The sequence below is a fragment of the Nycticebus coucang genome, chromosome 12 (assembly GCF_027406575.1).
Source record: "Nycticebus coucang isolate mNycCou1 chromosome 12, mNycCou1.pri, whole genome shotgun sequence".
Classification (NCBI taxonomy): Eukaryota; Metazoa; Chordata; class Mammalia; order Primates; family Lorisidae; genus Nycticebus; species Nycticebus coucang.
The window spans coordinates 44422903-44567081 of NC_069791.1; the positions used below are offsets into that span (position 1 = coordinate 44422903).

The 144179-nt window shown below is 39.6% G+C and overlaps 3 protein-coding genes across 4 annotated transcripts; 2 read left to right on the top strand and 1 right to left on the bottom strand.

The window, feature by feature from the left end:
• Nucleotides 1-57802: 57802 nt before the first annotated feature.
• On the bottom strand, nucleotides 57803-62289 carry PDE6H (phosphodiesterase 6H). Its single transcript, XM_053556713.1, has 3 exons — nucleotides 62156-62289; nucleotides 60472-60512; nucleotides 57803-58217 (listed from the first exon to the last, which is right to left on the bottom strand). The coding sequence occupies exons 1-3, from the start codon at nucleotides 62287-62289 to the stop codon at nucleotides 58141-58143; spliced, it is 252 nt and encodes an 83-aa protein (XP_053412688.1). The 3' UTR covers nucleotides 57803-58140.
• Nucleotides 62290-79848: 17559 nt separating this feature from the next.
• ARHGDIB (Rho GDP dissociation inhibitor beta) lies at nucleotides 79849-98546 on the top strand. Of its 2 annotated transcripts, none has more exons than XM_053556800.1 (6): nucleotides 79849-79984; nucleotides 89213-89396; nucleotides 90018-90101; nucleotides 92224-92300; nucleotides 95669-95732; nucleotides 97880-98546. In XM_053556800.1, the coding sequence occupies exons 2-6, from the start codon at nucleotides 89219-89221 to the stop codon at nucleotides 98077-98079; spliced, it is 603 nt and encodes a 200-aa protein (XP_053412775.1). In that variant the 5' UTR covers nucleotides 79849-79984; nucleotides 89213-89218; the 3' UTR covers nucleotides 98080-98546. The 2 variants fall into 2 exon arrangements, with proteins under 2 accessions (XP_053412775.1, XP_053412774.1); XM_053556799.1 differs by having other exon boundaries at nucleotides 79942-80100.
• A 1033-nt stretch (nucleotides 98547-99579) lies between these two features.
• ERP27 (endoplasmic reticulum protein 27) lies at nucleotides 99580-119800 on the top strand. Its single transcript, XM_053556779.1, has 7 exons — nucleotides 99580-99673; nucleotides 100079-100179; nucleotides 102185-102322; nucleotides 112921-113037; nucleotides 116900-117025; nucleotides 118406-118603; nucleotides 119664-119800. Exons 1-7 carry the CDS (start codon nucleotides 99580-99582, stop codon nucleotides 119709-119711), a joined length of 822 nt encoding a protein of 273 aa, XP_053412754.1. The 3' UTR covers nucleotides 119712-119800.
• Nucleotides 119801-144179: the final 24379 nt, after the last annotated feature.

Below are 144179 nucleotides of genomic sequence, written 5' to 3' on the forward strand. Positions count from 1 at the left end.
AATCAGAAGTTTGATGATATCAAGAGCTGAGGCCTTCAGGAGAGGACTAGATCATGAAGATGTGTGGTGGGATTAGCATCCTTGAAAGGAAGCCCCAGAGAGCTGCCTTGCCTCCTTCTAACTTGGGAAGGTACAAGCGGCTGCCTTCTCTGAACCAGGAAACAGCCTCTTACCAGATACTGAATATGAGAGACTTCCCAGACTCCAGAACTATGAGAAATAAATGTCTTGTGTTTTATTAGCTACCCAATTTGTTGTATTTTCTTATAGCAGCCTGAATGGACTGCGATGATAACCATTGCCTGAGACATTTTTTTGTTTGTTAGTTTTGGGGGTTTTTGTTTGTTTAAGCAATGAAGTATTTTTAATTAAAGTATATACATTGTTTTACTAGACAAAATGCTATTGTACATTTAATAGACTACAGTACAAGAAAAAGGTAACTTTTATATGGAAATAAAAAAATGTATGATTCTATTGTTATATTTGCTTTATTTTGGTGGTCTGAAGTTTTTGTTTTTTAATTAAAGAATTACAAAATTGTGTTTTTCCAACTTTATGATTTCTTCTGCACAAGTGGAATTCTTGGAGGGGGAACTTTTCATATTCACTTGGCCTATTTGATCACCCTGAAATGGATCTCAAACAGAAAGGATAAATATGTAATTTTTTCCCTTTAAGTGCTGGTTTCCAATATGAGGAGTTGTCAGCCTATGAACCTCCAATAGTGGGCAATAGAATGAGATGTTTTCCTCGTCTACCTCCATTTTATTGTCATCTTTGTCTTCATGATTTACATCCCTTGCAAATTTATAATATGTCCACATTCAATTTGTCTTAATCAGGTGTGGTATTTTGACCAGGGGGGAAGCTGTACTAAAATGCTTTCCTTTTGGGTAGTGGGAGCCTCTTTAAGACAGTTTCTGTGCTTTTTTGACCCAACCTCATTAGGATTTGATAGCTTTATTGCTTTCTGGCATAAGATATACAGGTTTATTTTGGCTATTTCCTGTCCCAGAGCTAGAATTAGTCATTTCTCTAAAAAACAGTGAGCTCTTTCCGTGGAAAACATTTTTTAGAAACCACAATCTGGGCATTATGCATGCTCCTAACTCCTGGGTTATCACTGATTTGAGGCCTTTTTATCAAACAGTTAAGAAATACATATATTTTAAGGAAAAACTTTGACTTTCACTGATATTTGGAATTCAAATTTAGTACTACTTAACCTCTGATTTTATAATTGTACCTTTTTTCTTTCATTCTAAATATCTCCTAACAACATTAACATAATTCTGTGCTTTATTACACTGTAAACATATAATACTATTAAATTAATAGTAGGGGGGTTTTTTTGCTTTTTTTTTGTTTTGTTTTGTTTTTGCAGTTTTTGGCCAGGGCTGGGTTTCAACCCACCACCTCTGACATATGAGGCTGGCGCCCTACTCCTTTGAGCCACAGGCACCGCCCAAATTAATAGTAGTTTTTTTCTTTTACTAACAATAAGACTACTACAAGAAGAATAAGGAGTTTTTTTGTTCTTAAATTGCATATGACCAAGGATTTACAGTCACACTATGTTCTAAGTTCAGGTAGAATAAATCTCTTACTTGTAAAGTTTTTCCACCAACTTAATAAATATAGTGATATTCATTTGTTTCACCTGGTTTTTAAGCTTAACATTATCAAAAATGATTTTTCTTCATTATTTAATTTTCTGATTATGTAAAATAATTGTATTTCTAAACTCAAGACTTAATGGGGTACATTCAAAGTACTGTTGCATCAACTCTACATTTCCCTCCATAGTTTCGTTTTTCAAACACATAGTGTGCTACCTATATACATATATACATGTGTGCGTGTTCCCTGTATCCTCCTTAAACAAAAGCCCGTGTTCTGTATATGTGCCCTTCTGAACCTGAGTTTCTTCACTCAACAGAGTATTCTGGAGATGACTGTACTTTAATGTACAGAGACCCTTCTAATACCTTTATTTCTTTTTATAACTTCAGGGTATTCCATTACATGATTGTACCATAATTATTCAATGAGTTGCCTGTTGGTAAACATGTGATTTGTTTTGAGTCTTTCGCTATTGCAAATAATGCCATAGTCTTGAATAATAAATAATCTTGGGCACATGTCACCTTTTGTTTTTGCTGATTTGAGTTTGTGACAAGTTTCTGAAAGTGAAATTGCTGAGTTATAGGAGACATTTTAGTGGAAATTTTACCAATTCCCGCCAAATTCTCCTCTATAAGAGTAATATTACTTTGCATCCCCACTGGCGAAGTGTGAGAGTGCCTGTCTCCCAGAGTCCCACTCACAGAATGTGCTGTGAGAATGACAGCTCAGAGCAGGACCTGAATGTGCTTTTAATTTGCATTTCTCTCATTATGTAAGGTTGAGCAGCAACTTTTTCAAATGCATCATTCATCAAAGGTCGCTGTCATTCTTTCTTAAGGACTGTATTGTTGCCCATTTTTTTCAAGTTGTTGTTTCTCTTCCTATATTTAGAAGCTTTTTATATATCAGGACTGTTAGTCATGTTCTATAATAAAAGTCACAGCAATTTTTCCCCAGTGTGCCATTTGTCTTGGGTTCTGACATGCAGAAGCATATTTTTGTTTTAATATGATCAAATTTATCAACATTATTGCTTGTGAAGTTTAAGTCAATGTTAGAAAGTTTCCTCTATATCTTCTAGAACTTGTACAACTCCATTTCATGTTGTTAATGTTTTCTGAATTTTTCTTAGTTTTATAGTGTGTGATATGGATAGAATTTCATCTTTTACAAGTGGCTAACCAGTTTTGCAATAGCTTTGTATTAGTGAGGTTCTCCAGAGAAATATATTATCTATGGAGGGGAAAAATAACAGAAAAATTATTATGGCAATTGGCTCACACAATTACGAAGGCTGAGAAGTCTCATTATACCCTGTCTGCAAGCAGCATAACCAGGAAAACCAGTGGTGTAATTTGGTCTGAGCTGGAAAGCCTCAGAATCAGGACAGCATAATTCAGTTCTGAGGCAAAGGATCCAGAACCTGGAGTTCTGATGTTCAAGGGCAAAAAAAAATGAATGTCCCAGTTCCAGAAGAGGGAGCAAGTTTTCCTTTCCTGTGCCTTTTGTTCTATTTGAGCCCTCAACAGGTTGGATGATGTTTGCTCATATTGGTGAAGGTGAATTTTCTTTCAGTCTATTGATTCAAATACTAATCTCTCCCAAAACCACCCAAGAACAATGTGTTACTAGCCCTCTGGTTATCTTTTAATCCATTCATCTTGATACCTAAAATCACCCATTCTGACTTTTTTTTTTTTAGAGACAGAGTCTTACTTTATCACCCTCGGTAGAGTGCTATGGCATCACAGCTCACAGCAACCTCCAACTCCTGCGTTTAGGCGATTCTTTTGCCTCAGCCTCCCGAGTAGCCGGGACTACAGGCGCCTGCCACAATGCCCGGCTATTTTTTTGTCACAGTTTGGCTGGGGCTGGGTTTGAACCCGCCACCCTCGGTATATGGGGCCGGTGTTCTACTCACTGAGCCACAGGCGCCGCCCCACCATTCTGACTTTTTATTGAAAAGATCATGCTTTCATCTATGAACTTGACAGAATTACCATATTCACTGTCATTACCACATTCCAGTGTCTTTATTGTTTCATTAGTTATCCTAGTCATTCATCAGTTTTATATTCCTTTAATTATAGAGGCTTTATATTAGGTTCTAACATATAAAACTATTTCTTCTCATTCCTTTTTATCATTTGTCTAATAATTCCTATGTATTTCCTTTTCTTTTCTTTTTTTATTTTTTATTTATTTTTTTTTTTATTAAATCATAGCTGTGTACGTTAGTATGATCATGGGGCACCATACACTTGGTTCATAGACCGTTTGACACATTTTCATCACACTAGTTAACATAGCTTTCATGGCATTTTCTTAGTTATTTTGCTAAGACCTTTACATTCCACATTTACTAGGATTCACGTATACCCTTGTAAGATGCACCGCAGGTGTAATCCCATTAATCCCCATCCCTCCACCTACCTCCCCCCTACCTCCCCTCCCTTTCCCCCTTCTCCCTATTCTTAGGTTGTAACTGGGTTATAGCTTTCATGTGAAGGTCCTACATTAGTTTCATAATAAGGGCTGAGTACATTGGGTACTTTTTCTTCCATTCTTGAGACACTTTACTAAGAAGAATATGTTCCAGCTCCATCCATGTAAACATGAAAGAGGTGAAATCTCCATCTTTTTAAGGCTGCATAATATTCCATGGTGTACATATACCACAATTTATTAATCCATTCGTGGATCGATGGGCACTTGGGCTTTTTCCATGACTTAGCAATTATGAATAGGGCTGCAATAAAAATTCTGATACAAATATATTTGTTATGATGTGATTTTTGGTCTTCTAGGTATATGCCCAGTAGAGGGATTACAGGATTGAATGGCAGATCTATTTTTAGATCTCTAAGTGTTCTCCATATCTCTTTCCAAAAGGAATGTATTAATTTGCATTCCCACCAGCAGTGCAAAAGTGTTCCCTTTTATCCACATCTACACCAACATCTCTGGTTTTGGGATTTTGTGATGTAGGCTAGTCTCACTGGAGTTAGATGATATCTCAAAGTAGTTTTGATTTGCATTTCTCTGATGATTAAGGATGATGAGCATTTTTTCATATGTCTGAAGGCTGTGTGCCGGTCTTCTTCAGAGAAGTTTCTCTTCAAGTCCCTTGCCCAGCCTGTAATGGGATCCCTTGTTCTTTTCTTGCTAAGGCATTTGAGTTCTCTGTGGATTCTGGTTGTTAAACCTTTGTCGGAGACATAACCTGCAAATATCTTTTCCAATTCTGAGGGCTGTTTGTTTGCTTTACTTACTGTGTTCTTGGCTGTGCAGAAGCTTTTTAGTTTGATCAAGTCCCAATAGTGTATTTTTGAAGCAGCTTCAATTGCCCGGGGGGTCCTTCTCATAAAAAACTCGCCCAACCCAATTTCTTCAAGGGTTTTCCCTGCACTCTCTTCTAGTATTTTTATAGTTTCATGTCTTAGGTTTAAATCTTTGATCCAGTGAGAGTCTATCTTGGTTAATGGTGAGAGGTGTGGGTCCAGTTTCAGTCTTCTGCAGGTTACCAGCCAGTTCACCCAGCACCATTTGTTAAATAGGGAATCTTTTCCTCATTGAATGTTTTTAATTGGCTTGTCAAAGATTAAATAACGGTAATTAGCTGGATTCATCTCTTGGTTCTCTATTCTGTTCCAGACATCTACTTCTCTGTTTTTGTGCCAGTACCATGCTGTTTTGATCACGGTCAATTTGTAGTATAGTCTGAGGTCTGGTAGCGTGATTCCTCCTGCTTTGTTTTTATTTTTGAGAAATGTCTTGGCTATTCAAGGTTTTTTCTGATTCCATATAAAACGAAGTATTTTTTTTTCAAGATCTTTAAAGTATGACAGTGGAGCTTTAATGGGGATTCCGTTGAAATTATATATTGCTTTGGGTAGTATGGACATTTTAACAATGTTGATTCTTCCCAACCATGAGCATGGTATATTTTTTCATTTGTTAACATTCTCAGCTATCTCTTTTCTTAGAGTTTCATAGTTCTCTTTATATAAATCTTTCACGTCCTTTGTTAGATAAACTCCCAAGTATTTCATCTTCTTTGGCACTACTGTGAATGGGGTAGAGTCCTTAATTGTTTTTTCAACTTGACTATTGTTGGTATATATAAAGGCTACCGATTTATGAATGTTGATTTTGTAACCTGAGAGGCTGCTGTATTCCTTGATCACTTCTAAGAGTTTTGTAGTAGAGTCCCTAGTATTTTCCAGATATACAATCATATCATCTGCAAAGAGCAAAAGTTTGATCTCTTCTGACCCTATCTGGATACCCTTGATTGCCTTTTCTTCCCTAATTGCAGTGGCTAAAACTTCCATTACAATGTTAAAGAGCAATGGAGACAATGGGCAGCCTTGTCTGGTTCCTGATCTGAGTGGAAATGATTCCAATTTAACTCCATTCAATATGATATTGGCTGTGGGTTTGCTGTAGATGGCCTCTATCAGTTTAAGAAATGTCCCTTCTATACCAGTTTTCTTAAGTGTTCTGATCATGACGGGATGTTGGATGTTATCAAAAGCTTTTTCTGCATCGATTGAGAGAATCATATGGTTTTTGTTTTTTAATTTGTTTATGTGCTGGATTACATTTATAGATTTACGTATATTGAACCAGCCTTGAGACCCTGGGATAAAACCGACTTGTTCATGATGTATGATTTGTTTGATATGTTGCTGGATTCTGTTTGTTAGAATCATGTTGAATATTTTTGCATCTATATTCATTAGTGATATTGGTCTATAATTTTCTTTTCTTGTTGGGTCTTTTCCTGGTTTGGGGATCAGGGTGATGTTTGCTTCATAGAACGTATTAGGTAGTCTTCCTTCTTTTTCTACCTTTTGGAATAGGTTGAGTAATATAGGTACTTATTCCTCTTTAAAGGTTTGGCAGAATTCTGACGTAAAACCATCTGGTCCCAGGCTTTTCTTTTTGGGGAGATTTTGTATGGTTGATGCTATTTCCAAACTTGATATGGGCCTGTTCAACATTTCCACTTGATTTTGGTCAAGTCTTGGAAGGTGACATGCTTCCAAGTAACGGTCAATTTCCTTCAGATTTTCATATTTCTGAGAGTAAAGTTTCTTGTAATATTCATTAAGGATTTTTTGGATTTCTGAGGAGTCTGTTGTTATTTTGTCTTTGTTAATTCTGATTGATGAGATTAGAGATTTTACTCTTTTTTTCCTGATTAGGTTGGCCAAAGGTTTATCTATTTTGTTGACCTTTTCAAAAAAACAGCTTTTGATTTATTGATCTGTTGTATTATTCTTTTTTTTTTTTCAATTTCATTTAGTTCTGCTCTGATTTTGGTTATTTCTTTTCTTCTACTGGATTTGGGGTTGGAGTGTTCTTCCATTTCCAGTCTCTTGAGATATCCCATTAAGTTGCTTACTTCCTCTCTTTCCGTTCTCCTAAGGAAGGCTTGCAGTGCTATAAATTTCCCTCTTAGAACTGCCTTTGCGGTGTCCCAGAGGTTCTGGTAGTTCATATCTTCATTGTCGTTTTGTTCCAAAAATTTGGCAATTTCCTTCTTGATCTCATCTCTGACCCAGCTATCATTCAGCATAAGGTTATTTAACTTCCATGTTTTTGTATGAGTATGCAGATTCCTGTTGTTACTCATCTGAAGTTTTATTCCATCATGGTCCGAGAAGATGCATGGAATAACTTCTATTCCTTTAAATTTACTGAGGTTAGACTTGTGACCTAAGATGTGATCGATTTTGGAGTAAGTTCCGTGGGCTGATGAGAAGTATGTGTATTCAGTTTTGTTGGGATGAAATGTTCTGCAGATGTCTGCTAAATCTAAATGCTAGATTTAAATGTAGAATTTCTTTACTCAGCTTTTTGTTGGAGGATCGATCCATCACTGCCAAAGGAGTGTTAAAATCTCCGACTATTATAGAGTTGGAGGAAATCAAGTTGCTCATGTCTGTTAGAGTTTCTCTTATAAATTGAGGTGCATTCTGGTTGGGTGCATAGATATTAATAATTGAGATCTCATCATATTGAGTCTTACCCTTAACAAATATGAAGTGACCATGTTTGTCCTTCCTTACTTTTGTTTGTTTAAAGCCTTTTGTATCTGCAAATAAAATTGCAACACCTGCTTTTTTCTGGTTGCCTGAAATATGGATGATCATCCTTTCACCCTGAGTCTGTATTGGTCTTTTAAGTTAAGATGTGATTCTTGTATGCAACAAATGTCTGGCCTGAGTTTTTGTGTCCAGTCAGCTAACCTATGCCTCTTTAGAGGGCAGTTTAAGCCATTCACATTAATGGAGAGTTTGATAAGTTTGGTGAAATTTGGGGTATTGAGTTTTTCGAAAGTCTAGTGGGCATTTTTAATCCTTTTGCCATTGTGGAAGTTGGAGTTTGATCAGAAGTTTCTGAGTGAGTTTACTTTTGTGGTAGAGGATTGGGTTGGTTATTATGGAGGATAGGTCTGAGAATATCCTGAAGAGCTGGTTTGGTTATGGCAAATTTCTTTAGCATATGAATGTCATTAAAGTATTTAATTTCTCCATCATAAATGAAACTCAGTTTAGCTGGGTACAAGATCCGGGGTTGAAAGTTATTTTGCTTGAGGAGATTAAATTTTGATGACCACCCTCTTCTGGCTTGAAAATTTTCAGCAGAGAGATCTTCGGTCATTCTAATGTTCTTCCCTATGAAGGTAATGGTTTTCTTTCACCTGGCCACTTTGAGAATTTTCTCCTTCATATTAACTTTAGTGAAGTTAATTATGATATGCCTGGGGGATGTCTTATTGGGGTTGAGTTGTGCTGGGGTTCTGAAGCTATCTGCTATCTGAATTTCAGGTTCTCTAGGCATGTCTGGAAAATTCTCTTTCATAATTTCATGCAGAAGGGCCTCTGCGCCCAGTGAGGCCACTTCATCTGTTTCAGGAATTCCTACGAGTCAGATATTTGCCTTCTTTGAGTTATCCCAGAGCTCTCTGAGAGAGTGATCCATTTTTGCTCTCCATTTCTCTTCCTCTTTGAGAGTTTGGGAGCATTCAAAGGCTTTATCTTTAATGTCAGAGATCCTTTCTTCTGCTTGGTTCATTCTGTTGCTAAGGGATTCTACTGTATTTTTCATATCTTTGAGGGCTGCAAATTCTTGCTTCAGTGTGTCTAAGTCTTTGGTGGTTTTGTCTTTAAATTTGTTAAATTCTTGAGACAGCTTTTGAATTTCTCCACAAATTCCTAGTTCCATTTTGTTAATCTTGTTTGCCATCCAAATTCTGAATTCGATTTTCTGACATCTCAGCCATTTGTTTGTGAATGGGATCTTCAATTACATCTGCCGTATCTTTCCTTGGGGGGGTTGATCTATTCTGGTTATTCATGTTACCAGAGTTTTTCCGCTGATTCTGCCCCATGATTGTTTTACTCCCTTTGATTTCTGTCTTTCTTTCTTTGTACTTTCCTGGCTTTAGTATCAAGATATCAGACAAAGTAAATGGATGGATAGATTGGGAAAAGTATTAGCAATTTTTACAACAGAGAAAGATAATATTGAGACTCCCCGAGGAATTCTTAAAGTGATCAAACATAAAAAGAACATAAAAAAGAGTGTAAAGTGCAAGTACTTTTATTTTATTTTTGAGACAGTCTCACTCTGTTGCCCTGGCTAGACTGCCAGGGCCTCAGCCTAGCTCACAGCAACCTCAAACTCCTGGGCTCCAGTGATCCTCTCACCTCTCCTTCTTGGGTAGCTGGGACTACAGGCAACCGCCACAATGCCTGGCTAATTTTTCTATTTTTAGTAGAGACTGGGTCTCACTCTTGCTCAGGCTGGTCTTGAACTCCTGAGCTCAAGTGATCCTCCCAGAGTGCTAGGATTATGGTCGTGAGCCACCGTGCCTGGCCCGCACATACTTTTTAATCTAGCCATTTTACTCTTGGATATAGGCACCAGAAAACTCTATCAAAAATTGAGTGCACCAGGATATTCGTCAGCATTGCCTGTGCAACCACATGCAGAGGTACCAATGACTGACACGATCATCGCTAGTGAAAGGGCTGAGTAGCATAGAGTGGAACTGCCCTTGTAGCAGTCAGAAACCATGCTCGACTTCCAAATATTAACGTTCATCAAGAACATAATGCTGTATGAAAATGGTAAGAAATAGAATGTAGTTATAACTTTTATTTTTAGTATTAAATTTATAGGTATGCTAAACTGACAGCAAATCACAGCCTACACTTTTCAAAGATCAATGCATGTATTGAAGGTTGAATGGAAGGATACACATTATAAATACTACATTGAGTGCCTATTGAGGGGATGGGGAAATAGAATTGGGCATAGGGCTGGTGCAGGAAAAAAATAATAAAATATCACAAAATAAACATGAAGTCCTCCACTGAGCAATGCCATTAATTAGCCATAATTTGAGGAGTGTGATTAATTCTCTTCTAGTCTCCCAATGGGATAAAAAAGTAACATTCAGCATGTATTTGGAAAGAGAAAAACTCAGACGAAAAACACTGACTTCAGCATTCACTGCCCCGAGATGAGAGTGTCTCAACAGACTGACTCAGTGTCCCATCTCCCATGCAGATTGGGCCAAAATTCAGCAGGTGTGCACCATTTGGGTGAGTTATAGACAGAATCTTTCTGATTGATGACAGTGGTTATTCATATGAGTTGGAGCACGTGCATGCCATAATGCAGAGGCCTCTCCATTATGCAGATTGAAGTATCACGTTGTCAGAATTTGATGATATTAAACATTTAGATCATATCATGAATTCCCCTATTCTGAGATCAGGTCTGCCTGGTAATCTCATCCTTAGTTTGCCTGTAAGAAAATATGTATTGATGGGTGACAGAGTGAGACTCTGTCTGAAATAAATAAAGAAAGAAAGTAAAAATAATGGTTAAAATGGTAAATGATATCTGTATTTTACCACAACAAAAAGATGCTCCAAAAAAATACATATTGATTAGAAGAAGGAAATGATCATTTGCCCTGATAGCCTTATATGTTAGCGTAAATTAAGAACATTGATATTATTAACATTTTATAATACGAGGTCTTGAACTTAACAACATTGAGAAGGAGACCCTGAATCCTGATAAATTCATCAAGACTGCTTTTATATGTTTACCAATTTTTAAACAATTAAAGGTTTATTTCTGAGTCTTAAAAAAATGTGTCCCAGCCACATTTCAATAATTACGTGAAGGCTGAATTATGTGAGTTCTCATTATTGAGGAAACCTTCCAATAAAGAATGTTATTACTTGAACCATTGTCTGGAATAATTCTAAATTTTTATAAGATAACAAGTTGCCCTATCCATAGATGTATCAAAAACAAACAAACAAACCATTGCCCCTGCCTTTACCTCCAAAATAGCTCATGTAAACAAGGAATAATAATTTGACTAACTGCATTCTATCTTTTAGTGCCTCCTTGGAGTTGACACTTTAATTACAAATTCAATAATTTCTATTTTAGTCCTGCCAGAAATAATGTATGTGTTTCTTTTCACCAACTGAAATACAAACATGAGGGGTCTTTGAGTTGAAATCATCTTTCCCTTTTCCTAGAAGGAGCACCCTGGCAGGGTCTGTGACCTGATCTCTCAAAGAGGAAGATAGAAGACGCTCCAAAAGCTTGCTACTTAGAAAGTGGGGTTTGGATCACTGCAACTTCATCCCCTGGAGCTCCTTAGAAATATGGAGTCTCGGTCTCCACCGAGGTCTGCTGAACTAGAATATTCATTTTAACAAGACCCTGGGTTGATTCACATGCACTTCAAAGTCCAAAAATCACTGGTCTCCCCAGTCCTGGCCAGTCATCAAATTCATGTTGGAGAGGTTTTAACTGTACCGTCCTGAGTCTGGGATCTTGCCCATGGAAATTCTGATGGGTCTGAGATGGGTCTAAATCTGCATGTGTGTGTGTTTTCTTTTTTAAATCTCCATGTTTTTAAAATTCCTGATGTTTGGTCAGGAATGTTTTCATCAGTAATACCCCAAAATTAATCCCATCAAGTGTAAACAGCTGTTTAGTTGTATACAGGAAATTATTCTCCTCTAAAGTGATAGGCGGAGATGCATTTTTGAAGCACCTGAAAATGTACCTTTTGAAGTAAACAGTTCTGTTCTACAGAAGAGAAAATTATGGCTAGAGATATGAAGTGATTTGTCCAGAATTACATTATTAGTAATTCTGGGGGAACAGATTGACCATAAACATCCTGCCTCAAAATAAGATTCTTTTCACTATGCCAGATTGGGTATTTCATTCTCTCTGGAGGAGGGTAAATCAGGCTAACTGAAATCCCAGTTACATTTTTTCTTTTCTTATCAAAGCTGTAAGGTATCTAATTTATTAAGCTTTAAACACTAAATTTGAATATTGCCAAAATTCATGGGGAAATGAAATCCTATAACCTTTCCATCTTAGCACAACTTCTATTTTTATACAGTTGCTTCTGGGTTTTGGCCCCATGTATTACTTGTATTTATACAGGGACAATACTAAAACATTTCTTCCCACCCCGTTATATCTCCCTTTAGAAAAAAAGAAATAGTGTTGACACAAAGGTCACTGGATTCAACTGGTACAGAAGGACCAGCAAAGGTGAGGAAAGGGACAGTCCAAGGCTCACACAGCAAACTTCTATGTACAACTGAAACTTACATTTGGAGTTCATCTTTGTTTGTTTTGTTTTTATTTTTTTTGTTGTCGTTGTTGCTGCTGTTGTTGACACAGAGTCTCACTTTGTCACCCTAGGTAGAGTGCTGTGGCATCACAGCTCACTACAACCTCAAACTCTTGGGTTCAAGCGATTCTCTGGCCTCAGCCTCCCGAGTAGCTGAGACTAGGAGTTCATGTTTGATCAACATCATTTCTGCAGGAACATTCTCCTTCTCTAGTCCTGCAACATCATTTCATTGTATTTTAGTTCCTAAAGTAACAAGAGAGAGTATAGTTTGCAGGGACTTTGATTAGCTTTTTGTTTCCAGACTTTAAAAACAATGTAATTTGAAGGAAAAAGCAATTGGCTTACTTGAGTATTTTCTCTCCCCTGAAGCAATTTTCCTGTGTATTTTTCAGGGGAACTGAGATTAGGAGAGTGGTAAATTGTTGGCAGAGAAAAATAAGTCGGACTTGAGTCTCTTCACCAGCTTTTCCACTTCTACCAGAATAATTCAGTCGATGTGTTTTATTTATTTATTTATATAAGGTCAGTTTTTTTAACAAAAAACTTAAGGTCAAATTAAGTTTGCAAACATCCTAGAAAAAGCGTTACTTACCTCATTGCTGAATATCACTATGGTCACCTCTGAAGTACTTCTTTTGGCATCTGGTGTCTATAGTGATATTCAACAACGAGGTATGTCCCTCTTTCTCTGGGATGAGTTTGTGAACTTAATTGTCTGATTTCATATGATGAGAGCTCTGATGGCCATTCCAAAAATTTTCAAAATTGCTTTGAAGAGTGAACAAAGTCCTGGCATAAGTGCATAGCTTCCTAAGGGGAGTGCTTTGAAAGTGACCATAGCAATATTCAGCAATGAGGTATGTTGTAGCATGTTTTCTTGGATGAGTTCATAAACTAAATTGTCCAGTCTCATATATTACACATCCATGTTATTTTTTTTTAATTTTCTGTGATTTTAAACATTTTGAAAATTATGGCAATGGGGCTTGAATGTGGTATCTGTTAATAAAGAGAGGAAAGTGGGAAATGCAGGGATACTGGGTTATGAGGAGGAGTGGCAAACGTTTAATGTTTCTACACATTGCTATTCATCGTAGCCAGTTGGAAATGTCTGTATCAAGACTTTTCCCAAGATTAAATCCTGCCAATGTATTGTTTCTCCCATAGGTGTTTTCCATTTCAAGATGTTTATTTCTGATAGTAAAATAATTTGTCTCTTCTTAAAACTTTTTAGTGATCAGAAAGCATAGAGTGTGTGTGGTGAAACTTTTCTAGTACCCCTGAAATCAATTGACCTTCACATAAACAAGGGCAAAACAGCCCTGGCAGAAAAAAAAAAAATTTGGAACTTGTTTGGCATAGATTCTACATATCTGAAACACTCACATCCTAGTAAAAAGCAGAATTCAATAAAATTTTACCAACTGTAATCAAATATCATATAAAAAGATAACATATGACCAAGGAGAATTTATTCCATGTATGCAAGCTGGTTCAATATTTGAAAATCAATAAATTTGCCATAACAACTGGCTAAAGAAGAAAAATTGTATAACCACATCAATTGACCCAGAAAAAGTGTTCAACAAAATTCAAATCCCATTCATGCTAATAACTCTCAGTGTACTAGGAATTGGGAGAGGAGAACTATTCCAATCTTATAAAGAATGTCTACAAATAGCCTACAGCTAGTAAGTATATATCATATTTAATGGTGAAAGGGTGAATGCGTTTCCTCTAAGATTAGAAACAAGGCAAGGATATCCCTTCTCATCACTTTTATTTAATATAGTTCTGGAAGTCTTAACCCTGCCATAATAAAACATGAAAAAGAAACAAAAAGCATGCAGACTGGAAAGAAAGAAACAAGCATATCTCTGTTTGCAAATGATATCATGTTTATATAGAAAATCTCAAACAAACAAACAAAAATCCTAGAGCAATTTAATAGGGTCATAGGATCCTGACTCATGATCAACGCACTAAAATCAATTGCATTTCTCTATACCGACAATAAACAAGTGAAAACTAAAATAAAACATGTAATACCATTAACAACTTCTCAAAAGAAAATGAAATAGTTAAGTACAAATATAACAAATATGTATGGGATCTGTATATAAAAATTCTAAAATACTGAGAAAAAAATCAAAGATTTAAATACTTAGAAAGAACATACCGTGTTCATGGATTGAAAAACTCTACGTAATAAAGATGTCATTGCTCCCTAATTATATGTTTATGATAATTCCCAAGAAAGTTTCATTAGACAATTTAGAATAAGAGAAGCTTGTTCTAAAATATACATGGAAAAGGATAGTGAAAAGGCCTAGAGCTTTATGTTTCAAAATAATTTGAAAAATAAAAATAAACTGGGAGGAAATAATCTTCTTGATACTCAGATTTACTATATGTATATCTGAGGTAATCCAGAGAATAAGGTACTGACAGAGGGATAGACACAAAGATCAAGGACTAGAATAGAGATCCCACACAAATACGTCTAATTAAGTATTGACAAAGGAGAAAAAGCAATTCAAAGGTGGAAAGATTGCCTTTCCAACAAATGGTGCTGGAAAAATTGGGTGTCTATTGATAAAAAATGAAACTTAACCTACATCTCACAGCTTATACAAAACTTACAAAACATTTGACTTCTATAAAAATGAATCATGGATTTGAATATAAAGTTTTTACCTTTTTTTTTTTTTTTGGTTTGCTTGTTTTGTTTTTAGCAGGCCAGGGCCAAGTTAAAACCCACCAGCATTGGAGCATGTGACCAGCCCCCTGACCACTGAGATACAGGTGCCCAGCCTAAAATTTTAACATTTATAAAAAAGAACATGATGGAAAATATGTGGGACTAGTCAAAGACCTCTTCTTAGATTTGACACCAAAAGTACAATTTTTAAGAGGAAAACTTAATAATTTAGACCTCATGAAAAGAAGAACTTTGATATTTAATATATCCTGTTAAAAGGCAGAATAGACAAACTGTAGTCACAGAAACTATTTGCAAATCACGTATCTAGCAAGACCTTATATTTAAAAGAATATGAAAAGATGTTTAATGTCACTAGCAATTAGTAACGTACAAATTTATATCACGATGAGATATCACTATATACATATCAGAATAGTTAAAATAAAAAATAGTGACAACACCAAATGCTGGTAAGGATGTGAAGAAACTGTATCACTTACACATTGTGGTTGTAAATGTGGCACTCTGGAAAAGTAACAAACTAAACATGAACTACCATATGGCCCAACAATTACACTCTTGGGAATTTATCACAGAGGAAACAACTTACGTTCACGTAGAAACATGTACAAACACAGTCATATTAGATTTATTTGTAATTGCATGAAACGAAAAAAATCCCAAATGTCTTTGACAGCTGACCATAAAAGAAATGAAGTACTGATACACACAACTTGAATGAATTTCCAGAGAACTGTGCTGGAACTTTCCATCTTGAAAGGTTTATGCAGTGCAATTACATTTGTATAATATTCTTAAAATGACAAATATAATAATAGAAATAGAGAACAGATAAAGGTGGTCAAGGGTTAAAGAGAGAGAAAGTGCAATGTGTGAAAATATACAATATCAATATCTTAGTCTTGATACTATACTATGATTTTATAAGACATTACCATGGAGGAAACTTGGGTACATAGAATCTTTCTTTATTATTATTATTATAATCCCCAAACAAAAAAAATTCATTAAAGTAAAAGTAAAAAATCAAATGGCATGTATGTTATTGTATAATTTACATAAATACAAAAATGAAGAAATTAGTATAACTATATACATCATGACACTGGAAATTTTACCTAGATACATACACACATATATAGCACATATGACATATATTATTATGTTGTATATACATGTATCATATATTTTTGTGTTTGTATAGAGAGAGTATGTGAATATGTGTAAGTGTGTTTGTGTATACAGAGAGAGATTAAGATTTTACAAGCATATGTATAAATACATACACAGAAGGTGCCACTACATGTCTACACATTTTAAGAAAGGAAAAAACTGTATTGACATTGTAATATGCAAGTCATTTTTGACTTCTGCAATTACAAGAGATATAAGATCCAATATACAAGGCAGCACCCATAGCTCAGTGGGTAGAGCAACAGCCACATACACCAAGGCTGGTGGGTTCAAATCCGACCCAGGCCAGCTAACGCAACAACGACAACTGCAACACAAAACTCGCCAGCTGTTGTGGCAGACACCTGTAGTCCCAGCTACTCGGGAGGCTGAGGCAAGAGAATGGCTTAAGCCCAGGAGTTGGAGGTTGCTGTGAACTGTGATGTCATGGCACTCTACCCAGGGTGACAGCTTGAGACTCTGTCTCAAAAAAAAAGATGCAATATACAAGATAAAAAAATATTATTGGTATATATTGAGTATTATAATTATGTATATGTTGAGTATATATTGATTATTACAATTTTATGTATATATACATATATATATATATATAATGGCTTGGAAACTAAGAGTATTTTTGCATATGGGGTGGAATAAGTATGGAGAAAAAGTGCCATTATGTGAGAATATTTATCAACTCTCTCCAGCAACCTTGACCCTCGCCTCTTGGATGAGCTGACTTTGCAGTGTGTTTTTTACATAGGCTTTCAGAGTTCCCCAGTAGAATTAAGCTCTAGTGGATCATGGACCCTTTATTAACTGACTTTTATGTCTCAATTTCCCACTTCCCAACTAGATTTTCCTGAAATCCTTACCTGCCAATTCAAAGTTCTTGCACTGAAATCCTTCTATTAGGCTCCATTTCTGAGTTACCCCCAAAGTGCACTTATTCCAAGAATCAAAAGCTTAAACATGGTGGATTTGGGATGGTCTCTCCCTCTGCATGTTCCTGAACTTGGTGTATCCTCGTCTAGACCTTGGGAGTATGCAATGTGAGGTCTCATTTCTTTTTTTCTATTTGCTTTGACCTAATGAGTGATAAGTAAAGTACCAGCCCAAGCATTCTGGACTCTAGTATAATTCCCCACCCCATTCCCCTTACCAACACCCTGAATTTAGCCCAGACAAATAGTCTTGCTGGGTCTGTTTCCCCAACCCTCCTCCTTGGCTAAATACAGATAATGGTGTCTGCCTTACTGCCATCACAGATGGTTAGAAGGATGAAATGAGAATGTGTTGGGGAAGAATAAAGCATGACAAAATATTAAGTCAGAACATTTTTACCTTTATTTTCACAGGGAAACTTCACTGAAATCCCTCTGCCCTAGCGAGACAGGCTGCAGAAAGGGGGGAGGCTCTGAGTCATCCCTTCCCCTTCCCTTCAAGGCTTGCTTTGTATTCCACCAGCACCAAGCAGCTTTTGTAAGCTGTGTAAGTCGGGTTGTGTTCTATCTTGTTAGGAACATCAATATCTAATTCCCTTTCCCCAAACCCTGCCCCCACATCGTCTTGTGTTCCGTCTAAGCCAGCGGAGTTATGTAAAAAGCAGTCACATGTTCATTTTCTTCCTTTGTGTGAATCTCTAACAAAGCGATCTGTGGTTTATGAGGTTTATGAATTTTCCTCTTCTTACATTCACTGATGGAGATACATTATTATCCTTCTCTTTTAAATTCAAGGGAGAAAACCTTGCCCATGGCAGAGAATACTTATTAATCAGATACTCGTTTTTCATGTGGCTTTTTTTCTGCTGTGGCTTAATGTAGAAATGATGAAAGTAAAGATCTGGATTTTGAATAACTATAATCGTCTCTCTTATAATTCTTGGCTGAAGCAGCACAGATGTCCTGAAACAAGGGAAAGCGTTAGAAGTAAAGAAATAGGAAATGTTTGACGTGTCAAGTAAGAAGTTGGCACTCCAAAGTCTTTCCCCTACTCTTCCAACTTCTGTGTTTCTATGATCTCAAAGAGGCACAGTAACTGTACTGCCAAAAAGCTTTTACATTATATTCTTATTAATGGCTTTATTGGGGTCTTCAATAAAAGACTTAACCTTTGTGAGCCCCTATCTGGAAAATGGGGATAATAATGCTGATACCCACCTCATGAGTGGGCTTTGAATAAGCGTTCATTGTTGCTATCATCGTCAATCATCATCAGGAAAGTTGACACTATTCTTCAAAAGTAATATCATGGTCACTTAGAAAATGTACAGCTATTAAACTAATATTTTATTTTCTTTAAATGGCAGATTATGTATTTGCTTCCAATGGAAAGGCAAGGCTGGCTCATTTGAGAATTCATCCTACTCCGTAGAAAGACAAAAAGACAAAATTGTCATGAGTATCCTGAGAATTGCCTGTTCTTTCCTTGTAATGCTTCCCCTTAGCAATCAATGCCTAGGCAAAAATGTCTGTATATGTTTCACGAACATCATCTTTACTTTAGTTTCTTAGTATTTTGTGTCCAGTACGATCAGAGAAGTTGTTGAGTAAAGCAGCTATAGAGGGGAAGTACACTGAGGACTTACCTGTTTTCAGGATTTGAGGTGTCCTCTTAAAATACAAAATTGATAAACTTCATTTTTTCTAGTAGTTTTAGGGTTACAGAAAAATTGAGCAGAAAGTACAGAGAGTTCCCATATCTTGTTAGTCCCTTACCCCCAGGTTTCCTGTATTATTAACATCCAGCATTAGTGCAGTACATTTGTTACAGGTGATGAGCAATATTGATACTTTTTTATTAACTAAAGCTCATAGTTTATATCAGAGTCCACGCTTTGTGATGCACAATCTGTGAGTTTCAATAAATGTACGATGACATGTATCCAGTATTAAAGTATTGCACAAAAGTTTCACTATCCTAAAATTGCCCTGTCCTCCACCTATTCATCTTCCCCTTTTCCCTCTCTCCCCTCAAACACCTGCCAACCACTGATCATTTTACTATCTCTAAGGTTTAGCCTTCTCTAGAATATCCTACAGGCAGACTTATAGGGTATGTAGCTTTTTCTAGTTGGCTTTTTTCACACAACAATATGCATTTAAGGTTCTCTGTGTCTTTTCATGATTTGATACCTCATTTGCTTTTTTATCACTGAATAATATTCCATTGTACAAATGTGCCCCCATTGGTTTATCCACTCACCTAGACAAAGACATCTTAGTTGCTTCCAAGTTTTGATAATTATGAATAAAGCTGGTATAAATATTCCTTTAACAGTTTTTTTATGTGGACATGAAGGTTTCAACTTCATTGGGTAAACACTGGTGCATATGATTGATGGATCATATGATACGAGTAAGTTCCGCTTTGTAAGACACTGACTTCCGAAGCAGCTGTACCATGTTACATCTTCACAAGCAATGGATGAGAGTTGCTGTTCCCTCCCACCCCTCGTTAGAATTTGGTGTTTAGGAATGTAGCCATTCCAATAGGTATGTGGTGGATCTCACTGTTTGAATTTATACTTCTCTAATGAACTATGATGTGGAGTATCTTTTCTTATTCTTATTTCCCATCTGTACATCCTCTTTGGTGAGGGGTTCTTCAACAATGTGTAGGGGGGGAGGAAACAAGATGGCTGACTGAAGCCACCTTTCCACAGAGGCTCCCGTCCAGAAGGAGAGTTAAAGGATAAAAATTCAGCAAGTAACCTGGTGGATTTGAGCTGCACTAAGAGAGAAGGTTGTAGAATGCACGTCAACCCCGCTGAGGCGAGCTGCGACCACAAGGATACAAACAAGAGGTACAAAATCCATCACCAAGCGGACGGGAGTCCCCTCCCCCATGGGAACAGCTCAGAGTGCCCCACAAACAACCGGTCAGAGTTCAAAGGTCCTCCCACTACACTCCACAGGAGAGACCCCCTAAAAACTGGACCTACCTCCCCTACTAGGGTGCCACGGCGTCCTCCTGCCAGGCATAAAACTGTATAAACTGTATATAGTCTCTACCTGGAATTCTGAGCTCCCAGCGCTCCCCTTCACTCCCACTGGGGTCTGGAGGCCAGTCCTGGTCGGTCGGTGGAGACGGGACTGCACCGGAGTGGCAGTTCCCTGAGGCACAGTGCGACAGCCGTCTTTTGGTGAAAATACGGCCAGGCATAAAACTGTGTGAAGCTCTGTGTGTTCTCTGCCCGCAACCCCAGGCTCTCAGTGCTCCCCACACTCCCCTCTGCTCGCTCCAAGGTCTGGAGGCCTGTCCCCCAGGGGTCCGGACTCTTGGGTGATTGTTCGAGGGGTGTAGACAGTGCTGGGCTGCAGCCTGTCGGTGCAGACTCTGGGGTACAGGAGCGGAGAGAGGACGGTTGGCCGGAGGGGAGCTACACCGGAGCGGCTGTTGCCTGAGCCATAAAGCAGCGGCCCTCTTTTGCTACCAATATGGCTCACTACAGAATATTCTGAAGCCACACCCCCTGTCTCCCTGGGCAACCAGAGACTCTGAGTTTGCCTGAGGCAACTCCAGCTTGCAAACCAGGGAAACTCCCAGGGTGGGGTTGACCCAGAGGTCCGCTTTACTAAACCTAAGACGCACCTGGCCCTCAGGGGATCGTCAGCCTATAGACAATACAGGAGCAAAGACAAGCTGATTTGGAGCTCAATTCAGCTTCTCTTCTGCAGGGGAACTGCAGAGTTGTTCTGTTCTGTTCTGTCAGTAACATTAATCAGGGGTGAGACTGGACCTGAGTGAAAACCCCTCAGCCTTCATCAAGTGCCCGAGGTTGTCAGGCCTCACCTCCTCCTGCTGGAGAGAGGCAGAGCGCAGCGGCCTGGCAGACTTCCTTGTGATTCAGGCAGGTACAAACTTTTGGAGTACCGATTCACTACAGGCAACTGGGTCAGCCAACTGCAGGGCTATCAGTGACTGGATATGAAGTGGTGCAAGGTGGGGAAGGAGGCAGCAACCTTCCCAGACTGATTTATAGGCTGGGTGGCTTCTCCTGACTCCACGCAGCACTGGAGCAAGCCACACCAGAGTAGTCTCCAGACCCCTGTGATCCCAGTTCCCAGAGACCTCTTAAACTCTCTCACCCGAGACAGGTGCAAACTGAGACAATTGATTTGGACCTTTTTGAACTGAACCAATCGCCTGAGGACAAATCAGGTGGTGCCCTGGGTGCATGGTGAAGGTTTGATTTTTCTTCTCCAATTGTTTGCCGGTGGGGGGTGGGGTGACTTAATTGCTGATATTTCTCCACAGCTGAAACTTCAATCCAAAGTATCTGTTTCACTAGGGTGGAACAGAAACCAGCTGAAAACAAGACAGAAACACTTAGCTCCACCACACCAGACAGGGCCCCAGTTTCTCAGGCCACAACACTGTATGGGCCCTCGACAAAGCTCCAGAGGAAAAAATCAGAGGGAGTAAAACAACCATGGGGCGGAATCAGCGGAAAAACTCTGGTAACATGAATAACCAGAATAGATCAACCCCCGCCAAGGAAAGATATGGCAGATGCAATTGAAGATCCCATTCATAAACAACTGGCTGAGATGTCAGAAATCAAATTCAGAATTTGGATTGCAGACAAGATTAAAAAAGTGGAATTAGGAATTCGAGGAGAAATTCAAAAGTTGTCTCAAGAATTTAACGAATTTAAAGACAAAACCACCAAAGACTTAGACACACTGAAGCAAGAATTTGCAGCCCTCAAAGATATGAAAAATACAGTAGAATCCCTCAGCAACAGAATGGAGCAAGCAGAAGAAAGGATTTCTGACATTGAAGATAAAACCTTTGAACGCTCCCAAACTCTCAAAGAGGAAGACAAATGGAGAGCAAAAACAGATCACTCTCTCCGAGAGCTCTGGGATAATTCGAAGAAGGCGAATATCCAAATCATAGGGGTTCCAGAAACAGATGAATTGACCTCGCTGGGCACAGAGGCCCTTCTGTATGAAATTATGAAAGAGAATTTTCCAGACATGCCTAGAGATTCTGAAATTCAGATAGCAGACAGCTTCAGAACCCCAGCACGACTCAACCCCAATAAGACATCCCCCAGGCATATCATAATTAACTTCACTAAAGTTAATATGAAGGAAAAAAATCCTCAAAGCTGCCAGGAGAAAGAAAACCATTACCTTCAAAGGGAAGAGTATTAGAATGACTGCAGATCTCTCTGCTGAAACTTTTCAAGCCAGAAGAGGGTGGTCACTGACTTTTAATCTCCTAAAGCAAAATAACTTTCAACCCCAGACCTTGTATCCAGCTAAACTGAGTTTCATTTATGATGGAGAAATTAAATACTTTAATGACATTCATATGTTGAAGAAATTTGCCATAACCAAACCAGCTCTTCAGGATATTCTCAGACCTATCCTCCATAATGACCAACCCAATCCTATACCACAAAAGTAAACTCACTCAGAAACTTTGGATCAAACTCCAATTTCCACACTGGTGAAAGGATTAAAAATGCCCACTGGACTTTTGAAAAACTCAATACCCAAAACTTCACCACACTTATCAATATTCTCCATTAATGTGAATGGCTTAAACTGTCCTCTAAAGAGGCATAGGTTAGCTGATTGGATACAAAAACTCAGGCCAGATATTTGTTGCATACAAGAGTCACATCTTAACTTAAAAGACAAATACAGACTCAGGGTGAAAGGATGGTTATCCATATTTCAGGCAAATGGTAATCAGAAAAAAGCAGGTGTTGCAATGTTATTTGCAGATACAATAGGCTTTAAACCAACAAAAGTAAGGAAGGACAAGAATGGTCACTTCATATTTGTTAAGGGTAATACTCGATATGATGAGATCTCAATTATTAATATCTATGCACCCAACCAGAATGCACTTCAATTTATAAGAGAAACTCTAACAGACATGAGCAACTTGATTTCCTCCAGCTCCATAATCGTCAGAGATTTCAACACTCCTCTGGCAGTGTTGGATCGATCCTCCAACAAGAAGCTGAGCAAAGAAATCTTAGATTTAAACTTAACCATCCAGCATTTCGATTTAGCAGACATCTACAGAACATTTCATCCCAACAAAACTCAATACACATACTTCTCATCAGCCCATGGAACATACTCCAAAATTGATCACATCTTAGGTCACAAGTCTAACCTTAGTAAATTTAAAGGAATAGAAATTATTCCATGCATCTTCTCGGACCACCATGGAATAAAACTTGAGCTGAGTAACAACAGGAATCTGCATACTCATACAAAAACATGGAAGTTAAATAATTTTCTGCTGAATGATAGCTGGGTCAGAGATGAGATTAAGAAAGAAATCACCAATTTTTTGGAACAAAACAACAATGAAGACATGACCTATCAGAACCTCTGGGACACCACAAAGGCAGTTCTAAGAGGGAAATTTATTGCACTACAAGCCTTCCTCAAGAGAACAGAAAGAGAGGAAGTTAACAACTTAATGGGACATCTCAAGCAACTGGAAAAGGAAGAACATTCCAACCCCAAACCCAGTAGAAGAAAAGAAATAACCAAAATTAGAGCAGAACTAAATGAAATTGAAAACAAAAGAATAATACAACAGATCAATCAATCAAAAAGCTGGTTTTTCGAAAAGGTCAACAAAATAGATAAACCTTTGGCCAACCTAATCAGGAAAAAAAGAGTAAAATCTCTAATCTCATCAATCAGAAACAACAAAGACGAAATAACAACAGACTCCTCAGAAATCCAAAAAATCCTTAATGAATATTACAAGAAACTTTATTCTCAGAAATATGAAAATCTGAAGGAAATTGACCAATACTTGGAAGCACGTCACCTTCCAAGACTTAGCCAGAATCAAGTGGAAATGTTGAACAAGCCCATATCAAGTTCGGAAATAGCATCAACCATACAAAACCTCCCTAAAAAAAAAAAAGCCTGGGACCAGATGGTTTCACGTCTGAATTCTACCAAACCTTTAAAGAGGAATTAGTACCTATATTACTCAACCTGTTCCAAAAGGTAGAAAAAGAAGGAAGACTACCCAATATGTTCTATGAAGCAAACATCACCCTGATCCCCAAACCAGGAAAAGACCCAACAAGAAAAGAAAATTATAGAGCCATATCAGTAATGAATATAGATGCAAAAATATTCAACAAGATCCTAACAAACAGAATCCAGCAACACATCAAACAAATTATACATCATGACCAAGTTGGTTTTATCCCAGGATCTCAAGGCTGGTTCAATATACGTAAATCTATAAATGTAATCCAGTAGATAAACAAATTAAAAAACAAAGATCATATGATTCTCTCAATCGATGCAGAAAAAGCTTTTGATAATATCCAGCATCCCTTCATGATCAGAGCACTCAAGAAAATCGGTATAGAAGGGACATTTCTTAAACTGATAGAGGCCATCTACAGCAAACCCACAGCCAATATCATATTGAATGGAGTTAAACTGGAATCATTTCCACTCAGATCAGGAACCAGACAAGGCTGCCCATTGTCTCTATTGCTTTTTAACATTGTAATGGAAGTTTTAGCCACTGCAATTAGGGAAGAAAAGGCGATAAAGGGTATCCATATAAGGTCAGAAGAGATCAAACTTTCGCTCTTCGCAGATGATATGATAGTATATCTGGAAAACACTAGGGACTCTACTACAAAACTTTTAGAAGTGATCAAGGAATACAGCAGCGTCTCAGGTTACAAAATCAACATTCATAAATTGGTAGCCTTTATATATACCAACAACAGTCAAGTTGAAAAAACAGTTAAGGACTCTATCCCATTCACAGTAGTGCCAAAGAAGATGAAATATTTGAGAATTTATCTAACAAAGGACGTGAAAGATCTCTATAAAGAGAACTATGAAACTCTAAGAAAAGAAATAGCTGAAAATATTAACAAATGGAAAAACATACCATGCTCATGGCTGGGAAGAATCAATATTGTTAAAATGTCTATACTACCCAAAGCAATATATAATTTCAATGCAATCCCTATTAAAGCTCCACTATCATACTTTAAAGACCTTGAAAAAACAATACTTCCTTTTATATGGAATCAAAAAAAACCTCGAATAGCCAAGACATTACTCAGAAATAAAAACAAAGCAGGAGGAATCACACTACAGGACCTCAGACTACACTATAAATCGATAGTGATCAATACAGCATGGTACTGGCACAAAAATAGAGAAATAGATGTCTGGAACAGAATAGAGAACCAAGAGATGAATCCAGCTACTTACCATTATTTAATCTTTGAAAAGCCAATTAAAAACATTCAGTGGGGAAAAGATTCCCTGTTTAACAAATGGTGCTGGGTGAACTGGCTGGCAACCTGCAGAAGACTGAAAGTGGACCCACACCTTTCACCATTAACTAAGATAGACTCTCACTGGATCAAAGATTTGAACTTAAGACATGAATCTATAAAAATACTAGAAGAGAGTGCAGGGAAAACCCTTGAAGAAATCGGGCTGGGTGAGTATTTTATGAGGAGGACCCCCCGGGCAATTGAAGCAGCTTCAAAAATACACTACTGGGACTTGATCAAACTAAAAAGCTTCTGCACAGCCAAGAACACAGTAAGTAAAGCAAGCAAACAGCCCTCAGAATGGGAGAAGATATTTGCAGGTTATGTCTCTGACAAAGGTTTAATAACCAGAATCCACAGAGAACACAAACGCATTAGCAAGAATAGAACAAGGGATCCCATCACAGGCTGGGCAAGGGATTTGAAGAGAAACTTCTCTGAAGAAGACAGGCACGCCGCCTTCAGACATATGAAAAAATGCTCATCATCTTTAATCATCAGAGAAATGCAAATCAAAACTACTTTGAGATACCATCTAACTCCAGTGAGACTAGCCTACATCACAAAATCCGACGACCAGAGATGTTGGCGCGGATGTGGAGAAAAGGGAACACTTTTGCACTGCTAGTGGGAATGCAAATTAATACATTCCTTTTGGAAAGAGATATGGAGAACACTTAGAGATCTAAAAATAGATCTGCCATTCAATCCTGTAATCCCGCTACTGGGCATATACCCAGAAGACCAAAAAACACATCATAACAAAGATATTTGTACCAGAATGTTTATTGCAGCTCAATTTATAATTGCTAAGTCATGGAAGAAGCCAAACTGCCCATCGATCCATGAATGGATCAATAAATTGTGGTATATGTACACCATGGAATATTATGCAGCCTTAGAGAAAGATGGAGAGTTTACCTCTTTCATGTTTACAGGAATGGAGCTGGAACATATTCTTCTTAGTAAAGTATCTCAAGAATGGAAGAAAAAGTACCCAATGTACTCAGCCCTACTATGAAACTAATTTAGGGTTTGCACATGAAAGCTATAACCCAGTTACAACCTAAGAATAGGGGGAAGGGGGAAAGGGAGGGGAGGAAGGGGGGAGGTGGGTAGAGGGAAGGGGATTGGTGGGATTACACCAGCGGTGCATCTTACAAGGGTATATGTGAAACTTGGTAAACAGTCTGTAAAGCTAGTGAATGATGCCCCATGATCATATCAATGTACATAGCTATGATTTAATAAAATAAAATAAATAAATAAAAAATAAATAAAATCTTACATCTTAAAAAAAAACAATGTGTACTTTTAAAATCAATAAAATAATAAAACAATAGTCATGACCATCCACAAAGAACACTATGACTACAGAACGTGTAGAAGAACTCATCAGACAAGGTTGCATGAGAGTAACCCAGTCAAAGGAAATAAGGTGCGGTGGCATAGAACGAGAAACAAGCCAGCATTTTCTCAATTGAAGAGTTGAATTTTGCTTGAGAAAAAGATGAAAGGTAACATAAGTAGGAAGTGGCTCTTGAGAAGAGGGCCAAGAGAGATCCCCAAATACACTGAAAACGTATAAAGATTTTACCTTATGGGTGATGGGGAGCCACTAAAGAATTCTTCACAGAGAAAACAACATAATCAGATTCACGTGTTAAGATCATTCTGACAACAGTGTGTCACATGGACTAAGGGAAGTCAAAGGTGGGTGTATAGAAACTAGTTAGAGGTTCTACTGAAATAAATAAAATCATTCAAGTGAGAACTCACACAGTGACAGTGAGGGTGAAGAAGAGGAAAGGTCATATTTAGGAAGTGTTACAGAAATGAAATTGACAAACCATGTTGACTCATTCTAGGACAGAAGAAGAAATAAAGAAGAACTCCTAGTTTCTGACACGGGCAATTCAATTAACACAAAGCCAAATACAAAGATAAGAATAACAGAAAAGAGAATGAATTGAGTCTTAAATATGTTGTGTTTGGGACACTTAGGTAGAGCTGTCTAGTAGTTTATAAGTATTCCGGAGCCCAGGAAGAGATGTTTGAGCTGAGGATAAGACTTGGGGCATTAGCTCATTGATGAGATTTAGTAGGGGGAACACTTGTTGAGAATAAAGGAGGTGAGGCTAGGACGAAGCTCTGAAGAATACCAGGTATTCAGAAGTTTTTTTATCTAGGAAAACTAAAACTCTATACTCATCAAATAACAACTATCCATTTCACCCTTCTTCCAGCCTCTTGCACCATGATTCTACTTTACATTTTTACAAGTCTGACTACTTTACGTACCTCATATAAGTACAATTATACACTATTTGTCTCTGTCTTTTGGTGACTAGCTTATTTCACTTATCATAATGTCCTTGAGAGTCATTCATGTTGTGACATACCAAACAGACCTGTTTTTAAACATGGTTTCAATGTTTTTCTCAACAAGTCTAAGAATCCAAAAATACATATAAATCGTACAATGTCAAGGGAAGTAGGATTCTGAAGGGTTTGCTCATCCATTCTGTGAGTTTCCTTGACATGGCCGAGATCACTTTTCTTATTAGAAATTATTCAGTGATGTTGAGGGTGCATACCCCTTTTTTCAATAAACATTACCATTAGAAGGTAGCAATGCTCTACTCTCTGAACTGTTCTGGGGATGCATTATTGAGATCCTAGCCCTTGACAGAAATAAAGCAAATATCTAATGTCCCCCAAATCATCTGACATTTCTCAAGTCAACTTTGTCTTCCTGGCAACTTGCTATGTTATTCCCTGTATCACTTAACTGTGGTTACTTATTAATTATCCCCCTAGAGACGCCTACCATAACAATGTTTTTCAAATAGATTCAGCTCTCTGATTTGGGGAAGATGAAAAAAAAGAGAAGTATAAAAGGGGAGGGTCAGAATTCATCCCCAAAGGCCGGAAACAAAGTTAAAATAGTCTGACGGCTTTCTGCTGATAGCACTGTCCTACACTACCAGGTTTTACTCTAATTAAGTTCCCAGTTTCCAATTTAGGACGATTGAAATTACCAACAGTATTTCAGGAAAAGAAAGCCTGAAGCACGTGTCTGCAAATTTTTATTTGTAGTTTGAAAATGAGAAAAATTGAAAATGATAACGCATCATGCCTCACTCCCTACAGAAGCTGGAGATGGGAATAATCCAGTCACCATTGTGCTCAGACCTGCACTTGTCAATTCTGCCACATGTCTCCCAGGCAAAACTGGGTTAATCTTAACTGACGTGTTTCTTCCTTTTGACCAGTACCAAAGTCTGAAGTCCACTCCGGAGGGCAAACATGTTTAGTTATTTTCATAAAGTGAAAATAGTGAACAAATAAGCACTAAATCTGTCCTTAAAACTCAAACTGGTCTTCAACACAACCTTTTAGGAAGTTCCAAAGGATCTTCTTGTTTTAGGTTTCCAAACTGATCTTTTTTTCTCTTATTCCCATCTTGTTGACTAGTCAATTTTAAAAAAATTGCTTTGAGGAAGATTTTATCACCTTTCCATACAGGATATGAGGGGGAAAATCCATAATATTTACCCAAAATATTTTTCTGAGTTTTGCTAGGCAAGCATTCTTCTTTCTACAAAAAATATAAGCCATACCAATGTGCCACAGCCTGTTAATAAGATTTACTAAGATTTCCTCTTTGGGAAGATCTGCAAGTATAAATTGACATTAACAAAAGTCCATTGGTATAAAAGTTGTCAACAGTTGAAATCTACTCTCCTGTCAACTCAGATTTAACTTTACACTCCTGGTTATGCCACAGAACTGTTTCAATGGCCAGGAATCCTGAATTAGGAAGCACAACCTGGGATTTCCTAGCACGACCTAGGAAGCTAGGAAGCACAACCCGGGATTTTCACCAAACTGCACGATGCTACTCTGGGCTGGAACTGACTTTTTCTCTCCAGGTCCTCAGCAATTTTGAGTTACATCTGCTCACCTTTCAATTTATATGTGAAGCAGAGCTGTGCAAAAATAGCAAATTTTGACACTTTTATAGAGAACACATTTGCAAAGTATGTTCCCATGCATTGCCTCAACACAGCAATCTAAGATAATCAGGTTTGAAAATACAGCGATAGTTGCAAATAAGTACATGATCTAGAGACCAATAGATGATTGTAGTTGAGATCAGAACTTTGATTTTCCAGCTGTCCATAGTGGTTTCCCCTTCTGGTCATCTGCATAAGTCCTGCAGTAAAGGCCACAATGTTCTCAGTATTTTTTCTTCCTTTCAGTTGTCTTTCTTTGTGTCCCTCATCCCAATCCCCCATCCCCACCCCCCCCCGCTGGCCCCCTGTGCAATCTCTTTTTGGCTCTTTAGAAGTTATCCCTGCACTGTAATAGCAAGTTCAGATCTAGACTTGCAAAGCCACACTCATGACATCCAGTAGGTAGAGGCCAGGGGTGCTGCCTGACACCCCACAATGCACAGGACAGCTCCCCACCCACCACAGACAAGAAATACCTAGTGCCAATATCAATAGTGCCCCAAAGTTCAGAAACTTAGGTGTACAGCAATAATCTATCCCACAATGCTTTTTGTTTTAATTTAAAAGTATTACCGAAGACAGGGTGGCCATAAAGTTCACGTGCAATTGAAAATTGCACACTATTTAAAATCACACACGAACTTTATGGCCATCCTGTATTTTTGGTCACATAGATTGCTTTTATAATGCCTGAGTCATAGTTTTAAGGGTGCCCATCATCCATTAGCTAAGTTTTCCAGCATCCCCTCTTCCCACGCCCCTGGTTGATTCCCCTGGGTTTTACTTCCCTCTGTGCACCTGTGCTCATCAGTGAGTTCTAATGTAACAGTGAGCACATGTGGTGTTTGTTTTTCCCTTCTTTAGATATTTCACTTAAGGTAATGGTCTCCAGTTCCATCCAAATTGTTGCAAAGGGCTTAATTTATCCTTTTTAGGGCTGAGTAGTACTCTATGGTATACATATGCCATATTTTGTATACATTTGCCTTATCTGATGGACACTTAGGTCGACTCCCACATCTTTGCAGTTGTGAATCATGCTACAGTAAACATTCGAGTGCAGGTCTCTTTTTGATAACATGGTGTATATTTCAAGCATTTACCCAAAGGAGTGGCCAGTGTCAACCTGATGGCTGGAGCTGATAACAGATTTCTACAGGGCATGTGTGTGGTGTGGAGGGTCTTCTAGTCGGGCGGCAGAGGCAGTAGTCCAGTCAGAGTGTGTTAACAGATCATCCTTGACATGGTAAAGCCCATAAACTTTGAAGTTACTTTGTGCAACCTAACAGAGATTTGCCATGAGAAGAAATGAGAAAGGAGGATGTGACCATGGAGGTCTTCCTCTCAGAGCCCCTGAAGGTTTGACACGAGAGTGCTTTTTCTCCTCTTCAAGAAATGAGCCCTGGAAAAATGGGTCCTAAACAACCTAAGATAATTACATGACGGGCAACAAACTTAAAAGTTAAAATAGAAAGAAAAATTTTTTTCATATGCTACCCCATGGTGCGGAATACGTTTCAGAGATGAAGGAATGTGATTTTCACAATCTGCTCTTTCTGGTTCTATCAGTGCCACAGACCTTCTAATTCTATTCCATCTATAGAAGAAATAATCTTAGAAATGCATTCTGGGACCTGTGTCATGTACATTTTCAAGCAACAGTGAAAAATTCCATTGTATCTCAGGGTAAAGATCAATTTGCTCTCGGTTACAATGTCCTTCCTGCATTCTCTGCCTTCACTTCTGTTCTTCTTGGTCCCTTGTTTCTATCCTCAGGGTCAAAGAGTCCTTTGGCCCATCATTCCTTCCAGACACTTCCATGCTTATGGCATAGATTTATAATGAGTTACAGTCACTTAATTCGAAAAGGTATTTTTTTAAGAACACTTTCCTTTCAATTTCTTACTTTCCAGTTCCATTTCTCTAAACTCAAAGAAATCTTTCCCATCCCACTTAGTTAAATCCAGTAGCTGCTGTTCATTGTCTACTTTCTGTACTCTCATTTTGCATTGAACACTTTTCCACATTCTCTGCTTGAGCATTTTCCAGCTGCAGAATGCACTAGATATGTATCATTTCTCTCTTATTGCTTTTTTACACCACTTCTCTCTGCACCATAGGACTGGAACTGTATGAAGTTGTGAGGATATAAGAGCAGTTGTAGTCTAATTCATCTAGTGAGATCATGGACCTGAGCTCTACTAACATTTCAACTTTCTATAATAAATTTTGAAGGCAGCGCCCATAGGTCAGTGGATAGGGCACCGGCCACATACAGCAGGACTGGTGGGTTCGAACCTGGCCAGGCCTGCTAAATAACATCGACGACTACAACAAAAATAGCCAGGCATGTGGTGGATGCCTGTAGTCCCAGCTACTTGGAAGGCTGAGTCAAGAGAATCACTTAAACCCAAGTGTTTGAGGTTGCTGTGAGCCGTGACACCATGGCACTTTACCCAGGGTCAGAAAATAAAAAACTAAAATAATAAAATAAATTTTGAGTAAAACTCATGAGGATAGGTGGTGTGCCTATCATAAAGAGAGAAAAAGTAGTACATTATTTTCAAGTATTTAAAGGTAATAGAAATTTCTTTTCCTTAAATAAGACACGGCTTATTGGCTGGCATAGTACAGAGAATGTGAAACAATTTCCCATCAGTCTTCAGCTTCAAGGTCCAAGGCTCAAGGGTCGTGCTAAGAAAAGAGGAATTTGGGGCTGTATTAATCTCAGCCCATCACTGGGATATCTTCTAATAGCTGACGTCTTTTTCCCCTTTTTGTTATGGCCTTTGCTGTTGGCAGTAGTTGATATTTTAAAGAAGGATAGAAGTAAGGAAGTGGAGAGAAGTTGGTGACAGAACTTTTACTTGATTTTTTTTTTTCAAAAGAAAAGGATGGGGGGGCATTTAAAATAGGAAAAATAAAGTACCCTTTGACTTCCACAAAGTAGATGCCAGGTCTACTTTTCCTTCTCACATAGCCTAGTGAAATATTCTAAACCCAGGAAGTGTAAAGTATAATTACCTGACCATTTTGTCCTGAAAGCCTAATTAAAATAGTCAAATAAAAATGTCATGTGAAAATATACATTTCTCCTTTATGATAAATTACTACTTAGAGACCACATGAAACCACCCACTGGAAAGGTCCACAATGGCTTCAAATCTTAAAATGTGCTGCTCCCTAGTGAGCATTTGTTAAAAAGAGAACATTGCCTGAGTGCTTTGTAGCACAGGCTGGTGAGGAGACAGGACCAGAGCCCACGGGGCCAGGCTGACAGAGGTCAGGGTGATGGTCGTGTATGGACACCAGGAGCGGCAGACAGAAGGCCAGAGATTTGTATGCAGAGACCAAAACTGGGTGTGGAATGACTGCTTATTAGAAGTTTCTCTGCTGTATTAATATATTGTGGACTATGCTAAGCCCAGGCTAAGCCGTAGAAAAATTCCATCGGCTACCCAAGTCCTCTATTTTAAGAACAGAGATTAAGGTACATGACTGACAGGCAGTGAGCAAGAAGTTGGCCTGCCATCTATGACAAGAAAGAAGCCAACTTGATGTTCTTATGGACAGTCAGATGCTGTCTGGGAGAGCCGGCTGGCTACTGAGAAATGTTCCACCTCCTACATCCTACCTTCTCCTAAGTGGCATCTTCTTACTTCATTTTACCCTTTTCAGTAAACATCCCTAACAAATCAAAATCGTTGTGGAAAAAGAGAGGGCTGCAATGTGTGATTTGTGCTAAGTTAGCAAAGGCTTGGGCCTGGCCCCAGAAGTTAGTGGTGCCAACCCTGGCACACTGCCAAGGCTCAGGGGAGGGGACACTAAACCGCAGCTTATAAGAGATAGGAACTTGGAGGTCTGGCCACCCCAGCAAGTGCTGGCCTCTTTTGTTTCAGCATTCTAAGGTAATCTATCATCCCCTTCTTGAGTGTGGGGTAAGAGCTCAACTTCCCTCAAAAATATGAGAAGGTAGAAACCCGTGTTATACACCATCTCTTTCTGAAGCAAACTTATTTCTTTTTGGCAGCCTTATTAATATAGGAAACATACCAATATTTTTGAATATCTACTGTGTCTTTTTTTAATCCTAAAATAACCTTTGGTGTAAATCTAGTTCCTCCAGAAACTACTGCTGAGAGAGCATGATTTGTAAATAATCGCATGTTTAATAAACTAGTACATAGCAGCTCTGACAGTTGAACTTAGTTTTGTCTGACATTAAATATCTGTCTATTTACTATGCTCAATTCTTTCTCTTCTTCTTTTCAGCAACCATTATTTCTTCTAAAGATATACTTAATTCTGTTGGCTCTTCTGGAAGATATTGATCTGGCCAGTGGTAACACTCCCTCTTATCCTGAGGAACCATGTCACCATGGGTTTTTGGAGATAGAGTCACACCTCAGGAGGTCATTGGACATTTGCAATCATCCTTGCAGGGAGGCTAAAACAATAATAAAATAGTAGAATAGTAGAATAAGCAAATCTGGACAGATAGAACTTTATAACTCCTATCAAAATAAACCAATATTTGTTTGGATGATCAGTCATTTCCTCCTGCCTTCTCTTATTAATTCATTATTCTGGGCCTAAGAGTGTCTCCCCAAAAGTCTTATTCATTGAGAACCGCAGAATGTGACCTTATTTGGAAGTTAGGTCTCTGCAGAAATAATCAGTTAAGATGAGCTTTTCCGGATTAAAGTAGGGCCCGTATCCAATGACTTGTGTCTTTCTAGGAGAAGGGAGAGGGAGATTCAGGCACAGAGGTACCATGGAGTTACAGGGGACAAGGCCTTGCGATGACCAAAATTGGAAGGATGCAGCTACAAGCCAAGAACTCTCAGGATTCCCAAGAGCCACGAAATCTTCTTTACCTGGAGACTTCAGATGGAGCATATCCCCACTGACACCCTGACTTGGGACTTCTAGCTTCCTGAACTGAGAGAATACGTAAATTTCTGTTGCTTTAAGCCACGGTTGGCCATACTTTGTTACCACGGCCCGAGGAAACTGATACACCCATTATCATCCCCCACATTCATGTAATTATTTCCTCGAATACTCTAAAAAGCATAGAATTTAAGAGAATGAAACAGAAAACAGTAGCTCTCCATGGCTGCCAAAAGCAAAGGAGCAAGATACTCCAAGGGGTTAGAGAACAAACACTGCTCGAGGAACTGAGGCAAAAACAGATGCAATGAAGAGAACAGGTCAAAACAGGATGTTGATGTGAGAGAGAGAGATCATCTGCTTTCCATTTTTTGCCTAAAATCCCAGATAATCAGCCCTGCTGATTTCCTAAAAACCATTTGGAAAATTAAGCTGCTTAGAGGATGCTTTAAAAGTTAGCTCAAGTATTTAAGTTATATTTTAGTTATTTGAGTCATTAGCACCCATTTTCTTAATTAAAAAAAAAACATTCAACGAACTTTGATTCTGATATACTAAAACAAAACCTACATTTGAGATGGGCATTTTTTTAAAAAAATAGAAAAACTGGTATCCATGTGAAAGCCTTCCTGAAGTTGACAGTAAACGTTCATTTATATTACTCTAGCCAGAAAACTCTTTGAAAATGGCACTTGTACAAACAGTTCTTTGCTTAAAGTTTTATAAAACTCTTAGCATACACTTTCAAGATTCTTTTAGAAAAACAAAGCTTGACTTCAAGTTGATTGCTTTCAGAATAAGCAAGTATGAGTCTTGGATGGAGTGTTGAAATTGCCCCTAGTCCCATTCATTATTAAGGAAAAAACAAAAAGACTTCCCAGTTTAATAAAGGGAGCCTTGTGTTAGGAGTCAGGAGACTTCAACTGAATTACAGCCCAGGCTCTGACTTTTGATTTACTCTATGACTTTAAGTCAAATAGTTCGCCTTCCACTGTCCCCATTTTCAACATATTGATGGCTGTGTGACACTGGACAAGTTCTATAATACTGCTCTACCTCCAGGTACTCATCTATTCAGCAAAAATAATGATGACATGTTCTTGCAGTGTTGCTAGGAGGGTTAAATGAGTTAGTATTTCCAGAGCATGGAGAGCTATGCGTGGTGTAGAGAGGTTAGCATTAGTGATTGCAGAGAGGCACATCTTCCCTCCATAAAGAAGATTTCTTCTCCTTGTTTGTCTTCTCTCCCTAAATCGTATGTCTCTTGAGGGCAGGGATCATGTCTTATTCATCTTGGTGTACCTCAAAGTATGTGATAAACTACCTTGCGTGCACTTGTGCTTGATAAATATTTACTGATCCTGAATTTACATTTCAAGGATAAAGGCTTGGGTTGGGACTGTTGTTCATTAATTTTTTTTAATCTAGTTATCTGGGAAAAGAAAAGAAAGCATCTTTTGGGAAAACATCTGTGAGCAACACATTCCCATGAGAAAGTTTTTATCGGGTTGGAAAAATGCTTTTAAAAATCTCCCCCAGTAGGGGCAGAAGACTTCGGTCTCTCCAGGCGCCAGTGGCTGCCTTTTTACAACAGCCTGGAATATACCCACTGTCTGTCTGGAAGAGCCTGGCCTCTCTCTGCAAGAGCCTGGCCTCTCTCTGGGTCCCATTCTCTTCTTTCTTCTCCCTGCCCAGACCCTTTTTCATTCTGCTGGAGGCCTCCTTCCCCCAGGAGAGCTAATAGTAAATTTCTTTATTGCTTTAGCTTTATTGCCTTTAGCTCTGGAAACAGTGTGCTCTCAAGCTGTAATTATATTCCATTTATAAATATTATCTCTAAGAGAATAGGTAATGGCTTTTTCGTAATGCTATCTGTAATTTTGTAGCTGCTAAATTTATGCGGCAACTAGAATCTTGAAGTAAACAAAGTTTACAAATTGATTCCTGTAGAATGATGTAAGATCTTGCTAGACCCTACTACTGCTCAGATAAGAACAGCTCAGTTCATCAGCTAATAAGCCAGCAGTGAAATTAAAAATCTAACCGAACATTGTGAGCCATGACAAATTAAAAAGAAAACCCAACCTGTGACTCTCAATTGCTTTGTAGAAAAGTCAGGTTGCCCAGTCTCCTAAGGTTCATGATAGTTAGCTTCAAGCTTGCTTTTCCTATATAAACAGTCCAGATAGAAATAGCCCTTAACATTCATAGTAAAGACTTTAAGGGATTGTAAAGAAGAATATAAATCATAGGGAGCTCTCAGACTTCCACGCAGGGTCAGTAGATGGAAAGTCTTTCTGAAAAAAAGTTAATGTCCACTCTGATATCTTAGCTGTAATGGCAGTGTCATGGTGAGAACAGGGAGGTGGCTGGATACTACAATGTCTTGGTATGGAGAAGCTGTTACATACAGGTATATGCAATGGCGTCTCCCAAATAAAGGAGTACAGTGGTAAACATTAGCAAACATCTGCTTACCTTAACTGAAGAGATTCCCCTCCCCCATTTTCTTAAAGACAGAATCTCACTCTGTCGCCCTGGGTAGAGGGCCAGGTATAGTTCACGATGACCTCAACCTGTTGGATCAAGAGATCCCCTTACCTCAGCCTCCTAAATGGCTGGGACTACAGGTACCTGCCACAATGCCTGGGTAGTTTTTCTATATTTAGCAGAGACAAGCTCAGCCTGGCTCAGGCTGGTCTCCATTTCCTAAGCTCAAGCAATCCACCTGCCTCAGCCTCCCAGAGTGTTAGGTGTGAGCCACTGTGCCCAGCTGAGCTTCTCTTTGTCTTGAGAAGCAGCATCATGTAATGATAAACTACATCAGCTCCAAGGACAGAACTTTACAGGTGTATATCAAAAAGACTGTTTGATTTGGACAAGTTATGGCAGTTTTTTCATTTCTAAAATGGATAGTAGTTCCAAAGACAAATGAATTGAAGTGCCTAAAACAGGACCCGATATACCATTAAGAAATCAAGGAATATTTGCTATTATTGTTCCTAAAATTAGTATTTAGAATTATTTTACTTAGAAAAATCATTATTATTTTGTTTTTAATTAATATATTATTTAAAATTAGTATTTAGCTATCTCTCAACTCTTGCTACCTTTTTTTTAACTTGGGAATTGTCAAGCTGCTGCCACAGACATTACTACCCTGAAGTGGGATCTGAAAAATTGGTCTCTACAACTCCAGCCCTGGAAGAGAAACAATTATTTTCTAAACAATTCCATTAGCCCTGGAAGAGAAACATTATTTTCTTTTAACTGAAGGACAAAACAAGAATAAAAACAATTAAGTCTGAAAAGACAGATAATATAGAACACAACATTCCTCAGTGACTTCTTACTACTTCTGAGGAAATGAAGGTCCCGGGAGACTCCTTAGTCCCTGGGGGGCCCCCTCTATTCCTGGAGGCACAAAGAATTTAGGCAGTTTCCCCCCTTCTCTGAATCATGGTTTCCCCCTTCTGCTTTCATCTACTAAAATTCCATTTTCTCAAAACTGGCTTCAGAGTAGATTGCCATTCTCCCGACTTTTTTCTCTTTGTGCTATCTCCCCAAACTAACAACCACTTTCAGCCAACAATTTTACTATTAATCACTCTAGAAAAAAAAGATGGGTGCCAAAAATTAAAACTGGGAATTCACAGGGTTCTCAAAAGTTCTTATGCAAATGGGAGATTTTGGCCCTGATGCTTTTGTCTGATGAAACACAGACCCCAGTATCCTCCAGTTTCTTTCTATTGGTGTTGAACGTGGAATTTAGCAAAACAGTATCCATTACTAAATCTCCTCCACCTTCTTCCTTTTTCAAAACTTCTCAAAATAGAGATAAAGCCATAATTAAGGTGGAAGAATTGGGCTCTTCCCAAGTAAGTGGCTTCCAAACACACCATCTCTCACTGTGGCCATCATTCAAGTTCTTCTACCTCTGTACATGGAGAGTCACTGGATGACCCCACTTGAGAACTGAATTCCTATCCTTAATCAAGAAGATCTCAAATCTTAATGTGTACCACAATCACCTGAAATGTTTGTTGAAACACAGAGTCCTGGTTCCCACTGTCAGAGTTTCTGATTCAGGTCTAGAGACAGGTTCTAGAATTTGCATTTCCAGCCACCTCCCAGATGACACTGATTCTGCACCATGAGGACCATTGACTTAGTGTCCTCCTATCTTTGTTCTTCTTTTTGGTCAATGGGGAAAAACTATGTGCAGAATCAAGCCATTCAGAAATACTCAGAAATACAGAGAAAGGAAGGAGCATACTGAGAGAGACCTAAACAAGATTGTTCCACGCCAGGATCCATTAGGATCTGAGGCCAGGTCTACACTCCATCTTCCAAAGTTATAAGTATACTTTTTGCAAAGCTAATGTGCTTTGGGTTTATACCACCTACAACAAAATAAGATAGCCAATAAATTCTCAGTATAATGTATAAAGTGTGCACTCAAGAGCATTTCTCATTACTCCTGTAGATCATCAGAGAGAAGTTATTTCTCTAGCTCAGTTTATCAGCTTACTCAAAACCAAATATCCATGACCAATGTGATAACTGTTTACTTATGGAAATGTGATGGTTGTTAAAGCAGATGGAAATTCCCGCAGGTAGTTGTAGGCACAGGAGGAAAAGTTAAGCCTATGTTTGGCAAGCCCATGATCATTCATCCATTTATTCAACAAATACCTGTTAATAACCAACTACTTTCCTCTCATGCCAAGTGCTGGGATGAAACAGTGAAAAGATCCTTCGTGTTTAGCTGGAGTGACAGAATTAAGTAGTTACAGTAGAGCTAGATCAGTGCTCTGCAGGCATCAAGATGGTACCAGTGGCTCTGGGTGAACAAACTGAGGCACTGAGGCACCAGGCATATGCTCTGCAAACTGTCACCTGGGACAAATTTTGGGCAATGGTGAGGACATTGTGGACATAAAAGGCCCAAGGACTTTAGTGTTTAGGGCACAGCCTTTGGAACTTGAATAGACTTTGACGTGAGGTCTGACTCCACTACCTACCAGTTTAGTTACACTGAGCAATCACCTCTTTAAGCCTTATTTTATCTTATTTATTTAAACTATTCATTGACTCTTAATTTGTTTAAACTATTTTAGGTAATATTGCATTATGAACTACATGCTGATATCAAGCATATAACTGCTCTATCAATGTTTGCCAAATGAAGTACCCCGAAAATACATACTTTTAGGAAAAACAATAAAGGAAGCCCCAATCTCTCACTGCAAATCTACATTCAGAGGAAACATGAAACCTAAAGTTCCAAAGACTAAAGTGGCATGAAAATTAAATAAAGGAGGAATTTTCAAAATGATCAATAGCTTCCAAGTTAAAGCCCTAAGACAAGTCTTTAAGAATAAATACCGATATCATAACATGTACTCACAAATGTAAGGAATGGTATCATATCTGTTTATGCAAATAAAATACAAATTGAAAAGAAGATATGGGAAACCTGGGAGAAATGTTACGTGGCCCTCATTAACGGAAAGCAGGAAAATTTTCCCTGCATGATTACATGTTATGTATAATAAACATTACACATTATGTTTTAGAGTGGAAGGAGAAAAAAAGGCAAAATAACCAGACTTTAGAGTTAGATTTGACTAAGGACTAGCTCCACAGTCTCAGGTGGCAATTTCTGTCCTCCACAAGCAATCAGCTGTTTGCAAGCTGCCCTGAGACTGCCCCAGTGCTGCCCCAGCAGGAAAGGACAGCTTCTTGCAATGAGCTTCCCAAACTCCACATGTCAGCATCCCCTCTTGCAGTGGGCAGACTCTGCAGGAACAAGCAAGTGGGCTGCAGAGATCTAAAGACAGGGCTTTCCTGAAAACTACTCAGAATATTCCATATGAGAAACCACACAAACAAAAAAGCATTGTACCTGCAATCAGTGTAACCTGCTTTCTTTTACCCTCAATGAATCCCCAACAATAAAAAAATAAAAAACAAACATTGTACCTTGGTGGTCATAGGGTTATAAGCTATAGAAAGATGTTCTCCACTCTAGTATCGTAGAAAAGGATGCTCTCAGAATTCATGGATCATTGGGTGGGGCTCCCTGTTGCATTTTTGAAAAGCGACGAGTTATAAAAGCAAGCGAATGGCTAAAATGTGTTAAAATTGATAAGTAGGACTATGGCATTTATATTCTGTATATGCCTCTATTTGTTTTGCATGTTTAAACACTCACTATCAGAAAAAGGTTTTAATTAAAAGATAGCCTGCAATTAAATTAAATTAATAGAAGTCTAACAAGTCTGTGGCAACTCGTTAAAACTAAAATACAGAATTTGTAGAAACACACCTTGCTGTAGGATGAAGAACATGGTAGGAGTCTTTATCCACCAGAGTCAGGTTCAGGAAATAAGAAAGTGTGGTAATTATTTTAACAGATGGAATATATTATAAATTAATTATCAATTATAAGGAATCCACTAAACAGGCTAAATAGAAAAGGTATACTAAAGAGAAGGAATTGAGGCCAGAGAAGACACCCCCTGGGGCCAGAGTCAGACCCAGATTAGAGACCCCAGAGGGGGGCACAGTGCCTGCTGCTGACACCTGTGAAGATAGCAGGAGGAGGGTAGAAAGAAGCTGGAGGATCAGACTGGCTGCTGCTGCCAGGAGAACACGGTTGTAGCTCGGGGACACTGCTGCCAGCATCAGGGACTTTGCTCCCTCTGCTCCCAGAGAAACTCAGAGCAAGCCCCCAGTGCCTCCTCCTCAAAGGACATAATGAGGAATCCAAACTATATTTCCTGTTATCCCAGCCACAACATCCCATGGCTCGGTAAGTAAAGGTGGGTTTGGAGTGAAGAGACGATAGCTTCAAAAATCCGCCAGGGTATATTCTCAGCAAGCCCTTTGAATAAAGTAAAGAAGATAACAATTGCAGCAGGTGCCTCAACCGGCAACTGAAGTTTGTAAACAAAGAACAGCATTGCTACAGGTGGACTAGGAGGCTTCTGCTTATACCGTATTGATCTGTGCAACTCTCCGTGCACATCAATAATTGTCTCATTCATGTATTTATGTATTTATTCACCCAAGAAGTATGTATTGATTTCCCTTTATTTCCAGGCCCTTGCCTAGGTGCCAGGATGATTATAGCAGTGAACAAGGCAAGCAGATTCCCTGTCCTCAGGGAACTTATGTCCTGACAGGGAAGACAGACAGCAAAGCTGTAATGAATGACGAGTAGAACTAGGGGCGTGAAGATGAAGGTGTCTGGGGACAAAGGGCTATCCAATTTCTTCCTTTTCCTGATGTGGCACACACATACATTTTTAATAAAAACACCTAATTATTCCAGCTCACCTGGTGTAATCTTTTACATTATCATTCTATCTTCCATAAGCCATCCTATCGGGGGCCTTTGGTTCATGTGAATGGGCAGCTCTCTTTCAGGGTGTTCTTGTGTCCCTGGGATACCGTGTGTGTGTCTGAAATGACCCTCATTGAAGAGATTTAGGGATGAACTATGTAGGATCTTATTTGGGGGTAAAATGAAAAACAAAAGGAGATTTTTAGAGACTGATCCTTCTTTTGAAATATCAATAGCAAAACACCTGTTAGTAGCTTAACATATAGTTGGTTGCCTGAATAAAATAATATCCTACAATGGTTGTCCTAACTCTGACATATTTTTACTTTAGGCAAAATTGATATTGCAGATGTCTTGACTCCAACTTGTTCGGCTTTGTCTAGGCTGTCTGACTACCGACATATGGAGGACATGAATTCAATCTGCGTGTATGTGTCCTGGTGGTGATCTGAGTTAGAGAGACAGCTGAGGCACCAGGATGCATTTACTAATTGTTAACTACTTTCAACTCGATGCAGGTTATGAACACTGTCATCTGCATGTTATGTATACTGCCTTTTTATAATTCACTGCACAGAAACTTTAACTATGTAGTGGGGGATCAAAAAAACTCCTCTCACCATCTTTCTTCTCAGACCTAAGTTTAAAACCCTTATATTTGACTTCTCTTCCGAAAAATCTAATAATATTGGCCAGTGCTTGTAGTTGCACTCTAAAGTGAAGCATGTATTCCCCAGTGCAGCATAATCTTTGGTTTTACTTACCTAGTTCATCCAGTTCCATCACCTACTGGCTTTTAGAGGCATTTGAGTTTTGCAGACTTTAAACTTACTGCATAATTCAGAAGAGACAGCAAATGGATTTAATAACCATGGAGACATGGGCAATAGGGTGAGTGAGGTCCTAGAATTCCTGTGCAGTGCTATGCATTAGGCCACTGGCCTCTAATTATTTAGCGAAGGGGCTGAGATGGAAGGATCTGGAGAGCTCTAAGGAGGTTCAGGACAGAAGTTACTTACCTATGTTATATTAGAAACCACAAATATGGCCATATAAAATGACTATTGGCTCTCAGGGTGCATTCTTTAGGTGATGATATCATGAAATTTTTTCATGAGTTTAAGGCTACTTAAGGTAAGGAAAGAGAGAGAAGGAAAAACAGACATGGCCGGAAGAGAATAGAGATGGTGCCTTCAGGTACATAAACTAGAGGGTAGAGAAACAATATACACGTGTGTCTGTGCATATGTGTGTTTCCACCAAAAGCCTAAGGAAAGCCTGGAGAGATAACAAATAATGTTTCTGAAGACTATGACTTTCAGCTTTGAGCTGTTTAAGATGGAAGATCTACAAACCATCTCAGAAACATTCTATTTAAAAATGGACAAGGAAAATAATGGCTCCTTGGTTCTGTCCCTTGGTCCTCAAGGTCATAAGAGAAGAACTAGGACAACAGAAACCTTTATCCCACTTACCGGTCCCTTTTGTCTGAGAGTTTCTACTGGAGGAGGGAGCTCTTGTTTTTGTGTCCCAAAAACCTAAGACAGTGCTTTGCACAATATGTGCCTTCTCCTGCTCCCTTCCAAATTTGGACCAATTTAAGTATTTCCCTTTGTGCTTATTTATCCATCTCCCCTGGAAGGTCCCCAAATGGATCATGTTAACTAAGTTAATTAACATTGTGTCTAGTGCCTGACTCAGAGTAATGACTAATTATTAGCTGAACGGGTAAGTGGGTGACTATAAATCAGTTAACTACCTTAGCAAACACAGGTGAGGAAAATTTGTAAGATTAAGAATTTACATATGCAAGCATGCTGCTGATTTAGGAAATAATGAGGCAAACATTGGTGACTAGCTACCCCAAACCACTCCCAACTGCTTCATCTCTGTGGTCTCTTTGTAGAGCCTGAGGAGTGCATATTACATTCCAGAGCATGCAGAGGTCTGCAGCCTACCCTTGATTTATTGATTGAAAGGAGCACAAAGTATCTATAGGATCTTTTGCAAATCCCTCCTCTAAAAAGTAGATGTGTAATAATTTCCATGTCATGAAATCAACATCATTTTTTTAAATGGAGGAAAAAGTATTTTAGTGAGAATCAGAAAACCACATGAGCACAAATGAAATAGAACAATTTAACATCAAAGGGAAGCAGTCAAGCTGTTCAAGATGCTGGACTGGGTACATGTATTTATGTCCAGCACCTCCCAGGACACACACACTGAAATAGTTGAGAAGCATGAAAAAAAAATCAAGAAAACAGCAGGCCTGGGGGCAAGGACAACCAATAGACGAGAGATTTTAATAAATCCCTAGAAGACAGAAAACAGATGGGAGTATATTGATGGACCACAAGGAAGTCACAGCGTGGAATGTTCCATGAGGGGGCTGAACGGATGCCATGATCTGCCAACTCTAGGCTCAGCAGGGAGGTATTGGTCTGGAGCCCAAAACAGGCAAATTTATTGAATTTATAAACAGAGAAGAAGTATGCTGATTAAACTCCCCCCCTGCACCTCCCTCATTGCTGACATTTGTAAGCCACCTGGGGAGCTATAGCTTCTGGTTGGATTTTGGCACCCCACAGTAAATGAATTTAGGGGAACCCACCTGAAAGTCATCTCTACATTTTCTCCTTTTAAAGCTGTGCTGTCATTCCACAGGCTTCACCTGTGTAAACAGATGTCCCTGTCAGAATTTCCACTCAGTGAAGCAGCCTCTCTGGACAACAATGTAGCAGAGGAGGTGCCTATACAAGATTCCCATCTTCATTCTTAAATGGGAAGAGATAAAAACAAACATGAATAGACATGTGAGAAAAAGGCATAGAGAAAAAGAAGGTGATGAGAAAAAAATTGCAGAGTAATGAAAGAAAACTTGGGTGTTCAAAAAGATTTCACATCCATGAGCAGGATGCTAAGAAAAAAAGGAGCAAGCAGAGAAAAGTGAAGGGATTAAAAAAGGAAAAGAAGAAAAAAAGAAAAGAAAGAAGGAAGGAAGGGGAGAGAGAAAGAAAGGAGAAAAAGAGAATGATAGAAAAATTAACTCCCAGAAATATCCCAAAATGTAGGAAAACCATAAAGAGAAATTAATATAAGCAAAATATGAGAGAATTAGAGAAATTATCATTTGACATAGAATCTCAGAGAGAGAATATTATTAAAGAATGAGTAGGGGGAAAAAATCCCCTAAACTGAGAAATACAAAAGTTTTCAGCAGAAAAGAGTTCACTGATTGCTGGGTTGCGTGCATAAAATATCTCGGTAAATGGGGAGGCGCCTGTGGCTCAAGGAGTAGGGCGCCGGTCCCATATGCCGGAGGTGGCAGGTTCAAACCCAGCCCCGGCCAAAAAAAAAAAAAATAAATAAATAAATAAATTACACAAGCCAATAAATGCCTTTTTAAAAAAAAAAAATATCTCGGTAAATGTTACAGCGCCAATAACAAAAGAACATTTTAAACATTTCCAAATAGAGAAATACAAATGCTACCCAGAGTAGTGTGTCTGGAACAATGCAACTATGCCACAAGTGTGGAAACCACCAGCCCCGAGTGGGCCAGTAAGATAGAGGCTCTGACAGAGATGTCTGCCCAGATCAGTTGTGGGGGCCTGAAACAATAGACGAAATAAAAGTGAAGGTCAATAAACATGAGAATATGACAAAGGCATTTCATTCTTTTGCCAAAAACTAAAAATAAAAAGATAGTTGAAGATACAAGAGGGAAATACAACCACAGACTTTACAAGTTTTAAGCCATCGATGAAGCATAAAGAAACAGATTGTGTTTTATCTTGGTACTAGAAAGAGGTTCCACTGAGAAGCCCAGAAATATAGATATAGGGAAGGAAGAAAAAAAAAAAGGAAATGTTTCTAATCATCCTACTTGGCCAAGCTTTGAAAGTAAAATGTATATAAGTCACAAGAAAGTAATTGTCATTGTTAGTTTTGCTTTTAGAATCCACCTGTAAAAAAAAACACAGAAGGTGTGTGTATGGCTAGTGAACAGAATATTAATGCTAATTACCCAGAGAACATGAAAGAACAGCTGTGACTGACAGGATGGGAAAGAGAGGAAGGAAAGTTAGAGAGAGGGGTAAAGGCACTCAGCCTAAATGAACAAACATTCGAGATAATAGAAGATAAAAGATCAGTTGACATTAAGAGGCAATCAATAGGCAACTACAAACACAAACTAAAACAGTAAGTATAAAATATAGGGGCTGAGAACATAGTATATAAAGAGAGGGGAGCCAGTGGAATAAGTTGATACCTTTGGGGGGGGTTTATAGCAGAAAGTCTATAAATATTATTTAAATAAATAAAGGTACAAGCCTATTATCACATCTGAACATATAGCAGTAACTAAGAAAGGGTTAAGAACAGAAGCAGATAAAAAGTTGCCTTTACAGGGGTCCTCAAACTGTGGCCCATGGGCCACATGAGGAGGTGTGATTGTATTTGTTCTCATTTTATTTTTTTACTTCAAAATAATATATGTGTAGTGTGCATACGAATTTGTTCATAGTTTGTTTTTTTTTTTAAACTATAATCCGGGTCTGAGGGATAGTGAATTGGCCCCCTGTTTAAAAAGTTTGAGGACGCCTGCGAAATGGAGAGCATATAAAAGGTATAATGGTGACTTGCTACTTATAAGATCTTTTTTTACTTTTATTAAGCAAATATTTTATGCTGATCTTAAAGCACTGATTTCATAATAAAATAATTACTAAGAACCACTCCTTGGCCTCCTCCCATTTCTGAATCTCATGCTGTCTTTATTCTTACACCAAACCCCATATCTGTCCAATCCGTGTCTTACCTTGTCTCGCTGCCTTACTGAGCTCGGGAAGAGAACACAGCTGATATTCAAAACGGCCTATCAAGTTGAACAAATGAAAACGGGTGATCAGTCATTTTATCCTCTCAGCTTCAAGTGTTTTATTTTACAAAATCATGGCATGTGTAAATAATCTAAAGTCTCTTCCACTTTTAACATTTCTTAAGAAATGTGTCCCTAAAAAAAAAAAAAAGAAATGTGTCCCTATTGGTGGGAATATAAATGAGCATAGCCATTATGGAGAACAAAATGAAGATTTCTCAAAAATTAAAAATAGAACTACGTAAGATGCAGCAATCCCATTTCTGCGTATATATCCAAAGGAACCAAAATCAGTATGTCAAAGAGGTATCCACACTCTTGTGTTCAATGCTGTACTACTCACAATCGTCAAGATTTGCACCCATCAACAGATGAATGGATAAAGAAAATGTGGCATATAGGCACATTGGAATACTCTAAAGAGAAGGAAAGCCTGTCATTTGCAGCCATATGGATGAACCTGAAGGACATTAAGTCAAGTAAGCCAGGTACAGAAATAAAAATTCTACATGATCTCACATGTGAAATGTAAAAAAGTTGAACTCACGGAAGCAGAGGGTGAAATGACGGTTACCAGAGGGTGAGGGGTGAGGGTGGGGGGGGGGTGTTGATCAAAGGACACAAAATTGCAGTGGGACAGGAAATAAGTTCAAAAGATTTATTCTAAGTTATGGTAACTACAATTAAGATTATATAACAATATATTGTATACAAGGTGCCCATAAAGTCAGTGTGCAATTTAAATTTAAAGTAGCTGCTATTTTAAATTGCGCATGAACTTTATAGACACTCTGTGTTTGAAAATTGCTAAGAGATTTTTAATGTTTTCACCACACACAAAAAAAATAAATACATGAAGTAACATATATGTTGTGTGGGTTAGCTATTTCATAATGCATACACATTTCAAAACATCACATCATACACCATAAACTTGTATATACAATTTGTACTTGTCTATAAAAAAAAGAACGTATGTGTACACTTATTTTTATGTAGCGTTTTGTGCTCATCACCACTAGAATTCTCATCTAAACATCCACAAGATGGCAGTCTAAGCCTAGTTCTATAAAGGCTCTGCTTTGGGCTTTTTGTTTGTATTCACTTATTTATTTTTATTAAATCATAAACACATAGATCATGTATACTAATGCATTTATGGGGTACGATGTGCTGATATCATATAGAATTAGGAACGCTCACATCACATTGGTTAATATACACTTCATCTCATTTACTTAATTATTGTGTTAAGACATTTATACTCTATACTAATAGATCTGACATGTACCCTTGCATTATGCACCATAGGTGTGATCCCACCATTCACCCTCCCTCGATCTGACCTCCCCCCTCCCCTCATATCTAGCCCTCCTCCCTCCTTCATCTTGGGCCATAGTTGTGATCTATTCTTCATATGAAAGTGTGAGTGATTGTAAATTGGTTTCATAATAGTACTGAGTACATTGGATATTTTTTCTTCCATTCTTGAGGTACTTTACTAAGTAGGATATGTTCTGGCTCCATCCATGTAAATGCAAAAGAGGTAAAGTCTCCATCTTTTTTTAAGGCTGCATAATAGTCCAAGGTATACATATACCACAATTTATTAATCTATTCATGGATTGATGGGTACTTGAGCTTCTTCCATGACTTGACTATTATGAATTGAGTTGCAATAAACAATCTAGTGCAAGTATCTTGGTTATAAAGTGATTTTTGGTCTTTTGGATTTACACCTAGCAGAGGAATTGCAGAATCAAACAGTAGGTCTACTTTTAGATCCCTGAGTATTCTCCATACTTCTTTCCAAAAGGGACATATTAGCTTGCACTCCCACCAGCAATGCAGAAGTATTCCCTTTTCTCCACATCCATGCCAACATCTGTAGTTTTGGGATTTTGTTATGTGAGCCACCCTTACTGGAGTTAGATGATATCTCAAAATGGTTTTGATTTGCATTTCTCTAATGATTAAAGATGATGAGCATTTTTTTCATGTGTGTGTCTGTAGGCCATGTGCCTATCTTCTTCAGAGAAGCTTCTGTTCAAGTCCCTTGCTCACAATGAAATGGGATTACTTGTACTTTTCTTAAAAATAAGTTTGAGTTCTCTGTAGATTTGGGTTATCAAACCTTTGTGAGAAGCATAACCTGCAAATACCCTCTCTCATCCTGAGGGCTGTCTGCTTGCTTTATGTACTGTGTTCTTGGTGTGCAGAAGTTTTTTAATTTGATCAGATCAAAACAGCATAGTATTGGCACAAAAATAGAGCGGTAGATGTATGGAACAGAATTGAGAACCAAGAGATGAACCCGGACACTTTGTCATTTGATCTTTGATAAGCTCATCAAAAGTATAAATTGGGGGAAAGATTCCCTATTTAACAAATGGTGCTGGGACAATTGGATGGCGACTTGTATAAGGCTGAAACTGGACCCACATCTTTCATTATTAACAAAAATTGACTCTCATTGGATAAAAGATTTAAACTTAAGACATGAAACTATAAAGATTCTTGGAGAGAGTGCAGGAGAAACACTTGAAGAAATTGGCCTGGGAGAATACTTTATGAGGAGGACCCCCCCCCCAGGCAATTGAAGGTTTGGGCTTTTTAATTCTCCTTGTCTTGCTGGTAGAAATTACATAGCATAAAGAACTAAGAGAAATAATTTGAGGGAAATTTCAATCAGGCTATCAACAACACCCAGAGACAAAGTTTACCTTACTACCTCCACCCGTCAAGCATTTGTTAACCTCTCCTATGGTGTATGCTTTGCATTGCCATGGGCCGTAGCAGCCCAAATGTCAGCACTCTTTCAAAGTAACAATCACGAAGCCTTATTTCTCCAGTTTGGACTTCCATACACTGTCTTCTTTATATCCCCCCACAACCTTCCAGCTATTTCTGAGATCCCTGGTGGGTGCCTCATCAATCTTCTTAGTGCCTTTTATTTCTGTGTCAGTCAGAGAAACAGAATAAATAGGATATAAATATATTAAGTTAAGCGAAAAATTGTCTTTCAAAAGGATGGTAGTTATCTTCAGATGACGGCAGGGTCTTGCTCCAAAATCCTAAAGGCTTTCACTGTGATTCACCTATAGGAGCTGCCAAAGGTTTCAAGCAGCATCCGTATCCTCCAATGACACCTCCTGAACCAGTGGCTCTGTTGCATCAGATGACACCAGGGGCAGAGTGACTTGCGTAGAATTCTGAACCTATTACAGAACTTCCTCCTGTTCTGGGCCCCACTCAAAACTAGCAGCTTGGGGGTCACCTGGAAAATGGGCCAGAGTAACGCACCCAGATGAGGGATGTGTTGCCTCCAAAATTCAAATAGGCCCAGTGGGCATTGTGCCTCTTTTGTGGTTGTAGGAGGGGCCAGATGCAACAATTTATCTTCACCTGCAAAGAGTTGTCTCATCATTCCCCAACCACTGGACCCTAGAAACGTCGCTGAGGCAGAGGCCCCTGAATTTTAGTTGGATTTATTTCACACCCTCTGGCACACAAATGTCTTACCAATGTAAGTCTAGAGTGGTTACTATTTCTCATTCACCAGGGCCAATCAACTTAATGCCATCAACATGGTGGACCCGTGTGGTATCTTGTAGAAGGGAAAAGTGATCAAGATCCTTGAGAACTAAAGTGTGACACAGGGCTGGAGAGTTGATCACCGTTAAGGGAGGATAGTGACAGTGTATTGCTGGTCTTGTCAGCTGAACAAAAACTGTTTCTGGGCCTTATCAAGTGGTCTAGAGAAAAAGCTATTCTATTCACCAGATCAACAACTGTATGCTAGGTTCCAGATGTGCTAATTTGCTCAAGCAATGAAATCACATTTGGTACAAAAGCTATAATTGGAGTCATCTCTTGGTGAAGTTCCGATAGTCCAGTCCACTGTCATTCTCCAAGATCCATCTGTCTTCTGCATGGGCAATGTAGGAGAGTTGAATGGAGATGTCTTGGGAATCACCACGCCTGCATCCTTCAAGCCCTCCATGGTGGTGCTAATTTCTGCAGTCCTTCCAGGGATGAAATATTGTTTGGAGTTTACTATTTTCCTAGGCAGAGGCAATTCCAATGTCTTCCAAACAGTCTTTCCCACCATAATACCCCTTATTTCACAGGTCAGGAAAATAAGGTGGGAATTTTTGCCAGCTGCAAAGTATGTCTATTTAAATTCTACATTTTGAAACTGGGGACATGATGACAGGATGAGCTTGGGAACCCATTGAACCCACTGTAAGTCAGGACTGAACCAATAGTCCATTAAACACCTGGCATCCATAGTCCCTATTCTAACAGAGGGCACCGTGAAACTTTTTGTCTCCTGGTATCAACATCAGTTCAGAGCCATTGTTCAGTAATCCCTGAAAGTTCTGATTACTTCTCTTTCCCCAGTACACAGTTACCCTGGTAAAAGGCTGTAGGTACCATTGGAAAAGGATGGGTAAAAGATTAATGGTATACATTTTTGGCAGTATGTTGATATCCTTCCTAGAAAGGACCTGGCTTCTCCTTTGAAGGAGTTCTGGGTCTGTAAACTAGCTCAAGGCTGGGAATTGCTTGAAGGGGCCATAATTTTCTGTATTTATGGTTCAAGTTAGACTTTTGTTAAATGTTTTGACCTGAAAGTTTTCTGCTTATACAGATTAAGGGAGAATGCAGTAGGCCTCCCATCTATTTCATTTCTAGGAACACCATGACTAACTAGTCAGTGCCACAGCTTTACACAAGTCCGACTATTCCGATTAATGGCTTTGCCTCTACTTTCCACTACAGTAACTATATCCACCTTGCCTTTAGAGTTGAGTAGAGACACTTGGTCCCTGCCAACCAGGATCCAGTTATTCCCACTGCATTTAAGTTTTCCACTTGAGTGACAGCAGTTCCCACTGCAAGATCCATCCTATAGGGAAGAGCAATCCCAGGGCTCTTCAGAAATGCTGGGACTCCCCTCACAAATTTATTTTTTGACGTATTGGTGAAAGTTATGTTTGGACCCTCATAGTTTGGGTAAGTAGGTTTTAAGTGACAAACCCACTCTAGCATTCCTGTCTCCCCAAGCCTTTAAATCCCTTCCTCAACATTAATTAAGGGATATCGGGCAACTCTACCTGGCTCATGGGGGGGCCACCTTTTCATCTGTGTTTCAACCAACTGAACCATTAGCATCTTTTCTAATTCCTCAAGCTGCAACATCAAATGCAGAATCTTTACTTAGGGGGCCCATATCAACAAATTTAGCCTGATCCAACTTCATTTTCCTTCCACCATTATCCTGTACCCTTAATATCCATTCCCACACTTGTTCCCTGAACTTCTGCTTGTATAAATTAGAAACTCAGTTCTTTTAGCATGTAGTCAGCTCCTCATGGGTCACCTTTGTACCTCACATTTAGGGGCCAGCTGGGAATCTTGTTATAGGTCTAAAAGCAAAGATGGGAGATGTGGGTGGGTCCAGAGGAGAATAAGTTGTCAACCTGGCAACTGCCTCAGAGGAGACCATAACGGTTTCCTCAGGAAATGAAGGGTTAATACCTCGGACACAAAAACAAATTATGTAACAAAAAGTGTGTACTTCATAATATTCTGGAACTTAAAAAAGGTTTAAATACATAAAATACATAAATACATAAAAGTACATAAAATACGTAAAAGTGATTTTTAAAGTGAAAACTTGCTGAATATCAGACAAACAAGCATTCAATATTTTGTGCAAATCTGAGTTTTATGGGCAGTGCCTGTGGCTCAGTGAGTAGGGCACCGGCCCCATATGCCAAGGGTGGCGGGTTCAAATCCAGCCCCAGCCAAACTGCAACAAAAAAATAGCTTGGCGTTGTGGCGGGCGCCTGTAGTCGCAGCTGCTTGAGAGGCTGAGGCAAGAGAATTGCGTAAGCCCAAGAGTTAGAGGTTGCTGTGAGCTGTGTGACCTCATGGCACTCCTACCCAAGGGTGGTACAGTGAGACTCTGTCTCTACAAAGAAAAAAAAAAAGTAAAAATATATGTGAACTGTATACATCACGTTGTTAGTGACAACAAATTCTTCAGAGATGAACTTGGTAATATCTTTCAAAATCTGTCCATTCTACTATTAGGAATTTATCCTAGAGATAAATCTGTGGAGCTATAACATGGATAGATCTGGGATATTTAAAAGTCTGAAAGTAGCCAAAATGTCCATCAGTATCAGACTGGTTAAATGAACTTGACTTCAATTACACAAATGAAATTCATGTAGCTATTTAGAAAATTAGGTAGATCAAAATACATAGACATGGTGTAACCTGCAATAACAAACAAGCTAAAAATGCTTAGAGAATAGTAAATGCATATAGAATAGTAAATATGGTATGTTATCACTGTGCAAAGAAAAAACGTATACACATAAGTGTGTTTACACATGGAAAGAATGTCTCACTCAAAATTGGGAACAGGGATGGACAAAAATGGAAGTGGGATGTAGGGCACTGGGTGGAAATGAGAGTTACTTTGTACTATGTTTGTGTTTATACCCTTTTAATGTTTATCCTGTATATGGATTACGTTTCTGAGCAGTACAATAATTAAAATTCATCAGTGAATGGGAACAAATTCAGAATTAGCTAATGATTGCAGCTTTCAAGTGTTGAAGTGCTCATTCAATACAGCAGGTGGCATTACTGTACACGATTTGACTTTATTACTGGGCCCTGCAGTAATGCCACAGGAGAGTGGTTAAACACTCAATCTGAAAAGAACTGGACACTGAGGCTCTGTGCCTTAAGACTTCTAGCCGTAAAGGGAGAAACTTATTCATGACTGAAGTTCATTTACATTTATTATGTGTTGTATTAGAATTTCATGCTCAAAGAGATTTTGGTGATCATTTAGTCTAAGACCTTTGTTTTATTCTCAAATATTTGAGGCCAAAGAAGAAGAGTGGACTGTCTATCTGATTCCTAGCAGGTGTTTTGTAGGAAAGTGAGGCAAAACCCAGCCCTCCCAATTGTTTTTGCCAAAAGGAGACAGTGTGACTGATGTTGATAACCAGTTTATGATTCTTTGTTTAATTTTTACATATACATGTGTTTATTAGGTTTCCATTTTTTGCCTTCACAAAATTAAAGAGGCTTAAAATTTAATAACAATAACAATGTTTAAGATAAGGACTAGCAACAAAACCTCGTAAAGAATGAACTAACATAAATACATTCAGAAAAGAAATCAGAGAATTGCTGCATCGAAATATTAAGCAATAATAATAATAATAATGCAAAGAAAGTAACATTCACATTGTCAAATAAGAGTATGCTTTGACTCTGAGATTCAGTATTGAGTCATCAGTTAACTTCTTCTTATTATTTTTTTTAAGTCTCAAAAAATTGACAACTAATATTTATAAATAAAAGTAAAAGATAATTTTGAAAAACAGATCATGCAAATCTTATAGACAATAGAAAAAAGAAGAAATACTTCAAAATCATTCTACTTGATCTGGATACACCTGATATTAAAATTGGAGAAAATATAATATAAAGGGGAAATTACAAACATATTTCACTTATGTAGCTTATGATTCTAGCTCTTTAAAATTTCAGTTTGTGTCAATCCAACTCTGCTTTCATGTTGTAAAAACCACTGTGCTAATTTATATATGAGTTAACCCAAAATAAGTGATTGAAGCAAAAATCTCAATCAATGGAAGTTTATTAATCCAAAGTTGGGGACACACTTGGGAAAAACAGAAGCCACAGACAAATCTGTGACTTTTTCTAAAGGAGAATTTGGATTTTTCAGTACTTAAAGGGGGGGGGGGGGCAGGACATGCAGAGGAAAAAAAAGGCAGAGGTAAGGTAGGAAGTGAGACAAAGTGCTTACATTCTCATGAGACCAGGAAAATCTACATTTTGCACAAGATAAAGTCAATGTGAGAAAAGAAAAAGGGAGTGAAGGAAGCATCAGTTTAGGCTGATGTCCCTGGGTAGGTGGAAGAATGCTTGATTCTGTCTTGTCTCTGTTCTGCACCGGGAAGATAAACTTGTAATTCATTATTAGTGTGAAAGAGAACAGACTTCAGTTTTAAGAGCTAGACTTACGCTTAAAGTTACAACTTCTCCATCTTAGCCTGTGGGAGGCCGGCAAGGAATGTCCTTAATGAAGAATCTGGTGGCCAGCCCTTCACAGGCAGGCACCTGAGGCCTTGATCTTTTCTTGTGCATAATGAGTGGAGGACTTGTTCTGGAGATTTGTATTTTCTTTTTACACATATACACAATGTTTGTGGCTTTTCCCTATAGCCTTTTATAAAATAAAAGGCTTCTCCCTTTGTACCAGTTTGATGCCATATTTGCTTTGTTCTCATGACATCAGTTTTTATGGTGTTCGGTCTTACGTGATCATTTTCTTCTTTTCTCTTAAATATTGGTCTTACTGAGTATTCCTTTATATGTGCTTTCTCTCTAGCTTTTTTTGTTTGTTTTTGAGAAAATAATCTACCTTTCTTTGAATTTATGGCAATTCTTGCTTTTCTCACAGTTTAGATATACTGCAGAGTGGCAATTGTGTGAACCACTGTGCCCACTCACCTGGGCAGGGGGGTGGAGGGTGGGGGACTCAGGAGGAACATTTTCTCTCTCCCTTGGAGATTCTTATTCAGAAAATCTGGGGTGGGACCCAAATTTCATGGGCTTTTAACAAGAGGTCCTCAATGCTTATTATCGGAAAAGTACCTGAAGATTGTTAAAAATTCTCTAAACCCTAACATTTTAGGATAAATTACTCCGTCATGGTTCTCTGTTGCCTGCTGTGTCATTCCTATTGAATGTGGCCCTTCCTTCACTCCAGTGTTCTGCATCAGCATCACCTTAGGAGATTTTAAACCTATGTGTGCTGTTTTCCAACTTCAACTAAAATTCACTGACAAACAGTATCTGTTCTTCAGTACCACACCTGCGCTGGCTGTTTCTCCTTTGCCCTGCTACATCCACTCTCCACCCGTCTCCACCTGCTCTCTTTGTCAATGAGATTCTTTGCCCTCAGACTTCCAGTTGGGTTTCAGCCAATGCAAGGTAGAAAATGGTAGAACAATGTTGGTCCATTTATTAACTTCATCCCTCCCCATCACTGTGGGTTAGCTGTGTCTCTCTACTGTCCCACAGCCTTGTCCAAGGGCCCTGTCTGAGAGTTAAAGTTGATCCGTCAAGGTCTCTTCAGGCCTGAGCTGGCAATGGCAGCTACACTGTTGCCAGCCCCAGGTTACTGTGCTAGCCTCTGTAGATCCCCTCTATTCCAAGCCTCTATAAATAATCTCTTTGTTAAACTTTCCTGGATTAATTTGTTTGAATTTGTCACTTCTTTGCTTCTAGGACTCTGACTGGGACAACAATTTATCTTTAGTTCCTTCGTATACATTGTTTATATAATTAAAGGATTTCTTATTTCTTAACTAAGAACATATTTGGAAAGTTGTAATGTTGAAGTGAGATACAGTCAACCTCTTTCCTATTATCATTTTAATAAAAGAGATAGAATTAGACTTTGCAATAGAAATAATGAAACTCTAGAGTTTGAATGGGCTTATATCTGATCTACTCCAGCTTACCATGAAGGGCTGGAAGCTGACATGAGCAAGATCTACTTCATGTCACTCCACCCTCACACTGTCTCAAATAGTTTCTGGCAGTGATCATTTTCTCCTCTGAGATAAATATTCTGAGTTCTTCAACCATTCCTTATGTAGATGGTTTCTAGGTTCTTCTCCCTCCTGGCCATCAGAAACATTCCCTTGAATGTATTCTGGTTCGTCCACATTTAGAGAAAAACGTTTGTGAAGGAAGCTGGTTGTGCACCAGCGTGTCACCCACCTGACTGACAGACACCTGGATGGAGATGGTGACGGAAGACCCCTGCTGAGGAATGGAACAGTTGACTCCAGGGCTGGGCCAGCTTTGGCAGGAGGGAGGAGATGTGGGTGAATAAAGGGGGGAAGTTTCTGCTGAAGGGAGAGGCCTACATTACCACTGTGTCTTCTTGCATATTAGGGCTCCACTTTTAAGTTTATACTTTACTTTTTCTTTTGTGCTTCTAATTTTCTGTCCAGCAAGGTAACTTGACTGTCTGTGCAATAGCTGACCCAGAGCCCAAGGCAACAGAAATCCTCTCAAGGACTGAGCTCCCCCAATTCCCAAACTTAGTACTCTGAGGACCTCAGAGTTGCAGAATGCATCACTCCCCTGAACCTTAGATCATCTAACTCAGGCAAACTGGAGGGTCTGAACAGTGAGATCTTTGTCTAAAACTACAGAGCAATTTCCTAGTGGGGACAGGACTAGAACTCAAATCTTTCCCCTCTATCATCCTGCTTCTCTTTTTGGTGAATTTGCTCCATTCATTTACCACAGATTACAAAACTGAAATGAAGAAATCCATGCTGTTAGCAGCAAAGCATCCAATTCAGACGGAGGCAGCATTTGAATTGTGCAATTGCCTTGACAGTGTTGGGAAAAGATAGCTGTGAGCACATTATATTTGACACAACTTTAAGGGTGAGGCAAACCATCGTTTTATTTAGACTGTTCAACTACCTATCCATGGTGTCTGAATCTAAACCCTATACAGCATATAAATCTATTCAAGTGATGGTTTAAAGGTGTCAAAGCCAGTCAATGTATGTAGAGACAATCTGTGACTCTCATCTAAGCCATTAGACAGAATAATTTCATTGAGGGGATACTGTGAAGACAAACCTTCCTGAACCAGAGCATGGAAACGTGGTCACATCATCAGAATTCTGAGTTTAAATCTTCAATTTTCTACCAACTTAGAACTTTACAATTTAGAGCTTCTTGGTACCTCTGGGATAACCTAGTTCAATCAAATGTAGACCCAGGAATGGCACAATTTATAAATTTATGAGGCAAAATTAGAACTCGAATCTCAGTCCTGTGGTCTTATGCACACACTGTGCTTATTTCTGGTATGACTGCCCCTTTTTTTGTTTCATTGGTTCTCAGAATAAGGCATCAGTTATTTACATATAGCATTTAATACAACTTCACCACAAGACTTGAGGTAAATATCTTCTTTATTAAATAAACAAGGGAAGTGAGATGAATGTTATCTTAAAAGGCTGCTAATCATAATGAATGCCTAGCAAAAATAGATTAGGAGGACTTATACATAAATAAAACCTAGAGAAAATCACTGACTTCTAACCAGCTAATAGGAAAAGGTGGCATAGTTTGAAATGCTCTGACAAAAGGACATTTTCATCCACCCTTCTGAGCTGAACTATACTGCAAGAAAGATTGATTCTTAGTAGTAACTGATGGGAAATGACCTTGCATGCCAAATGAACCACTTCTGAACAGCAGAATTTTCCAAACTCTGGCAGATCAATAGGGCAAAAGTAATCAAAGTAACGACAGAGGCTGTTAAGAGTGGCAGAATTTCTGGTGCTTTAGATAATCCCAAACTGAGCGAGCTCGTGCAATTCCAGGTGGCTAAATGCCTCCCAGGGACAAATCACGGTGATATCTGCAAGAGACAGAAGAGAAACTTGTAAGCCAACCTCACCCCACGGAGAGCCTCTTGTGCTCATGAAGACACCCCTCAGAGAGGCTTCTCACCCTTCTCTGCTACTCATTGTCCAGATTGGGACGGCCCTGTGTTCCAGCAAGGATCATACCAATTGCTTACTTGTCACCCCCTAGACCCTGGTGACCCTCAGCTTTTGACTGGGGGCTCCCTGTGGGGTACAGCTCACTGATCACACAGAGTTTCCCCAAAACACAACCAATAAGGAGGGAACAGAAATGAAATTCTAGCAAGGCCAAGAGTTGAAATGAGAAATAGCAGTGTTTTAAATCCCCACAGTAGGGCATCTACAGTCTCCTTTGTCGCTGCCAATCCAGATGGATTCCTTGGGATTCTCCTATCACCCTTTGGTTCCTTTACATTTTGAAAGGGCTTTAACTGATTGCTTATTGAGAAGTGTATCAAGGTATCATTTAATCCAGCCCCTTTATTTCAAACTATAAGGTGTTATTAATATTATCCTAGCAGAGAAGCTGAATAACACCCAGAGAGATGAAACAACTAGCAAAATAATCACACATTGTAGAAACGGGAGTGAGAGCCAGGTCCGAGACCTCAGGAATTCCCTCAGTCCAAACCTCTTTACGTTCTTCCAGATACACCAGCACTGCCAAGCATGTGTTCCAGCGCCTCAAGCAAATGTGCTAGTCTTCTATGCACTTGGCCAAAATATAGAAATAGTTAATCTAGGAAAATAGCAAGTGAGTTTCGTAAAGTGTCTAAAAAATGTAAGATCCCTGGACAGCACCTGTGGCTCAAAGGAGTAGGGCGCCGGCCCCATATACCAGAGGCGGGGGGTTCAACCCCACCCCCGGCCAAAAACTGCAAAAAAAAAAAGTAAGAGCCCAGGAATGGCATTTGACTGACAAAAACAGATACACTGAGGATTGCCTGATAAGGATGTTGGTCACTATGAGAGGCACCGTTTATCCAAAGTGTGTTGAATGAGGTGAGAACCTAGGTCCACACAAAAGCCTGTACTCAGATATTTATAACAGCCTTATTCACTCACTATTGCCAAAACTTTGAAGCAACTGACCAAGATACTCTTTAATAGGATAAACAAACTATGGCACAGCCCTACAGTGGAATATTACTCAACAATAAAAAGAAATGAGCTATCAAGACAGAGCCATGCAAAGACCTGGAGAAACCTTCAATAAATATTGTTAAGTGAAAGAAGCCAGTCTGGAAAAAGATTTATACGGTATGATTCTAACTATGTGACATTTCAAGAAAAGATACAACTATAGAGATGATAAAAAGATAAGTGATTGTCAGGGGGTTAGGAGAGGGAGATATAGCCATGTGGAGGACAGGGTACTTTTTAGGGTAGTGAAAGTATTCTGTATGATACTGTAGTGGTAGACATATGGACTTACGCATTTATCAAAACTCTTAGAACTGTACAACACAAAGAATGAAGCCTAACGTAAGCTATGGGCTTTAGTGAATACAATAAAAATGTATTGATATTGGTTCATCAAACGTAACATAGGAACCATCCTAATGTAAAGGACTGTGCACAAAGGGAGGAAGTGGTGGAGAGGATTTATAGGAACTTTCGGTACTTTTCTGCTTAATTTTCCTGTAAATCTTAAACTGCTCTAAGAAATAAAGTTTATTTTTAAAAAAACAGTGTGCAGGGATTGCATTCGTTATCTGATAAATAAAAACATGGTAACCAATTAAAAAAATTATGTTGCCATCATTCCAGGTGTAGGACCCTGTTCTGGGTGCAAGAGAAGGAAAAGAGGAAGCTGGGAAGGAAGTGGTTTGGCTGGGAGAGTGGAGAGACCTCTGGGTCCCACCATTATTTCCACTAACTCACTCTGTGGCTGCAGGTTGTCAATTTCTCTATTTCTCCTGAAAAAGTAAAGTTGGGCTAGACTAACTCTGAGAATTTTTCTACCATGAAAGTCTATAATTCACCGTTATATGTGCCCTAAAGATTGTTTAACAAAAGGATTCATTAAACTTTGGGCCTGCTCTGTACTGATTTCTTTTAGGGCTTTTGCATCTGAGTACACGTGTACTTATTTAAGCAGGATAAATTAAATCCCCACATGTTTATGGCTTCAAAAGATCTGTGTCTTAGGTATTTCTTAGAATATCCAATGGCCTAAGGTGTAAAAAAAAAAAAAAAAAGTGGAATCTAAGTACAAAGTTTCACTTAAATCTGTGGGTAGTTTACCTGTTCCTAGCCCCTCCATGCCTGGAATGTCATCGCCAAATCTATGGGAAAAAAATAAAAGAGAAATTAGCTGAGATCAAATCATAAGGAGCCTGGAGATGCATAAAGAGTTTCTTGACTCAGGGGAGAAAGATAAAAGGTGTGTTTGTATTTGAGAAACTCCATTTGTTTGCATTGAACCGAAGCTCCTAAAAGGTCACTCAGGTAGGTTTTAGTGTATCTCAGTGGAGAGGAACTTAGCCTAAGACAATTGAAAGCTAGAAAGAATTATCAGTGGAACAATGTGTTCAAGCTTCACCTATTAAAATAAAAATTGAAATTAAAAGGTAATATGAAAGGAATTAAAATGAGTAATTTATCCATTTGTATATTTATTCAAAAGCATTAACTAAGCATCTGCTATATACCAAGCATTGTGTCAGGTGCTGAGAGCTAAGAGAAAAAATAATAAATAAATAAATAATCTCTGAGTGGTGTTGGTCTCAGGGAACAAATGTAAATAAATAAATGTAACATAAAATAAGGTATGACAGTTAAATATACAAAATGCAAACATGAAAGTCTGATAAAGTTTGTTAGAGAGAATCAGTACTGGCTTCAAAAAGAAATTAATAGGCAGCTCCATAGCTCAGTGGGTAGGGTGCCAGCCATGTACACCAAGGCAGGCAGGTTCGAACCCAGCCCTGGCCTGCTAAACAACAATGACAACTGCAACAACAACAACAAAAAAATAAACAGCTGGGCATTGTGGCAGGGTCCTGTAGTCCCAGCTACTCTGGGGGCTGAGGCAAGAGGATCGCTTAAGCCCAGGGGTTTGAGGTTTCTGTGAGCTGTAACGCCATAGCACTCTACCAAGGGTGACAAAGCGAGACACTGTCTCAAAAAAAAGAGAAAGAAAGAAAAGAAATTTAATTTCTTTAAATTAACATATGAGCTATGTGTTGAAAAATGAATAGAATGTTAAGGCACTGTAGCTCACACCTGTGATCCCAGCACTCTGAGAGGGTGAGGTAGGTGGATTGCTTGGGCTCAGGAATTCAAGACCAGCCTGAGCAGGAGCGAGACTCTGTCTCTACTAAATATAGAAAAACTAGCTGGGCATCATGGTGGGCACCTGTAGTTCCACCCACTGGGTAGGATGAAGCAAGAGGGTCACCTGAGCGCCAGAGACTGAGGTTACTCTGAGCTATGATAATGCCACAGCATTGTACCTGGGTTGACAGTGAGACTCATCAAAAAAGAAAAAAAAAAGGTAAGAAGAAAGAAAGAAAGGGGGTGGGGAAGAAAAATGAATAGGATTTAGTCAAGGAGAGGAAGAAAAAATGAAAAACTAAAGAAATAAGATGTAAATCCATAAAAATAAACTATTTTCTGGAAAAGGCCAGTGGTTTAGTATTTCAGATGAAAGCGTGAGGAATATCAGTGAAGAAGAGAGGTGAAGAAATCCAGAAAGCCAAGTCAAAGTTTATTGTCAAAGCCTCCATTTGCCATGTTAAACTTGACCATAGACCTGGGAGCAGAGAGGGAATAGATTCCAGGGCTAAAGACACGATTCAGGAAAGTCGAGGTTGGGGTGGAAATTTGTATACGTTTATTTAGTATGGAGAGCATTAATTTCTCAAAACCAAAGCAGCCTTGTGAGAAAAAAAGTAATAGAAAGTTTTCTTTTTCATTTTGATCTTACCCTTTCACACCTTTCTTGGGAGGTTTACTCTTGAATTGTCGAGTCTGCCTCTGCTTGAACTTGGGGGGGCCTTTGCGTGGGGTGGTAGGACCCTGGTTTGAAGCTGGAGGAACCAAAGTAGTGCCGTCACTCATCTTGACAATGTGGGTGGCTGAGGTTTCCCTTTCAAACTCCTTAGACCACGAGAGAGAGAAGGAAGACACTTCAAGTCACAGGGACCACTGGTTATTATTAGACCTTTACCGTAGACTGAGGAAGAAAAGTACTCTAATGAAGAAGCTCAGTATTTTGTGTTGACACAAAAGAGGAGAAGTTACCATCTCTTGACGAGATCTTTAAGAAAATATGGTATAAATCGATGGAGGCCTTCAAAGTAGGAGGGTGTAAACTGTAAAATCTAGGTAGATCTGCTGTTGCGATAAATCTGCCAGTGGGGTTCTGGGTGACTTCCCCTCTGTGATCATCAGTACTAACATTTGTAAGGGCAGGGAAATGGACTCAATGCCATTTACAGTCTTGCAGGGCACTTACGCGTCTGTAAGCTTTGCCTATTATTACATCCAATTGCAAATAACCTGACTGTAAGTGTTTGTTGCACTATTCCCATAGAGTCTTTATTTTGTTTAATCGTATTCCCATAGAGTCTTTATTTTGTTTAATCGTCACATGATCCAGAGACTTTTCTCTTACTTCCAAAGGATGACAATGTAATTGTCTGGATAAGAGGAGCCCTGAACGAGGCATACCAACACCCCTGACTATGAGAACTGTCCAGAAGGTATCCAGCCATGTAATATGGAAAATAGAGACGTACACAGCTGGATACTTTCTGGGCAGCCCTTGTATATTCAGTGCTTTCTAGTATATGCACACACAGACACAGACAGGGATGTTAATGGAGGGAGATTAAATAATAAGTTTGTGCTTTGATCCCACACCCAGACATAAGGTTCTACAGCCACACATTTCTTTATCACCTGCCTTTCTTTAACATTTTTTATTTTATCCAAATTATGGACTTATCCAGTATGGTATTCCCAGGCTTTATTTTGGCTACAGAAATGTATGTTGCCATTCTTCAAATACAAATCAAACAATATTCCTGACAATGATAAATTTTATAACTAAGTGGGCTAAGCTGTAGGATGACATTCTTCTTTCTCCTTTTCTTTTACAACAATTGACAAAACTTTCAGAAGGAAGATTCTGAGAAGCTCTGAAGAGCTTCCAAATAGCTTTAACCTCTTATTCTAAGCCAACCCTTTCTATAATCTAATGCTATAATCTGGGAGCTTTGTTCCCCCAGGATTCCTCTTTCCACCAATTACCAGACCATGCTAATGTTTTTAGCTGCAATCCTTCTTGACAATGTTCAGCCCATCCTAAATGATCACTCTCTTTTCCCACCACACTGCTGATCCTTCAAATCTTATGTTGTATAACTTCAAGTTCATAACTTTTAAAAATTTCTTTCAAAGTAAGGTTTCAATCATTATCCTTTGCTCCAAGAAGTTTTTTTCCTTCTTTTCTTTTTCCCCAGTTACTACCTTCATTCTCTCCCATTCAGTACAAACACATTGGCTAATCTGTGATCTGGTACCAGGGATGGTGAGCCAGGCCAGGACCCGGGAACCCCTGCTCCTGCTGTGAATCCTGCATTTATCCCCCACTGGAATACATTTCAGGAGGCTGCTTTTTCAGTTTCTATTCCTTTCTGTAGTCTCAGAACCTACAGAAGTACATGGCACACAGCAGACGTGCCATATACAGAGTGGCCATAAAGTTCTCATGCAATTGAAACACAACTATTTTAAATTGCGCAACAACTTCATGGCCATTCTGTATATCATGTTTGTTGAAGGAGTGACTAAATGAATGAAGACGATGAATAAATAAGAGGTTGCGACCCTGGGACTTCTGCATCTGACAGAGAAGGCATTAGCTGATCTTTGCCTCGCAAAATCCTCAGTGGTTTCAAGAAATGCACTGCTGGCTTTTCTGCTCACCAAATTTCTCTCAGAGCAAGTATTTTTGACTCTCCAGTTCTTTCAAAGTAGTAAAATACTATGAACTTTCTTTTCTGTCATCTAGAGAGCCTCAGGATTATCAAATTTATCAAATAAAAACACAAGACACCCAGTTAAATTTGAATTCCAGAAAAACAACAACTGATGTTTTAGCAAGAGTATATCCCACACATTTCATGGTATATACATACGCTAAAAAAAAATCATTTGTTGTTTTTCTGGAATTCAAATTTAACTGGGCATCTTCTATTTTATCTGGCAACCCTAACTAGGATCCTACTATACTGGAGCCAGAGTTCTATAATGTAAGGGCCTCAGGTGACTCTAATAAGTCATATTACCCTTTGGGGTAACCCAGTATATGGTATACTTTCATTTCAAATTCCTGCTCCATAAAACTGGCTACATGACCTTGGATAAATTGCATAACCTTCCATAGGCCTCATTCTACTTATAATGGATCTAATAACATCTTCCTTTTCAGGTTATGAGGAAAATTAAAGGAGATAATATAAGTAGAGCAACTGGCACAAAGTGCTCAAAGAACAGTATGTATACAATAGACCTTCTGGGAGTCAAGGAAGCCAGGTGAACAGATCTATGGTTGTGACACCCGTTCACCTGGACTCCACATCCCCTTCTCCTGGGCCAGTTGCTGTGGAGACCTCATTATGTACCAGAGAGGTAACTGTTATCAGTACTTGCTAGGTATTCCTCTACTTCCCTCAAATACCCCAGCTACTAACTTACTTCTGGTCTTAAAATTCCATCTTAAGAAGCCTTCCTTAAATTCCTCTGACACTGCTAATAGCAGCCCCAAAGAATTTAAAAATCGCACTTGACTTCCATATTTCCCTGATGATACTTCCCCTTTTGTCTTGCTAGTTATTCTTCTGTCTGGTTATATAATTGGGATGTTGTTATTTATCTAGGCTTAGAAGGTCTTCATGTTTAATTCTAAGTTTAATACATTATGTAAAAGAATACTCCTCAGAAAGTTACATACAGTTGCCAGGTTAATCCCTGGATCCTTGTGGTCATCAGGATTTTTATGTAAGTGGCTAGAATAGTCAACTGATTCCTGCAGAGTTTCCATCATAGATTTAACCTCCAGTTCTCTCTGCAAAACCTTTGGGAAGAACAGCACAAACATGAGCCCCTCCTGTCATGGAAGCCTAGTCCTGCTGCCCACAGACACTGTCAAGGCCTAAACGCATCCTGACCATGCTTTCCTAGAATTTACAAGGGCGTCTTGGAGCTGAATAATCCTAAATCTAGTAGCAGACTTGATTTTAGCTGTAAGAGGAGGTTTTGTATTTTTGCCTCCACAAGTTGTCAAGTAATTCATTCCTTTGTGAGGTAGAATGTTTTCCTACTTTTAAAGCAATTTGAAGATTACAAACTGTTCTACAGAAAGAAGTGGCTGCAGCCCAGTAATAATTTTAAGACATGGTTTTGTAGAAAACTGGGGTTATTGTTAACTTAGACCCAAGGCAACAAATATCTACTATATAAAGGATGGGGTTATTGTTAACTTAGACTTATATAAAGAAAACTGGAGTTATTGTTAAATTAGACCCAAGGCAGCAAATCTCCACCATACAGAGGATGATCCACTATAAATTCCAGCTAAGGAAAAGCAATTTCAGAAGGTTCTCGAGACAGTCTCCCCTGTGGGTGCTAGTATCACCCTGGACTTCCAGGTCCCTGTTTCTCAGCAAAGATCTAGACAGACAGGTCTAGGGTTGATGGACTAAAAGAGAGGGTGGAGAGAGATAGGAAGGGGACCACTGTTTCCTCTAATAATGGGGTTGGGCCCACAAATGTCACCCAGGGTCTTGCTGGGGCAGAGAGAATCAATACTTTGGAGACCCAAACCAATGCCATAAAACAAAGACAAAAACAAAATCCCAGCAAGTCCTTTGCTTCAGAATGGAACAAACAAACATTTTAGCATCCAAGTGAGACGGCTCAGCCAGCTGCACTGCCCTGCGGTCCTTCTCATGCTCACTGCCAGCTCACTTTCTCTCTCACTACCCTGTCACTCTCACATCAGCCTCCTAGAGCCTGGGCCAAGTTTTCAAGCACATTCTGGGAAGGAAGAACTGTTTACTCTGTGGTTATTTAGTGCCTAGATCCCTCCTTTCCCAGAAAATTGTTTGCTATGGAGCCATAAACAGGGAGGGTTGGTTGAGGGTTCCTTCTAAATGAATTTAGTAATCAAGGTTTGCAGTGACCGTGTAATAATCAAGTTTCACTTATTAGCTTGCCAATGGCTACAAGGAGGTTGGGTACATCTCCTTCATGTCCTTTCTCATTTTCAAGTCCAGCCCCATTAAGGCCTATAGGTCCAGCATGTGATGCCTCTTTTTCCATTTTATTTTTTTGTTTGTTTTAGAGCCAGATTAACCATCCAACATCCTTTAAATTACATCCTGCTCAAACTCACCAGAAGTTGAGAAATACGGAGCTGAATGTTGTCCCCACAAGCTGTCCAGTTGTCTTCTTTGCAACAGATGAAAGGATCTTTGCATCCTGATTTATCTCTCTGTAATACCTTCATGCTACCTAATCCCACCGTCATAAGCTTAGAACACCAACCCAGGAGCAAACAAGTTAAAAGAAGATAGGGTGAGTTTGGGATGGGCTTAGGAGTTTTGTGATAATAGATATTCTGATGAAACTGACTTGGGCTCTCTCCAGTCAATAGTCAATCAACATGTAGTAAGTATGTAAGTGCACACAAAGTGTTGCTACCTAGGGGCAGATTTCAATTAGTGATTCAATATCAACTATCGTTTTCTATCTCTTTAGTTCTTGCTATTCTCCCCTCTTCCAACTCCCTAGTACACACGCGCGCGCGCACACACACACACATACAATCACACACACACAGAGTGATGTGATTCTTAGGGGCTCTAGAACAGTGGTCCCCAACTTTTTGGCACCAGGGACCAGTTTTATGGAGGACAATTTTTCCCCAGACTGAAGGGTTGGAGGTAGGGGATCTGATGGGAGACAGAGCTCAGGCAGTGATGTGAGTGATGGGGAGTGGTTATAAATACAAACGAAGCTTCCCTGGGCTGCTGCATTCCTCCTGCTATGGGGGCTGGTTCTTAACAGGCCACAGACTAGCCCTGGGGGGTGGCTCCAGGAGTTGGGGACCACAGCCCTAGATAACTGGAAAGGAGAATGAACCACAGTCTCCCCTGCTACAATGAGAACGTTGATCACATGAGGAGTGACACCAGCAAACACACAGAATCTTTCCCTAACTGGTATTGCCTGCACTTCCTCAGAAAGATGGAGCCTCAAAGTCAAGAATGATATCAAATTCAGTGATATTTGATAGAGGAACTAAAATATCTAGGAATTGTTAACTGATGACATCTATTTGAGAATTGGTGGCTGAAATATACATCAGCAAAGGTTTCAGGGTGTGGAGTCCAGGTGACAATCCCATTCACTAAGACACTTGATCAGAAGACTTGGTTCATTCTTCCAATGGCGCGGATCGCTACTGTTAATTTGCATACCACTTACTACTATTTTATTTATTCATTTATGTTTTTGAGACGGAGCCTCAATCTATCGCCCTGGGTAGTGCTGTGGCATCACAACTCACAGCAACCTCCAACTCCTGGGCTCAAGCGGTTCTCCTGCCTCCACCTCCCAAGTAGCTGGGACTACAGGCGCCCAGCACAATGCCCGGCTACTTTTTTTTTTTTTTTATTGCAGCCATCATCATTGTTTGGCGGGCCTGGGCTGGATTCAAACCCACCAGCTCAGGTGTATGTGGCTGGCACCTTAGCCACTTGAGCCAGAGGCGCTGAACCAATTACTACTATTTTAAATAGATCTTAGCCCATCCATATACCAGTATCATGAAGCTTTGGGGACAAATTTGTCATAAAGAAATAAGTGACTTATTTAAGACTGCAAATAAAGTTAATAATGGAGCTAGGAACAAGGCCCAGGCCTGGAACACCTGGCATATTCAACTGTCTTTCTACTGTATACCACAAAGCAGACATGGACCAAGATACCTACTTTCTGATCACTTTCAAGGCCTCTCAGTTTGCAGTGTGCCTTCCCCAACCTGTTACTTGTTAGAGGATTGCACTCCATAGATTATAGAAAAAAAGGTTGATTTATCCTTTCTAGATGAGGAAAGATTCTTAACCTGATGCTCCAAGCAGATTACACGAGCTTCTAAACAGCTTGAGAGTTGTTTATAGTTTTCCCATGGTCCTTACCAAAATTAGACTCTGAGTTATAAAGGCAGCAAATACCTTGAAAATCCAGCAAAGTGTGTTTGGTCTCTCGATGGGTCCCTTCACTCACTTCTCTGCAGTTCTCTCACCATTCACACCGTCCTCCACGCCGCCATACCAGACACATGAGTATTTAGATGCTTATCTGTCAAGCCCTCACCTATTTGCCATTATCTTGGGGAAACACTGCAATTCATAAGGGTAGTGGAAAGCAGTACCACCTGTGTACGTGTTAAAAATGCAGGATCTCAGCCCCTGCTCCCGACCTACCAAATCGGAATGTCCAAAGTTGTTTGTTTACACAATAATGTTGCAGAAGTCCCATTCTAGACCCATTTGCAGACTTGGGTTTACCACTTTTTACTATCTGAGAAGACTGTCACCTCTCTGAGCCTGTTTCCTCATCTGTAAAATGAATGCTGTAGGGTGCCAGGCTTCTCAATTCTTTTTTCCACCTCAACACACTTAAGAAAGATAATCTATACTCCCCAGTAACAGGGTTTGTAATCCAGTCCTTCTTAATACTGGAGAGAAGAAAGTTGTGCCATGATCCTTCTCCCTCCAAGGGAGACCCAGGAGAATGGCAAGAGAGAGGTCAAGGGTATGGGAAAAGCCTAATACGTAGTTAAAAAAAAAAATCCTCCTAAAGTTATTCTAATATGATTCTAATAAAGTTACAATTAGGAAGTTACAAATCTTAAATTGCTTTACACACTTAAAACTCTACACTCCTTCTAGACCAGGATGGGGTAGACACGCTGATTCCCATGCCTCCTTGGGAGCTAAAAATCTTGGATACTATATATGAAACAAACATAGAATGTTCTAAAATTTTGCGAGAAGCAGACTAGAAAAGGACTTTAGGACCTAATGAACAAGATGGCAATAAGTTCCCTATATTCCTTTTGTTTTGTATACTTTGAAGTGAATATAGAAAAAGATAGCAACCAAAAACCAAAAAAGAGGATTGAAAAAATAAAACCTTCCTTAAAATACTGCTCTTTCTAGAAAAACGACCAGGAAACGTGCAACCTAGCAAGATAGGGAACCACCCTATTCCTCTCCAACATCATAGGGAAAAGAAATGCCCAACTAATAAAAGGTTAAGGGGGGAGCCAAGATGTTCATCCTGGCCCAGTTATAATAAGGTGACCCTCTCCCTCCCCACTTGGGTAGTAGCAGAGAGAACCACGTTGAAATCCTGGGTTGGGTTTTCATCTCCAGCCGGTGATAATGAGGCCTCCCCCTTCCCTTCCAGAGTGGTGTCGGAGAAGCCCACATAGGAAATCTGAATTTTCACCTCAAATTCATCAATAATTAAGCATCTAAAAAAGAATGGAATGAAGACTTTAGAATGGAAAAAATATAATAATAAACATAAAAATCTCAATGGATGGGTTCAACAACAGAATAGAGAGAAAAGAAAAATCAATAAACCTGAAGGTAGAAAACTATAGAAATTACTTCATCTGAGCAAAAGATAGAAAATAGATTTAAAAAATTATGAGAACCACAGAGACCTGTGAGACCTAACATTCATGTCATCAGTGTCCCAGAAGGACAGGAGGAACCTGTGGGGCTAAAAATGTACTTGACGAAATAATGGCTGAAATTTTCCTAAGTTAGTGCAGGACATAAATGTATAGCATCAACAAGGTAGCAAACTCCAATCAGGTAAACGCAAAGAAATCGATGCCAAAATACTTGATAACCAAACTTCAGAAAACAAAACACAAAGAAAAAAATTATAAAGGAGTGAAAGAGAAAAAAAAAAAAAACTTTACCTATGGGAGAAAAAACTCTACTGTACAGTAGATTTCGCATCAGAAACCTTGAGGACTAGAAGGATATATATATATATATATACATATATATATATCACAATATTTTTCAAGTCCTGAAAGAAAAGAACTATCAAACCTGACTTCTATATAAAGTGGAATTATTCTTTAGAAATGAATGAGAAATACAGACATCTATTCTTTAGAAATGAAGGAGAAATACAGACATCAAGGAAAACTAAGAGAATCTATAACCAGAAGACCTACCCTAAAAGAATGACTATAGAAAATTCTTGAAACAGAGAAGAAATGAGAAAAGAAGGAATTTCAGAATATCTGAAAAGAAAGAATAATAAAAAGAGCAAAAGTATGAGACATAAGGGGAGCATGGAAGATGAGGTGCTCAACCATCCTCTGCAGGAAAACGTGGAGAATTAAACCTTATTCAAGATGCTATGCCGCTCTGAGGATCTCCTCAGCATCTCATGTCTTCCGGGAATGCATTTATTGTTTCCTGTTTCAAGTGCTGCTCTTTCTGACTCTGTACCATTCCTGCTCTACTGAGACCCAGGGGGTTTGAACAGGTTGACCCGGCCAGCAGCCAACAACACTGCCTCTGCTGGATATGGCTCTGTTACCAGGTCGTTGATTTCTATCCAGTTTGTCTCTGATCTTGTCAACCAGGTAATGGGGCTATATAGCTCTAAGCCACGTGACTGATCAAGGAATTCCTCCTGATGAACTTCAAGTGTGTTGGATACTCTAAAAAATTCACAGGAAGAAGAAATAAAGCTAGAAGGAACTTTGCTCCTGATAGATGGAATGATGCAAATCAATCACAGAAACATGTTACTAAGTGAAAAAATTAAAAGTCAAAAGGCTCTATACTGCCTGATTTCTTTTATGACATTCTGGAAAGGCAAAACTACAGGGTTGGAAAACAGATCACCAGTTACCAGGGGCTGTGGTTGAGGTGAGAAGTTGACTTTGAAGAGAAAACCCAAGTGATGTATGAGGGAATGGTGAACTTGTTTGGTATCTGATCACAGTGGTGGTAGATAGACCCTATGCACTTGTCAAAACCTATAAGTACATCACAAGGCGTAAATTCTACTGTATGCAAATTTTAAAACCAAATAGAATAAAATGATTTTTTAAAATATCTATATTCCCTAGCTCTATAATCTTTGGTTCTTGATCCCTTCTGACAGATGGGAAAGTATTATTAATTATATATAGGTTAAGTACTTAAAGTGCAGGTACTAAGTAATTAGAAAGTAATTAAAAATTTAGCTGTCCTTTAAGCTGCTTATGCAAGTGCTAATCTCTAATCTTTCTTTGGTGCTTCTTAAAATACCAGTGAGTAGGAAGACAAATTAAAGTCACATTTCCTCCACATTTGGAATCTCTTAGACTGAACTTCCCACTCTGACTAATGCACCGTGGACTCCAGAGAGGAATGTACTAAAAGTGAAAGAGTCCCTCCATATCTTACATGTTGATTCTCTAGAATAACATTATTAATCTTAAAAGAAAAAACCTCTTAATTAGAAATACAATATTCTCTTCCAGAAAATAGGGAAGAGAGAACACTTTCCAACTCATTTCAAGAGGTCTATTTTTTTCTAACACCAAAACCAGACAAAGACAGTAAAAAAGGAAAGAGATCTGTATCTCTTATGAATTTAGGTGCAAAACTCCTTAACAAAATACTGTCAAATGAAATATAACAACGTATAGAAAGAATAATAGGTACCATGACCATGTGGGATTTATTCCAGCGCTGTGGAATCCACCATATCAACAGGTTAAAAAAGAAAAATCATATGATCGTATCTATTGATAAAGTAAAAGCATCTGACAAAGTCCAAAACTTACTTATGATTAAAAAAAACACTTCTTGGAAAACTAGGAATATAAATAGGAACCCTCATGAGAGTAAGATTCTCAGAAAGAAATCTATGAAAACCAGCAGATAAGTCAACAGAGCAGAAAGCCCACACGAATACGCCCAACTCATTTTTTGACAAAGGAGCAAAAGCAACTCAGTGGAGGAGGGAAGCTGCTCTCCAAATGGTGAAGGGCATGAATGTTTCATTTATGGACTAGACCAAAAAGAAAACGAAGAATCTTAACTTAAACCTCACACCATATACACTTCGGCATTTAAAACTTCACACCTAGTATAAAAATTAACTCAGATGGATCACAGACTAAAATATAAAAAGTAGGCCGGGTACAGTGGCTCAGGCCTGTAATCCCAGCACTCTGGAGGCCAAAGCAGGTGGATTGCTTGAGCTCAGGAGTTTGAGACTAGCCTGAGCAAGAGCAAAACCCTGTCTCTAAAAATAGCCAGGCATTGTGGGCGCCTGTAGTCCCTGCTACTCAGGAGGCTGAGGCAGGAGGATCACTTGAGCCCAAGAGTTTGAGGTTGCTGTGAGCTGTGACACCACAGCACTCCACTGAGGGTGACAAAATGAGACTCTCAAAAAATAAAATAATAAAATAAAATAAGTAAAGCTATAAATAATTTTTTTAAAAAAGAAAATCTTAAGGGCCTTGGACTAAGTAAAAAGGTCTTACATTTGCCTATGAAAACATAATCCAAAACAGAAAACATGATAAATTATACTTCACTAAAATTAAAAATGTTTGACCTATGAGAAATTTGATGGGGAATTAAAAGACAAATCACAAATTGGGAGACAATATTTGAAAGTCACATATCTAATGAGGGACTTTTATCTGGAAAATACATATAAAGAACTCAATATTAAAGAAACAGATAATCCAATTAGGAAATCAACAAAAAACATGAATAAACATTTCACAGGAGAGGAGATATGTAAGTCACCACCACACAAAAGGATATGTACCATAATCGTCCACTAGAGAAATACAAATTAAAACCACAAGGGACATCACCACCTAGGAGAATAACTGAAAGAAAAAAAAAGAAAATGATAATACTAAAAGATTGCAAAGATGTGGAGAAACTCCATCACTCATGCATTGTAAGTAAGACTGTAAAATGGTACGGCTAGTACAGAAATCGGTTTGGCAGGATTATTCTAAAACCAGACATGGATTCACTGTACATCCTGGCAATCGCACACTTCGGTATTTGTTCAGGGAACCGAAAGCTTAGGTTCACTCAGAAACTTGCACACAAATGTTTATAGTAGTTTTATTCACACTAGCCCCTAACTGGAAACTATCCAAATTTCCAACAGTAAGTAAATAGTTACACAAACTGTGGTAACTTTGTACCATGGAATACCACTCAGCCATAAAAAGAAGCAAAGTTATCAGTAACACACATCTGGGATGAATCCCAAGGGAATTGTGATAAAGAGGAAAAAGCCAATTATAAAGGTATGTATGATTCCATTTATATAATACTCTTAAATTAAAAAAAGCTATGGAGATGATGAACAGGTTAGCAGTCACCAGGGGTTAGGGATGGGTGTGGGTGGAGGAGGGTGTGGCTATAAAATGTAGAATCAGTAAGCATGGTGAGGATGGTAGTGTTCTGTATCTGAATGGTGCTAATTATAAGGAGCCTCACATCAATAAAAATGCATAGAGCTACATATGCACACACACAGGTGCATGTAACTGGAGAAGTCTGAGCCAGACGCGTGTATTCTACCAAGGTCAATTTCCTATGCTGATGATACACATAGCTAAGCAAGGTGTTGACACTGGGGAAGATTGGGTGAACATTTCTTTACAATTTCTTAAAATTGTAAGCCTATAATTATTTCAATATATAAAGTTAAATAAATGTGTTATTCTAAAATCTATAAGAAGGAGGTGCAGTAACTTAAGCGTAGAGGCAATCAAATAAATATTTGTTCAAAGCTGAAATACTGATGACCTGAGTCAGCAGGTGCAGCTGTCCCCATCCTCCCTGGACCCTCCTGGTTTTCGCCTCCCTCTCAAGTCATTCCCCCTATGTTTCCTTCACGGGCATCTCTCACTTCTTTTTCCCAAATACTGATGCTTCCCCACGTATTAGCCTTAGTCATTCATTCCACAGGTATTGACTGGTCCTCTACTGTGTGTTTAGGCAGCAGTCCAGACTCTGAGATTCAGTCATGAATATGACGACATTCCTGACTTGTAGAACTTCCATTCTGTGGAGACATAGATAATAAACAGGAAAACAGACACATGGAAAATATGTCAAAAGGTGTTACGTGCTATAAATAAAAATAAAGCCGGGTGGTGGGACAGAGACACTCTTTTAGGCATGATGGTTAAAGAAGACTTCTGTGAGGGGCTGCTGTCTGAGCAGAGACCTGAATAATGACAGTGAATCAGGTCTGACCATCCTAGGGAAGAGCATTCCTGTAGAGAGAATAATCCCTACCCTGGGAATCTGTTTCTCATGAAGGGATTAGGGTCCTGGAATGAACTAAACAATGGCTAAGCATCAGGAGCTGAGTCTGGAGAATTCCAAGGCACCATATCACAAGTGTATTGTTTTTCTACTGCTGAATGACAAAAACGTAGCAGCCTATGACAATAAATATCTGTTATCAAGATATTTTAGGGAATTATGGAAGTTTCTTTCTAACTTAATCAAAATACATCACTCTATTACCAGAAGAAGATCTAAATTAGTAATTATTAGTCTTTCTGAGATGGTGGACCTCTTTTGATAAAATTATGAATGCTCTCTCTCCCCCAAAATACACACTCACACAGACATACACACACACACACACACACACATGCTGCATATATACTGATCTTACAGATCTCTGGGAGGCTTCCACACCCTCCAACATCTGTGTCTAATGCACTGTGTTAAGGAAAGTTCGGAAGGTGCACTGGACTCAGCAGCCAGAAAAAGAAATGTCAGGTTTCACTATGATGTGTTCCCTATAGCATGAGAAGTGGGTGGTGGTAATGTAGATCCTGAATTGACCATTTCCAATTGTTAAACACTTTTTGTTCCAGTTCTTTTAATTGTCTGTCTCCTCATTAGAACATGGATTCCTCAAAGCACAGCATCTGAGGGTCAATCAGGAGCAGCAGACTGGGTGGAGGGTCTCCCGGGGGTCTCAGTCACACCGTCAGCTGGGGCAGGAAGATTCACTTCCGAGACAGCTATCTCATGTGGCAGTTGGCAGAAAGCCTCAGTTCCTCATCACGTGGGCCACTCCATGGGGATCTGAGTGTCCTTGTGACGTGGTACCTGGCTTTCTACAGAACGAGTAATCGAAGAGAGATCAAGAGAAAAGGCACAACGCCTTGGACTGCATAGCCTCAGAGGTGGCATGTCACCATTCTGCCACATCGCACTGGTCACACAGATCAACCTTGACACAGCATGGTTAGGGCTGAGGAGTAGGATCGTCAGGTGCCATCTCGGAGGCAGGGGACCCCGGTAAGCCAAGCTGTAGGGATAGAAATAACTCTCATTTCATTCTAAGTGGATGAAAGGTCCCTGGAGGTTTGAAAGCCAAAGCCGGAGGATGATGTGATGGTGAGTATGTTTTTCACTTTGATGCTAAGAGGAGAATAGAGTGTTAGAGAGGATGTTACAGAAATAGAAAACACGAAAGGAGGCTGCTAGAAAAGGTCACCAGAGGCACAAGGATGGTAGGACCAGGACGCCAGCAGAGGAGCGGGAGAAGGAGTCATCAGGTCGTGCTTGCCAACCTCTCTTTCTACACTGTCTCTGGGTGACTGTATGGTTTAAAACTGTGTTTCTCAGACTTCACAATCTACTTGCAGAAATATTTGAAATGCATCTGTGAGCCTAACCCCAGAGATTCTGATATAGTAGATCTGGCCTGAAACTTTACATTTCTAACAAGTTTCTGGGTGATGCTGACTTGCTGGTATACAGACCTTACTTTGAGTGACCTGGTTTAAGTTACTGTCCGTAGCCTGATGACATCGTACAAATTATTAGGCAAGAGTTGAAATCCAGGCTTATACGTCTCACCATCTGTCAGAAGTCATCTTCTAGAAATGATACCATTTATTTGAACTCCACACTGGACATGTCCAAACTCAAGTCATTATACCCCTGGTATATCCGTTCCTTCTTTTGTATTCTCTGTTATACCACCGAGGTCACCCTCATCCTTCACATCCCACCAATTGACAAGTTGTGTCAATTTCACCTAAATATTTCTCAAATCTGAACACCTCTTTCTCTCTCTCCTAACTAGCTCAACTGTGAAGAGTGTCCCAGTGGTTTTTGCTCTCGTCAGATCCATCCACACCAGCTGATCAGAGTGAACTATGTAAAACAAAACTATCCACGTCCTTCCTTTACTTTCAGTGGCTTTTCATCGCTGACGGGTTCAAGGCCAAGATCCTCATGAACGTGGAGTAAAAACTGTGATCTGGACCCTGTGCCTGCCCGCTTCCAGGCACATTTCTCAACCCTACATAACTTGCATTTTACATTCCAGCAACATTTAAGCCGTTTCCTCGTAAGCGCCTTTACAGACCACACCATTCTAAGGATGCTGTGTTATTGTTCAGGCTTCTCTTCCACCTCAAGTGCCCATCGCTTCCTTCTTTGAGACTGAGCACTGTAGTCACTTCCTCCAAGAAGCCCTCCTTGATATCCTTACTTGGGGTCCCAGAACATGTCCTGTGTATTTTCTTTTCCTGTGCTCACAGACAGTTTTAAACTTGTTTAATCCCTGCCTCCCCCTGTTACATCACTAGCTACTTAAGGTCTTGTTTATCTCTGTTCTTGAACACACATCCTGGCATTTAACCAGGAGTTATTAAGCACTTGCTAAATTTTAAAATGAGCTTTTATGCCAAGGCCATGAAATACTATATAATATATATAGTTCAATATGTCATTTATATGGAAAAAAGAAGAAAAGGAAAAGTTGGTCTCATTCCCCTGCTGACAAGTGACCTACTCACACCCTCAACGAGGCAACCCCAAGGCAGTGTTCTCACCAGAGGGAGGAGGTGGGTAAGTGGATGCAGAGGGTGGAGTGCAGGTCTAACTACTGTAAACACATAGATTTGTGCTGAAGTATTTTACTCAAATTCTTTTACAATTCAGTCAAGTTGTACACTAGGCTCACCAAGGAATAAAAGACCTGTAAGAAACAACCCTTTCCTCAAGCATTTTATATTTGAGCGGAGGGATAAATCTAAGATTCAAAAAATAATCGCTTACTGATACAATTCAGCGCCTACTATGATACTAAAGTATATCGTGTAAACCATGAACATTCTAGGAGCTCAGAAAAAAATTAGCACTTCTGTCCTGGATCAGTGGTGTGAAGCTTCAAAAAAGGAGGTGGTCATATCTGAGATACACGTGCGCTGATCACGAGCCGTTGAATGAAAATGACTCTCTTCAGTAGTTATCATATTTGCTATCCAGTAATAAGGATGAAAATGTAATGTGGAAATGATTTTCTTAGCGTGAGCACTATTGATTGAGCACTTAGTCTGAGGTAGCAACTATGCACTTACTGCTTTATCACACAGCATTCCCAAATTTTCCAGCAACATCGAAGGCTGGTATCATCCCTCTTTTACAGATGAAGAAACTGAGGCTCAGAGAAATGAAATATAGGGCAAAGACACACGGACACGGGAAGCACAGCCCGCACGCTGCCTGAACCAGGCCTCCCCCCTCCATCCCAGCTGGGGTTACTGCAACATGAACGCGTTGCAGAATGGACAGCTGTCAGGGCAGAAGCCTTCTCTGAGCAGCTCTGCTTACAGCCTCCGAGAAATATGTCTGTGCAAAAAGGGGAAGTCTCGACAGATAGCAGTCATTTGTCACTTTTTCAGGCTTATAGCAAAGATACCGCCCCATGGAAGATTTGCCCTGAATTTACTTTCCAGTTGTATCCTTATAACATCAGGGGAAAGCTGGAAGGTACTTGAAAGGTTTGATCATGTTTCTGGAAATCCTTATGCAGGTTTCCAAGTTCACTGATTTCATTGACATTACAACGCTAACATGCTCAGAGTAAGAGCCTTCTTCTGATCACAGCAGGCATTTTCTTCTATTTGCAGAAGCTTAAATATGAGGAAGGGCCTCCCAGTACATAGCACATCTTCACCAGCATAGGTTAGACATGGCGTGTCTGCCGTCTTAATTCCTTGAAGGAGCCGCTTATCTAATGAATCCACATGAATCATGGCCTGCAACAGACAAGCACAAGAAATGGTAATTTCCCTTAGCCCCCTGCCCTGACTGCAATGCATCAAGATATTTTAGGGAATTATGGAAGTTTCTTTCTAACTTAATCAAAATACATCACTCTATTACCAGAAGAAGATCTAAATTAGTAATTATTAGTCTTTCTGAGATGGTGGACCTCTTTTGATAAAATTATGAATGCTCTCTCTCCCCCAAAATACACACTCACACAGACATACACACACACACATGCTGCATATATACTGATCTTACAGATCTCTGGGAGGCTTTCACACCCTCCAACATCTGTGTCTAAGGCACCGTGTTAAGGAAAGTTCGGAGGGTGTGTTCCCTCTTGAGGGTACAGAGGTGCAAAATTTACTGCCTTCTGTATAAATTAGTATTTGCTTCTATAATATATATAATAAAATTATATATATTGTTTCAAGTACTATCTTCTGTTTATTTTGAAATATATAGACTAAAACTCATCAGGTTTTTAGTACTTTACTAATTTAAATTAAATATTGTTTTCCTTTTCACATTTTTCTAGATTAATCTCTTTTTTCACACCACATGACCGCTGCTCTCTTATCTGTCAGTTCCATCAATGCTAAGGACAAATCCTGTGACATTAACTTACAAAATGAAGAGAAGAAAATGAAATACATTTTAGGCCAAAACAAAGTAAATGTCAGTTTCTCCAAAGATACATGTTGGCGTAGTCAGTCTAAACATGTTGATATAGCGTAAATACTGAATATTGAAATAATAGTATAAATAAGCAGTTACATTTGGCAACAGCTCTGAAAATGTGTAGGCTAAACATGGCTCAGAAACTGTTTCCTCAAATGGTTTAAACATGGCCTCTGCAACTTGCTCCCAGTTACATTACTTCATAAGCCATTTCCTCAAATCTGGTGTAAAGTCAATTTTAGCCCTTGTTAAAGTGTCACAAATTCTGAGTTAGGAGCCTATGAATTAATGAAGTTTTACTTTAGTTTGTAATTGCATCTCCAGGTTTCATCAAAGCCCGGTTTGTTTGCTTCCTTTCAAGAAAAATCAGCAAAACATTATAACAAACAACACTCGACCATTTGTGGGGCAATAAGAAGCTCCGTCTTGAAATCATAACCTACAAAACTCCCCAAACCTATTTAAGGACACATTTTTTAATTTAGGACCACGTAGATGCAGTTTAACATTCTAAATTCCTCAGCACTCTACATTCACTGCCAGCAAACTTTCAACATATCTGGCTGATAAAGAAGATGGCAGGGGCCCAGCAGGAACAGAAGTTAGTGGTACAAAGTAAAGCCTATGTGAATTTATTGCTACTGGTTTTAGGCTACTTGCCTCAGTAGGCTGATGCCCTGAGATGACCTGATTTTCAGACATATCTGCACAATTATTCATAATGCCCATGGTTATAGGCGCCACACTCCCACGTGCACACTCATGCCTCTCCACGTCACATGGGCTGTCACACTCCCACTTGTGCCATTAATTGACAAGACCACTGCTCAAGTTGGCTGATCAAGAGATAGGCAGTGCAGAGGAACAGGATTTGAAACAGCCCAGAGTTTCCTCTTCAAGTAGGTTTAAAACATTTTTTTTTTCTCCCTGACTTCCTTCCTGTTCTAACTGCCAGTACGCAGAAGTCAGAGTTGAGAGACAGAGGCACCCCAGACAGAGACGTGAAGCACTAAATGTAAGTTCAAATACCTCAGGCGGGGGAGGCTTCAGGTGGGCACAGAGCGAAGTCAGAGATCATCAGGCTGCCACGCTGATTATTTTCAGGGGGCAGTTCTTAAAAGCAAACTTTGTGATAAGCAACTGCTAAGGAGGCTTCTTGGAACAGTTCTGCAGAGAAGGGGAAGTCAGAGCAGAGAAGGGTAGAAGTGACTCAGGGGGAGAGCTGGAGGAGGGAGGGTAGAAAGTGTGCTGCAGTCCAGGAGGTGAAATCCGAATGTTCTGGAGAAGGGCTGGGAGAACCTTGACTGGGAGTGCCTGCTGGGGATTCCTACAAGCCCGGGACAGGCACCTGGCCAAGCCAAAAAGCAGAGACTGTAGATCCAAACTGATACGGACCCTGGTGGAGGGTGGTGGGTTGTGCTGGGGTGGGGATATGCGGTTTCCTGTTTTTAAGCAGACTGTGTAAAGAGACTTAGTTGAAAAGAGAGAGGGGGGAAGATTCAAAGCTGTTAAATATTAAACTGATTTCCGCTAAGGAATTTTCTGGGCATATTAGAGAAATACATAATGAAATCCTCCCTTTGTGCGCACAGACTTAGCTTTCAAAGGGAAGTACGGGAGAACACATCGTTACTTATTCATCAGTCATACAGGGAAAGAATTTCTACCACTAACAAAAGCTGTGCATTAAATGCCTGTAGTGAGATGGGCAGAAAGATTGTCTCTGTTGTTGGGGGGTGAGGGAAGACTCTTTACATCTGAGAAAACTAAAAGCCAACGTGGAAGATGCCAAATTTATTCAAGAGACAGGTTCTAGAAAAATCTACCTGGGCCTAGTTGGGGCAATTGGTCAGAGGGCCTTCAAAATGGCAAGGTCTCAGTGTTGGCCACCCTTAGGAAAAGTGCTTCAGGTGTGACCTGAAATATTTTCCTCCCTTTTAGAAGGCATCCCAGCCGGCATGTTTTATAAACATAGTCTATAGTTAAACTTTAGACCTGAGTTAACTTGTGCTCTGGATCTGATAGACCCTAATGTTGGCCACCATTAGGAGAAGTGCTTCAGGTGTGACCTGAAATGCCCTGTTTCCCCAAAAATAAGACATCCTCCAAAAATAAGACCTACTTACAGGAAAGATAAGATGTCCCCTGAAAATAAGACCTAGTGCATCTTTGGGAGCACACCTTAAAATAAGACACTGTCTTATTTTCGGGAAAACAGGGTACTTTCCTCCCTTTTAGAAGGCATCCCAGCTGGCATGTTTTATAAACATAGTCTGTAGTTAAACTTTAGACCTGGGTTAACTTGTGCTCTGGATCTGATAGACCCTAAGCAACTCTTCATTCAAGGAAGGGGAAAGCAGACCCCTCTCATGAGGAGGACTTGTAGCCTCCCTTCACGTGGAGCCTGAGGGCCACTGAAGTCAGCACTTGCATGTTGGCTCCTCCTTCCTCCATGGGAAGATTAAGCAAAGGAAATGGAGAGGTCTGTGTTGGCCTATTGGCTGGGGGAGGGCAAGGGGCAGGGGCCGAGTCACTAGCAGGCATCATTAATCTTGCCATTGGCCTAGATTTGTCTAATTCACTAGAATGTATCCCTCCCCCAACCAGATATAGCATAAGCTTTGTAACAAGATCCTCTTACTCTTTTGTCAAGTGTGTGGAATTCCGAGAGAAGAGTTCATTCTCCATCCAGGCTGCACAGATCCCAAGCTTCAGGAATAACCATGCCATAGCTGAACAGAAACAGGCTGGACATTTTCTGGACCTGGACTGGAATTTGGTCCTTCCATACTCTGGCGAGTTTGTTCCTTGGGAAGTATTCTCTGAGAGACACTGAGGTTCTTTTTTCAGTAGAAGCTCAGACAGCAAAATCATTCTGAGGGGAAAATGTGGGGTTGAGCCCGTTTATGGGAGTACAGTATATTGTAGGCTTCAGCTGACAGGAAGACAGAAGCCCTGGGGAGTGAAAATTATGCAGATAGAAAAAGAGAACCAAATTTGTAGAGTGCCTTCTATGTGGCAGGCGTGGTGTTAGAAACTTTCATATTTTAATCCTGAGAAGAGTGAGGAAGTGCTAAGTGATACGACTAAAGTCACAAACTGGGACCAGAAAGAATCAATAGCTACCATGCCTGAGAATACCATTTTAGGAAATGTTTCGTGAAAGAACTGTTCAGTCCCACATTCTGAAAACGCTTATTCCTGGGTCAGTGTGACTGCTGCCTGGGATCCTATATTACAGTCTACTCTGGCATATCCAGAGATGGGTGTCCTGTCACTCTTGAAACTTCAACATCTGTTCATTCAGTGAGAATTTACCAAATCCTTCTGTGTTCTATCACTTACTCTCTGGTGTCCACAGCCTGCGCTGGTAAAAATTCACTTCGGCTTCCTGGAGATAAGGGTTTGATAGAGTAAGCCCATGGTCATAAAAACTGCCTTTGCCTTCTAACTTTTCATGTTAATTTAAAACTGTTGTGAGTACAGGGAGCCTCAAAGGTAATGGCTTCCTCACGGCACAGTTTTCTTTGAGGATTGTGTGGAATAGTATCTGTGAAGGCGCCACTGAAGACTTCACATGGTGGACACTCAGAAAGGCTGCCTGGCGCCCTGGCGTTCTTTCAATTGTTGCATAAAAATGTGGGTCAGAAGAGCATACCATGAATGCAGAGGCAAGAAATAATACACAGAGGGTGCTCCAAAGACGCGCCCACATTTTAAGAAAGTAAAAAACTGTATTAAAATTACAATACGCGAGTCTCATTTAATTTCTGCAGTTACTAGAGACACAGATTATACAATATAACAAATGATACCAGTATCTATCGAATATTGCAATTTTAATAACAGCTTTTTCCTTTCATAAAATGTGTATACATTTTTTGGTACCCCCCAGTATTGTTTCTGTCACAAAAGGAAATGTTAAAGAATTCTGTTCCTGATCCTTTGTATCTTCCTCTGGATTGATGCAGGGGTCCTCAAACTACGGCCGCAGGCCACATGAGGCGGTGTGATTGTATTTGTTCCCGTTTTGTTTTTTTTACTTCAAAATAAGATATGCGCAGTGTGCATAGGAATTTGTTCATAGTTTTTGTTTTTGTTTTTAAACTATAGTCCGGCCCTCCAACAGTCTGAGGGACAGTGAACTGGCCCCCTGTTTAAAAAGTTTGAGGACCCCTGGATTGTATCTAGCAAAATACTCTCCTCTCGGGTATGGGTTTAGTTCTTACCCAATTTTGAGGTTTTCGATGTTCTTCGTGGGGCTGAGGTGGTAGATTTGGGGAGGTCGGACGTATCCTAGTCAGCAGGGAGAGGACATAGCAGGGGTGACAGACAAGGTTGGGGCTTCCTGTGCACTTCTCTGACAGAAATCCCCGATTCGTGAGGCTTCCACTCCTTTTCTCTCTCTCCTTCCCCTCTTCTTCTGTCCTCTCTCTCTCTTCTCTCTTTTCTCTCTCTTCTTTCACTCCCTTTCTTCCCCTTCCCCTCCCCTCTCTCCCTCTTCTCCCTAACACTCCAGGCCTGCGTGCCCTGATGCACAAGCTAGCAGATTCCAGCACAGCCAGCTTTGAGACGTGAGTTAAGTCCCCACAGTATTTGTCTCCAGAGCCAGAAAGAATTCCTCTCCATCAGCTGTGCCCGTGTTCTCCCATGTTTCTCACCATTCACAGAGTGACCTCTGGGTTCCACTTGGAAAGGGAGCAGTAAATAAAATCTAAAATTAAGTTGTTTATGTGGAAGTTTTTAAAAGAAATAGAATAGTGATGGCCTCATTTTAAGGTTGATTCAGTTTATAAACAATCCTTAATGAGTTCTAGAACTTCTCGTTCTTCTTAAAGAAACAAAACCTATTTTTGAGGGGGAAGGAATGGACACCATCACCTCCCACCCAGGGAAAGCATCTGATGTGGAGGCAGTGACCTGGCTTCTCTGACCCCGGGTGACAAAACAGACTGCATTCAGGCGGGAAGGGAGAGGAGGAAGGGAACAAATAGTTATCGACCATCTACTCTTGCTCAGTACAGTCCTGGAATTGTCATATATTTTCCCAATCCTTCAACCCCATAAAAAAATGATTATTATTCCCATTTTATTGCTGGTAAAACCGAGGCTCAGTGAGATTAGTAACTTGCTTAAGTCCTATAGTAAACCAATTACAGAGCCCAGGTTTGAACCCCTGTGCATCTGACTCAAAGGCCATGTTCTAGCAGAATGAAGATTACCTTTCTCTAACTTTCTCTTTGAACTAACCAGGTGATTTGTCTCATCTAAACTCTTAAGTTTCACCTTTTCTTACCCTCAACTCACAGAAAACTGCATTAATGAACAAGACAAGTGCACTCTGTCCTGAAATTGGTGTAAATTCTGAAGTTTATTTCACTTTTGATGTCTTGGAAACGTCGTTGAATTTGCAAGCAGAAACACCGGTTTCCATATGTGTGCTGTGAATAACCATCCTAATTTAATTTGGCATTTTAATTGAGCCTGGGAAGATTAAGTCCCCATCTCAGCACATCTAATGGTTGGCAGTGCTTTGCTGAATAGCAAGTATGGGCGTGTGAGGGCTCCACTGTGAAAATTAATCTGTGTAGGCATCTGTGAAGCAGAACATAGAGAAAATTGAGGTGGTGAGCATTTGAGAAAAAGCAATATGTGCTTTGGGGCCTGACAGGTGGGTTTAACATTAACCTTGTTAAATTTATGATCGTTAATTCTCTATTTCACTTTTCTCGTGTAAAGCACCAAAGTAAAAAATAAAGAAACAAAAGGCAACTCTGCTGTTTGGGGAACAGGTGGGTGAGCAGTGGAGGAAGGTGAGAAAACCCAACCAGAAGTTTCTAGGCTGATGAGCTGGTCTCTCTCCAACCCCACCTTCACTTCCTCTCTTCCTCTCTCGTTTCACAAGCTTCTTTAAACTAGGGAGCAGTAGAGTCACTGAATTAAGGCTCAGAGCTCTTCTAATGCAATGACTTCATTTTGCAAAGGATGAAACTGAGCCCAGAGAGGTTAAGTGACTTGCACAAGATAACGCAGGAACAGAGTTACCCTGAAACCACCATTATGTGACAATTCCCTGCTTTGTTAAAGTGGTCCCTGCAGAGCTTGTACACCCTAGGTAGAGTCCCAAGATGACTAACGAGCTCTAATTTTATTATAACTTCCTAATGAAGGCAACCAAAGCAACAGAGCACAATGCCACCTAAAAGTCAGTCCACCCTACATTTTGGGTATTAATTCTACCCCTTACATAATATGTTTTCTTGGGCAAGTTACTTAAACTGTGCTTCAGTTTCCTGATCTGTAAGAAAAAATGATGGTGCCCATTACATTGTTGTGAGAACTAAATGAGCTAACCCTCCAGAAAGCACTTAGCATTACATGCAATAATTATAATTATTATCAATAATGAAAGCAGTTATTCTTTAGATGATGGGATCAGAAAATAGTCTGTAAAAATTTTCATAAAATTCCTATTCTCACTTCACTAAGCATCCCACTTTAGTAAGTAATGGGAGGATAAAAAGAGATAAATTGGTATTTGTGGTTAAATATACACCCATAATTAATTATACATACATGTAGTTAGAGAAGTCATTGTCAGATTACATATACCATTTGTAGCTATAGCTTTGGGAGAATCTGAAATTACCCAGAGATAAATTGTGAAATTGAAGCTTCAGTATTAAACTTAATAATATTGTACTGTGAGTGGGAATTTTGCTACAAGAGTATATTATAGGTGCTTTTGCCACAAAAAAAAAGTTACTTCTGTGAGATGATGAATATGTTAATTTGCTTGACTATAGTAACACTTTCATTATCTGTGTACATAAAACATCCTGTTTTGTACTTTAAACTCACCTATAATAAATTTTTTTTATGAAAAATGATTAGTAGGAGGTATTTATGTATTCTGGATATTAACCTCTTGTTAATATATTCATTGCAAATATCTCCTATCTAGAGTCCAGGCCAAAACTCTTTTCACTATCTATAGGGTCATATTTTTTTTTAATAGGGTCATATTTTGAATAGAAATTCCAAACTTTTGTACAGCTGAAATATTCAGTTTCCGCATTTTTAAAATGTAACCAATAGTGCATACTTCATGGTGTTGTGATGATTGAATAAAATAATGCATGTAGAGCACTTAGTCTGTAATTGCTGAGTCTGGGGCTCATCAGTGTACAGTAACTAGCTGCTGTTATTATTATGGTATTCTTTATTATGCCAAGAGCTATTGGGTGAAAAAAATAATAATTTTCTCTATGTGAAAAATTAAATAAAGCTTAAAATGCAGTACCTTTGGACAGAACTAGATATTCTCTTATACACATAGGTAAAGTAAGGTAACTGAGTGTCTGGTAATGTAGCTGACACATGACTGCAGGCCGATAGAGGCCTTAGAAAAGTGAAGCATCTAGAGATGGTGTATGCGAATCCCCCATCTCCTAAGAAAAGTAAGATTCACAGTGGTTAAAACATTCGCACAGAGGGTCACAGCTAGTTAGTAGGAAAGCTGGAACAAAAACCCATGCCTGCTAAGGCCTAGTTCAGTGAAGAGGTATATTATCCAAAGTCAACAACCCTAAAAGGCTCCCTATGGCCCTGTGCACCTGTGCCCCTCTGCCAGGCTTTTGGTCACCTGATAACTTCTTCTACATAGTCAATATTTGGGGTGGATGAACAGGATCCTGAGCTGGAAGCTTAACTGTGGCAAATCTTGTCCTAGACCAGATCTCTTTCTCTCTTTCCCCACCCCCTGCCTCTTCTCTCTCTCTCTCATTCTCCTTTCAGAATTGAGACTTGAGAAGCATGATTACAATTCCATAGAGGTTACTGAAATCACCATGAGCTGGTGACTGGGTGCAATGTCAGCATCTGATGGTTGAGCGTGGTGTGATGTATTAGATCCAAGTGATATGTTCCAGAAAGGCCTGCCCATCAGGGCTGGATGCCCACATCACCCTTCCCCTGTACACAGCCTTCCTAATGCTCTGTCAGCAGGTTTGTTATGTGGCTTTTACTCTCCTGGGGTCACCTGGGGTCTGGGTAAGCCTCTGAGGTCACCAGATAAGAACCTGTTTCATCCAATTAATCTTTTCTAGTTTGTCACCCATTGGCCCCTTAATAATTGTCCTTAAACTACCCCCACAACCTATAATAGCCAGACAAGGCATCCTTCTTTTTTTTTTTTTTACCAGTTCATTCACTTTCCCAGAGTGTTGTTTGAAATATGAGTTGAGTTAGTCATTATGTTTATTCTGGTGTGCTGTAGAGCCTCAGCTTTGAGTGGTGCTGGTTCTTCAGCTGAGACAAGTGTTACCATAGAAACAGCCCGCATGTTTCCTTCCTGTACAGGAAATGGACTTCAACCTTGCAATGCTGTTTCAGAGCTGGTCAAAGCTCACTCATAATGTTCAGCTTGTTACTTAGTGGGAAGAAGATTGATTGAGCCAAAGGATATCATTTTCTTCTTTTTGTTTTCTTTCTTTTATTATTACTATTATTTTATTTCTGTTAAAATCGCTTTTGTGTGGTTTGCCTTCCAAATTATTATTCTTCCTGTTTCCAATTATAGTGACATGAATAATCAAAAACATAACTGATGTTGGCCCAAGATATCTTTACTCTCAGGGAACTAGAAAGAGCCACTCAAGAGGAGATGTGATAGATACTGCTTTATAGTCGTGTCACCTAGAAGCAATGAAGACTTTACCCACAGGCAAAGAACGGTGTTACCCACAAGATGGAATGTAGGGGAATCAGGAATTGGAGGTTGCTATGAGCTGTGATGCCACAGCACTCTACCCAGGGTGACAGCTTGAGGCTCTGTCTCAAAAAAAAAGGAAAAAGAAAATAATCTCTTCGCCCAAATATCTCCCTGGCAATTACCTCCGATGGCTGCCAGCCACAGACATGAAATTCTCCCCACAGGGATTTCATCCTCTTAGTTAGGAAGTTTCCTCTCATTCAGCTACATGTATCTAGGCAATTCTCTTAACCTTGGGATCTCAACTTTCTCAATAATTAAATGAAAGATTGAAATATATCACCTCAAAGGTTCATTTAGGCTCTGAAAAGCTGTGACTATACATGCCCCAAAGGAATAATCCATTATTCAGTCATTAACACTTACGTATAAATAATTTTATTAGACTTCCCCTCAATGTTTTAACAAGTAAACGTAGATGATGCTAGAAAAAGGAAGACTCTAGGGTGTGCCCAGGTGGGGCCTTAGCGTATAAGGTCACTGCAGACCTGAAGCAGGGAGGAGGCAGCTAGAAGGGAAATGGGTCCAGAAAAAGGACATAGAGCGAAGGGTACTCAGGACAAACGTGTACCCACAATTTTGTCCAGAGGAATCTCAAGTGTCTTTTGTGATTTTGTGGCATTTTCAAAGAACAGATTGTCTTTAGGTATATGAAAACTTAATAAATCAATCAATGAAAACTTACCAAATGCCTGAACTATCCAAGTGTTATGTTATGGGGGATTCTGGAGAAACCTGGAACCTAGAACCTGCCCTCAAGGTGGTATTAGCAGTGTTGGGTGAACCATCAGATGCCTCATGCTGGTGTCAACTCCTTGAGTCACCTTGGAGGTATTGCAGGAGTTCAGGGAAAGATTCAATTAATCAGAAGAAGCCAACCATTCCTTGGGCAGGTACTCTGCCTGCCTTTGTAAGCCTTTATTACTGGGCGTGTGCATGCTGGGAGTTTTGACCCTGGTGAGGCTGGCTGGATCAGAGGACTGATAATTCTGATAAAACTATTAAAACTAGACTGTTAACTTTTGTTGTTCAGGATGGCTTTCCCTACGTGGCTTCACTTATAGTCTGTTATGCACAAGTGAGTTATTCTTTCTTTCCAATCAATTTTATTCAATGCATAGGAAATACTCATCAGAGTACAGAGAAATTCAGGCAGGTCAGAGAAATGACTGAAATATATCATATTGTTATTATTTCATGAAATATAATGAGATGGAGTTAGGAAAAAATCTGGGAAGTCGCTGATGATTATGCAGCCCATCAGCGAAAGAATGGTGCTCACGGAAGCCCTGCCAACATCTCTCATATCCACTGACTTTTGGCTAATCGGCTGCCCTGCCCCCCTCTGAAATAGATCAAAATGACTGAAAATGCTCCCGAGCCACACCTTGAGGAGGACGAGGATGATCTGGATGGCAAGCTCAACTACAAGCCTCCACCTCAGAAGTCCCTGAAGGAGCTGCAGGAGATGGACAAAGACGATGAAAGTCTAGCCAAGTACAAGAAAACGCTGCTGGGAGACGGCCCTGTGGTAGCAGGTGTGTGTACATGTGGGGATGGAATAGGAGGAGGGTTCCTGAGAAGGCAGACACTTCTGCCACTCCAGAGGAGAGGGCTAACTTCTTCCTTATGCTGAATTAAGTGATGGATCATATCACCAAGTCTTCTTTGGAGAGCAGATGCAAATCAACGATATAGGCAATAACGATATAGGGATTTACAAAGAATTCCCAGCTATCATTTTGAATCCTATTCCCCTCCTCCACCACCTCTCACATGTTCTCTCTTCTGCTTCTCGGTTTTTTACCTAATTCAACTCTTCAGAATACACAATGACAGAGCAAGACATGGCCCAAAGATATGAACGGGCATTGCCCAACCACCAGAGTATCTTACTGGCATTGCCACTCAGGACACGCTAGATATCGAGAATTAAGGTAGAGATACAAGTATCTGAAGCAGAAATAGCATTGCTGCCATTTATAAAGCCACCAAGATCAAGCGTGGTGAAGGTGCCACTTTTGCTTCCATTTCTACTCCAGAAAGAGAGACCGTTTTTCTTGTTATATGTTCTGTCTCCCACTTGGAATGCACACACCCTCACTCAGTACACCCGCAGAGCTCTTCCCTGTGCTGACATTTTCTTTTGAACCCTGCAGACCCGACAATCCCAAACGTCACTGTCACTCGGCTTACCCTGGTTTGTGAGAGTGCCCCAGGACCAATCACCATGGACCTTACTGGTGAGTGGACACATCTGTACTGCTCAGAGGGGCCTAATGTGTCACAGAGGAAACTTGGTCTCTGTCTCCCATCCCAGAAGAAGAAAACTCTAGTAAGATGAATCCCAGCGGTATGTACCCTGGGGCCCAGTTTATACATCCTTGCTCTTGAGTGCACAGTATTTACTTGTTTAATGAAAATCACACTCTTTATTTAATTGAAGTGAGTGCAGGCATATCAATGATATATTTATTTATATTTAGCTTAGATTTTTATTTGCACAATAGTAAGAAAATTACTATTCATGGAGAAAAGACTGTGGATAGAAATATTGAGAAGCAAGCCATGTGCTTCTGGAGTTGTAATATTTACAACAGTCTAAACATTAAAAAAAAAAAAATGATCTTCATCAGCTTTAAGACTTCCCTGAAGGCCAGCAGCAATTGTGAATAATGTTAGAAATTCCACTGCAGTAAACTTACTGTTTTAGCTGAAAGCTCTCATTTTTATTAAATGATCAACTTGCTCTGCTAAAGATGTACAGAGTAAGCTGCGACTTTCTTTTACCTTGTGACTAAGGGTCAGTCCCTCTGCTGAAACCCAGGTCCTAAGGAGATGCGGAGAGACTGGATGGTGGAGAAATGGGCATCCGAGAGAAATGAGAAAAGTTGCACAGAGCCAGGAAATTGGGGGCATCAAAGGCAGGTCTTCAGTGAAAAAAAAATAAATAAAAGTTACCGAATTAAAAAATTGGACTTTTCTGAGACAGAGCAAACAGCAAGTCTAGAACAGCAGGCTTAGCGGCGAGGTAGTTCCCCTCTTATGGGGTGTGTGTATCCACTCTTTACCTTATATGGGCTTTTTTGTCAGAAGGAGGAAATCAGAAGCTGAGAAGACACTCTTCCTGTTTAACTGAAATCATCAGAGCAATACTCACACAAATTCAACTACCCCCACATTCTAGCACCTTCTCTATCCAGGAGAGAAACTTGCTCTCTCCCACCAGAACCTACACTTCTTCCTGTGCAAAATCATGGAATGCTGCCAGGTACAGCTGTCCATTTGCAACATAAGGTCTGAATGGGCACAAAGATAATCTGTTGTGTTGAAAAGGGCCTGCTGCTATCGCAGAGGAACACTTGGTCACTGCCTCCTTGCCCAGCAGAGGAAATACAGATTTGATTTTCTGTCAAAAAGAAGCTGCTGGGTGGTGCCTGTGCCCCATATGCCAGAGGTGGTGGGTTCAAACCCAGCCCTGGCCAAAAACTGCAAAAAAAAAAGCAGCTAAGGTGAATCCCAGAGGTGCAGGAGATATGGTGGTACCACTATGTTCAGGAAGCACATGTACAGAGAGGTGCAACACACACACACACACACACACACACACAAACGTGCTTATCAAATTACATGGGAGCACGCTGAGAAAAGAACAGATGGTGATTACCCACCTCACCAAGGTACAGGAATTAGGAGCAGATCCTAGTTTTATGGAAACTAAAGTTTGTATAACTTCAATGATCTAAAAAAAAGATATGAAATTATAAATACATACAAATGCAATAATAAGTACAAAGTGAATATGTATTTAGAATGATAAAAAGGAACAAAAACAAATACATTTTTGAAAGCTAGGAAAATTCCACAGACATTACCAAATCTCTAAAAACAAGTAGATGGCACTCGTGCACTGTATAATAACATTCTCCTGTTTCTTTATTTGGGAGGTAGAGGCATATTCTTTAACCACTTCTTGATTTGACCACATATACGTAATATCATCTTCAATAGGATGAATAAAAAGATAATTTAGACTTTCTTCTAGAATTGACTAAAACCTGTTTTAGGATTGACAATTAGTAGAGATTTATCTTCATAACTCATTACTGGTAATGCCTTGTATATTTTTAGCATTGTCATGAAACTTAGGGATGGAGAAACAATTACGTTTCTTTCATAATTGAGCTGCAAGAGTTCAGGCATGATCAGTGTGTACACAGGGACTTACTACTCTTTGAATTGAGGGCTCTATGGACCAGCATTTTCTGATGTCCCCAACAAATGGCTCTGGAGCTTAGACTTCATGCATCAATTTCTGTGTCTGCCTCTGAGAAGGATAAACTCTTTCTAAATCCGTGTCTACAGGGGATCTTGAAGCCCTCAAAAAAGAAACCTTTGTGCTAAAGGAAGGTGCTGAATATAAAGTCAAAATTCACTTCAAAGTAAGTATCTTACCCTTAGTGTTTTTTACAAAGTTGAAATCTTTCCTATCGTCAGCGGCTAAATTTCTTGCATTATCATGTTGGCATACTTTCTGTTTCTGTCCCACCCTGGCCTCCACGCCCACCTGGGTCTGAAACGTTCCTATTTCCAACTCTGAATCCTCTCTGTTGAGACACGCTCTTGCTTTGTTCCTTTTCCCAGCCAGAACTCCTTAAACTGTCCATTGGCACTTAAGGCCCCGGGATCACTGTCTCTGTGAACTCCTGATGTAGCCATGAGGCACACCCTGCTTCACATTGTACCCTCTGTGTCAATCCCACTTTATACAACACAAGCACCTTGAGGTAGGATGAAATTATATATCCCTTCTTTCCAATATTTTATACAAAACCTTGTATATGATAGATATTTTTTGAATATATGAGACGTGAACAAATAATGAATCAACTAATCGGAAAATAGGACCAAGAGGGCCTCAGCTGTAGTTGCTCAATGATTGTATAAATCCAGGGAGTGTCATCTTTGCTCAATACCTGGACATTGTAATTATAGCTGTGGAGCAGATGACCAGGCAAGAGCAGAACTAAATAAGGAAGAAATTGGCATCTAATGAAGAGCCATATATCCTGATGAGTAGCCCAAGTCAAAAGAAAATTAACCTTGACTTTGAAAACAAATAAGTCAGAAATGCACTGTTTGCACGGCCTGGTTTGTGTTTGTCTTGGCCGCCCCTCATTCCCTCTCAGCCTTACTCGCTAGGGCCTGGGCTCCACCAAGGAAGTCTCTGTGCTCCCTATTTGCACACCAGGACCTTCTTTCCACTAGGTGCAGGATGTGATTCAGGGTCAATGGACAATCACTTGCCACATACAAATATGCCTCAAAATAATTCCCTTCTGGAAACATTTGTTGACACCTCCTCTATAGTAAGCATTGAGGTGTGGGGCACTTGTTTGTTGCCTGTCATTTGTTACTGAAGTGCCTGAGGTTTGGTAAGGCACCCCATCCAAATATGCCTAGAATGGGTTGTGTTCAACTTTCTTTCTTTTTTTATTAAGTCATTTGTACAAAGATCATAAATACATTTATGCCATTATGAGATTTGATGTGTTGATTATTTGTACAAATTGGAGTGCTTACATCCTACTAATCAACATAGCTTTCACCTCATTTACCCAATTACAGCATTAAGACATTTGTGTTCTACACCTGATAGATCCAACTTGTACTTGCTATGTGCTCCATAGGTGTGGTCTCCCTACTATCCCTCCCTCTATCAACCCACCCCCTTCCCCTTCCCTCCTTCATCCTAGGCTACAGTTGTGTTTCATTTTTCATCTGTAAGTGTGAGTGATTAAAAATTGGTTTTCAACTTTCAATTCCCAATGCTATTGCATTAATTTGTCAATTCAGTAAGCTAGTTTTTGTCAAATGAAATGTGATAGGTAAATTTGGGGGTGAATAAGATGAGAAGGAAAGCTCTTCTGCTGTGAGTGGGGAAGCTGAGGAGGAGCACAGTGGGGTGGCCCTGGGGCTTCTGTGTTACACATGAGGGTGATGTGGGAGGACAGTGTGGGCAGCAACAAGTCTCATCCATTTCCAGGGTTTACCTCTCTTTGTGTTATCTACATAAAGTCGAACCACCCTGTTCCAGCATGGAGCTACCATTAGAAGAAACACCAGAGCAAAGTCAGAAATAATTGAAAAGCAATTTAAATTCTTCCTAACATCTCTTGAAATATACTCAGGAAAGTTTGTGTTTATAACAACACATCCTAAAACCCTCTTTTCTTATCCCTGTTGTTCTCAATGTTCTTCTCTTTTTCCTTCCAACCTTTGTAGCATTTTCTAAAAACATGGTCTAGGATGTTTCTTCTATTCCCCCTTCCCTTTCCTTCTGCTTCCCAAGGAAGTGTAGTATCTCTGACTTCCAAAGGTCCTCACTTTTATTTTTATCCTTCTCCTGGGGTGGGAGACACCTTGGGGAGAAGGTGTAGGCAGAAGAAGAGGATATTGTGACCAGTCATACTCTTCTGTCACCCATCCCAAATGTATTTCTGTTGAATGGACCCTCTATGGCGCAGTGGTAAAATGGAAAACTCTTCGTCTTGAAGTTCTTACTGCTATCTCACTACCATTTTTCTTCTTAAGAAAATTGTACCAGGTTACATCTCCCACTAGGTCTAAGGTATAAGCTTAGGGACTTCTAGAAAGATGCATTAATTTTTTCCTATTCCTATGAGCTTCATCCGGGATTTAGAGTAATTAGAAAGTTTGGGCTTAATTTTGTCACCATCTCTTCAGTAAAACTGTTTCATTCTGCCTGATTTTGGTAAGTTTATTCTACAGATATCCTGAGTGACAATTTATAATCTAAGCTGGCAGTGTTCACTGTTCTGCTACCTTGCCACCAATACGGCTAGTACAGGTTGACTGGTTAACTACTATGGCCAAAATAAAAAGGAGTCATAATTACTGTTGGAGAAAAATTATTTGAAGACTCTTTCCTTCTCCATATTGCTGAATAGTTAACCAAGCCCTCCCACTAATGATACAATGTCCACTTAAATTTGTTTGTATAGACATGACCATGGTATAAAATTAACAGACAACCTGGGTCCGTCCCAGGTAAGATGAATCATGGAAAAACTAAGTGCTTGGACTGGCTGAATTTTCATGCTGCTTTAGTGCATTTTCTTTGACAGGCCTGGGAAAATTAGCAAGACCTCAGACAACACCTGAATATGACAGACATCCTAAACACTTGCCAGGTGCAAGTGGATTTCACCAATTGTTTATGAAGAAGGATGTTTTTGTGTGACCCATCTCACTTCTCGACTCTAATCTCATTCACATTGAAGGCACAACCTTTTTCTAGACCTGATTTTCCATTACTGTTTTCCTCCTTGTTACTTGTTTTTCATATCCTAGGTAGATAGTTTCTGTGGTTATGGTTTTTGGATATTTATAAAATATTTTCTGTTGGTATCTCTATAAACTTTTCTAAGACAAGGATCGTCTCCTGGCCAGCCAGGGAGGGGAAGATCAAGGCCATGCTTGGACCATTGAGGAAACAGAAATACAATGAGGAATATTGAGACACTATTTTAATGAGCCACTCCTAGACAATAAAATTCATGATGGTCAATAATTAAAAGCAAATTTACAACATTCAGTCTTGTGATCTCCTCTCTTTCATCACTGCATTATGCCCATGTTAAATGATTATAGGAACACATATTCTGAACTAAATCTTCAGTATTTTTATTCTAAGACAAGATTCAGCTTGTCAGGCTCAACATGAAAGATGAGAAAAAAATGAAAGACCCTCTCTAATCTGAGTTGCTTTGATTCTCCCCACCTGCAGGTGAACAGGGATATTGTGTCAGGCCTGAAATACGTTCAGCACACCTACCGGACTGGGGTGAAAGGTGAGTGACCTGCACTTCACACTGCCCACAATGCTTCTCACTGATACTGAAATGTCTGGTTATTAACAATTTTTAGTCACAGACTCATAAGAATCTGATAAAAAGCTGTGGACAGGCACACATACGCCTCTGACCTAGACATCAATAGCAAGGCTAACATTCAGGAGACCTCGCTGAGACTTGGTCAGCTGCAACCCTTCAGTGATCAGCTTCTAGAATTCAACTTTATTACTCATAAAAGGAAGAGTAAACAAGATAAGTTTGAATGATATAAAGTACATAAAAATACTCTCAAAACTATAAAAGCAGTTCATGAGCATAAAACCCAAGTGTCAGATAAACCCCAAACAAGAAAGATTTGCCTGATGATATGTGTGTTAGCGCTAGGAGTTAGAGCAGTGCATTGGTCAGGCAGAATGCTCAATTTGCTGACAAAGAAATAGAAAAAAAAATACCCTTTCTAGGATTGAGAAAAGCTGTCTAACTGTGACAAATAGTACAGCAACATCACCTAATCTGTAGTGCATATTGACATGCCTTGAGAATCTGCCTTCAGTTTTCCTTCGATATTATGGGCAGAGAGAATTAAGAAGCAATAGGAGGGCGGCGCCTGTGGCTCAGTTGGTAAGGCGCCGGCCCCATATACCGAGGGTGGCAGGTTCAAACTCGGCCCCGGCTGAACTGCAACCAAAAATAGCCGGGCGTTGTGGCAGGTGCCTGCCTGTAGTCCCAGCTACTCGGGAGGCTGAGGCAAGAGAATCGCTTAAGCCCAGGAGTTGGAGGTTGCTGTGAGCTGTGTGATGCCATGGCACTCTACCGAGCGCCATAAAGTGAGACTCTGTCTCTACAAAAAAAATAAAATAAATAAAAAAAAAAGAAGCAATAGGTGATGAAAAGATTTTTTACAGTTCCTATTCACCTGAGGTGCTCTCTTCCCCAGAAGTGGGAAAAGGATAGGTCAGTCCCACCAAATTAATAAACAAACAATTAGTGACAAATTGTGTGATAAATCTGCATGACATGGAAAACCAATCAATTGCTCAAATCCCAGGGAAGAACATTGACCTGAAAGCTATTGATGGGTCTTTCCAAAACCTAGTGTCTTGAAAAAATAGTTCAGGCTCGGGGCCCAGAGCTCAGTGTTTAGGGCGGCGACCACATACACGGGGGCTGGTGGGTTCAAACCTGGCCCGGGCCTGCCAAACAACAATGACAACAACAACAACAACAACAATAGCCAGGCATTGTGGCAGGCACCTGTGGTCCTAGCTACTTGGGAGGCAGAGGCAAGAGAATCACTTAAGCCCAGAAGTTTGAGGTTGCTGTGATTTTCCTTTGGGGATAAGACTATATGGCCTCAGTTATGCAAAAGGACAGTGACATGTCTGCAGCTGTTCCTTCAAACTTATTAACAACACTTAACAGTCAATTATATGCTGCTTATCTGCCTAATGATACACGTATTACTACTTTTCAATTCCAAACTCTTCTTTATATCCCACTTACCCACCTATAAATAAATGTAGTTGCTTATCTTTACCATTCGTCTCAGTTCTTCACTTTTTTAAACCAACTTACTAATTTTCCCTTTCCATCCAAGTATTCTACCAGGAATTCAATTCTGCTCCTTCCAATCACCACCTGTTACCTAATATCCCCCAGCTGATATGTTCATGCAGTGATAGTTTGTACATAGAATTCCATTTCATACAAAAATAGATGGAGGCTCGAAAAAATGTTACGTGAATTAGGTAGCTGCAGAGCTGAGACCAGAACTCAAGTCTCAACATGTCTGGGTTTATTTAATGGCACAATCTACTTCATCTCCAAAAAAAAGGAAGTCCCCATAGTTTAGGGCACTGATTCCCCAACTTTCCTGATACTCAGAGTCAGTTGTGTTGCTTTATAAAAATATCAATTCTTAAGACCCACAGCAGGTTACTGAATCACAGCATTTGGGAGTGAGGCAAAATGAACTGCATTATTAAAAAGCATTCCAATTAAAAAAAGTGTTTTAAAGAAAAGAAAACAGATGTCCCCCATAACTCTGATGTTTGTTGGGGTTGGAAACTCCTAATCCTCCAGTTTGCAGTGTGTGTGTTTCCCTTGTCGGACTCTTACCCTCATGAACTTCTTTCTCTTCCCAGTGGATAAAGCTACATTCATGGTTGGCAGCTATGGGCCCCGGGCAGAGGAATATGAGTTCCTCACTCCCGCCGAGGAGGCTCCCAAGGGCATGCTGGCCCGAGGGACATACCACAACAAGTCCTTCTTCACGGATGATGACAAGCACGACCACCTCACCTGGGAGTGGAACCTGTCCATTAAGAAGGAGTGGACAGAATGAGTGCACCACCCCAGCCCCTTCCTCATCTTGCCACCTGGAAGAATCCCCCACCCTGCCCCTCTTCCCCGTCTACAGCTGGGTCCCTCTCCATCATGGCCCTTACTGATGCATCTTATCTGCCCTGTCTCTCCCAGTGCTCCCCAGCAGAGGAGGCCTTAATGGGGCCTTTACCCTGCCTGCCTCCATCGGGCAGATATTCCCCATTCTCCGTCTCAATACACCCTCATTCAGTGATTCCCTCCCTTATTCCCATTGGAGCACCCAGAGGCTAGGAAACAGGAAAACCATCACTAGCAGTCCCTTTGTCTCCGTTCCCATCCTCATTCCCATCCCTGGATTCCTCTGTGGTTGCTGCTGGCCCATTAGATCCCTAGTCCTGTCCCCTGCCAGGTGGGGTCCTTCTTTTGTGGGAGACACTGTAAACAATGCAAGAGAGTAAGAATAAAACAACTGTTTGTTCTGCCCGAGACCCTCGTTTTTTTTGCTTTCTTCCACAGAACAAATATGGCAACTAAAGGTTCACATTTGTGAGTTCCCTCTGAGGGACGTGGAAGGGAACACACGAGGCAGGATATTTATGTTATTAGGAACACAATAGTCAATGAGAGCATTCAGAATACAGACAATGGAAAATCTAAATTTAATCTCTTAAAATATTCTCACATGGTAGCTTCTCCTAAGCTTGAAACCTCTATGTCCCAAAGCCATGGAAATCTCATCTTGGGTTTCCCATAGAATCTTTTGGACCAGATCAAATAGTGTCTCTTTCTCCTCTGTAAGACCATTCAGGGGGTTCCTACCACCTACAGAATAAAGGTGAAGTCCTTATGCTTAATTTATCATGTAAGGCCTTCTGTGAGCTGGCCCCAGCATACCTGTCGGCCCATGTTTATCATTCCCTTCCTTTTTGAACTTCTCAATTAGGAATAATTCTTTCATACCTTATATTTGCATCTCTCTGCTTTGGCTCTTACATGAAACTCCCTTTATACTTTTTGTTGCTTGATGAAAATCTTATTCACCCAGCACTCAGCTTCAACATCTTCCAAAGGAGAAGCTCCTTCATGGAGCCCTATCATTGCCCTAAATACCCTTAGTCTGTACTCTTGTAGGCCCTATGAATTTTTCTACCTGTTACCAATTTCCATCTTACATTTAAATGATCTCTTTGTCTCTCCTATTAACAATCTAAGCTGGCAGATGCCAGATCAGATCACAATTACCTTTGTATCCCTAGTACTTAGGTCAATACCGGGCACAGAATATTTACTTTTTTTTTTTATTTAAATAAACTGATCTGACTTTCTTCTGGTTGGCTATGTTCTGAGGCCCTGTCACTGAACTCGCTCTTTTATCTCAGAAGTTGAAGGTTCCCCTTGAGCCAGCTGCAAAGTTCCCAGAGCACCAATAAGCCCACAGCCAATTAGTTACAGAGTGGGTCGCCTTTAATTGGCACCCAAAACACCAAGTCCAGGGTTGGCGCAGGATAGGAGAGGAGCAATGGAAGCTGCCCAGTTTACCTGCCTGTTTCTCCTATTTCTCCTCACATGTAATCTGGCCCAAGAAGTTGCTGAAGAAGTTGAGAAATCCTCAGGTAAAAGAAAAACACACTTGGGTAATCATAGGGTGAGTGTGTTGTCAGAAGAAGGGAAGGGAGCACAATAGCAGCTCTGGGTACTTATCCTCCAAACCTAGACAACATGCCAGGAAATGCTGGATAAGGTATGCACTGTCTAGTGAAAGGTGGGAAGTCTGGAAGTATGCTGCGGAAAGAAACCATAGGAGGGTCAGCCTTCATGTGCCAGCAGAAAAATAATGCCTTGGAATGACTACAGCACTCTTAGAAATTGTGATCTCCTTGACTTTAGTGAGAAAAGGTAAAGTCGCCTTCATTTTTTAGAACTGCTGCTTCTCCTCTCGGTACCCTGATTATCTATCTCTCTCTCTGTCTCTCTCTCTCTCTCTCCTTGTCATCCTTTCTCTCTCTGTCTCTCTCTAGATGGTCCTGGTGCTGCCCAGGAACCTATGTGGCTCCCAGATGTCCCAGCTGCCATGGAATACATCACTGCTGCTGAAGTGGCTGTCATAGGTTTCTTCCAGGTTAGTCCAGATGTTCCACTTGCTATTAACATCTCCCCAAGAGCCAGAAACATTCTACCTCAAGGGAGCCATGACAGTTACTGCTGGACCAAATGACCCTGCGTTAGAAGTAAGGGATGGTGAGCACACAGTCTGCTTTCAGCTCGTCAGTTGAGTCCTCTTAATTTCTAGGCATTTGCACCAGTCTCTATGCCTTTCTCAGATTTGCTTCAAGAGTTCTGAGTCTGCAGGCTGGATCAACTCATCTGTGGATGCTTTTAAGCTTAAGTCTGCAGGAAGAATATCTTCTTCAAACCCTACCATCGTCCTAACTGCCCTTAGTCCATATTCTCATAGCACAATAAGAATAGGCAGGGGCCAAAGGAACCTCAACTTTCATCAGCCAGCAACACTTTCACTTAATAGTTAGCTCTGTCTAAACCCTTTCTTCAAATTCGTAGACTCATCTTCTTTCTCTTCACCTCCTCTAAAATGTTGGAAACGAATGACATTTTGTATATCCATGGTATTAACCTCCATCTTTCAAATTGCCACCTGTCTAACACAGGCTCTCGTAAATGGGAGGGCAACATCCCAGCATTTTCAGCTTTCTCTGCTGGGCAGCATCTGATACTTCCCACAGCTGGTCAAGCCCCTGCTTTCTCATGGCAGTCTTCTTGTTGATTTGCATTCATCAATTCCAATTTAGGGTCGCCCAGTCGATGCTGTGTACACAGCTGGAAATAGCTCCAGTGAGATGCAAGTGGGGAGACAAGACAGGGAGTACATTTTCAGTGGTGAGCAATCTGAGCTGTAGACAGAAACAGTCCTCCTTAGAAAGACTAAGGGCAAGAGACTGGAACTGGAGGACAGTGAAATACCTGAAACAGCCACCAGAGGCCGTTGTTCCATCCCTCAGCAATTCTATTTGAAGGAACAGAATAAGACAGGAACCCACAGTGCATAATTGTTCACTCTAATGAACACACACCCTTTCAAAAGAGCAAGCTACCATCCCCCACCTGACCCCAGACGCAAGGCGGGCCATCTTTTCTTCTCCCCATTTTATCCGCTCCTCCGTCAGCCCAGGGTGATGCAGGGAGGATGTGTTTGTTCCTGTTCGCTGACTGCAGCTGCAGTATGGGTAGGTCCTGCAGCGGCGGGGAAAAAGCTGCCTGCCAGTCTCTATGGGAGGATTGGAGTCATTGCTGGGAAGTGGCCTCCCCCGCTCCCTCCTGCAGGCCTGGGGGTGACAGCACAGTCCAGAGACAGGAGATGGACTGTCCTTCCACATCCTGCACAAACTTCTGTTAATATAACAAAGGTTTTATTCTTCCCCCCACCCCCTTTTTTGGACTCTTTTTGCAGCACCTATTTCTTAATTTTTTTCATTTTTTTCCTTGTCCTTCACAAATTGTCCCCCCAAAGAATTGCCTCTTCAGGTATATCAACAACAGTGCAGCCCAACTCTGCAGGCCTCTATGATTTTGAGGCTTCTCTCAGCTATGAGGAAACTTCAAATTCTATCATAAGCCCAGATGCTAATCCCAGGCTTAGCCACAATGTTGATAATTGCCTATTAACTCACATACCCTGGAAAATTCAAGAATGCCACTGCAAATCTAGCCGGCATTCTTTTTTTTGTTTGTTTGTTTGTAGAGACAGAGTCTCACTGTACCGCCCTCGGTAGAGCGCCGTGGCGTCGCACGGCTCACAGCAACCTCTAACTCTTGGGCTTACACGATTCTCCTGCCTCAGCCTCCCGAGTAGCTGGGACTACAGGCGCCCGCCACAACGCCCGGCTATTTTTTTTGTTGCAGTTTGGCCGGGGCTGGGTCCCAACCCACTACCCTCGGCATATGGGGCCGGCGCCCTACTCACTGAGCCACAGGTGCCGCCTTATAGGCCAATGATGTTTCATAGGGCACTAAATCAAGTCTATAATTTCTGATATGAATAAGCATAATTTCCTTTCATATTCTCCTCCAAAATAACCTCCATGGAGTTTTATTTCTCTTGTTTTTAGGATTTAGAAATACCAGCAGTACCCATACTCTGTGGCATGGTGCAGGAACATCAAGACGTGTCCTTTGGAATCAGCAATAATTCTGAGGTTCTGAGCCACTACGGCATCTCTGGGAACAGCATCTCCCTCTTCCGTCTGGTAAGCTGGACAGGCAGCCACTCAACCTCCTCCCAGATTTCCCTTAAGTTGTGGACTCATAAACTTGTGGGACTGGAAAGGACTCTGTGTCTTTGACACTTATGGTGGTGCCAAACTCAGGGACATTGTTGACAAGGATGATGACTCAACTCACGCTTCCCAAACAGGTGCTGTAATGAGCAGAAAGAGGACTGGACTGAGTGCCAGGAAAGGAAATTTGTGGTGGTGTTTTGTCCCTCACCAGGCACGTGACTTTGGGCAAGTCACTTAACATGTCTTAGCTTCAATTATCCATTTAAAAAAAGAGGGAAAAACTGCATCATCTTTGAGATGACTTAGAGCTTAAAACTTCCATACTTTTATATCTTTGGGAATTCACTTATGTTTACCAAACACTTGTTTAACCACCTCCTTGTGCCCAAGGCACTGATAATAAAAACAATATGTTAAATACTATATTCCCCATTCTCATAGATCTTAAACTACAGTGGAGATTAGAAACATACAAGTATCTATAACACAAAAAGCATTGCTATGGGTGAGTGTTGTAAGAGTTCAAATGATAAAAGCAGTGTAAGAATTCTGAAAAAAAAACATGAAGAAGACAACAGAACTGGGATTTAAAGGATAGATAAAATTTGGACAATATAAGGGAGAATTCATGGCCAAGGGAGGGGAAATGGAACTTGAGAAAGATGAACAGGCCAGTATGACTGCATCCCAGAGTACATGTTGAGGGAAAATAAATATAAGACAAGAAATCTTGACTGAAACCATATTGCGGAGAAATCAGAATACCAGCTTAACAGGCTTGCACTTAATTTGGGGTTGTCATTGGAAAGCCACTAACGCCTTTAAATCAGAGGAATTATGTGAACAGGAATGTGTCTTAGAAAGATTGTTTTGGCAACAGTGGGTGTGATGGAATATTAGGTTAAAAGACAAGAGAAGAGAGAACTCTCGTTGGGCTGACACAATAGCCTATATGAGATGCATTAAGAGTCTGTGGTAGGAAGGTAGCAATAGAAATTAAAGAAGAGGCAGATCCTGCAATGGTTAGATGAGAGAATTATGGAAAGGAGGCCAGGTTAAAGCTACACTATTTAGAAACAGTGCATGAGCAGAAAGTAGGAACTTCTGATGCTTTTGTGGTGGTTGAGTTTTACTCCACGGAATATCAAGGTAAAGATGTCAAGAGTCCATGGGAAATGAGGCACTGGGGCAAGAGATTAAATTTTCACCATTCCTGGACTGAATGTCCTGCTCCATTTCCACGCTTTCTTTCTCTTTCACTTATCATTCAAATCTTCTCTCAAGTGTATTTTGTACTGTGTTTCCAGCTTTTATCAGGCCAGACGCTGTTATCTAGTTTATGCCCTGTCATTCCATTAAATCTATGTCCATCCAGGTCAGCATGGCTCCTACATTGTCACACCCAATGAACACTTCTTAGATCTTATTTCACTCAACATTTCTGCCACATTTGACATTATCGCCCCTTTCTCTTTAGTATTCTCTCTTTCCTTGACTTCTAGGAGCCGACTTTTCCTGATCTTTCTCTTGCTCTCTTAGTCTCCTGGAGATCTCTTTCTGTATCCACCGGAGGAGACACTTCTGTTCTCGGTTACAGAATCCACGCTCTGTGGAGGCAGAGACTATCTGTTCACTACCACATTCACAGAGCCCAGAACAGTACCTGCCACATAGCAGGTGCTCATTAAGTATTTGCTGAGAATGAATGCGTAGTATATGAATGAATCAATGAATGAATGCATATTTTCTCCTTAAGCAATATAATTCTTTCCATATTTGACTATTATGTATTTACTGAGCACTTGCAATACTTCATCTCTAGCCGGGACTTCTCTTGACAGACTTGCTGGATATAACTGTTCTTACACCCTCACAAGCATTATACTTTTAACGGGTTCAAAACTGACTTTATTGTCTGTCTGTGCCTGCTAAATCATTTTCTTTCATCTAAAACACTATTTTATTAAATGACTCTGTTTGCTCAGTGTTTAACTTTTGCCAGTACCTCCTATCTTGAATCTGTATTTCCTTCCGCTCTTTCTACTTCATTCCTCATTTTGACTCTTAGCATCATTGGCATAAGCAATTTCAGTAGCTTACTACTTCATATTCAGTCTCTAGGCTGGTAACAATATTTCCCATTTCTTATAATCAAAAAGAAGATATTTAAAGTTATAAACAGGCTTTTCTGACCTGGCCACTACTGGTTTCTCTAGTCCTTTTTTCAGCAGGTTTCCACCCTACCCTTTACTTTCTCATTAGCAAACTATACACATTATGGTCACCTAGTTCCACGATTTCACTCAGGCTATTCCCTCTGCCGAGGATGTCACTCCCACTGAGGCTTCCCTTCCACCTAGCCTCATGCAGCTAACTCTGCCTCTGAGAATCGGTTCAGAGATTTCATATTCAAAACGTCTCCCTGGAATCCCCAAATTGGCCTGAGTATTTCTCTATCTGTACTTTTATATCTCCATTTTCATTTACAACTTTATAGTTTATATCAAATATTTATGTACCTGTGTCACAACCCTCTTAGAACACGAGCTTTTCAAGGTTAGGAACCATGACATACTCAACTTTGTATTCTAAAAGTTTATAATACATCTCGGCAGAAAGTATTTGGGGAAACTGAACACTGAACTCACTTTCAAAAGTGTGTCTGGGGATGCATGAGCATCCTTCAGCAATTCCTTCCCCACCTGCACTATAGCTGCTGGTTTGCAGTTTCCCCATTGTGAAATAGGGTTAAATCAAGCTCTTCTGTGAAAATCTTTGGCAAAAAAGATGTGGAAGGTTAGGCAAATGCCTTCTGTATTGCAGTTTACCCACTGGTAGAAACCCTTCAATACAAAAATTCTGATCAGCTATAGCTCCACAAGTACTTCTTACCCAGTGTTGTGTTTATAGATCTTATAAAGGCCTGATTTAAAAATAAGTCTTAGTACTACAAAGATATACACCTGGGGGGAAAACATAAGTGCTGTTACTTCCAACATCTCTACAGGCGTTAACACCCTCTAATGGGAACATTAGCTTTATATACAATTTGTTCTTTATAAACGCCTTGTTCATGACTTCTCAGAAGTTTACACTTTCCTTCAGCATTTGTTTTTTGTTCGGCATTAGAAACAGACTTACTCTGAGGGAACTCTTGGGACCTCTGTGGATGAGATTATTTATGTACCATACCAAAAAACAAACAATTGGTTTCTGCCCTACTTCACTGGCAAGTCTGGAAGAGACACAAGTTATGTCAGGCCAACTTTCAGATAAACATTTTTTTCTCAGTTTACACTTGCAAAAGTTTAGTACATATTTTAACAGGATTATTATTCAGGAGTTTGAGATTACTTCTTTTTTTTTTTTTTTTTTTGGAAAAGGAAACATCAACCAAGACTTATTTTACATTAGGAAACATAAACCTATTGCAAATTTTCTTCTACCTTCTTTCTTAGATTTATAATTTGTTCTGGTTGTTTGTTGACTTGTTTGCCTGTAGTGCCCAATTTAATTTAGGCACTTTTACAATGTTCTAGCATTGAATTCTGGCAAGAATCTGATTAAATAATTATTATTATCCCTGCATTTTCAATAAGGAGATTAAAGTTATATGAAGACCAATTCAGATGTCCAAAGTCTTACAACCATGAAATAACAGATGTCTGATTTCTACTTAGTATTTCTGAACTTTAGTCATACCCTTTCTACAACAGTGTAGTGGCTCCCTAAAACACTTGACCCTAAATGAAACCTCTATTTTTACACTAGATTCTGTCTATTCCAATATCTCTCATCCAAAACCTACTTTTTTCCTTTTTAACCACTTTCTCCCTTGGCAACACTTAATGAAACCCTAGGATTATTTCTCAAAATTTAATCTAGGCATTATATATTTTGTTAAAGAAATTTCAGAATTTAAACTCATAGAATTTTCAGTGTTAAGAACATATTTAGAGACAGGCTGAAATATGATTAAGTGAAAAAATAATGAGTTGACGTTAGTGGATGCTTGAAATGTTGGAGCAATCGAAAGTGGACAGACGCTGTATTTATGCAACACATCATTCTCCAAAAATAGCGTGGGCTGACTATATACATGTGATCAGGAAGAATTGAGGTATAACCCATGGAACAGTAATAAGTTGCATATGACAAGCTGGCTCTTTGATGACACAACCTATCTCTTGTGATTGTGAAAGCAGAAAGACCATCCATATTCTCCAACAGGACTCTTTTTGTTGCCCCAACATAGATGTAATTCCCAGGTTCAATAAATCATGAACCTGTCCTAAAATGGAATTTGATATATTATTTGAATGTTTACTAAGGATTTTCTCAGTCACTTCTGTTTTAAGAAATATAATGAACCTAACTTTGACCCAAAAGGATACCAATGGAAACACAGTGGAATTATTCTTTATTCCTGTACAGTTATTTATTGGGGACCTATTATAAGAAATATACTCTGGCCAGACAAAAAGAATAAAAAAGAATTAGTACATAAGGATAAACTGATAAAAAATGCAAGAAAGAAGATATGTCAAATTATTAAACTTTTTTTTTTTTTAGCTTATATACAACAGGAATTTATTTCTTGCACTTCTGGAAACTGGAAAAACCAAGATTTGCACTAGCAGATTTGGTGTCTTAAGAGGAACTGCTGCCTGACTTGTTAAACATTTTTGAAGTATATATTTACCAAATACGTGATAAGCTAAGCATCTTGCAAAAACAAAGCCAGGGACACAAAGGCTTTTGTCTAACATTTTTCTTTTCTTTTCTTTCTTTTTTTTTAATACTCGTTTCTCAATAGTTTTGAAATATGCCATTGCATCATGCACATTAGGTGAGGTTCCCCCAAATACCTTCCCTCCTCCCATATCCCCCCTCTTAACATATTATTTTTCATTGCCACCCAAGACATTTAACACTACAACTGTGGTGTAAACTAAGATGACTTTTGATACATTTTATGAAAAGCTGGGTTGTTAGAGAAATCCATAGGAATTCAAAAGAATATTGCTGAAATAGCAATAAAGAGAAAAGCAGTAATTAAATTTCTTGGTATGATATAGTTCCTAAAACAAAATAATCCACTTCAGATACTCTTGGAGAACCTCAAAATTGTGTTTCCGGTGGCAGCCCTCCTAGATTACTGGTTTTCTTCTGGTACCTTTTTTCTCAGGAAGAAAAATAATATATCTTAAGTAAAATTCTTTCCAGAAACTGAAAAAAGATTTTATGAAGTCCTCCCAACTCTTGATTCCGAGGTCAGATTTTCTTCCCAGTGCATTACGCAAATAATTCTCTTTACAGAAGGGAGATTTTCTGTTCAAACATTGCTTCCAGGAACCCTACATATGAACGTTCCAGATCTTATTAGTTTAAGAAATAGTGAAATAATTGGGCATGTTTTTGTTAAAAGAAGAAAAAACTGCGGAGCCTGCAGAAGCATGGTTTTCCCTCAAGCTTCTTTGCGTCTTAGAGAATGTTATCACCACTTCACATCTTCTGCCTCCATATACTGGGTTATTTACATCCAGAAGTACCTGGAGTAGCTGGCGCTTCCTGCTCTCCCTGTTCTGGGAAATGTGAGGGGCTGACTGGAAAAGAATGCAGGGAGGGAGGGGAGTCCTGGCTCTCAGCACAGCTGAGGCATAGTTATCAGGCCTACCAGTTCCTAGAAAAATAATCAGAAAGCATTTAGACATATCAAGTATTGAAAGGGCCCCGACTGGGATTATAATAAGAATGATTTTGGTGGTTGCAACAGCAAAGCCTTAAGTATGACAGAGACATGCCAACTGGCAATCCAGGCCTTTGGCAGCAGTAAGGAATCAGAAGGGCAGCAAACATCAACTGCTGTGTGTTCATTTCATTTTTCTTTTCACTCTTAGCAATTTGCACAAGGAGAGACAGGAGGGTGGGCAGCGACAAGACGTCTTCTCATGCTTTTATACTCTTTCCCAAGCTTTCTGCTCAAATCTTTGTGAATTTTAAAACAATTACAATTTTAAAGCAATATACAAAGGGAGTTCACATTTTCTAGCCTACAATTTTGATGATTTTTTTTTTCAAAATTCTTTTTTAGAAATACAAACATTTTACCCTCAATGAATCCCCAACAATAAAAAAAAGATATATTAAAAAAAAAAACAACATCATGCTGTACATAATAAATACATTAAATTTAAAAAAAAAAAGAAAAGAAATACAAACATTTTCTGTATCTCAGCATTTATTTATTTCATAAATTTAAATTGGGTAAGGCAGTCCTAAAATAAAGAGTGCTTCAATTGCCTTCTGGGGGAAGAGCAGCACTTCTGCCCCTCCATGCATATAGTATAGGTACTCGACAAATAATTATTAAACAAATAGGTTGTAAGAGAATGACTAATTCTATTCAGAATTATTAAACTTAACCAGAAGGGGGAGCACTGAACATCTCAGAGGTTCACATTGCTTCTAATTAACCCAGTGGGAGGCCCTCTTGAATAAAAGAAGTGAAAACTAGGTAATGGGAATTACTGTGGGGATGACAATAATGAGCCTTCTTGGATTCTTACTGTATAGTGATTTTAATTTTTCTTTGCCTGAATTCCCTCCTACATACATTAAAATGAGACTTATGTCTGATTTTACAGGGTAGCCTGAAAGGAAGCATCTTGGAGATATAATATGTTTCTATCTTATAAGGTTCTAATATAAGCCAAGATCTGATTAGCTAGGACCTATATTAGCACATGCAAGGGAAGGGGATTAAGGAGATATCCAAGGGTTAGTGGCCCAAGGTCCTCAAAAATGACCCAAACTATTTTAGGAAATGGACGAAATTGTTCAGGAGCTAGCACTGATCATTTTATCCATAGCATAATTACTATGGATGATGGAAGCATTATCCTGTGTCTTTATCGTCATGAGTAGGTTGGGGCAATGGGACTGGCAAACTCTGAGAACAACGACTAGAAGAATAAAGTCCTACCTTTTCATATATCTGAGTGTGGTGGAAAGGTTGTTCTAAAATACAAACCTGAAATATGGATCGGGTAGCTAGACAATCCCTTCTACCAAAGACTATATTTTTTTTAGTGAAATGTATGTGCTTGACGGCACCAGAGAGCTGGTAAGACAGGAAAAAGAAATATCTAGACCAAGATCTAGGTATTATTTTTTAAAACTTTAAAAAATAAACTTCTCATTGGGAACTTGTTTTAAAACAGTTCATTTTAGTAAAAAGAAGTATCAACAGTTCTTTGGAGACTGAGGGGACAGGATTGCTTTAGATGAGGCATTTGAGACCAGTGTGGGCAGCATATCAAGACCCCATCTCTAAATGAAGAAAGAAAGAAGGGAAGAAAGGAAGGAAGGAAGGAAGGAAGGACTGATGTGGTTTTAACCAATTTTTTTCTTGCAATTCTGTCAGGTTTTGCTTACATAGTCTCAGGACATGTAATAGATAAATGCAAATTTAAAATTGTTCAATCTCCATGGCAAATTGGAACTTTCATCATTATGAAATAATGTGAACTATAAGATTAACCAAGTGACCTACCTGATGGACATGTACAGAATACTGTATTCAAAAATTGTAGAACATGTAGAATTTTATGGACACAAATGATATAAATTAATAAGAATATAACTAGAAAAAATGTTGCATTTTAAAATTAAGAACTATGCTTCTAAATAACCAATAGGTTAGAGAATAAATAAGAACGGAAGTTAGAAAACATTTTCAACTGAATGATAGTAAAAATACTGTGTATTAAATTTAGGGATGCATTTACAGCCTTTTACAGAAGATATTCATATATTTTAATGTATTTTTGGCCACCTACATCAAAATTTAGAACTGGTCAAATAATAGGAAACAGTATTCTGGAAACATAACAACATGGAACAGCCCTTAATTCACGACAGGGACTACCTCTAGAGAGATGAGAAATAGAATCAGAGAGTGCTAACTCCATTAGTTTTCTATTAAAATTTTTTATATTTCTACTTTTCAATAGAAAACTAGTGGAAAACCACACGAAGGTGTGACCTCACCCCAATAAGAAGGGTTAATATCAAAAAGAGAAAAAGTAAATACTGGTATGGAGGTAGGGAAAGGAGAATGCTCAGATACTGTTGGTGGGAATGTAAATTCGCACACCTGTTAGGGAAAACAGTATGGAGGTTCTTAAAATAATTGAAAATAGAGCTATTAATACCAAATGATTTGCCAATCATATTATAAAATACATTCAAATGAAATGAAATCAGTAGCATGTGGAAGAGGGGGCTGAACTCCCGTGTTCACAATAGTCAAGATATGGAATCAACCTAAGTGCTTACCAGGGAATGAGTGGAAAAAGAAGATGGGATGTATCTACAGAATGGAATACTATTTAGCCATAAAGAATAATGAAATTCTGTTATTTGTGTCAACATGATTGGACCTGGTGGACATTGCATTACGTGACTAAGCCAGGCACATCAAGACAAATACTACATGATCTCACTTATATCTGGAATCTAAAAAAGTTCATTTCGTAGAAGTAGAGAGTAGACTAGTGGTTAACAGGGGCTGGGGAGGGGAGAGGGAAGAGGAGAGAGGACAGGCTGGTCAGCAGGTAAATAGGATATAACACGCTATACCCCATAAACTTGTACAATTAGCACAATTAAAAATTGATAAAATTAAAAATAAAACTAAAAAAATATATACAAGGTATAATGTTAGAATTCAATAAACTTGAACAATATTTATAAAGTAAAATAAATATGGAAAACCCAAACATTAAGAAGAGTTTTCACTCAATTTGTCCATAACAATAATAGTAGTAAAAATAATGGCATAGGTTTTTTAAACGAAATTTAAAAAGCGCACATCAGCCATAAAGGAAAAGATGATGACCTTGACTACATTGAAATTACCTTCTGTTCATGAGCAATCACCATTAAAAGGAAAGCCCCTGGTTGGAAAAGAAATGCAGTGTAGAATCAATAGAAGAATCAATAGAAGGCTCGTATCCAAAATACAGGGTGTTGATAAAGTTTGTGTGTAATTTACTATGTTAAACTATTTTTAAAAGTGCACACAAACTTTATGGACGCCCTGTATATAAAAACACCTTCAAATTAGGAAGAAAGAGATAAACAACTCAACAGAAAAACAGGCTAGTGACTTGAATGCACACTTCATAAAGAAGATATATCAGTAGGTAATAAAGGAAATAAAGTTAAAAGTACAGTGAGATACTACTACATAGCCACCAAAATTAATAAAATTAGAAAAACTAACAATAGCAAGTGTTGGCAATGATGTGAAGCAATGAGACATTGCAAACAGTAGTGGTACAAGTTTAAATTATTATCCACTTTGACACACAGCTCGATATTTTAATATGTGCATATTTTAATCATCAGAAAGCCCAATCTGCAGTATATACTCAAAGATAGAAAGGTAGACGTGTACCAAGAGACATGAACAAGAATGTTCACCGCAGCATTGTTTTAATAACTAGGAACTGAAAATGGCTTACATGTCCATCAATAGTAAAATGAATAGATTGTGTTTATTCAGACAATGGAATACTATGCAACAAGGAAAATGAACATAATTACAGCTGCATGCAATATAACTCATAAACACAATGCAAAGCCAAATAAATGTACAGACAAAAAATATTGTTTGTTCACATTTATATAATTAAAGATTAAAATGAGACTACACTATAGTATTGGGAGATGTATCTTTAGCAGTAAAGTTGGAAAGGATGAAAATGGTCCCCATAAAAGTCAGCATAATGATTACTTTTGGCAAAAAAAAAAAAAAAGAAAAGAAAGAAAGAAAAAGGATAGATTATTGATTAGAAAGGAGTTCTGGGGCTTTATGGGTTCTAGGTTCTAGCAATATTCCATTTCTTTACCTGGGTGTAGTCCTATAGTCGTTTGCTCTGTGGTAATTCTGAGCTTTATTTTCTGTTTTATACTTTTCTCTTTACATGCATTCTTTTTCACGTTAAAAAGGGCACACCAATAAAACAGCGATCTCACCTTGCCTCCAGGTTAGAATTTCCTCTACTTGCCTTCAATTCATGGTCCTTCAGAAGTCTGGTCTTGTGTATCCTTCTAACCTTGAGTCTCCACCACCTTCACATCACATCTGCTATAGGCACGGTGAACTAACTGTAGCTTCCAGAATATAATCTCGCACATCTTTTGCCTTTTGCAAAAGCTGTTGTCTCTTTAAAGCTCTCTCCTCATCCCATTCATCTCATCAAATCTTGGTCACTCTTCAGGAATAGGCTCTTCTTAGAAGCTATTCTGCTCTTCCTCAGGTGAAATGTTGGCCTGGGATTCCCTGTTACGACACCTGCTACAGTGTGTGGACGTTTTTCTTCACTTCTCTGTATTTTACAGGATGGTGTGTGCCTCAAGGGCAGGGAACTTTTTTTATTTACCTTTGTGACTTCCTTCTTTTACTCAGTGCTCGTCATACAGTAATCTAAAAACATTTATCCATGAATGAGAAAAGACAGAACAGTGACAATTTAACCCTTTTTTGTGTTACCCAGGTGGATAATGAACAATTGAATTTAGAGGATGAAGCCATTGAAAGCATTGATGCCACCAAATTAAGCCATTTCATCGAGATCAACAGCCTTTACTTGGTGACAGAGTACAACCCTGCGGTAAATGATAGTCCCTATCTCCACCCTTAAGTCCTTCAGTCAGGGAGGGTGTGTGTCTTCCTAGCAGAGGTTCTTTCCTCCCAGAGTTATGACCCTTTGAGTAGGTGCCATTAATGGAACACCTAGTCAGTTGCCCATGTTACCATTCTTAATACAACCCTTTAAGATGGATGGATTTATCCTTATGAAACAAAGAAACAGAGTCAGACAAGTTAAGTGACTCACTATACTACTAATAAGAAAGAGAACCAAAATGCACAGTTAAGGTGATGGGTTGAAAAACTTCTCACTTTTGCTGCCTGAGAGTGCTCAGGGACGGTAACTCCAACCCAAGCAACGATCTAGGTCATTCTTCTCAAACTAAATTACACTCAATATTGAAGGTCCATTTTTTTTTCTCAAAAGCATCAGTGATCAATACTTTTGTAAATTACAACAAAAAATATTTTAAATGGAGGCCACAGATCACATATTTAGATGTCATGGCAATGTAAAATTTCTAAAACACAAATATCTCTATTTTCTGTATTACATCCTAACGGACCGGTAGTAACAAGCAGCTCCTGGCCTGGCACCAGCTGGAAACCAGGCTTAGATTAGCACATCCTACCCCCATCCTCATCGCACCTCAGCTTTCTCCCTGGCCGTGCCGTCCTCTGGCATTGCACGCTGTATGCAGTTGGGATAAAGTTTGATCATCTCCTGGTCTTCTAATACTCTACAGTTTATACAATTATCTTATGTATCTTATGTACAGTATTGTCCTTTATTTTCCCTGAAATAGACCCTGGAATGATAGAGCATTAATATCTGGTCATCTACCTCAGAAATGCTGTGCATTCTCCAATAGCACCACTTTACATGCATGTTATGATTTTTTAGAACTTATAAAGCCTTTTCACACTCATGTTCCCATTTAATTCTCATACTGATTTTTTTTTTTGAGACAGAGTCTCACTTTGTTGCCCTTGGTAGAGTGCTGTGGCATCACAGCTCACAGCAACCTCAAACTCTTGGGCTCAAGTGATTCTCTTGCCTCAGCCTCCCAAGTAGCTGGGACGACAGGCGCCCACTACAACGCCTGGCTATTTTTTAGAGACAAGGTCTCACTCTGGTTCAGGCTGGCCTCCAACATGTGAGCTCAGGCAATCCACTGGCTTCGGCCTCCCAGAGGGTTGGGATTATAGGCGTGAGACACCAATTTTTTTTTGAGGTAGCAGAGAGTAAAGTTTTATCCCCATTTGATAGAATGGAACAGTCAAGATCCAAGTAACATTATTCAAGATCACATGGTGAACAGACAGAAAAGGCATAATTTAAAGCAGAAAAAAGTAACTGATGATTCATTCATTATTTTTTATTTCCATTTTACAGTAGAAGAAACGGGAGTTCAGAAAAGTTAAGTCACTTCTTCAAGGCCATATGGCTGGTAATTTGAGCTTCAGAGATAACCTATGCACTTACCCCCACTTTTTCATGACTGGTCTATGTGACTGAGTCCTGTGGTTTCTCTACTGTCCCACACCACCTTCAACAGAAACACCCCTTTTCCTGCGAACTAAATCCCGGCCCATCTCTCACACATCTTTATCTCTGTGGAGCTGGTGACTCTATTCGACGTCTGCTAAAATTCCAAACGCACAGCCCTGTGGGGCATTAGCAGCAATAATCAAGAAGGCATTCTCCTATATCATCGTCACTTGATCATCGTATCTATAGAGCTGTCAGGAGTGCATGTGGGACATGAAAAGATGATCTGATGGTCCCCAAGCTCTGATCAGGTGTCCCAGCATTCTGCAGTCTAGCAAAGGCAGGTGAAAAGCCTGGCCTTCCTGAGCTCTTATGCCGGATTCAACTCTCATCTTACAGTGCTGTATCTTTTTCAAGTTCCACATTATCAGGCAGAGCACATCAAGAGGAAATTAGACAAGAATTTCTTTACAGCAGCAAGTTCAGTATTTATTGTTACTATTTTATTTCTCACTTGGAGAGTGGCCCATTCTACTATAGCTGTTTCTTTTCTGCTGCTCAAGCAGAGGTTTGTACCAGTAACAACTGGGCAGAAAATCACAGGTGTGTATTTGACCAGCCAAGCACTTTTTATGCACACCCTTAACAGGTGGCTTCAAAGTGAAAAATCAGGTTGCTTCTGTTAAACTAATCTCTTCTGCCACAGTCGATCCCTTCTGCTAAAACAACTGTAGCTTTTAACTCCTTGGCTTTTACTTCTTAATTCTTCTGAAGAATTACCCCCATCTCTGCATTAAGAAGGTAGATGCCTGCTCTTAACTTAAGTAGCAGAATATAATAAAATGAGAGTGACACTGCTTGTCATCTAATCTCCCAAAGTAAAATGTAAGACCTGGTTTTAAACTGCCAGGGAGAAAACTTCAGGAAGGAGCACCCTGGGTCCTCCTTGACTACACCGGGGTCCCTGAAGCTGAGAGAGCTGGAGCCTCGCTGTGGAACAGTCTGGAGTTCCAGGAAGAATCCCGCCTGGATGCCCCTTTCCTGTCCTCTGGGACTCTTCCCAGTGGTTTGCTCATCCACCATATTCGCTCTTCCCATGTACACATCAGTATCACAGCAATGTTTTCTGTATTTAGAAGGAGAGGTAGAAAGAAATGGGATTTGTCTGAAGCAGACATGCAGCACCATTTCAGAACAGTGCAATGAAGGGAACTAGCGCCACGGTTCCACCCTCTCTTTCCTCTGCTCCTTCTGGCTGCTCCTGTCCTGTTCACCTAAGTCACTGGCAGCTCCATGGGGAATAGTCATCTATAATCTGCAAAAAGGAACCAATGCTTCTGGTCTCCCAAAGAGCTCACTTTCTCACTGACCTTAGGTGGACTGGTTCAACCACACCTAAGGCCGAACGTGTTCACAGGGGTTTTGCCATCCACTGTACATGAGACCAGTTCACCCTCATGACCAGGGGCATGCACCCTGGAGCCAGGCTGCCTGGTATGAACCCCAGTCCGTCACTGATGTGACTTTGTGAAAGTTATGTTGAGAATGCCTCAATTTCCTCATTTGAAAAATTAGAACCTTGAAGATTAAATTAGATATTATACGTTAAGAGTTAAAAACAATGCCTTGCACATAATAAACACTCGATACTAACATATAGTGAAAGGGCACATTTTAAGTGTCTCTGACTAGTCTTACAAAATGAAGTAGAAAATGAAAAAAATGTGGTGAATATGCTACATTGTATATTAGTTGGCTACTGCTGTACAACAGATTATTTCAAAAATTGGCAGCATCTTCAAACAAGGAACATTGATCATCTCATACAGTTTCTATGGGTCAACCAACTTGGGGTGGCTGAGCTAGGTGCTTCTGGCCTGGGATCTCTTATAAGGTTGCAGTCATCAAGCAGGGCTGCTGTGATCAGAAGGCTTGACTCAGGTGGGGATCTATTTCCCAGATGGCTCACTCACACGGCTGACGAGTCAGTGCTGGCTATTAGAAGGAAGCCCCACCTTCTTGCCAAGTGAACCTCTTCATAGGACTGCTTGGATGCACCACACATGGCTGGATTTCCTGAGTGAGGGATATAAGAGAGAGCAAAGCAGAAACCACATGTCTTTTCTGACTTAACTCAGAAGTCACACTCCAACATTTCTGTAATATTGTCTTGATTATTCAGGGCAGCCCTCTTCAGTGTCTGAAGGAAGGGGCTACCCCATTGCATGGTAATAAGATGGTGGTACTTACCAAGAGCCATCATGGAGGCTAGCTGCATTTGTGTTACTGGTGGACAGCTTACATTTATGATCTGGTCTATCTATTCACTGGGTGGTTACCAATGTGTTTCTTTCTTTCTCCCATACTACTCTAACACATTTCAATTTGCCAGACTGTGATTGGCCTGTTCAACAGCAAGATTCAGATTCATCTCCTCCTGATGATGAGCAAGGCCTCCCCAGGGTACGGAGAGAGTTTGCGCAGATACAAGAGGGCAGCGCGGCTCTTCCAGGGAAAGGTAACTTGGGATTAGGAATGCCTTTTGAATGCACACCATCAGGCCTCTAGGAAAAGGAAAGTATGGCCAGGAAGTAGAGACAAATAATGAAAACAAGTATCAATAAAAGATAACAAAGCAAGAACTGTGACATAGTAAATTGCATTATTTGAAATTAAGAATGTTGCATTTTCTAAACTAAAGGCCTATATCATCATATCTTCCCATAGTGATTGTCTTGACTTTTTTTCCCCTGCATTGATTGGTAGAGAGAAAATAGAGACACAAAGATACTGAAAATAAAATCACCCATTAGTCACAATTAGTTTACTCCTTGCTATAATCTCTTAGAGTTTTAGATCCCAAGGCTTTTTCCCCAAGTACCTGGTGCCTACCAACTGTCCAATGAATATTCGTTTCTTCCTCTTTTCTCCTTTGAGAAGTACTGCTTGATATCACTGAAATAGTAAAACCCAACTTCTTCAAGTCTACTATGTAGAACTGGAGACCTTTCTAATGATGACAATTATCTGGTAATAAAAAAGCTGCTTTTCTGATGGTTATTTCCCTAATGCAGGACGTATTCAGTGTTACTAAATATAGGCAAGCCTTTGATCAGAATATATTATAAATAAGATTTGTACTTTGGGTAAAAAGTTTGATTTAATAATATAAAATAGTTAACTCTTTTTTTTTTTTTTAATTGAGACAAAGTCTCACTCTATCACCCTTGGTAGAGTGCCGTGGCATCACAGCTCACAGCAGCCTCCAGCTCTTGGGCTTAGGCGATTCTCTTGCCTCAGCCTCCCAGGTAGCTGGGACTATAGGCGCCCGCCACAACATGCAACATTTTTTTGTTTGTTTGTTTAGCAGGCCCAGGCCGGGTTCCAACCCACTGGCCCCGGAACACGTGGCCAGTGCCCTACCCACCAAGCTACAGGTGTCCCAAATAGTTTCAAACACTTACTATATGACAAAAATTATCCTTAAAATAGTAAATGCATCATTTCATTTAATTTCACCCAACAAAAGACCCAATTTTCTCCAAAGAAAATTGAGTCTCAGAAAAGCTGCATAATGTGCACAAAGTTACACAACCAGAAAGTACCGAGGCAGAACATAAGACTTGTTCTCAGCTTTAACCACCAGGCTATACCTCCTCCCTTAGGTCATCATAAAGACTCTTCCAATTCTGTGTTCCAAAAATTAAATAAATATGATCAAAGAGATAAAATACCAAGTGACACAAAATAATAGAAAATTCATTTTAACTCAGTTAAGATTTAAATTATGTAGCACAGACCTGGAATTCTATCGGTGGAAACTGTAACAATTACAAGGTGTGTCTTCAACTCTGGGACCTGAGCTACATCTCTTTCTTTCAAACTTTTCCAACTACAGATTCTCTTTATCCTAGTGGACAGTGGTATGAAGGAAAATGGGAAGGTAATATCATTTTTCAAACTAAAGAAGTCTCAACTTCCAGCTTTGGCAATTTACCGAACTGTGGATGACAAGTGGGATACCCTGCCCATAGCAGAAGTTTCAGTAGAGGATGTGCAAAACTTTTGTGATGGATTTCTCCAAGGGAAATTGTTGGTAAGCATGGGACTACAGATAAAGCAAGTGGAGTTTTCTTTCTCACTGTCTCTGTTATTTCTTTTTAAATAAGAGTTCTTTGGGTTCTGGGTGGGGATGGGGACAGCCAAAGGTTTCTTAACAGATGCAAAATATAGCTAGTAAGAAGAATTTGTTCTAGTGTTCTAGGAATGTGTTCTACGATGACTATAACTAATAACAATTTATTATATATTTTCTAACCATTTTCAAATAGTTAGAAGAGCAGGTTTCTTTCTTTTTTTTTTTTTTTTTTTTTTTGAGATAGTCTCACTATGTCACCCTCGGTAGAGTGCCCTGGTGTCACAGCTCACAGAAACCCCAAACTCTTGGGCTCAAGTGATTCTCTTGCCTCAGCCTCCCAAGTCTGGGACTACAGTCACCCACCACAACACCCAGCTATTTTTTTGTTGTAATTGTCATTGTCGTTTAGCTGGCCCTGGCTGGGTTCGAACCCTCCAGCACCAGGGTATGTGGCTGGCACCCTAACCACTTAGCTACGGGCTCTGAGCCTGATTTTTGAGCATTCCCAACACAAAGAAATGATAAATGTTTGAGGTGATGCATATTCTAATTACCCTGATATGATCATTTCATGATGTAATCATTTCATAAATGATACTATCATTTATACCCATAAATATATCAATTATGTGTCAGTTTAAAATAATAATAGCAAACAAATTCAATTTAAGAAAAGAATTCCTTGGACTGTACCAGATTTGATTGAGAGTAAAGGTATTATGAGGACACAGTGGTCAGAGCAAGGATGTTTTTTATACTACAGGCATGAGAATAGAATGAGGAACACATTTTTGGAAAGGTCTTGCAGATTCAAAGAAGCTGAATTTTGAATTTCACCATTGTGCTTCAGGTATCTATGGGAAACAAATTAAATTCCATATAAAAGAGTTAGTTGAGATAAAAATTGAAGGTGGATTTAGGACTTCCAGGAGTAATAAAATAGCTCAGTTTCCTGATCTCAGAGCTTGAAGACAAGCGTGAACTCCAAATCTAAAGATAGTGTTATGATGTTTTTCAGAGAGAAACTCGTGAATCAGAAGAAAAGACTCCAAAGGTGGAACTCTGATAGCCCCTGACTCATCTGCATACAACCCAGTGTCTACTTATTCTCAATAAAAGGGGGACAATTCAAACCTCAGAGACACTGAACAACAGAATCACCAGGTCTGCCACACACACACAGCTTCAATGTCCCTTAAAAATCTCCTTTACTCTCTTCTTTCATTTAAATTTCCTCTCACTACCCACCTAAGTTCCTATTAGGCATTCACACTGTGTAGGCTCATCTATCTAATACCACTGCACTGACTAAACTTCAAAGTAAAATACTGTGATACCTCTGAGAGGGAAAGCATCCGTAGAGAGAGATTGTCCCTATTTGTCACTTAACAGTGTGTACGCTGCATGTGACTTATACACAACTTAGCTTCTGCTCCTTCAGGGTTATCTAAGGGGTGAAACTACCTTCTTTCATCAGCACATGTCCCCTCTCAACTCTGGGCCAACAACAAAAGGATGGTTTTAAAGACCTTTCCGAAATTATTTTTTTGCCAGAAGCTAAAGGACGTGTCCAGGTCTCTGAACTCAGCAGAAGCAGACCATGTAAAAACTCTCTGCTTGTTTAGCATCACCAACTCCTCGTGTAAATCAACAACCCACATAATAAATAAAAGGCCATAATGTTATAGGGAAAGACTGGCGTCTCTTTGCAGGCCAAACCATTCGTAAATACACAGCTGCCCAGCTAAGCCGCGTGTTCCTCCCCTTCAGCACCCACTGTTCAGCTTCAGGCCAGAGCCACTAATGTTACTTTTCATTCTGTGGGTGGGATGGGTGGTGGGTACAGACCATCCTGTGTGAGGTTTGGTACAAATGTGGCAAAGGAGGCAGGAAATGAACTAGGTAAAAGGTTGAGGGATGAATGAGAAGGGGGTCTCCTGGTGTTGGGGCAGGCTAGGGCTGCTAAGCCTGGATGACTGCAGGTGAGGTGTGCAGTCCAGCTCATGTGGGACGGAGGGAGAGCTTGGCCGGTCTCTGGCCCACAAACTGTTACTGTCAACACACAGATGCTACATTGTTCCCAGGAAGCCCTTGGCTCAGAAGGAAAGAGCCTAAGTGCTGAAGAGCTGAAAAACCACAGATGTACCTCAGGACTGGTCCAAGTGAGGAACAGGGAGTAAAAGGCTTGGTTGTTCCTTTCTGTGGTGAACACCCCACAGCCCCTAGGGCTGGGAGTCAGCTGCTGGCCAGGACACTGTGAAAGCAGCAGTGTGTGGCACGCCTCTCGGCAACCAGACCCAGAGCTTGTGAGAAGGTCAGCCAGTCCGGCCAGGGCTGCAGAAAACCACCCAAACAGCCTCTTGTTTGAGGCTGAGAAATATACCGCAGATAAGCACATCCCGGAATGCTCCTTTTGGGCCTGTAAGCCAGAGCTCTTGACATTTCCCATCAGGAAATTCTTCCTGATACCCAGCTGCGTTCTGGCCACGCAAGCTGTTTCTTCTTACCTACCCTCCGTGGAAAGTCTTGACATCTGCCAGACACCATCCCAAAGTCAACTCCCTGGGGGTGGTTCTTAAGCCCCTTTATCCAGCCTTTTTTTTTTTCAGACTCAAAATGGAACTCTTCTATTATTTTTTAAATTTCTAAGCCATTTGATTGCCTTCATTTTCTCTCTTCCCTCTTTCCCAACTCCTCCTCTCTCATGCCTAAAGTGATAGGAATCCACACTAAAGAAGACCCCATGAGCTGCATTTTGTTCAATATTGTGCTAATTTTCTTTTTTGCAGGTTTTTTTCTTTTTTTGGGGGGGGGGCAGGGGCCAGGCTTGAACCCACCACTCCCGGTATATGGGGTCGGCACCCTACTCCTTGAGCCACAGGTGCCACCCAATATTGTGCTAATTTTTCATTTGGTTTTTCTTGAAGTGTTCACCCAACATGTATGATCAGTCCTGACCATATGGTTTTAACATCTTCACAGTATAGTTTGCTGCTTCGGGACACTCAGTAGTAATTTTAATGTGTTCTTTTGCCTACTTACTTACATGTTTATGGTGCTGAACTGAATTATTCCCCCTTATCTTATAGACTTTCAAAACTGCCAGGTATTTTTGCCTGCCTGTCTTCTTCACAAACAATCCTGGCACTTATGACTGAGGAATGGGAATTCTTCAGAAAGGAGAGATGTCTTAAGGTTTTTATCTATTCATTACAATTAGATCTCATATTACAAACATCTGTAATTTCTAGATCTTTTTCTGTCTTTGGGTAGTGTCCTCCCAAGACTCTTCCCAAAGCTATATAACTGTTGAATTATCTGGATACATCTGAGCCATTTTTCTTTTTCTTTTCTTTTTTTTTTATTAAATCATAGCTGTGTACATTGATATATTCATGGGGCATCATTCACTAGCTTCACAGACCGTTTACCAAGTTTCACATATACCCTTGTAAGATGCACCGCTGGTGTAATCCCACCAATCCCCTTCCCTCTACCCACCTCCGCCCTCCCTCCCCTCCCTTTCCCCCTTCACCTATTCCTAGGTTGTAACTGGGTTATAGCTTTCATGTGAAAACCCTAAATTAGTTTCATAGTAGGGCTGAGTACATTAGGTACTTTTTCTTCCATTCTTGAGATACTTTACTAAGAAGAATATGTTCCAGCTCCATCCATGTAAACATGAAAGAGGTAAAGTCTCCATCTTTCTTTAAGGCTGCATAATATTCCATGGTGTACATATACCACAATTTATTAATCCATCTGTGGATTGATGGGCACTTGGTCTTCTTCCATGACTTAGCAATTATGAATTGGGCTGCAATAAACATTCTGGTACAAATATCTTTCTTATGATGTGATTTTTGGTCTTCTGGGTATATGCCCAGTAGAGGGATTACAGGATTGAATGGTAGATCTATTTTTAGATCTCTAAGTGTTCTCCATATCTCTTTCCAAAAGGAATGTATTAATTTGCATTCCCACCAGCAGTGCAAAAGTGTTCCCTTTCCTCCACATCCGCGCCAACATCTCTGGTCTTCGGATTTTGTGATGTAGGCTAGTCTCACTGGAGTTAGATGGTATCTCAAAGTAGTTTTGATTTGCATTTCTCTGATGATTAAAGATGATGAGCATTTTTTCATATGTCTGAAGGCCGCGCGCCTGTCTTCTTCAGAGAAGTTTCTCTTCAAATCCCTTGCCCAGCCTGCGATGGGATCCCTTGTTCTATTCTTGCAAATGCGTTTGAGTTCTCTGTGGATTCTGGTTATTAAACCTTTGTCAGAGACATAACCTGCAAATATCTTCTCCCATTCTGAGGGCTGTTTGCTTGCTTTACTTACTATGTTCTTGGTTGTGCAGAAGCTTTTTAGTTTGATCAAGTCCCAGTAGTGTATTTTTGAAGCTGCTTCAATTGTCCGGGGGGGTCCTCCTCATAAAATACTCACCCAGACCGATTTCTTCAAGGGTTTTCCCTGCACTGTCCTCTAGTATCTTTATAGTTTCATGTCTTAAGTTTAGATTTTTGATCCAGTGAGAGTCTATCTTAGTTAATGGTGAAAGGTGTGGGTCCAGTTTCAGTCTTCTGCAGGTTGCCAGCCAGTTCACCCAGCACCATTTGTTAAATAGGGAATCTTTTCCCCACTGAATGTTTTTAATTGGCTTGTCAAAAATTAAATAACGGTAAGTAGATGGGTTCATCTCTTAGTTCTCTATTCTGTTTCAGACATCTATTTCTCTGTTTTTGTGCCAATACCATGCTGTTTTGATCACTATCGATTTGTAGTATAGTCTGAAGTCTGGTAGCATGATTCCTCCTGCTTTGTTTTTATTTCTGAGTAACGTCTTGGCTATTCAAGGTTTTTTGTGATTCCATATAAAATGAAATATTGTTTTTTCAAGATCTTTAAAGTATGACAGTGGAGCTTTAATAGGGATTGCATTGAAATTATATATTGCTTTGGGTAGTATGGACATTTTAACAATGTTGATTCTTCCCAGCCATGAGCATGGTATGTTTTTCCATTTGTTAATATTTTCAGCTATTTCTTTTCTTAGAGTTTCATAGTTCTCTTTATAGAGATCTTTCACATCCTTTGTTAGATAAATTTCCAAATATTTCATCTTCTTTGGCACTACTGTGAATGGGATAGAGTCCTTAACTGTTTTTTCAACTTGACTATTGTTGGTATATATAAAGGCTACCGATTTATGAATGTTGATTTTATAACCTGAGAAGCTGCTGTATTCCTTGATCACTTCTGTAGTAGAGTCCCTAGTGTTTTCCAGATATACAATCATATCATCTGCGAAGAGCGAAAGTTTGATCTCTTCTGACCCTATATGGATACCCTTGATCGCCTTTTCTTCCCTAATTGCGGTGGCTAAAACTTCCATTACAATGTTAAAAAGCAATGGAGACAATGGGCAGCCTTGTCTGGTTCCTGATCTAAGTGGAAATGATTCCAATTTAACTCCATTCAATATGATATTGGCTGTGGGTTTGCTGTAGATGGTCTCTATCAGTTTAAGAAATGTCCCTTCTATAACGATTTTCTTAAGTGTTCTGATCATGAAGGGATGCTGGATATTATCAAAAGCTTTTTCTGCATCAATTGAGAGAATCATATGGTCTTTGTTTTTTAATTTGTTTATGTGCTGAATTACATTTATAGATTTACATATATTGAACCAGCCTTGAGATCCTGGGATAAAACCAACTTGGTCATGATGTATAATTTGTTTGATGTGTTGCTGGATTCTGTTTATTAGGATCTTGTTGAATATTTTTGCATCTATATTCATTAGTGATATTGGTCTATAATTTTCTTTTCTTGTTGGGTCTTTTCCTGGTTTGGGGATCAGGGTGATGTTTGCTTCATAGAACATGTTAGGTAATCTTCCTTCTTTTTCTACCTTTTGGAACAGGTTGAGTAATATAGGTACTAATTCCTCTTTAAAAGTTTGGTAGAATTCTGATGTGAAACCATCTGGTCCTGGGCTTTTCTTTTTAGGGAGGTTTTGTATGGTTGATGCTATTTCCAAACTTGATATGGGCCTGTTCAAAATTTCCACTTGATTCTGGCTAAGTCTTGGAAGGTGATGTGCTTCCAAGTATCGGTCAATTTCCTTCAGATTTTCATATTTCTGAGAATACAGTTTCTTGTAATATTCATTAAGGATTTTTTGGATTTCTGAGGAGTCTGTTGTTATTTTGTCTTTGTTGTTTCTGATTGATGAGATTAGAGATTTTACTCTTTTTTTCCTGATTAGGTTGGCCAAAGGTTTATCTATTTTATTGACCTTTTCGAAAAACCAGCTTTTTGATTTATTGATCTGTTGTATTATTCTTTTGTTTTCAATTTCATTTAATTCTGCTCTAATTTTGGTTATTTCTTTTCTTCTACTGAGTTTGGGGTTGGAATGTTCTTCCTTTTCCAGTTGCTTGAGATGTCCCATTAAGTTGTTAACTTCCTCTCTTTCCGTTCTCTTGAGGAAGGCTTGCAGTGCTATAAATTTCCCTCTTAGAACTGCCTTTGCGGTGTCCCAGAGGTTCTTATAGTTTGTGTTTTCATTGTCATTTTGTTCCAAAAAGTTGGCGATTTCTTTCTTAATCTCATCTCTGACCCAGCTATCATTCAGCATAAGGTTATTTAACTTCCATGTTTTTGTATGAGTATGCAGATTCCTATTGTTACTCAGCTCAAGTTTTATTCCATGGTGGTCTGAGAAGATGCATGGAATAATTTCTATTCCTTTAAATTTACTGAGGTTAGACTTGTGACCTAAGATGTGATCGATTTTGGAGTAAGTTCCATGGGCTGATGAGAAGTATGTGTATTGAGTTTTGTTGGGATGAAATGTTCTGTAGATGTCTGCTAAATCCAAATGTTGGATGATTAGGTTTAAATCTAAGATTTCATTGCTCAGCTTCTTGCTGGAGGATCGATCCAACACTACCAAAGGAGTGTTGAAATCTCCGACGATTATGGAGCTGGAGGAAATCAAGTTGCTCATGTCTGTTAGAGTTTCTCTTATAAATTGAAGTGCATTCTGGTTGGGTGCATAGATATTAATAATTGAGATCTCATCATATTGAGTACTACCCTGAACAAATACAAAGTGACATTTGTATTTTTGTCACTTCCTATACATTTTGTCACTTCAATACATTTTTGTCCTTCCTTACTTTTGTTGGTTTAAAGCCTATTGTATCTGCAAATAAAATTACAACACCTGCTTTTTTCTGATTACCATTTGCCTGAAATATGGATGACCATCCTTTCACCCTGAGTCTGTATTTGTCTTTTAAGTTAAGATGTGCATCTTAAGATGCAACAAATATCTGGCCTGAGTTTTTGTATCCAGTCAGCTAACCTATGCCTCTTTAGAGGACAGTTTAAGCCATTCACATTAAAGGAGAATATTGATAAGTCTGGTGAAGTTTTGGGTATCAAGTTTTTCAAAAATCCACTGGGCATTTTTAACCCTTTTGCCAGTGTGGAAATTGGAGCTTGATCCAAAGTTTCTGAGTGAGTTTACTTTTGTGGTATAGGATTGGGTTGGTCATTATGGAGGATAGGTCTGAGAATATCCTGAAGAGCTGGTTTGGTTATGGCAAATTTCTTCAACATATGAATGTCATTAAAGTATTTCATTTCTCCATCATAAATGAAACTCAGTTTAGCTGGATACAAGATCCAGGGTTGAAAGTTATTTTCCTTTAGGAGATTAAAAGTCGGTGACCACCCTCTTCTGGCTTGAAAAGTTTCAGCAGAGAGATCTGCAGTCATTCGAATATTCTTCCCTTTGAAGGTAATGGTTTTCTTTCTCCTGGCAGCTTTGAGGATTTTCTCCTTCATATTAACTTTAGTGAAGTTAATTATGATATGCCTGGGGGATGTCTTATTGGGGTTGAGTCGGGCTGGGGTTCTGAAGCTGTCCGCTATCTGAATTTCAGAATCTCTAGGCATGTCTGGAAAATTCTCTTTCATAATTTCATGCAGAAGGGCCTCTGTGCCCAGTGAGGCCAATTCACCTGTTTCTGGAACTCCTATGATTCGGATATTTGCCTTCTTCGAATTATCTCAGAGCTCTCTGAGGAATGATCCGTTTTTGCTCTCCATTTCTCTTCCTCTTTGAGAGTTTGGGAGCATTCAAAGGCTTTATCTTTAATGTCAGAAATCCTTTCTTCTGCTTGCTCCATTCTGTTGCTGAGGGATTCTACTGTATTTTTCATATCTTTGAGGGCTGCAAATTCTTGCTTTAGTGTGTCTAAGTCTTTGGTGGTTTTGTCTTTAAATTCATTAAATTCTTGAGACAACTTTTGAATTTCTCCTCGAATTCCTAATTCCACTTTGTTAATCTTGTCTGCAATCCAAATTCTGAATTCGATTTCTGACATCTCAGCCAGTTGTTTATGAATGGGATCTTCAATTGCATCTGCCATATCTTTCCTTGGGGGGGGTTGATCTATTCTGGTTATTCATGTTACCAGAGTTTTTCTACTGATTTCATCCCATGGTTGTTTTACTCCCTCTGATTTTTTTCCCCTGGGGCTTTGTTGAGGGCCTATACAGTGTTGTGGCCTGAGAAACTGGGGCCCTGTCTGGTGTGGTGGGGCTAAGTGTTTCTGTCTTGTTTTCAGCTGGTTTCTGTTCCACCCTAGTGAAACAGATACTCTGGATTGAAGTCTCAGCTGTGGAGAAATATCAGCAATTAAGTCACCCCACACCCCACCGGCAAACAATTGGAAAAGAAAAATCAAACCTTCCTACCACCGTGCACCCAGGGCACCACCTGATTTTTCCTCAGGCGATTGGTTCAGTTCAAAAAGTCCAAATCAATTGTCTCAGTCTGCACCTGTCTCAGGTGAGAGTTTAAGAGGTCTCTGGGAACTGGATCACAGGGGTCTGGTGACTGCTCTGGTGTGGCTTGCTCCAGTGCTGCATGGAGTCAGGAGGAGCCACCCAGCCAATAGATCAGTCTGGGAAGTCTGCCAGGCCGCTGCACTCTGCCTCTCTCCAGCAGGAAGAGGTGAGGCCTGACAACCTTGGGCACTTGATAAAGGTTGGGGGGGTTTTCACTCAGGTCCAGTATCGCCCCTGATTAATGTTACTGACAGAACAGAACAGAACAACTCTGCAGTTCCCCGGCAGAAGAGAAGCTGAATTGAGTTCCAAATCAGCTTGTCTTTGCTCTTGTATTGTCTATAGGCTGACAATCCCCTGAGGGCCAGGTGTGTCTTAGGTTTAGTAAAGCGGACCTCTGGGTCAGCCCCACCCTGGGAGTTTCCCCAGTTTGCAAGTTGGAGTAACCTCAGGCAAATCCTATACTCAGAGTTTCTGGTTGTCCAGGGAGACAGGGGGTGTGGCTTCAGAATATTCGGTAGTAAGCCATATTGCTAGCAAAAGAGGGCTGCTGTTTTATGGCTCAGGCAACCGGTGCTCTGGTGTAGCTCCCTTCCAGCCAACCATCCTCTCTCTGCTCCCATACCCCAGAGTCTGTACTTACCGGCTGCAGCCCAGCACTGTCTACACCCCTTGAGCAAGCGCCCAAGAGTCTGGACCCCTGAGGGACAGGCCTCCAGACCTTGGGGCAAGCAGAGGGGAGTGCGGGGAGTGCTGGGAGCCTGGGGTTGTGGGCAGAGAACACACACAGCTTTACACAGTTTTATGCCTGGCCGTATTGTCACCAAAAGACGGCTGTCGCACTGTGCCTCAGGGAACTGGCACTCCGGTGCGGTCCCCTCTCCGCCAACCGGGACTGGCCTCCAGACCTCAGTGTGAGTAAAGGGGAGCACTGGGAGCTCAGAATTCCAGGTAGAGACTGTATACAGTTTATACAGTTTTATGCCTGGCAGGAGGACACCGTGGCACCCTAGTAGGGGAGATAGGTCCAGTTTTTAGAGGGTCTGTCCCATGGAGTGTAGTGGGAGGACCTTTGAACTCTGCCCGATTGTTTGTGGGGTACTCTGAGCCATTCTCATGGGGGAGGGGACTCCTGTCCGCTTGGTGATGGATTTTGTACCTTTTGTTTGTATCTTTGTGGTCGCAGCTCACCTCAGCAGGGTTGACATGCGCTCTTCAACCTTCTCTCTTAGTGCAGCTCAAATCCACCAGGTTACTTGCTGAATTTTTGTCCTTTAACTCTCCTACTGGAAGGGAGCCTCTGTGGAAAGGTGGCTTCAGTCAGCCATCTTGTCTCCTCCCCACTCAGCCATTTTTCATTATGGAATCATTCACTGGCCCTTGCTGAAGGGACTGACATATTTTCTCTTTAAAATGGGAAGGAAGTCATGATATTCTGTTATAGAACTTCGAAAAAGTTATTGGAAGATTTGGAAGATGATGATGGAAGGAAAGCCTGAGAGTGAGGCAGGCCTCAAAGGAATGACAGAGAAGTTCGGGTTTGAATCTTACCTCAGTCATGTATGTGGCACCGTCTAACCTTTTGGAAAAACCTCTATCTTTGAACTTCAATTCATTGAGGATAATGCAATACTTCATAGGATTTTTCATATTCCTAGGGTTATAATCCATACTAATTAAAGTTTGGTCATGACCTTTTTTGTTTGTTTATTAAATTAATACTGCATTATATTCTTTAGGTAATGTTAATTTATCCAATCATCAGAACTTACAAGAAAAGGAGAAGCTTCTTTCAAGGTCAGTCTTAAATGAATTAACATGGGAGGCCTCACACTTGAGACTGGAAAAGCATTTGAGATAAATGTTTTCAGATGGAGGTTTTATAATGACAGGTACAATGAGGCCAACAGATCAGAAAATGATTGCCACTGAAAAGATAGATAGTTTGTCATTCACGGTCCCCAAAAGAAGGAAGCAGTCTGTGCCACACAGGCCACCGGCAGGCCCTGGGATCAGTGAGGAGGCAGAGGGAGCCGGGGAAGTGACAAGAGCCTTTATGATGGTTTTCATGGGAAAAAAAGGAAGAGGCAAGGTTAGAAGGTCTAGGATTGACTGGCTTTAATAATTTCAACAGGTTTGGGGGCGTAGGAGCTGTCCTTTTTGTCTGGACTAATTAGGGTAGGTGAGCCTGGCCCAGAGTGTGAAAATCCTGTGGAGTCATAAAAGAATTAGTGGCGGAATGAGCTCTGGATTGGCTAGTTTGCATACAAAAGGTATGTTATAGGTTAAAATGTGTGCATATAAGAGTTATTTACTCTACCTGGGAGGGCATCTTTCCTAGGTCATCAAGGCCCCAGGTGTCAAACAGTCAGAAAGACATGGTTAACACCATAACTCTAACACCTGCTCATGTGGGAGTCCTTTTCAAACTCATTTAGTTAGATAATGCTATAAATGAAGGCAGCCGTCTTCACCAGGCCCAACTTAGTACACCTATATCTTACATGCATAGGTGGGGGTAGGATGAGTGTTAAGTGATGTATTATGAGAAAGCAGTTTCTTGATATACTCATCCATTTAAGTATTTATTAATCAAGTATCCTACTTCAAGCTGTCAGGCAAAATGCCTCCTAAGAGATCAGAGTAAAATTGGCCTCAAGTGACAAGCTGTAGAAAAGAGACAATTCATTTGCAGTGACAATGGGCAAGATGGAAGCCACCAGAATAGTTATGAGCAGTGGACAGGGAACAGCAGAACAGGCAAAGCTAGAAAAGAAGGAGAAGTGTGCTGCAGAGGGACTGGGCAGGAGGCTGGCAAGGGCTGAGAGGCCCACCCAGGAAATAGTCTACCCCAATAGGGACAGACTTTATTTCACAATTAAATTTGGAGCCAACCCTATTTACTTCACTTTTCTGAAAATATCTGGTTTTCTAAACAGAGAAAAATAAGACAGGAAGTGGGGTGGATCTGACCCAGGGCTTCTAATTGCAGAAACTTTACAAAGAGAGACCTCAAGAATAGAAAAAGGAGGAAGTTAAATACCAACATCTTTTGAGTTTGAACCTTTGAAGAAAATGTAGTCTAGAAATCAAAGAAATGAAGGAATGTTAAAGCGATACCTCTGTTAGGCTGAAGGCAACACACCCTCTTTCCAACCATTCCCTTCTGTTCTGGAACCAGAGGTCACGCTTTTTGTGGGCTCAACCATGACATAGCCGAGTCTTACTAAGTATGGAAAGGTACATGTGACTAAAGGGTTATGAAAAGTTGTATGAAATCCAGACTTTCATGTTTAATTATCCAAACAATTGCAATACATCTTAATAGCAGGATTCAATTTCTACATCAGGCCCACTGGTCTTAAAATGGTGATGTGGTGTTAGCCTATACTGAAGGAAGAAAAAATAGAACATATTTGGTATAATTAAATCTGTGGTGAAGAAAGAATTTAAAAATTAACAAACATGTTGTGTCACAGGTCATGTTTCCCAATGGGAAGACCCTGAGACTAGATTTCCTTGCAGGAAGTTTTTTGTGGAGAGCTCTTGGGACCTGTGGGGGAAACAAAGGAAGTAGAATTGTGTGAGGGGTAAATTGGGTTGGGATGCAGTCACAGCAAAGGCTCAGATTATTCTGTGGGGATATTTGGTGCAGAGATGTCCTTGTAGAGTGCACCAAATTAGAGAATGCAAGCCAGGCCTTCTACCCCAACAGTGATCACACAATCCTGGCTGCACATAGGAAAAGTGCACACTCATGGAGCAAGACAGCTCGTTGTAGCAGAGGAAAATGTCTGGGTTGTACGCTGGTGGGTGGAATCCAGCTAAGGGATATTAGCTGTCAAGGTATTGAGCAGCTGGGGGAAGAGTAAATCTGTTCTAAAGAGGTTGAGGGTGACCTGTGGATCATCATAGTATCTGCTATACATGCCTGGAACAATCTATTTTATCCTACCACAATCATTGCACAAATCCTATACAAAAGAATAAGGAAGGGATGGATTATTAAATTTGGAGCCTGAGTTTGTGTGGGGGGATAACACCTGTCTATGTTGTCTTCACAAAAAGGATTAGAGCAGACTGCCAGGGGCAGTACAAGAGAACTGGTTCTCACAGTCATTCACCTATTCATCCCCTCATCCAGCATTTACTGAGTGCCTACCATGAGATAAAGATGTTACCAGGAAATAGATCAGACTCCTCAAATTATAATGTTCACTTCACCCCTTCCCCTCTGCAGCTATTTGGTTACCCAGCGTACGACAGACAGGAAGTCCACTGGGAATTTGCAGAATGGTCTGAATTTCTAATGTACTTAGCAGGTAGTCAAATATTTTAATGATACTGATGATAATGATGATGTATCCTCAATAAAAAGAAGGCAAAGACTTGAGCTTGTGAGTGAGCAAAAACCAATGTTCTATTTAGTGCTAACTTCTGACCTCAATGCTTATATATACCAACCTAATCATCATGGAGCCCATCTTTGTTGTTAAATATTGCTTCTCTCTATGTCCACAGTTGACAGTTTCTTACCTTTCTATCTCACACCCTGCTCCTCACTCCCTCTGGCACATCCTCCTTCTTGCTAATAATTACCCACCCTGCGGTTGACCCTTTATCGCTTTCCTGCCAGCCCATGGCCTCTATACCTCGTCTTCCTCCATCTCTACCTCTTTCTGCTTTGCTGCTCCAGGTCACTACACGGGGCCAAGATCCAGACAGGCTGAATGATAAAATCAGATCTGAGCACAAAGGGGAATGAATGGTCAGGGGAGGAAGTATCTGGAGGGAAGTGGATACACACAGTATATTGGAAGTTCCGGCCTAGCCTTGCAATCTCTACCTTTTGACCGTTGGAATCCTACCAGTGGCAAAGGACACTCCTTTGTACCCCACATAACCTTTACTCCACCACAGTTTGGCAAACATGTGACAGAATAAAAATGGGAAAGAATTACTACTTGTGACCTAACTCCCCAGGCCTGCAGCCCCTCTTGGATTGACTCATTCTGTTCACTCCACACGCTCTTTTCCCATCATACCACTAATGACATAGCAGGGCTGCAGAAGGAAAGTGGCTAAGTCAGCCAGCAAGTGGAAATGTTAGGTGTGCATGGGAGGGCAGGGTGGTTTGTGGTAAGGCATTCACACGATTGTGAAATAGAAGGATGGTATATTAGCCAATAATATGATGTTGATTGGTAAGGTGAGGGCAAAAGGTCAGAGAAGTAGCACTCTGTTGAGACATGCTGGAGTTTGGAAAAGAACAGTAGCTCGTGAAGTTAAGTCTGGACATAATTATATGGGCCAGACCAACCGTTACAATGGCAATTTCCTAAAGGCTGTAGTTTGAGAACAGTCATCAGTTTATGACCTTATAATTCTTCTACCTTTTCATTTTCCAATTTGCTAAATTACAGAATATTCAATTCCTCAAGGTTTCTTCAAGAGGAATTCACCATTTCCCAGTCTGTGTGATTCTAATTACAACGTAGTATCTTAGCGCAGGCATGTCTAAAAGCTCAAGTCCCAGAACACAATTTCCAACTTAGCTCTCAAAATGTCTGGTTTAAAACACAATGTTTTCAAATTCCAAGCAGAAATAGAAGTTTTAGGAATAAACTAAAAAGCACTTTGTCACTAGATAACTAATGAGTGGATGAGGGAAGCTGTGATAACCATCAAGCAGGATCTTAAAAAGAACGTATCTGCAAGAGGCCAGATATTAGTTACAGTTGTTAGTCACAAAAAACAAAAGAGAACTCAAAACCTGGCAAAGGCTGTTTTGTTTGCAGAGCTGATATTAAATTCCCATGCTCCTCCGCAAATTCCTATGTTTCTATAAAAGACACACCTCTTAGATAAATAGATACGTAAAAATCCTTCAAGATAAAAGGGCTGGGGGGGGGGTTGTTGTTGTTGTTGGTAGTGGTGGTGGTTTTTACAGAAGAGAGATTGAGCTTCTAGATCTGAACATAGTGGTCATAGACATATGAAACAGAAAAAATGTTAAGGGAATGGAGAAATTTAAGGATAAAGTCCCTTCTTCAAGGGCCTTTATTGAAGGGCTATTGCCCTCATCCATTTTCTCTCTGCTCAGCACTTAAATGACTATCATAAAATTTTGTTTATTTAAAATACCTAATCTTTCATAATCTGTCATTAAAAAAAATGATTGTGTCTTAAAAGAGAAAGCAACGGACTACCATTATCACAAAGAGGCTTGTGAAAGGATCTGTCACTTCAGTCTAAGCATAGAAAGTTAAATTTTAGAACAATGAGATCTAGACAAGGAGTGGCAGTCATGGTTCCAAATGCTGCCCATCTCCAAAATTAGCCCAACATGTTGAAGCAAATTAACCAGAAACATCTTTTACAAAAAATGAACATAGAAGCACATGTACCGTTCAGTATGGATTCACTGTACAACTTCTCTAACGTCTTTTAATGGAGGGGTTTGGTGGGAGAATATGACCTGCTGTAAAGAAACCTGAAATGAGAGAGAGGATACTGGGGTTCTAATCTTGACTCGCTCATTAAACTCAGTCTGTCATCTTGGAAACACTACTGTGTCTCATTTTCCCCACACATGAAAAAGAATTCAAATTAACTTTCTATCTCCTTACAAGGATATACTAGCAATAAAACAAGCTGAGGAATGGATAATATTTGAAATATAAAAATACATATTGACTTTGGCCTGGACTTAGAAACTCCTATGAATAAGCACTCCATAATCACATGCCCACCTGCAACTAGATTCTAGATGCTAGAGGGCTCTGGAAGGCAGTCTACCAATGGCTCCGAAGGAAAAGAAACTGAGTAATCTCTAAATGCAGAGTCTACCAATTAATAAAGAGTTGACTCGATGAATCTATGCTCATCTGTGCCCCAGTCGAATCCTTTCCACATTTCCCCACCCCATAGAAGCCAAATCTCCCCACTTGTAGGTACCGTCCAGACCTTGGGCCACATACTGCTTTATTGTAAGGATGTGAATGGGGAGCAGAGGACATCTAATTTCTCTGAGACCCAGTTCTCTCCAGACAAAATAAGGTGATGGGGAAAATGACCATGATGGTTCTTTTTAACTCTAATATCTTGAATTGCAAAAAGAAAAAGAAAAGGAGGGCAGAACTGATGGACTGACTAGTTCATGTCCTGGGCACCAGGCCAGTCGTTTTGACTCTCTATTGTTTCCTCATAATGAAAATAACTTCGGTTCAGTTAAGGCCAACGCAGCCTTCATCGACCACTGGTTTGCAAATCAGTCACTAGACTCAACTCAAAAGCAGCTGAGTCTATTTCTGTCTGACTTTCTTTGCCAAAATTCAACCCCCAGTTTGTTTGGTTTTAATAAATTTATTCTGTTGTTACGGACATTGTGTAAAATGGAAAAAATAAGTCTAGACTGGTTTTAGTTCAGGAAGTTAGGGCAGGGTCTCTTTATTTAAAACAAACATCCTCCTCTTGCTTCCTTTTCACTCTTTTCTCACAAATTTGCTCCCAGGAGCCCTTGGAATCCAGGGCTCTAACATGCAGTTATTGCCACAGATCCCTGTACTATACATGACCTTTTCATAAGCAATAAAGCCCAGAATAAAAAACATGGTTAAAGTTCCCTAGCAGTAATGCTATAGGTTGCATGCAGCAAAAGGTTCATAACCTTAACCCTGGTAGGATTTTCTATCTTCTTGTTGAAAAGTTGGCACATTAATCTCAGAGAATGAGACACATGTTTTATCTGAATCTTGCATCCTCTGCTTTTTGGCACTCACTGTCCTAATTTTAATCGAATATGGCAGCCTTTTTCACTTCCTGTCCCAACAGGGTATTGAGCCCTGTGACCAAATCCAGGGTCAAGTTTGTTTTCTGCCCTTATTCTTGCACCTGTTAAGGTTTTCCTTTCATTTTGGGTCTCCCTTTTTCTTTTCTCCTCAGGGGGTTTTGTGAAGAACTCTTTCTAATCCAAATTTTCTGCCACCTGCATACTTCCCCAGCTCTTATTTATTTGGGTGGGAAGGAGATTGGTGGGTTACTTTTAATTACAGTTTTAAAAGAGAAAAACATAAATATGAACTCAACTGATGCTTTTATTGTCTATTTTAAGTCACATAAAATAATTAAAGTATTTCTGTTTATTTTTGTTTATTATTTTTTAGAGTGTGGGACTCCTTGAAGCAATCCCAGGATGAACTCGAGGCTTCCGCTTATACGCCTCACAGTAGAAAACGGTCTCTCTCCTTACACATTTCTCATTTCTTCTGCTGCAGATCCTTTGTCGATGTTCGTTTCATTTTGCATTATAAAAGTATCTTCCTCTTTAGCCTTTCCTCAGTGTTAGCAGATGACGGTCTTCCCTTCTTTTTTTTTTTTTTTTTTTTTTTTTGCAGTTTTTGGCGGGGGCTGGGTTTGAACCTGCCACACCTCTGGCATATGAGGTCAGCGCCCTACCCCTTTGAGCCACAGGTGCTGCCCCTTCCCCTTGTTCTTGAATTTCTGTTCCTCATCATTGCTCACAAGCTGAGTGATGAGATTTCTCCTCTAAGAAAGGTGTGTCTGCACTTTTTTTCCACTCTTCTTTTTATCCAATGACTAAAGGATGTAGCTGTTCCCAACTGCAACTTCCCTCAGCCAGAAGAATAATTTTTGCCACCATTTGCAGGACCCCCCTTGTAAATCTGTAACATCCATAGTACAGATCAGTTCTGTCCACTCCTCCCATAAATTTTGTATGTATTCTAAAATAACTGCTGGTTTTTCAAATTGAACAGGCTGTTTCTTCCTATAAACAATAACTGTGTTTGAGGACCAAAGAATGTATTCAGCATTGTCACTAACCTCTTGCCACGGAAGGAGAGGCACATTATTTTCATATCACATTGATAGGCACATAACTCATATTCCTGAAATTTTTTTCTGTTTTAGATCACTTGGAAAATCCTTCCCAGAAGCCATAACTGCTCCTGTCATATACTTTTTCATTTTGTGCAATCTCTGAGCAAGTTGAGAGCTTGTATAGAACCTGTCAGTGCAGATGTGATAGCCTGAACCTCTCGTATGTGCTGCCAAAACTTGTGCCAAATGAATCACTATGTGAGATGTAAATGGCAAATAGAGACGAATAAGACTTTCTATTGTTGTTTTGCAATAATAGGGAATATGAAAAAAACACATAACCATTTTCTGAATCACACAGGCAAAAAATTCCTAGGCCCCACTTTGTAGGCTTCTTTGGATTGTAGCCCTTGAATGTAATCCTTGGTTTGAACACAGGCAACAACAAAAAAAAGTGTCAGATGTTTTCCAACATCAGAGCAGAACAGAAAAATGATTATGTCAGACAAGGTCTGAAATAGGATCAGAATAAAATGTAAAGGTTTCTGATTAGCGTAGTACACAAGTGACCTACAAAAATAAATGCATTAATAAATATGTCTTGCTCTTCAGCAAACACTTAGAGTGTGGTGGTGGCACTGTTACGCAGTGGCTAGGTGCGTAGGTTCTGTAGTGGAGAGCCTTAGAACCATGTGTACCTTTACAAGTCTCCCAATTTTTCTGTGTTTTGGATTCTACAATGTGAAATGGAAATAACAGAACCAAACTCATAGACTTATTGTGAATGTCAAATAAAATAGCACCAGTGAAGCAGGTGGAACGTTACTTGGCATAGAGCAAGCATTAGCTGTTATGCTTGAAGGATATTCCAGAGTGCTCAGAGGTCACACACTGCACGAACTCTCTTTGTTTTCCCTTTTCTAATGGTCTGTGCTAAGGCACTAGATGTTCTTTCTGTCTAGAATATCCTCCGCACCTTCCCGAGGTGACAGACCCTCATCACCATCGAGACTACCCTCAAATGGGTCTGTCTCTGAGGCTTCCTAACACCTGGTAACATGCCTAGCTAATACAGCATTTATCACATCTTATTACGACTATTCATTCATATGTTTATCTATTTAAAAAAAAAAAAAAACTATATGACCACTACTGGGAATGCAGTACATGGTTTAAACATCTCTGGGATACATCCAAACCCTGTTCTCTCTCAATTATTTCTTTTCGCTGCCCTGTCCATGCTAATTTGAAATGAGCACATAACAGCGACCAGTCAGAAAGCACAAAGTGGCCTGGGGCACGGAGAAGGGCTTTGGGATCCAAGTTGTAGGATAGCAAGTTGGCCTGAAGACTCAGTACCAGATCTGGGCAGTTTAAGAGACTCTACAAAGTTATCTTTTCTGTTTTGAAAATTATCTTAGTTGCTTCCAAGAATAAATTTGTTATAATCTATTAGTTTTCTCCTCTAAGAAATTATGTGTGCATGTGTGTGTGTGCACACGTTTGCATGTGCATGTGTGTATGTGTGTACCTGCTTGTGTGTGCACGTGCGCGTGTCGTTTTTTCCCCCTAGGAAGACCCTTCCGGGCAAATTAACTTTGGGGAAGTTAGCTGTTTACCTAAAGTACCTTTGGGAAATTTTAAGTATAGGTTAGTCCAGGCATTTAGTGATGGACAATTACATTAAGGAGGTGAGAGGAAGGGTTGAAGCATAATAAAAGAAAATAAATTTTTAAGTGAGTGTTTATGAATAAGAGAAAGGACCAAGAATAATAAAGGCAAAAGAGAAGGCAGATGAAAACAAAAGAGAAGACAGAAACTCGAGCTTTTTTGTTCCCTGGTGAAATGAGGAGACACAAGAAGTGAGCATATTCTCTCTCTCTCTCTCTCTCTCTCTCTCTCTCTCTCTCTCTCTCTCTCTCTCTCTCTCTCTCCCCCTCTCCTTTTCCTCCACTCCCTCTTTATCGGCTCCAATGTAGTCTGGCTTGGCAAAGATCACAGAAGTTCTAGAACATGAAGGACACAAACTGTAACCACCAATTCAAATTAATCAAATCAACTAACATTTGCAGGTTGCCTGGACTCGTGGAGTTCTAATTGCAACCCCAGCATTTACTGGTTGTATCTCTGAGCAGGTTAACCTTTCTCAGCCTACAATGGGATAACACCTGCACCTTAAAAGGTTTCTATGAAAATTAGAAATAATATAGATGAAGTACCTAAGCATTTAATACATAATGGATATTATAATAATTATTATTAGCCTTCCAAAGTATAGTATATAAAACTATATAAGCAAAACATGATTCCTAACCTCAAGTGGGTCCATAAGTGGTAAACATGTGATAAGTTAAATTAAAAAACGTTATTTTTTCAAAAGCAAGAGAAGAGAAAAATTCCTAAACTTTTTGAAGAAAGGGGTAAAAAATGCCTAAGACACATAAAAGTCTTCAAAATTTGCCTTTGCAAACACTCTTCAATGATTTGACATTTTTATTAAAAAATAGATTTTTAGACTGTTTATTGTAGCTCAATTTACAATCACCAAAATGTGGAAATCGCCTAAATTCCCACCAACCTAGGAATGGATTAACAAGCTGTGGTATATGTATACCACGGAATACTACTCAACCATTAAAAAGGATGGAGACTTTACATCCTTTGTATTAACTGCATGGAAGTGGAACACATTATTCTTAGTAAAGCATCACAAGAATGAAAGAGCATGAATCCTATGTACTCAATTCTCATATGAGGACAATTAATAACCTAGTACACGATAGCAGGTGGGAGAAGGGGAGAAGAGAAAGAGAGAGAAGGCGGGAGAAGAGTGGGGGAAAGGAAGAGCAGCGAGAGGGAAGGAGGGAGGGGGAAGGAGGTCTCAGTGTGTGACACACCTTTTGGGGGCAAGACACAATTATAAGAGAAACTTTACCTAACAATGGCAATCAGTGTAACCTGGTTTCTTGTACCCTCAATGAATTCCCCCCCACCAAAAAAAATAGATTTTACACAAATAGTTATCAGGCCAAGTAAATACTGTATCAGCAGCCACATGTCCACTGAAAACAGAATGACTTCAATTAGGCAATGGGAAAGAAAGCATTCCAAAGAATGGAGAGTGGTGCAAAGCAAAGGGACCCAGGTATCCAAAAAGATGCCAAGCCTTTCACCACTCCCATCCCTCACCTACTCAGCCCCATTGGAAGAAACTCCTGGCAACCTTCTTTATTCCGAACTACTTTCTGGATTTTCCATTTTCTACAACCTTACACCAGGTCCAAAGACTCATTGCTAATTGCAATTCTTGACTTCTAGCCATATTTCCCATCCATGGCCTCACGGTCTAAGATCCAACATATAATATTGTTCCTCTGGCTCTATTCCTTGATTTCTTTCCTCTACAATACCCTAACTTGCCTCTTGCACTGTGTCTCTATTCCTTGATTTCTTTCCTCTACAATACCCTAACTTGCCTCTTGCACTGTGTCTCTTTCTGGTCCTTCCAGATGTCTCAGCCTGATCCCAGGAGGCTATCAAGAATATAATATGGCCCATGACAAATCCTTGGTCCTGGGAGGGGGAATGAAAAAAGACATAAAAAATGTAAGATATTTGTAAATTAATTTGCCTGAAACAGAGTATTTGGGAAGGTGAGTGGTTAAAAACATTGGCAAAATTTTTGCAAAATTATAGAGTTCTTTCCACATTGCCTCTCTCATAAAATGCTTTTATGTTTGCCAAATTATATTAGCTGAGAAGGCCCACGGCCCACTAAAGGCTAAGTGACAAACTGACTTTGGGTCTGAGGTTATTCCAGGCCACTGAACTGCCTATGAGCCAAAGTCAGCCTCTAAGGTGACAAGGGCTTTCTCTTGTCTTCTTAAGGGGGAGTCTAAAAGTATTTATGGACACACTTATGTTATTTACAACAAGTCCAATTATAAGCCATAATTAAGAAACTGATTTAGCAATACCATCAGTGTGCCTTGGTCAAGCAACAAATATGTATTGATCACCTACTCTGTACAAACCAACCCAATGGACTTAAGAGGTTTAAATCCTCTCTATATAACTACATTTTGTTAAGATCATTCCAAGTATTATTTGGTTTTATTATTACTACTCATGAAGGAGTCACAAAAGAATAAGCAAAAAGAAATGACTGTCATTTCCTCCTAAGGACTCATCCCTTTCACCTATTCTTGTGTATGAAATTGTTGGTTTTGTCGTGGACGAGAGATGAGAACATTTAGGGAAGAGATATCACCCTCTATTTTGGAAAGTAAATATGTTTTATTTCCTTGGGCTAGTGGCTTCCAAATTTGTATTTCCAGTTCATATCAGATCCTGAGCACCAATCACATACTCTATATTTCTATCTAGATATTACAAAAATATCCCCACTCACTACACCCACTTATAATTCTCCCTATAGACTATGAACTGCTCTAAATCGGCACTACTTGGGCAATCCAGAAACAAAGGAGCCATCCTGGACACTAGGCTTCTTCTCCTATGATCGGCAGTTCACTATTAGCCCCCAAATTATTTTCATATCCCTCTTCCTCTTTTTGTCTTCTTCCATATGATCTTAGCTTAGGCCACCATCACTTCATACCACTGCAATGCAATGCCTGGTCTCACTGCATTAACTCTGGCCGGTCTCTAACCTGTTCCCCACAGTGCTGCCAGACTCATCTATAAAAAATGCCATCTGATTATGTCTCTCTTCTCGTGAAAGTTCTTCAACCATTTCTATTTACCTTTAAGATCCTTTTTTAAAATCAGTTCATTTGCATTTTCACATGGTCCTGCCTAATTCTTCAGCCTCAAGTCTTATTCCACCTTATATAATTGCTGTTCCTTCAGCCTGTATGACCCTTTCTGTTCCTATTATCACTGCCCATTTTATCCATTTAACTCTCATTTATACCTCAATTAGAAGATCAAACATTGTTCTTTAAGAAAATATTTTCTAACCCCTAAACTAATCCTGGATATTTATCATATATTTTCTTAAGTATCTCCGTACTTTTTCCTTCATTAATTTTATCAAAGTTTATAACCACACATTTTTATGATTCTCTCACTCCACTTGTGCTCCACCAGAGTACAGGTCTGCCCATCTTACCGATTAGGAGAGGACAGCACACTGATGGGCATCTGTTAGAAGTAAACAGGGGTGAGCTAATGAAAGGAACGTCCAGATATAAAGAAGTGAACTGAGGAGCACGTGGGTAGGTACAGTCCGTCAGAGTTATTCCTCCAAACTCTGTTTCCTCTCAGCATTTGCCACCACCTCATACAAAACTATTTACTAATTTTATTAGTTCACTGTTTATCTTCTCTACTAGACTGACCTCAGATTTTTGCAACAGCATGAGAAGAAGCCAGAAAATGATGGGGGAAAAAATTCAAAGAATAAGAAAAATCAATTTTCAAACCAAAATTTTACTTTTAGATAAACTATCATTTCAAAGTATGAAAACAATACGGTTTTAAATAAATATTGTACCTGCTTACTATTCACAAATCTTCATTGATGGAAGATTTACTTCAGAAAATTGTACAAATTTAGAAGACAGAAGAGAGAGTAGGCAAAGATATGGGTCAGCCTACATTTAATCAGAGCAAGCAATGACCATATAAAACAGTAAACAATAGTGAGCAATTATCACATACTCTGATTGTCATTTAAATATTTAAACTTTTTGTTCAGGAAATATGTAGAGGTATTGTTTAATTCTGGATTGTGCTGAATGCAGATGTTAATACTTCAACCATGCCCTCGTAAAAATTAATATAATACATAAAAATTTACCAAGTAAGGGGCGACACCTGTGGCTCAGTCCGTAGGGTGCCGGCCCCATATACCGAGGGTGGCGGGTTCAAACCTGGCCCCGGCCAAACTGCAACCAAAAAAAAAAATAGCTGGGCGTTGTGGCAGGCGCCTGTAGTCCCAGCTACTCGGGAGGCTGAGGCAGGAGAATCGCTTAAGCCCAGGAGTTGGAGGTTGCTGTGAGCTGTGTGACGCCACAGCACTCTACCCAGGGCCATAAAGTGAGACTCTGTCTCTACAAAAAAAAAAAAAAAAAATTTACCAAGTAAGGACAGGATTAAATTGAATAAAGAAGTCTCATGGAATTGTCTAAATAGATAATGCAAAGAATCTACAGGCAAATTTTTCAAATTAATGTGAGAGCTCAGTAAAGTTACCAGGTTATAAATACAGTATTTATTATAAAAAAATCTAATGTTCCTAAGTACACCAATAGAAATTATATTTAAATATAACAGTGAAAATGCCAATCACAAGAACAATTAAAACTCATAATTTACAAATGAAACGTGTTCAAGATCTTTGTGGGAAATGTACTATGTGTACTAAAAAAAAATAAGTAACTTAAATGCTAAAATACATTAGGGCTGTGGATGAGTAGATTCGGTATTCTAAAGAAGGCATTTCTACCTAAACCTATCAGTAAATTCAAATGGAATTCCAGAAAAAGAAATCCCCATAAGATTTTAAATAAAATTTGATAAGCTAATCAAAAAATATGAAAAATTTTAAAGCGAGGAATAGCCAATATAATTTTAAGAAAAAGAAGGAAATTTGCTCTTCTAAATAGCCAAATTACTAGATGTTTTGGGAATTAGAAAGTATGTTTTTGGCACAGGGACAGCAATTAACCAATATAATAGTTTAAATCAATAATAAGTTTTCATAAATATTTTCTATATTACATTTTGTTCTTTCATTGATTTCTTGCTGTATCCTTTCCTTCTTCTTCAGTCGAGTTGTTCTTTTCTTTTGCCAACTTCTTCAGTTGCACACTTAGCTCACTTGCTTTCGATATCTTTTGTTTTCTGACTAATATATGTGAAGTTATACATTTTCCCCTCAGCACTAACTTAATCGGTGCTTGCAGATTTTGCTATTTAGTGTTGTTGTTATTTTTCAGATCTAAGCCTTCCTTTATTTCCTTTTATCTTTTTATTTTATTTTATCCTAGAGATTATTCAGTGAAACATTATTTAACTTTCAAATGCTTGAGACTTTTTAGCTATTGTTTTGATAGTAAATTCTAATTCTATTGGTTTGGGATCAGAAAACATAGCTTATACAGTATTGTTACCTTGGAATTACTGAAGCTTCCTTTGTGACATGATACAAAATATTTTTGAAAATGTGCTAGAAAAGCAATGAATATTCTTTGTTTGGCATGTGATTTTTTTTAATTTCAAAGAAAGGCATGTTAAAATGTCCAGTTTTAGAATTTGTTAGTCCCTGAACTTTGTTAACTTACTGCTTAAACTATTTATAGGTTGCAGAGTTAGGTGCACACAGGTTGAAATGTTAGGTACATTCATGCTTATTTGTAATTAGTTTTTTTATGTTCTACTGATGTCTTTTTCAATATAGAACATACTCTATTGTCTTTTATGACATTTTTCCTTGACTTCTATTTTTCCACACATTAAAATTGATACCCCAAGTTTCCTTTGATTCACATTTGATTAATACATTTTTCTATTCTTTTATTTTAAACCTTTTTGTATATTTTGAAATATGTGCCTCTTAGAGATCACATATTGTTGGATTACTTTTTAAAAGTCTATTTTAATAGTCTAGTGAGTTTACATTAATTAGAATTACCACTCTGTTGGTAATACTTCTTATAATATAAATTTTTTTGTGCAATTAATTACTTTCTCATGTATTTGTTATTATCTGTTTACATTTCTTTTTTTTTTTTTTTTTTTTTGCAGTTTTGTCTGGTGCCGGGTTTGAACCTGCCACCTCCAGTATAGGGGGCCGGTGC

What these genes read in the sequence shown, in the direction of transcription:
- PDE6H (XM_053556713.1), bottom strand. Translation starts at nt 62,289, where the DNA reads ATGAGTGACGGCACTACTTTGGTTCCTCCAGCTTCAAACCAGGGTCCT. An exon ending in CCCAAGAAAGGTGTGAAAGG is followed by an intron (nt 60,513 to 62,155) that starts GTAAGATCAAAA and finishes TTTTTCCCATAG; the next exon opens with ATTTGGCGATGACATTCCAG. An exon ending in CATGGAGGGGCTAGGAACAG is followed by an intron (nt 58,218 to 60,471) that starts GTAAACTACCCA and finishes TGTCTCTTGCAG; the next exon opens with ATATCACCGTGATTTGTCCC.
- ARHGDIB (XM_053556800.1), top strand. Translation starts at nt 89,219, where the DNA reads ATGACTGAAAATGCTCCCGAGCCACACCTTGAGGAGGACGAGGATGAT. An exon ending in AATCACCATGGACCTTACTG is followed by an intron (nt 90,102 to 92,223) that starts GTGAGTGGACAC and finishes CCGTGTCTACAG; the next exon opens with GGGATCTTGAAGCCCTCAAA. An exon ending in CTACCGGACTGGGGTGAAAG is followed by an intron (nt 95,733 to 97,879) that starts GTGAGTGACCTG and finishes TTCTCTTCCCAG; the next exon opens with TGGATAAAGCTACATTCATG.
- ERP27 (XM_053556779.1), top strand. Translation starts at nt 99,580, where the DNA reads ATGGAAGCTGCCCAGTTTACCTGCCTGTTTCTCCTATTTCTCCTCACA. An exon ending in CGCGGCTCTTCCAGGGAAAG is followed by an intron (nt 117,026 to 118,405) that starts GTAACTTGGGAT and finishes TTCCAACTACAG; the next exon opens with ATTCTCTTTATCCTAGTGGA. An exon ending in TTCTCCAAGGGAAATTGTTG is followed by an intron (nt 118,604 to 119,663) that starts GTAAGCATGGGA and finishes GATGTTTTTCAG; the next exon opens with AGAGAAACTCGTGAATCAGA.